The 144,179-nt window shown below is 38.5% G+C and overlaps 2 protein-coding genes across 13 annotated transcripts; one reads left to right on the top strand and one right to left on the bottom strand.

Moving 5' to 3' along the window:
* Positions 1 to 24,418: 24,418 nt before the first annotated feature.
* Positions 24,419 to 92,435, top strand: FN1 (fibronectin 1). 12 transcript variants are annotated; one of them, XM_076005919.1, is made up of 46 exons: positions 24,419 to 24,853; positions 25,833 to 25,961; positions 26,900 to 27,037; positions 28,720 to 28,851; positions 29,833 to 29,970; positions 32,181 to 32,339; positions 34,182 to 34,373; positions 35,156 to 35,335; positions 35,954 to 36,130; positions 37,287 to 37,439; positions 38,767 to 38,895; positions 39,990 to 40,133; positions 44,745 to 44,866; positions 48,313 to 48,493; positions 48,668 to 48,844; positions 49,691 to 49,819; positions 49,926 to 50,015; positions 50,813 to 51,007; positions 51,867 to 52,139; positions 53,004 to 53,270; positions 57,341 to 57,435; positions 58,869 to 59,037; positions 59,603 to 59,689; positions 62,168 to 62,359; positions 63,687 to 63,959; positions 65,087 to 65,269; positions 68,713 to 68,802; positions 70,109 to 70,378; positions 71,151 to 71,267; positions 71,944 to 72,108; positions 72,661 to 72,816; positions 73,490 to 73,603; positions 74,433 to 74,702; positions 75,862 to 76,049; positions 76,974 to 77,061; positions 77,817 to 77,993; positions 78,768 to 78,857; positions 79,082 to 79,261; positions 80,704 to 80,793; positions 82,098 to 82,204; positions 83,159 to 83,297; positions 85,557 to 85,721; positions 87,927 to 88,052; positions 88,566 to 88,672; positions 91,211 to 91,315; positions 91,670 to 92,435. In XM_076005919.1, the coding sequence occupies exons 1-46, from the start codon at positions 24,703 to 24,705 to the stop codon at positions 91,739 to 91,741; spliced, it is 7,071 nt and encodes a 2,356-aa protein (XP_075862034.1). In that variant the 5' UTR covers positions 24,419 to 24,702; the 3' UTR covers positions 91,742 to 92,435. The 12 variants fall into 12 exon arrangements, with proteins under 12 accessions (XP_075862034.1, XP_075862031.1, XP_020143803.2 ...); XM_076005916.1 differs by having other exon boundaries at positions 81,813 to 82,204; XM_020288214.2 differs by having other exon boundaries at positions 81,738 to 82,204.
* Positions 92,436 to 104,112: 11,677 nt separating this feature from the next.
* On the bottom strand, positions 104,113 to 134,719 carry ATIC (5-aminoimidazole-4-carboxamide ribonucleotide formyltransferase/IMP cyclohydrolase). The gene is made up of 16 exons (XM_012756777.3): positions 134,558 to 134,719; positions 134,134 to 134,260; positions 128,887 to 128,963; positions 126,896 to 126,962; positions 122,707 to 122,795; positions 122,295 to 122,446; positions 121,802 to 121,958; positions 117,686 to 117,811; positions 116,763 to 116,870; positions 115,767 to 115,852; positions 114,632 to 114,721; positions 111,826 to 111,954; positions 107,973 to 108,065; positions 105,817 to 105,999; positions 104,574 to 104,729; positions 104,113 to 104,338 (listed from the first exon to the last, which is right to left on the bottom strand). The coding sequence occupies exons 1-16, from the start codon at positions 134,574 to 134,576 to the stop codon at positions 104,219 to 104,221; spliced, it is 1,779 nt and encodes a 592-aa protein (XP_012612231.3). The 5' UTR covers positions 134,577 to 134,719; the 3' UTR covers positions 104,113 to 104,218.
* Positions 134,720 to 144,179: the final 9,460 nt, after the last annotated feature.

Genomic DNA, 144,179 nt, shown 5'->3' with positions numbered 1-144,179 from the left:
AATTTTGTCCCTGAGCATATCTTTTCTAAACTTGGTGTCTTGTTCAAGCTATTTTTCCTTTCTGGAATGTTCTTCTCTCTTAACTTCACTTGTTGGTCTCTACTTCTGAGCCTGAGTTTCTTCCCTATAACACGGTGGGTATGGACTAGATAATGCCCAAGGTCTCCTCCAGCCTGTACCTCCTGAGCCAGATTGGACCACTCGCTTCTAAAGACAAAGATCTACTTAGGAATAAAGTCTATGAAACAAAGGACTCAACTGGCTACAGTCTGAGTTAGGATCAATAGATACCTGCGATATCAAGTTGTTTGGGGAATTTCAGTAAAATTAGATACCCTTCTTTTATATATATACATATATTTCACTATACTTGACTTCTTGGAGATCTATCATCCCAAATGAAAGCTCACCTAAATAATCTGTAAGATTCACTTAGCAATACATTACTGTTTCCATGGAGTCAGACTGCCTTAGGTTGAGAGGTAGCTTGAGACTGAAACTAGATCACAGGGACTCATAGGCATTTGGCTAAAGAGCATGAGACTATGAAGCACGTATAGGAAGAATAACTAACTGGGTTTGGGCTCTCTGTGCACCGTCTGAGCACGCTTTCCTTTACTTCAATTGACTTAGAGCAAACATCTTTGTTGCTTGAATTTCCATCATTCAATGTTAATTAAAATTTTATTTGAGGAATTAAAGACCCTTGGCAGCCACCGAATCTAATAATAGAGCAAATTTTTAAAAATTATTTAAACTTCTTGAATTTACTTCAATTAATTAATTGTCAAAGTAAATAAATATTTTGGTTACAAACCAAAGGGGAAAAAATTAAAAATAAAAATAAATAAATATTTTTTTATTATCTGGTTATAAGTCACACACATTTTAACCACATGGCTTGTGGTATCTGTGTCCCTCTTTGGTGAGAATACCCCTCCTCTCTCATGCACTGAGCTAAGCCCAACAGCAGGCATGCTTGTGCTCTCGGAGCCTGTCTGAGGCGGAACACAGCTGATTGGAACAGGGGGTGGAGATGTTCTCTACTGGGGCTCTATAGCTGGGATTCAACTGGATGGCTAAAGTAGGGATGTTCAATCTGAGGCTCTGCAGACTGACTGTATTAGAACTTTTTTGATTGACGATGACAAAAATGCAAACTAGAAAGTGTCTAAGCAAAATAAAATAACGTATTTGCTCATTAACATAGAAGTCCAGAAAGATGGATGTGTACATCATGGCTGAATATAGGTGCTCAGATGACATCTCCAGGACCGAGTCTCTCCACCTCAAAGCTCATTTTACTTTGGAGTGTTTTCATTTTCAGGCAGGCTCTTCTCACAAGAGGCAAGTTACCCACCAGCAGCTCCATACCTATATTCTACCATTTTAGCAACTCCCAATGGAAGCACAATTATTAATTAATTCTAGAAGAATTCTCAGGAAAGGTCTCCATTGGTCTAGTTTGAATTGTGAGCCCATCCATAAACTAACAATAAAGACCAGGGCATTGCAGTGGTCTGATTACCCAGATCTGAGTTAAAATCCCATCCTGAGGTCTGCCGTGCCTAAAGCTCTTAGACTGAAAATGAAGAACAAATGGGGCTTCAGAGAAAAATCAGGGTGCTCGCTCTTATCACAGGGAGATATTAAAAAAGAGATGATGGTTAGTTGGCTAATTGACTCTTGGTTCACTGATCTGCTGATTGGTTATCTAGGGTCAGCCCGGGATCAGTTCATTCTTGGAGAAGAAATTTTTCAAACAGAGAGTTGCAAGCAGAATGGTCAGAGTGGCTGCAGACTCAGGTTTTTTATGATCTAAATGGCTGTGGTGCTTTTCCTATTGTCTGATTGAAGGTTGACCCTTAGTCATTGGTCATTGTCCATCTTAGCTTGGATTATGCTGGAAGAGAATGGCAAAGGCATTTGGGCCAATCCGAAGATGAAGAATAAGCATATTCAGGATTCCTCCCTGGTCTGCTGAATAGTCACACGTCTGTTTACCAAATTCCTGGGATTGGCCTCATGTATCAGGAATAAGCCTGCTTATCCAATACAGCATGGCAGCCTGTTGTGCCTTGTAGCTTGGTTTGCTTGTTTACTTATCTTTGAAGAAAAGGAAACTATACAGACCTGGTGTTTGCCCATAGGCAGCATGTGTGGATTGCCACTGGTCCCATTCTCTGTCCAAATAGGCAGATGTAATCAGTTTCTCATTTCTACAAAGGAAAAACCTTTTATTGGTACACTTTACATAATTTAGAATGAATTCATTGCCCCTCCTCACTGATTAGAAAAATTCAATTTAACTCAGTACAACTCAAGCCTTACCTCCTTTATACATCCTTCCTTGATCACTCTGCCTATATAAATTTCTTTCCACTTCCTTCTTCTCCCATCTTTTTTTCCACAATACTGAGAATGTGTTACTCATTGAGCAATTACTATGTGCCCGGCCCTGTGCTAAATGTTTTTTTATGGATTATTTCATTTAATCCACTCAACAAAATAGGTTATTAAAGATGACACCTGTTTTGCAGAAGCACAGAGAGGGTAAGAAACTCTGTCCAGCGTCATATAATCAGTGATGGAGCGTGGCTTTGAACCCAGACAGCCTGACTCTCCGGCGCAATTCCTTAGCCACTTTGCTACACAACCTCTCTCACGGCACTTTTGATTATGTTACAGTATGTGGCAAAAGGAATTCTGCAGATATAATTAAGGTTACTTACGAATTGCCTTGAGTGAATCAAAAGCAAATGATCTGCCGGGCGCGGTGGCTCACGCCTGTAATCCTAGCACTTTGGGAGGCCGAGGCGGGCGGATCGCTCAAGGTCAGGAGTTCGAAACCAGCCTGAGCGAGACCCCGTCTCTACCAAAAATAGAAAGAAATTAATTGACCAACTAAAAATATATATACAAAAAATTAGCCGGGCATGGTGGCGCATGCCTGTAGTCCCAGCTACTCGGGAGGCTGAGGCAGCAGGATCGCTTGAGCCCAGGAGTTTGAGGTTGCTGTGAGCTAGGCTGACGCCACGGCACTCACTCTAGCCTGGACAACAAAGTGAGACTCTGTCTCAAAAACAAAAAAAAAAAAAAAACAAAAAAAAAAAAAAGCAAATGATCTGGATGGACCCAATGTAATCATAGGAACCCTTTTAAAAGCAAAGAGCTTTCTCAGTCTGGTGACAGAGGAGAAGTCAGGGAGGTTCAAAGCACAAGAACTCACCAGGCCACGGCCACCGTGACAATGGAGGGGAACACAAACAAGGACCACAAAGCAGTTTTTGAGAACCACCTCTGGCAAAAACCACAAGGAACTGGAATTCTGCCAATAATCTGACTGAGGTTGGAGACAAACTCTTCTCTGGAGCCTCCAGATAAGAGCCCAGGGCCACCTTGATTTTGGCATTGCGAGACCCTGTCAGCAAACCCAGACAAGCCCATCAAGACTTCCGACCTACTGAACTGTGAAGATAGTGAATGTTGTTTTAAGCTGCTAAATCTGTGGTAATTTGTTATACAGAAGTAGAAAACTAACACAGATTGTTTTATTAGATTGAACCATATTAAATCGCCAATATTAACTGTTGTGACCTACAGAAATAATTACTTCATTTGGCTCTACTAATATTATTTGAGTATGTTCAATCTAATATGATTTCGTTGATGGGTTCATCAGATTTGGCATTTTAAAAGAAGCACAAAAAATATATGTTGGTAGACTTTGCTCACCCCATCCTTTACTCCCCAAAATGCACACACCAAAACACGTATATATTAATATGTTGACAATTTCATTGGTCCTATAGCAGAGAAAATGTACTGTACCCCACAACCTGTTGTTTCTAACTGCTGCTGTTACCAATTGTGAACATATTAGTTTGTGACTTTTCTCAAATGTGATCTTAAAGTGTTTGAAGTCAGAAACCATATCTTTGTTTCTAGTACCACGTTTTTTACATTAATACATAAACATTTAGGTTTATATAATATTGGCACTTTGAAATGCAAAGAGCTAACTAACGATTCAGTTATGCGAAGTAACATGGGAGATTTTATATCAGCATAACCACTAGAGAGAAAAGATATTTTTCAGTGTAGACCATAGATTGAGACATTAGAACTCTCTATCTTCAAACTGAAAAACGAGGTGAAGAGCATTGAAAGTTCCCATGCACAGAAACAGGACTCAGAGATGACAAGCGGGCTAAAAATTCAACAAGCCATCCTTTCAAAACAGCCCATGAAAGCATCTTGAAAACAAAGGACAAAGCAACCTTCATTGTCGTAAACTCTTAATTACCCAAGAATCCAGCAATTGTGTTTTTTCTACAGAACTCAAAAATACATATATTTTTCTTTACCATTTACATATGTGGGCCAAAAGAAGCAAAAGGTGAACTCAGTACAAGTTGGTGCAACGTTTGATCCCACAGAGGGTTCTGAGACAGAGTGGAGACCGAACAGCTTCCCCTAGTGGTCACTGAGGGCATGACGTTTATTGTCAAAGCAGGAAATTGTTGCTGGTGAAGTCTGTAACTCTAAAACGGAAGAAGGAAACTGAATCCTGACCATTTTTGCCTCAAGGTCTGTATGTCAACGTTGCCCCATTCATCCAGGTAATATTAAGCTGTTATTATTATAAATTAACTTATAAATTATGGCCAGTTCACTAGAACTCGTCCACTTAGCAAATCTTCAGGAATCATGCTTCCAAATTAATACTGTCCATTCTTTGGGCAACTTTTGTTCAGGTGTTTCCTTCTATGAATTTTAGAATCAGCCAAATAATTCGGCCCATAAGATTTTAATCATGTACACTGTTGTTTAAGGAGTAATACACAGAAGCTATTTTCAGAACTAACAAAGGAATACTAGCAGAATACTTGTGAGGGTCATTTTAAAAATCTGTTTAGAAGATAGATATGGTTCTCAACCCTTTAATCTGTAAAAAATTTATTTCAAGTGGTCTCCTTCTTCCCTAACCCATTTTAAATGTTCTTGGTTCTTTTCTAGTGTATTACAGTAAGCAGAGACATGCTGTATAGCTTTAGTATATTCTATTAACTGATGTTAAATAAAACAAATTTGAAAAGGTTTCTATCCTTACATAATTCAGTTGCTCTTATAGAACTGGGGTACCCAAGCCCCAGGCTGAGTTCTGATATGAGTCTGTGGACCTGTTAGGGACTGGACTGGGACACAGAGCTCTGCCGCCACCTCCTTCCCCATCCTCCCATCCATGGAAAAACTGTCTTCCATGAAACTAGTCCTTGGTGCCAAAAAGGCTGGGCCCCGCTGTGTAGAATACAGGTATTAGAATTGGAAAAGAGCTTGGAAGCCATCCAGTACAATACAAGCACGAGTGAGTCCCCTTCAAATACCATCACCAAGTGATTTTACAGTCTGTTTAACTATAGCAGCCCGTTTCAGTCTTGGATAGCTCTTACAGTTAGGAAGTTTGTCTTTATGTTGAAATAAAATCTACCTTCCTGTAATTTCTATCTACGGTCATGAAAGTCACACTGTACTTAAGATTGTAGCTATTTAGTTCTTATCTTGCTAGTTATACTTTAATTATTAGTCTTTATTTAGTCACTGTGAAAATTCTAACATTTCATGCTATCCAGCTGCATTCTACATTGTACATCAATTTGCATTTCCATAGAAGTAATTTTTATAAGTAGGATTTTAATTCCCAAATAGCACCATCTTAAATATTATTTCAGAAGAATTCAAAACCATTTCTGAAATGTCTTCTAAAACACTCACATGAACTCAGATTGTGAAAATGAGTTATAGCTCCTTTGTAGTCAAGTATTTTTTTTTAATTCCTCCAAATGTGAGTGTTAAAACTAAAATGTCAAAGTAAGCAATAGTAATATTAACACAGTTAATACTGACAGTAAATGTTAAACACATACATACATTGCTTTTCAAAGAGCATCTGCAAATTTAAAAATCCAAGTGGTTTCATTACAGACAAATCTACTTAAAAAGTTATATTAAATTGCTTTATATGACATATCTTAGCATTTTATATATTTGTTTTAATTTGCAAAAGTTTATTTCTAGAGAACATAGCTAGTGGTGATTATGATTCTGGGTTTAGAGGGAACACATTTTCCCTGTTGCTGGTGATTTTCCATAAGCACAGTCTTGGTACTCCTCTTGGCCAATTTTCTCATTTTTGTCTTTCCTTTGGAGAAGTCGAGTGACTTACTGGATTTGTGAATTTGGAAAGAATAACCAGACAAGAGTGCTCCACTCTGCCCTCCCTCTTCCCCCTGGGTAGGAAGTCTGTTCACTGGGATTTTCTTGCTTCTATGCTTATCCATGCAGTTGGCTTCGCTGGGAGATGAGACTCCCTAATGCGGAACACACTTCGCAGGCCTACCCCACTCTCTTCCCAAGCCACTCCCTATACGTTGTTCCCCATCGGTCCTCTATTTGGAACTCAGGCCGGAAGAGATGTGCTGTTTTAGGAGCTGTTACTCTCACCCCTAAATATATCCAAAGTGGGAAGCTGTCAAGTAGAGTAACAAAGATTTTTTTAATTACTTAAACAGAGGGGAGAAGCAAAGGTTTTATTCGTGCTAGAGGTAGAGTTTCAGCTCTTTGCCTTTTCTCTTAGAAACAAAGGCAAATTGAGGATATTAACCTATATGCCTCACTAAGATGTATGCTCCAATATTCTGGGCATATGCAAAATATGTGCATGAATGCTTAGCAAGTATAACTATATCATTATTATATATTTGGGCATTTAAAAAAATAAAGGTAAAAATTATAACCGATAAGAGTTTTTTTATAATTATGTAAATTTTGTGCCCAAGGAATAAGGAATAATCTAATTTAATGCACTTGTTTTATGAATAAGGAAACTGAGGCACAAAGAGATTAAAACATAATAAGTTCACACAGATACATACCAACAGAGCAGGGACCAGAGTACCAATTATATGTAAATGCTAGTTGATAAATGTCATCAAACCCAAAGCCATAAATACCATTCTCAAGACCACATTTTTTTTTTAAATAGGGCCTTGCTCTGTCACCCAGGCTAGAGTGCAGTGGCATCATCATAGCTCACTGCAACCTCATACTCCTGGGCTAAAGCAATCCTCCTGCCTCAGCCTACAGAGTAGCTGGGACTACATGTGTACACCACTATGCCCAGCTAATTTTTCTATTTTTTTGGTAGAGACGGCATCTCACTCTTGTTCAGGCTGTTCTCAACTCCTGGCCTCAAGCGATCCTCTTGCCTTGGCCTCCCAGAGTGCTGGGATTACAGGTATGATCTACCACACCTGGCCTTTGAAGACCACTCTAATGCATCTTTGCAATGTACTAATGACATGGGCAGAACAGATATAATTTTAACCAGCTTTTACAAAAGAGGGTGATTAAGTTATAAAAATAAGCACTTTTTCTGTGATCATAAGACAAATCAAGAATAAAATTAATAAATAGCTGAATTCCTATCAATGTTTCTTATGCAAAATTGCACACATTCACCATTTGACAATAATTATACATTGAGATGTCTTACCAAATGTTGGGTTAATTTTCAACCCCCAAATATTTTCCTCTTAGAAAAAACAAGGCATGGCCAGGCATAGTGGCTAAAACCTGTAATCCCAGCACTTTGTGGGGCCAAGTTGGGAGGATCATTTGAGGCCAGGAGTTTGAAACCAGCCTGGGCAATATAGCAAGACCCCATCTGTACAAAAAAATTAAAAAACAAAAAAGAAATAACACGGCAACTTAGACTAGACTGTGCTACTAAAGATTCTTTTTTTTTTTTTTTTTTTTTTTTTTTTTTTTTTTTTTTTTGAGACAGAGTCTCACTTTATTAGAGTGAGTGCCGTGGCGTCAGCCTAGCTCACAGCAACCTCAAACTCCTGGGCTTGAGTGATCCTTCTGCCTCAGCCTCCCGAGTAGCTGGGACTACAGGCATGCGCCACCATGCCCGGCTAATTTTTTATATATATATCAGTTGGCCAATTAATTTCTTTCTATTTATAGTAGAGACGGGGTCTCGCTCTTGCTCAGGCTGGTTTTGAACTCCTGACCTTGAGCAATCCGCCCGCCTCGGCCTCCCAAGAGCTAGGATTACAGGCGTGAGCCACAGCGCCCGGCCTTACTAAAGATTCTTGATGATACTCCTGGGTGGCTAAAAACTAAAATAATTAATTCAAGAACTATAAAATTATATGTAACAGTTGGCCGAAGACAGTTATTTTGTGTTGTCAGTATTAAAGACATCTTATAACTCAAGTTTCAGGCAGTCTGCAGCACACAATTCCATTTTACCAAAAACTGAGCAAGCTTTTCACAAGATCTTCATTTTTGTCTTGGACAATAAATAGTATTCCTCATTTTCCCTCACATTGTTTTATGCACTATGAGGTCATTTGAACCTTACGATCTTCTTTCACATCAGCAATTCCACAGGAGAGATTTCTTTGAATTTTGCTGCTTAGGCAGAAGTCCAATATTGAAGGAATAGATGAGAAAACATAAAAATGAATCATGAAAGCTGACATGTCATTTGGGAGAATGGCAAAGAAGAATACAGCACCACAAATCAAAACAGATTGAGCATCTAAAATCAGCAGTTGAGCAAACCCTTCTATGTGGCAGAGAGCTGACTTTCCTTAGGAATTGTCACCTCCGGCTTGTCGAAGCTTCATTATTGAGCGTTTGTCATGTGCCCAACTTGGTGCTCTAAGCTTGGAAGAAGGAAACAAAGGAAATCAAAAAATGATCCCTGGCCTTGGGGGATTTATTCTTTTGTTGTGGACAGAAAAGGAAATACTTGAAACCATCAGACTATAATGACGACGTATAATCTGTTAAGCAACTTTCACTGGATCCACTCACCACAGTGACCTGTGCTCTGTTTTCCCTCCATAAAACATATTGGTGATTCCCAAGGCAAGCTCAAAGCCTAGGCCAATGCTCTTTTGCTCCTATCAGTTGAATTATATGTTAACCAGGAGTCAGTTAGGGTACCAAACTGTTTATCACAGTTGTAATTGTTTTTTATACTCATGTAATTTAGTTAGATAGTTTTTGAACCTCTGAAATAAAAGTGTAAAAAGAGAGCATTTCCTTTAAAAACGAATTTGAATTACTTTGGAAAGACCCATTGAAGTCAAGGCATTTAAAATATTACTGTTAAGTGTGGGCAAGACAGCTATGAAAAATTGGGGAAAATATTATTAATATGAGAATCTGGAAGCAGATTTCACTCTGACAGCCAATACCAGGGGTCAGTGAACATTTTCCTAAATGGGCACATAGTAAATATTTTTGATTTTGTGGTCAACTACTGAACTGTGCCATCGTAACATAAAAGCAGCCACTGACAATATATTTTTTAAAAAGGGGTGTGGTTGTATTAACTTCATTTATGAACACTGACGTTTGAATTTTGTATAATATTTTCATGTCACAAAATATTATTCTTTCCAATTTTTTCAACTATTTACAGATCTAAAAAACACTCCCAGGTCACGGGCTGCACAAAAACAAAAAATAGTCTAGATCTGGCCTCTAGGTTTGCTGACCCCTAGGTTTGGTTAGGTATCTTAAGGAACAGACAAGGAAATTTAGAATTGGTTCATCGAAAAAGGCAAATGAATTTTTATTTTAGGATTCATCTAATTTTATTTAATGTAATATTACATTAGTCTCCTTAGGCTATCAAAACAGAAATACCACAGACTAGGGGTGCTTAAACAATGGAAATTTATTTTCTCATAGTTCTGGAGGCTGGCACTCCCAGATCAAGGTGTGGCAGGGTATGTTTCTGGTGAGGGCTCTCTTCCTGGCTTGTGGACGGCTGCCTTCTCCAGTGTCTTCACATGCCCTTTCCTCTGTGCTTGCCAGTGGGGTGTGGCGGGGCATCTCTGGTGTCTCTTCCTGTAAGGACAATAGTCCTATAGGATCAGGGCTCCACCTTTATGACCTCATTTAACCTCAGTTACTTTTGTAGAGTCCCCACTTCAAATACAGTCACATTGGGGTTAAGGATTCAGCATGTAAATTTTGAGGGAATACATTCAGTCTACAACATATATCTAAAGTATGTGTATTTTTAGTATTTTTAATCATTTTTAGTATTTTTAATAGATCTACATTAGAATATCAGCACATTCTGGAAATAATCATCAGTAGTCCCTTCTGATTTTTGACCTAGTGTCTGTAATCCCCTCATAGCTCAAGTGTTCACATGGTCAGAACACACCGGGATATCTGGGGTCTAGGAACAAGCCTTTTTCTTCCCTTCCCAAGGAGCTGAAATGATTCTTGTTTGCCAAGGACGGCTTGTGGGGTCTGGGTAGCAGGGTTCTCTCATTTGTCCTGGCTTCTCATTGTCCTTCCAACTTGAAAAGTTACTAAAATGGAGAAAACTACAAAATCCATCTCAGTAATAGAATAATTAAGAACATTCAGTTTAAATCAAGTGTCTTTAACAGTTCTTGCTTCTCATTATGTTCTGTTTTTATAATTTGATTTTATTCTTACCGAAAGACAAATAGTACTACAAGGTTTTTAACAAAAAACAGCTGTTCTTGCCTCATTCCTCCCTGTCTCTCCACCATCACCTTACTCACTCCCTATACACACTTCTTCTCTCATCTTTCTAATTCCATCATAAGTTTTAGTAAAGTCAATATTTGGAGTTTCTTTCTGCTATGTTATTTTTTAATATCTGAGAGTTATTTCTTGGCCCTCTGAATGCCTATACATATATAGGTCACTATTCTTGTTTCCTGCATGCAATATCTTCTCTCTATACAGTCACTGATTTTAATTTGTGTTTGTTCTTCATTTTCTTCTATTTCTCGCATTGTCTCTTATTCACATCTTTTGTCTTCTGTAAGTCCATTTTGATCTTTCTTTTGCGTTGGAGGCTTTCCTCACATTTGGTGACCTTTTGCTGTCCACTCATATTTAGAATCAAGGCACTAAACATCTGGTTGGAAACTCTGTGCATGGGGAAGGAGCTTAATGACTATTGGCAGTGCTGGAGGTGATTGGGTTGGGATCCAGCTATTTCATTGCAAAATATCAGTATCTATAGACCATTCTCTCCAAAGAGACTAAGTTCAGGGAGAAATTTTTCAGTCTACATGGAGAGTAAGCATGTAGATGTTCACTTAATCCTCCTGTTTTCAGCACTGTGCTCTACCTCTATCACCCTCCCTGCCACTGACTTTGAGATTTTTCTGGTTCAACCTATCCCTAGCCACATAGTAAAATTCCTGGATTTTACCTGGACAAGGTGAGGGAAGGGTGGGTCAGTGCTTGGCTGGATAGAATAGGAGAGGGATGAAAGAGGGTGTCTAGTTACTCCTTATTTAGAGACTTTCAAACACTTCTTTGTGTGTGTGTATATATCATTTTTTTAAATTTCAGCATATTACAGGGGTACAAATGTTTAGGTTACATATATTGCCTTTGCCCCACCCTAGTCAGACATTTCTCAGACTTAATTTTCCCAACCTTCAGGGGTACCTTGTGCCTCCGATTATTGAGGCTTTCAAGGTTTCTTGAATGTCAGTCAGCTTGCTTCTTATAAGTTTGCAAGCATTTATTCTGTGATCTCAGTGATCTCTGTGATCACTTCTCCATCTACTTTCCTTTTTCCAAATTTTGTTGATATCTCTTATCTTCTATCTCCTTTTTTATTTTCTTATTTTATTTTATTTCTTTAGAGACAGGGTCTCTATCTGTTACGCAGGCTGGGGTGCAGGGCATGATCATAGCTCACTATAGTCTCTAACTCCTGGACTCAAGTAATCTTCCTTCCTTAGCCTCCAAAGAAGGGGGACTACAGATGAACACCACCATGCCTGTCTAATTTTTCCTTATGTTTTGTAGAGATGGAGTCTCGCTATGTTGCCCAGGTTGGTCTCAAATTCCTGGTCTCAAGTGATCCTCCCACCTTAGCCTCCCAAAGTGCTGGGATTACAGGCATGAGCCTCCATGCCTGGACTTTTCTCTTTATTTTTACAGGTTTATATTGTTTTTAATCTCTGAACTATCATATTAGTGTGTTTTCAGGAGAGTATAAAAGAAATGCCTGTGTTCAATCTACCATGTTATAGGAATGTGCATTTTAAATATCACCAAAATTCCCTTTAAAAAGATTGCACCAATTTATGCTCCTAAAATCTGTGCACATGTATACCTTCTCCCACCTGACACATTTGCCAATAGCATGTAAAATCAAACTTTTCATTCCTGCCCATTTGCTACTAAATTTTACATTCCTTAAGAGTAGGGCCTGAATCATGCCTATCTTCATCCCCTACATACAATGATGACACAAAAACATCCGTAAGAAAAAAGCATGCACCAAAAAATCCAGGCATCCTAGCCCTTCAGCTAACTAGGATTTTGCCTGTGAGCATGCTACATCATCCTCCAGGGCTCTACCAACCTGAATTTATCGTTAACACTCTTCTGATCATTAATACTCTCGGTGCTTGGAGTAGTTTGGCAGGACTGTCACAACGAAGGACTACAGACTGGATGGCTTCTACAACAGAAATGTGTTGTCTTACAGTTCTGGAGGTTAGGAGTCCAAAATCAAGGTGCCAGCAGGGTAGATTCCTCATGAAGACTGTGAGAGAAAATCTATTCCATTGCTCCCTTCTAGCTTCTGGTGGTTTGCTGGAATTCTTTGGCATTCCTGGACATTCCTGATCTCTGCCTCCTTCTTTACATGGCGGTTTTCCTATGTGCACGTCTGTCTCCAAATTCTCCCTTTTATAAGGACAGCAGTCCTATTGGATTAAGGACCAGCCTATGGAACTTGTTTTAACATGATTACCCTGTGAAAAACTCTGTCTTCTAATGAGGTTACATTCTGTGGTACTGGAGGTGAGGATTCCATCGCATGCATTTGGGAGAGATACACTTCAAACCATGACAGTGCTCTTAGCAGGTGCTAAAAAATATTTAATGGATGATCTGAATGTATTATCTAGAAACGAATGGTAAAGTATCAGGGAAGGTTAGAATAGGGGCTAAAATTCTGCATGGAATTTATGGAAAGCCAGGAAAGGAGAGAAAACTCTGAAGCAGAGTTGCAAACATCAGGGCAAATCTAGTAGACAAAATGCATGCAGTCACCAGGCACAGGGCAGCTCAGTAACAGGGCATGTAAGGAAGGTAGTGGGAGGCCCAGTACGTCAGTTCCGGTGAAAGCTAGACCGCTGCAGCCAAGGTGCTTAGTGACACAGAGGCGTGAAGAATGAAGGGATGTGACTGTTTCTCATGCAACAGTCTCAAAGTGAATGATCCAGGTCAGTGGGCAAGTTCTGCTCTTCCTGGTAATTCAGGACCCAAGACCTTCTCATCATCTGCCTAGTTAAAAGCCAGGTGTCTTCTATGCCTCCATTTCAGCTGGTAGGAATGAACAAGGGAATCTGGAGGAAGCATGCTAATGACTTAAGTCCCAGACCCGGAGTTGGGACACATCACTTTGTCTCACCTTCCACTGATGAGAACCATTTCTATCCCCACAGCTAACCACAAGGGGGGCTGTACAATGTAGCCTAGTTATGCACAGTGGGACTAACTGTAGAAGAAGAGAATGGATCTGAGTGGACAACTAGCAGTCTCTACCACACTCCTTAAAGAAACTCAAATCATAAGGGGAAACAAAAAGCCTTTCTAAAAAAGAAATTAATTCAGTGCCTACCATCAAAGAGTTTATAGTGCTATTGGGGACAAAAAAGATTCAAAGTAAATTGTTTTAAAAGAGCTATAATAATATGCTAGTCTGTGTGGAAGAGTATAAGTATAATCAAAATGAGCAGAAGAAAAGTATCAGATTGGGTCATAATAATTAGGAATGACTATGATCATTATTACTGCCACTAATAATCATCTTTCTGTTGTTTTCTCACTTTCACACAGAGATAACAATCGCCATCAGTAACAACTTCACACAAAACATAATTTATATCACCTATTTACATATTAATTGTAGTGAATGATAATAGATCCCATAATTATCTGCCAATTAGCTTAATAACCTCTTAATTCAATACCTAAAGAAGCCATGGCTATAGCATTTATTTCCTATGGTGTCTTTTTCCCCATGGGTTTGAAATTAATTATTTCAGTCTTTGACATCATGCTCCAAAAGAAAAAAAATTTGTTTCCAAGGAGCACACAAAGATACAATAGTATATAAGCTAAAAGGAAATTTTAAAACAAAATTTTAGGTAATAAAAACTGTCAAAAGTAATACTTTTATCAGGCACTAAATAAAAGAGCCACAAGATAGACTTTTTAAAAATACATAATAAAACCTCAAATTATATTTGAAGTAAGGTGTCAAGAAAGGCTAATCTTTTAAAAAGTTATTAAGGCCGGACGCAGTGGCTCACACCTGTTATCCTAGCTCCCTCGGAGGCCGAGGCAGGCAGATTGCTTGAGGTCAGGAGTTCAAAACCAGCCTGAGCAAGAGCAAGACCTCGTCTCTACTATAAATAGAAAGAAATTAATTGGCCAACTAATATATAGAGAAAAAATGAGCCGGGCATGGTGGTACATGCCTGTAGTCCCAGCTACTCAGGAGGCTGAGGCAGGAGGATTGCTTGAGCCCACGAGACTGAGGTTGCTGTGAGCTAGGCTGACGCCATGGCACTCACTCTAGCCTGGGCAACAAAGTGAGACTCTGTCTCAAAAAAAAAAGAAAGTTATTGATTAGTATATTTAAAAATCTCTTAAAACTGGAAGGAGACTCTCATTGATAGCTGAGATGGAATAATAAGAAACAAATTTACCATCTCACACAAAACAATGAAAAGAAAGAGAGAGCCCCAAAAGTATATGGAACAATGGTTTTCAAGACTCTCAATATCAGGCAACAAGGGACAATGATCTTTGAGAAACATAAAACAAATGAGATAAGGAAAAAATGATACACTGTACTCAATCAAAATTGAAAATTTTGTATTTCAAAAGACACCATTGGAAAACAAGACAAGGTATAAATTAGATGAAAATATTTCAAAGTGTATACTTGATAAACAACTTGAATCCAAAATATTAAAAGAGTTCTCAAAATTTGACAAAAAAAAAAGAAATACCAGATTTGATAATAAGCAAAAGATTTGAACAGCTACTTCACAAAAAAAGATGTGCAAATGGCAAACAAACCCATAAAAAATGCTCATCACCACTAGTCATTATGGAAATGTAAATTAAAATCTCAATGAGAAGTTGTTATACACCTATTAGAATGGCTATAATTAAGAAGATTGAGCATATCAAGTGTCGACAAGAATGTGAAGGAACCAGAATTCTCACATGTTGCTGGTGGGAGTGTAAAATGATACAACAAAGTTTGAAAAACAGCTTGGCATTTTCTTAAAATGTTAAAAATATGCCTACCATATGATTTAGCCATTCCATTCCTAGATATTTGCTCAAGAGAATAAAATCTGTCCATAAAGAGTTGTATACAAATATTTATTGAAGTTTTGTTTCTAATTATCAAAAACTGGAAACTACTCAAAAGTCTATCAGCAGGTGAATTTGGATAAACATATTGTGGTATATCCATTCAATTGAATACTATTCAGTAATAACAAGAATAAAATATTTTTAACAGATAGTCTTTCCTTATTTGAACAAATTTGTAGGGTACATGTGAACTTTTTTTTTCATGTTTATATGTAGTGATCAAGTCAGGGTTTTTAGAGCACCCATTGCCCCATTGCAATACATTTTGTTAACTATAGTCACCCTACTCTGCTATCAAATGTTGACTTTATTCCTTCTATCTAACTGTATCATTGATTATACCCTTTACACAAGCAACAGCATAAATGAATCTCAAAATAATTATACTGAGTGAAACAGCCAAATACAAATGAATATATACTGTATGATTCCATTTACAAAACTCTAGAAACTGTAAACTAATCCATAGTGACAGAACACAGACTACTGGTTGCCTGAGGATAGGCAAGGCAAAAGGAAAGAATTTGAGGGATACAAGGAAATTTTGGGGGTTGATATATATGTTCAGTATCTTAATTGTGGTGATCAATTCTTGGATGCATGCATATGTCAACACTTATTAAATTATATACTTCAAGTATGTGGAGTTTATTATATGGCAATTATACCTCAATAAAGCTGTTTAAAAATATCTACAGGGAACATTTTAGAGAAAAACAATATGTCCACGTTTTTTAATTTTTAAATCTCTAACATGTTCTCTCTAAATTACCTATTATGATATGAGAACAACCAGAATCACAATTTGCTGAAATATTTGAGTTGGTTGCCTAAGTTGTAACTGTATCTAAGCAAGTTTAATTAATCCATAATGAAAACCCAAATTTGAAAAAGAGCAGACAATTAAAAGACAAAGGTTTTCATTAGCAAAGGAAAATACCTTCTAATTTAATATATTGTGTACCTAACTTGAGAAACTCAGTTCCCCAGAGGAGTTAAAAATTATCAGAGCAAACTTAGTGTTCTAATTATAATTCCATATTATATTTACTCCATATTGTTTTTCTAAACTAAAGCGGGTTTATAATTGGGTTCTATGATCATTTGTATTATTTTGCATCAAAACTTATCTGGACAAAGAAAATGGGAAGATTAACTTTTTTTTTTTTAAGACAGAGTCTCACTTTGTTGCCCAGGCTAGAGTGAGTGCCGTGGCGTCAGTCTAGCTCACAGCAACCTCAAACTCCTGGGCTCAAGCGATCCTGCTGCCTCAGCCTCCCAAGTAGCTGGGACTACAGGCATGTGCTACCATGCCCAGCTAATTTTTTCTGTATATATATATATTAGTTGGCCATTAATTTCTTTCTATTTATAGTAGAGATGGGGGGGGGTCTCACTCTTGCTCAGGCTGGTTTTGAACTCCTGACCTGGAGCAATCTGCCCACCTCGGCCTCCCAGAGTGGTAGGATTACAGGCGTGAGCCACCTCGCCCAGCCGGAAGATTAACTTAATGTGTAAATTAGTAAAGTATCAGGAATATTTCAAGTTTGTACCAACTGACAAAAATCACTTTGCTATAAAAAATAGAGGATAAATCTTAAATATCTTTAAAATAAACTGTAAAGAAATTACTACTCACACAAAACTAAAAAAGACATTATTATTATTTTCAAATTCCAACATAACCTAAAATAAATGGGTCCTCTAGCTTTCAAAAGATGAATAATATAAGTTGAAAAATCTACAGAACACTATGAGAAGTTTTATAGCATTTCAGAAACAGTTACATTCCTAAATATCATGTTGTATTCTAAGATTAGATTTTTGTTTGGTTTATAATGGAAAGTCTCTAAAATGCATAAATGATACTAGTCTACCAGCTCCTCCCAAGAAGTTTTTGTTTCTATGTAAGGAATTTGTCTACCCTAAATATTGGCAACACCTGGGAATTTACAGGATGCTGAACTACAGCAGATCGGAGTAAGGTTTCCTTGACTTTACAAGCTGTCAGCCAAATTATTTCAGTATCTAAAGTGAATTCAAAGGCAAAGCTTCCATTTTTATACATGTGAAAAATATGTAAAAATCTTTTAGCTTTTACATTCATGACTTTTGTAGGTTTATGAGCCGCTTTTAAAGATCAACTTCTGTTTCTGATGTGCTGCTAACCCCAACTTTTTTACATGAACCAAATTACTCGGCGGACAAATCAAACTATTTCCAAGGGAGTTAAGAAGATAAGAAAAATACCATAGACTTAAAAAAAAAATTCTGGGTTCTTTCCTCCATCATTTGATGATCCCTCGGTCGTTTGCCCCTATCATCTCAGCATTTTACTCTGGGAAAGATACTATGTTAGAAGGGCACACACTCAGCAGAGAGAAGAAATAAAAAATAGTCAAGACATGGGAAACCCAGGAGAAATCGCTGCATAATTTACATTAGTTGCTAAGTTTGGCAAGGAATTCGTGTGTCCTAAATCTATTCTGCTATGATTTAAGACTAAAGACCAAAGCTTGTATGAACTGTTCATGTCATGATTGGACATGAACTGGATCATCAGGGTTTCAGCAAGAGATAGAATTCAGATGATTTCCCACTGGAAGACATTGGTGAAATCCCAGGTGTGAGCATGACCAAGGGACATAGAAGGGATGGTGAGGCTCCCAGCGACTAGCAAGGTAGGAAGTTTGTCACTCTTAGGGCTGTCATCACAGGGCAGGAGTCAGAAAGAGCTGGCCACCTTAGAGGAGAGCAGCTTGGAGGGAACTATTGTTCCGTAGCCATGTTCCTCCCCTTTTCTTTTTATTTCTTAAACTCCACCCTACCCAATCCCCTGGGGGGAAAAAAATTAAATTTAACTTAAATTCTAACTAGTAAATTAATGACTAAAAGATAAGATATTTATCAGATAAGGTTGAAATTTTTAACCACTCTCCTTCCACCCCAAGAACCAATTTTCTTGCTCTTGGGGCTAGGTTACCTCCATTGGGAACACACGTTCTAGAAAAAGGCAGCTGCCACCAGAACTGTGGCACTGAAGCCAGAAGCGGGGAGGGAGTGGGGCAGAAGTACTTTGAGCTCTTGTCCTCCTGCTCTCTAGCAAGCAGAGGAGATAGTCATACCGTCCAAAAGGTCAGGCTCTAGGGCCAGAGAGCAAGGCACCAGGATCTGGAGAAAGATAAAAGGTAACCACTAGAGAATTTTTCCAAATTTCTTATAACTTATATAGGACAAAGTCTCTTTGGCAAAAGCCATGTATGTCTTGGTTAAGAACATGAATTTTGTGTCACGAAGACCTTGATTTAAATTCCAGCTCGGTCCCTCTGTCCCAGCATAACCTAAAGACCATCTTTAAGCCCTGAGCTTCAGAGAGTAAAATGGGACTATTCACATCTATTTCTGGCAGTTACTTTGAGGATAAAATAAAATAACATATGCAGAGCACACTCAGCACTGTGCCAGGCTGTATGGTCACTAAGTGTGAATTTAAGGGTATTTATCACCTGCCTTTGTTTCCTTTTATTCACTCATTTGACATTTGCCAAGCACTTACCCAAGGAGACATCGTGCCTAGTGCTAGGAATACAGAGGAAACAAGGCAGAGACTCTGCCCCCATCAAACTCGAAGTCTAGGCGGAGAGTCAGTGGTAACAGTCTTCCACATTTGATTCAAAATGCCAAAACATGGTCAGCCTGTTTGAGGGAAATTGGTTCACAAAAGAATGGCCCTGGATACAATAGGTAGAAATCACCAACCAATCAGTTATTAACAGAGTCCTGTGTGACATCTTTTGAATAACTTAGTCTTATGTTGAAGAAGTCATCCACAACATTCGTTAGCCAATCACTTTGCCCATATCTTCATTCCACTTGGAGATCCTCAGTTGTGATAGCACAATTTTGCAACTCTGGTGACTTAGAAAACTTCATTCTAGTTATTTTCCTAACCCTTACATTCTCATCTATAAGAATGACAAGTGATAGTACTCACCTTAACAGGTTATTCATGATTAAATGAAAAAAATGCATATGAAGCACTTAGTACTGGGTCTGGCTTACAGGAAGTGCTTAATAAAATCTAGCTATTTAATTATTTCTATTCAGGTACTGAAATCTTTATAGCTTTCTGACTGCTTAAATGTGCATGCATTTAAGAAATGCATTGGTTTTTCACATTTAAAATAGTAATGAACTTAAATGTCCATTCCATCTCAGTAAAATTTTTATAGCTAATGAAAGAATATATAAAATTTATCTAGAAAATGGTTCTGTATAAATTTAGGGATAATTATATTTATGCTTTCATTTGTATACTTCAGTTGATTATGTCCTTAATTTATTATAGCTAATAAATTAATTAATTAAATACAAAGCATGACTATTGACCACCTATATCACAGTTGCCTAGGATGGCATAAAAGTTTATTTAAGAGATAATATATACGGTTATTTTTAAGCATCTGGCTCAACCTTCATGATTAGCTGCATATGAGATGTTTAAAGTATGTGAGTATAAAATGGCTAGAGAATAATTTAAATACTGTAAACCATGTAATTTTTTTTTAAATTTCTACCTTTCAAAACAAACAAACAGAGAAAGCCTTCATTTCACGCAATCTTTTGAGGACACGTGAGAATGCATGCTGGAGACAACCTCTATAAATTTCAACAATGTGGGCAATTCTAAAACAAAAATAAAAACAAAAAAAACCAAAAACAAACAAACAAAAACTTCGGTGCTGCCAACATACAATAAAACAAAATTGGAAAAAGGAGCAACAACACACAAAAATAAAATTTTTCCAACTGCTACTTCTCTCGGACTTACAATGTTCTCTAATACAGTTTGTTTAAGTGCGCCAGCTACGCAGTAGTTAGTTCCATTTTACTGGATGAATTAAACTCCTTTGCAAAGCGTTTTGGGAGTTACATCACTCTAATGAGAAAAGAGTACTCCCGTTAAGAAGCAAAAGTCATAGATTCAGGTTATTAAAAGTGCTGATTAAAAAATAAAGTAACTTGAAATATAAACAAAATGCTTATTGGGTGAAAACTGGCTAACTTTTAAAGAATAATTTAAAGCCCTTATCAAGTATTTTCTCCCTGGTTGCAGGCACCCTGTCAATTCTAGACAAACTGCTCAGACTTTCCACCCATGAGGACTACCCACAGGGCAGTTTATTTTTCCTTCTCACACCTGTGCTTAATGAGTAGCATTTTTTGCACACTTGGCCATTTTCAAGGGAAGAAGGGAAGGATTTCATGCCAAAAAAAAAAAAAAGAAACTATCTTAATTTATCTTCATCCAACTTACCTATAGAAGACATAAAATTTATAAAGATACTATGAGTTTTCAAGGCTGAAAAAAAGTTCCAGACGTTACACAATCAATGGCCTCCCTTCTAGCAGGACTGAAACAGATTAAGAACAGTATAAAAACCAAAGCTTTTCGGGAAAAACAGCCCACCATCTAAACATAACGTCTAAATGTAACATTTAACATTAAAATGTAACCTTTAATGTAACTCTTAGGGTCATTAAGTTAGTTCTTATCAGGGATAAGATTTTTTTATCAATAGGCAAGGGATTTTGCTAGGAGTATAGTCTATAATGTGTTTATTAGTCTTAAAAGAAACCCATTTTTTACTTGGGAAAAAATGCCTTTTAAAACTTATCCCTTAAACGGTCGGTTTTAATTTCAATCCTTCTAAATGACTGTATCCAATAAATTATATTTGTGTTTAACCAAATGTCTCCATCTCTAATCTTCAACTTGAATGAAGTCAATTTAGTTCAAATTTCCATTAGCACTCATGCTCCTCATTAACCTTCTCCAAGAGTAAAACATCCAAATAACACCTGCCTACCCACACACAAATACATGTGCTTCTTTTTGTTACTGAAAATTTAAGTTATGTGAAGCTCTGGGAAAATCCTATCACCATGGTAATTCCAAAAAGAAACAAGGCACAATCTTACATAAAGATCTGTTCTGTCTCAACCTCATGCATGCCATCACACAAATACTAGGTTTCGTAAGTAGTGACTGGTGTAGAAAAAAGAATTCCCTACTGTATTTAAGGCAAAGTTCCTCTTAGAAAAATGAAGAAATGAGGCTGCCTTGTGTATGTTGCTGCCACTTTGGAGTGAGTCCTTAAAACAAAATCAGGAGACGGTAAGCATAAAAGTAACTAACTAACTAAATAAATGCTAATTTTTAAAATCAATTTTTTAATAAAAAAACTTTACTGAGGTACAACTGATGTACTGTAAAAAGTGTAACAATCCCTTGATTTTTAGAAACTTTTGCCAAATTGTGCAGTAACCACCATAATTTAGTTTTAGTACACTTATTTCCACCACCCTAGATAAGATTCCTTATGTCTATTTATAGGCAATTCCTGTTTTGAGCACCCATGAATCTACTTTCTGTCTCTATAGGTTTTCCTTTTTGTCACATTCCCCTTTCCAAATAGAGATTTTTTGAAAAAGGAATCCAAAGGTATTTCCTATAAATAGAAGGATATCGTTTACTGAGGAAGAAGTCACCCTGTCAAAATGGAATTCTTAAGGGAGTCCAAAGGAATCTCAGACACTAGACAAATCAGTTGAGTTAGACAGAGTCAGCGTGATCTTTAAGATTTAATTATCTCTCTAGTTAGAGATAATGGACTTACAAAGTTACCAGGGATTTTTGCTAATGAAAGAATACTGTAGCAAGCCCTGTTATCTTAACTAAGAAATTGTCTCTATCTCCAAAGTAAAAAAACAAAAAACCCAAACCAACTTTCAAGTAAAAGGGTAAACTGCCAAGCATTCCTATGAAATTCAATCAGATACTATTACATTTTTGCATGTGAGAAAGAAATATTTCCGTTCCTTAAACAAATTATATTTCTATGGTATTGGAATATCAAAGTTTCTTCTAAAATGTGAGGCGGGCCTTTCCCCCCCAAGCGCTCATATGTATATTATTCTAGTGTATTTTGAGTACAGTAAATATATCAAACTATCATGTTTTCAGTTGACAAAATACTTTCTAACCACTTATTTCCTTCCCCCAGAATCTATGTATTTTAAGAAAGCTTTAGTTTTGGGTTAATCTTGCTTACACCCGGATTTCCAGGTATCCTTCCCTCTGGAAGAAACACTCCAATTCCCAGAAATTTACTAAGCTTTTTACAATGGGCCCTTTTATATTTGAAAGAGAAAACTGTTTTGTCAAGTGATGATGAGAAATTCCAAAAAAACTCTCAGACAGGATTCTAAATTTGGGGAAACCCATGGCACTCTTTCAACCTGGAGTGTTGGTCACAAAGATTCCTCAAGAGGTTATTTTACACTCCTTGTAGGAAACTGACATTTGCTGTGGCTTTTTGTTTTTAATTCCTGGCATGAATAAAAACAAATGTTAGTTTTGTATCTTTAATGTGCTGGACATTTTATAGACCATAGAGTTCAAATTACCCCTGTGGCAGTTACTGAACGTGGAACTTTTGGGGGAAGCAAGTACCTTGCAGAAATAAACATTGTGCTAGTAGCTTGCGTATGTTCTGTGCAATCCCAACACCAGGAGAAGGCAAAACTTTCAGTTTGGGTCTCTCAGGAGCTACTGTGAAAGTTGTGGACGCCTCCTTTTGAAGATCTTTAAAAGCAAGTGCGCTTGTGTTTGGAAAAAAAAGAAGCAATGTGATGAGTTGCTAAACTGCTAGAGACGTCTCCGATTCCTTTTCCATTCTCTGAGTTTAGAGGGCAAGACAGGGGGGCCTTAAATAGGAACTTTCCACATTCTTGGAGTAAATAACAATTGAAATATTAAAAATCTGGCTGCGGGGGGCTGGATGGGGAGCAGATTCTGTGATGAAACTGATGATCGCAAAGAGAAAATGCCAAATAAAAGCAAGGTAGGATTAGGGTTCAGCTGTAGGAGGGCAAGACACTAATGCTTTTTATTTTTCTTCAGTTTTTAGTGATTCAAACAAAGTCTCTCCTTTTTGCGCATCTGGCACCGTGAACAGGGGCCAGGACACGAAGATCTTTCCCTCTCCACAGCGGGTCCAACCTTACAGTTTGCAGGTTGCCCACTTGTGATTTCCCTTCCCGTGGAAAAGGGCATCCCGGCCCCAGGAAAGGAAGATTTCCCCGAGTATTTTAAAAAAGCAAACTGCTGTTTCGTCCTTTAGAAAGAAACTTCGTTCTTTGCATTTCCCCCAGACCGGCAAAGCGCCCCGCAGAACCCCCGGTACTTGGTAGAAGCAGAGTTAAGGGATCGCTTTTCCCTCCACTCCCCCGTCCCCGGCCAGCCCTGTCTCAGAACCGGGCGGCTTCGGCGCTGGGACGGCGAGGTAAGAGTCCCAAGTCAGCGCACGTTAGCCCCAGAAAGGGAACGGGCCCGCCCCGCCCTGGGCCGCAAAGTCTGGATCCCTACAGCTGCAAGGTGGTGGCTACTTTATGGCTTTTCTTCTCCGCAAAATACACCCCAGTAAGCAGAGACTTCCCCCCCCCCAGAGGTGATGCAATGTCCTCAAACACCACCACCACCACCACCACCCTTAATAAAAAAGAAAAGGGAAGGTGGGGCGGGAAGCCTTGCAACACACACGTCCAGCCTCCCCCTCTCCTCCCCGTCTACCCCTTTACAGCCGCTTGCCATCCCTTCCCCCGCCCCCAAAAAGTTTGACGACCGCAAAGGAAACCGAAAAAAAGTTCTCCGGACCGGCGCTGGCGGGCGATCAGCATCTCTTTTGTTCGCGGCGAACCCACAGTCGCCCGTGACGTCACCCGGAGCTCGGGCCAATCGGCGCGCGGCGGCGGCGGCGGCGGGAGGGGCGGCGGGCGCGGGCGGGTCCCTCCTCCCCGGCGCCCGGGGCCTCGCGGGGGGCGGGAGGGGCCTGTCCCATATAAGCCCGGGCGCTCGGGGCCCGGCCGCCCGCGCCCGCTGAGCTGTGCTGGGGGAGGAGAGGGAGCCCCAGGCGCGAGCGGGGAGCCGGGACCTGCAGCCACAACTTCTGTCGTCTTCTCCATCCCCTCTGTCCCTCTGCCCGTCCCCTTCCCCACCCTCGGGCCCCCCGCCTTCTAGGAGGCGTCCAACCCCCGGGGAGGCTTCGGGAGGGACTTTTCCCCGCAGGTTGCGGAGGGAACCAAACTTGGTGGCAACTGGCCTCCTGGTGAGGGCGTCCCTCCCCCCTCCGTCTCAAGATGCTCAGGGGTCCGGGACCCGGGCTGCTGCTGCTGCTGGCCGTGCTGTGCCTGGGGACAGCGGTGCCCGCCGCTGGAGCCCCGAAGAGCAAGAGGCAGGCTCAGCAAATCGTGGAGCCCCAGGTCCCGGTGGCTGTCAGTCAAAACAAGCGTGAGTACCGCCCGCGGGCTGGAGCCGGCTGCTCCGGGATGCGACCGCACAGCCACCCTGAAGTTGCGGCTGAAGTTCTGCGCGCGTGTGCGCGCGTGTGTGCGCGCTCTGTTGAGAGAAGCCAGCTGTGGACACAAAAGGCTCTAGTTTTGAGCAGGCTGGTTCTGAGGGCGCAGGATGCGGTGATGCATTGAAGGACAGGGGCTCTGCGGTCTCCCCCAGGGCTCTAATGAGTTCCCCACGTTCAGACGCTCCTTCTCGGAAGTAATCAAACTGTGCCCTTAAACAGAAAAATGATGCGTGCCTATACATTTTCCATCTGGAATTAGTGCGGTCCTCAACTGCTCCTTGTTTTCTTTGTTACTAAATAGTTGGTTAAATATTTTCAAAGTGGGGGTGGGAAGAGGGTAGCTAGATAGCTATGTTGTTTCTAACTCGAAAGAGATGTAATTCGTTCAGATTGGTTTGGGGCCCCTCAGAAAACTTCACCAAGAACAGAGATCGGAATTCCTTTTCCAGTTTTGCAACGACACACCCTCCCTTTGCCTTGGCTAAAGGAAACTGCTTAAAGTTGTCCCTCTTGCCTATTACTCCAAAAGAGCCTTGAAGTTCCTTGCACGTTTTAAAATGCAGTTTCAATTGTCTGCCTTTCAAAATGTTTCCACTTTTTCAATGTAGACCCCTGGCCAGATGGAAATGACATCACTGTATAACTTTTAGCTAAGTTAAAAGAAAAAAATCGAAAAGAATGCCTAAATATCCATGTGTCTGAATTCTGGATAATTCTTTGGGTAGCTAGTTTCTATAGACACATTTTCATGGAATTTTGCTTTTAAGTCTCCTGGTGTTCTGATAATTAACTTATTCTTCTGTGTTTGATACTCAGGCTCATCAATTTAGTTGTGCAAGAAAATTCTGTAATTTGGAAAAAAGAAAGAGGGATAGAATTGTAATAACGTTTTCCTTCAATTATTTACAGCCGGTTGTTACGACAATGGGAAACACTATCAGATAAATCAACAATGGGAACGCACCTACCTAGGCAATGCCTTGGTTTGTACCTGTTACGGAGGGAGCCGAGGTTTTAACTGCGAGAGCAAACCTGAACGTAAGTCGTGGGGAGCCCTGAGGTCAGTGCCTTCTAATAGATGAAGGGTGCTTGTTAATTAAACTTTGCATTAGTAAGTACAAAATACATACACTATCTTTCAAATAGAATTACCTGTCATTTTTTTCTTTATAAACATTTAATAACTACTTATACTTGCTTTTCATATGCTTTTACCTTTAAAGCAAAGAAATAAATCTATTCCAAGCTGGTGCCTAGAATCTTCTTTTTCTTTTACTCTCCCAAAGTTTTTGATGAGAAAATGAAAGATTTTTGTGTGTCCTCCCTCAAAAAAAAACATTAAAACTTACACAGTTTTAATTTATTAGCAAGTAATCTCAAATCTTAAACTGTAAGATTATGGGCCAGAAAACACATTGGGTGCTGTATTGTAAAGTGATTTGTCAGCCACAGTTAACACAAAACCACTGGCCCTACCAAAGTTCTCATTCCTTTAGGACCATTGGTATGTTTCTTGTAAATTACAGCAACTTAATGAGAGAAGCCCAGATGAAGCTAAAATGGAAACAGCAGGATTATCTAGTGTCAATGCCTGGAGGGAGGTGGGGTTTTCAAATTGTTTGCTTTTTATCTGGACCTTGGTTTAACTTCCTGAGTCACAGATTGGAATCTGAACCTCTTCCTTCACAATCTAGCCCTGTCAGAAGTTAGTGCTTTATAATGGCTTTTTCCTAAGGGCTGGAGAATTCTTTACCATATGAGTTAATTTACAGAAAATTTGAGAACTTGTCAAAGGTCAAACACTGTGGCCTTATTAGGGCCTAGGGTAAAATCTGTACCTTTCATTTCAATTTAAACATTCAGTTGTACCATGCTACTTGTAGAACACAAAAGTGGGTTTTCCTTTGGATGAGATTAGTGGTCTAGAAAAACTTTTACCTAAAAGAGGCTCACATGGACTTTTCCTCTCCCCTCAGCTGAAGAGACTTGCTTTGACAAGTACACCGGAAACACTTACCGAGTGGGTGACACTTATGAGCGTCCTAAAGACTCCATGATCTGGGACTGTACCTGTATCGGGGCCGGGCGAGGGAGAATAAGCTGCACCATTGCAAGTAAGGAAGTCGTTCAGTAAAATGAGGCTAAGATATCATAAATTTGACTATATTACCATCACTGTCATTTTCTGTTATCTATGACTGGATAGTCCTATTTGGGGATTTACCCTGGTGACCAGGTACTTTTATGTGGTCACCCAACTGGTTCCTGTGCTTCTTAAAGATATGTATGAGCACGGATAAAATCAGTGTTTAATATGTGTGGATTTATGAGAGTGTGTGTGTGTGTGTGTATGTGTACATAGTGTAACCAAGTAGATCTCTTGGGTTCCATTTCAGTAAGACATGCTTAAAGGAGTTGTCCATTTTAAATTACCTGGGCAGGCCGGGCGCGGTGGCTCACACCTGTAATCCTAGCACTCCAGGAGGCTGAGGTGGGCGGATTGCTCGAGGTCAGGAGTTTGAAATCAGCCTGAGCAAGAGTGAGACCTCGTCTCTACTATAAATAGAAAGAAATTAATTGGCCAACTAATATATATAGAAAAAATTAGACAATGCCCAGCTACTTGGGAGGCTGAGGCAGCAGGATCGCTTGAGCCCTGGAGTCTGAGGTTGCTGTGAGCTAGGCTGATGCCATGGCACTCACTCTAGCCTGGGCAACAAAGCATGACTCTGTCTCAAAAAAAAAAAAAAATTACCTGGGCATTTTCTAGCCAGACTGATCACGTGATTTTCTGCAGTGCTTGGGAAGATATTCAGGAAGAGTGAATCAGCCATGTGTTTGTCTTCTCTTATTGTTTGCAATGCAGAGACCTCTTGCATCTCACAGAAACAGTTACTCTGTAACCAATAGGTCATACCCAGGAAGCACATCTTGCTATTCCCAAAACACATATAGAATGATTAGCCCAATAGTATTTTCTAAGGAACTTTAGGGACTGTGCTGACTCATCAACTCTAGTTTAGCTAGCGCAATCTTTCCAGTATGATTCACTGGGTTACCAATAGATTCTATTAACATAGCATCTAGTTTTTTCAATCCATCTTTTAATATAAATCATCTTAAAGGCTTCTGTCCAATAAAATAAGTCAATCCCTTGTGAATAGACCCAGTCTACTTTCCCTTACTTAATATTAGGCATGTTTATTGGCAAATCTCAAGAGTCAATGGCGCATAGTGTTTAGAATCTAGTGGACGGTTCAGCCTCTGAATATGCCTTTGGGCTTAATAGCCTAGAAAGTACCAGGATTTCCACACTTTATATGTATATACCTGGTTGCTTTCCACCCAAATGACATTTCTATGCTAGGGTAAAATACAAACTCTCCCTGCTCCCATACTCCCAAAAGCTGGGTTGTTACGCCAGCTGGGCTTTTTCACTGCATTAGTCTCAGGCTCAACCTGCTATGTATGAGTGAAGGCCATGCCTCCCAGGCTTTCTTTTCTGCTTTTAGGACCCAATTTCCTGTGATCTCTCTGGGGAACCAGAATTTATGACCTTTTCTTTGCCATTGAGAGTTCTCTGACGTTTTTTCCATTGTGCTTTGAGCAGCACATTTAATTGAATAGACCCCAAGTGACCAGACCTGTTAACTTTCCCCTGCCTCTAATGACAAAGCTGTTCTCCCTGTCTCCACTTTGGCCAACCTTAGTACCTATCCTGGGTGGAACATGAGACTTTTTTTTTTTTAGTTTTCTGTTCTACTCTCTCCTAACATTTGCTTTGTATCTTCAACAGACCGCTGCCATGAAGGGGGTCAGTCCTACAAGATCGGCGACACCTGGAGGAGACCCCATGAGACTGGTGGCTACATGTTAGAATGCGTGTGCCTTGGTAATGGGAAAGGAGAGTGGACCTGCAAGCCCATAGGTGCGTGACTCTTAGGAGCCAACAACAGTGGCTGGGAACCCTCATTTATAATGTCGAGTTGGACCAAAATCACATCTACATGGACAAAAGACCTGGATTCCAATTTAAAAAATAAAGAAATGGGAATTTTATTGGAAATAATGAAAGGTTATATAAGCCATAGGAAACAGATCAAAAAGTACTAACTATATATAGAAACCCTAACTTTTTTTCAAAAGCACAAGATCGAGTTGAAAGATTCAGGATGAAGTCATTTCTTTTGTCTAATATTTGATCTCAGTCTCTTTGGTCAAGATATAATTTATTTAAAAGAACAATGAGACTTTAGACACATTTCCTTATGAAACACGCTAGACTGAAATGCAAAATAGTGTGTGCTCAGCTTGCATGCTGGTCACTTCTTTGCAGATTAAAAATTGTTGAGCTTCTTTTGGCCTTGATCCTCAGTAGAACTGTATAGGTACAAATCCAAAAGTTTCTGGCCATGAATTTGACTCTGTTTACTTACTGTTCTCTAATTCGGAGGTTTTAATTTTGTTTTGTTTTGTCTTTGTTTCTATAGAAATCCAAAATTCTAAACGGCTTTCTTGTCATTTTATTGAGACCATTCAAAATTCACAATTGGGTCATTCATAATTAAGAGTGGAATTTTGCATGTGTGATCTCCCACAGACCAGATACACATATAGAGCCTTGTTACTCAAGGTTCTGGCGTGAAGTTTGAGACTAGCTGAAAATATGCAGTCCGTGGACTTATTAGGAGAACGGAATTTCTGCCTGCCAAGTCAGCCTGAGTTTTCTTTTGCTTTGGCTACTTACTCTGTGCTTAGATGCAGGGTGTGCCTTTCTTTCTGAACAGAGTGCCACTTATAAAAAAATGTGGCTGAATTTTTGCTTACACATACACTTTAAATTACAGGGAGGCTGCATAATTCAAAATAACCCTTTTTTTTTCTATTTTTCTTCCAAATTTCCCTACAGCTGAGAAGTGTTTTGATCATGCTGCTGGGACTTCCTACGTTGTTGGGGAAACCTGGGAAAAGCCTTATCAGGGCTGGATGATGGTGGATTGCACTTGCCTGGGAGAAGGCAGTGGACGTATCACTTGTACCTCTAGAAGTATGTTTTAGATTTTATGTTACAGCTTAAGCCAGATATTGTTTTCTGAATTCCTAGAGAGAATCATAATACTATGTCACTTAGAATACACCCAATACACCAATGTGCTTTGGTAACTTTTGGCTTTCAAGAAAAATATCATGACCAACTTATTCTATGTCTTCAGAAAAGACTAAATAAATAGAAAAAAAATCTTAGTTCAATAAGGTCTTAATAGGCTATAAGCTATTAAAAAAGAACTTTAGTATTTATACAAATGCCAAATGTATCAGGGACCTGAAGATTAGTGGCCGATGTTTAATCTAAATTATTACTGAGATATTTTTCAAGTGTTAAGAGCAAAGAAGTCGTTAAAATAACATGCAAACGCCTTCTTTGTCACTTCTATGCTATTGCTGTGGAATTGCACAAGACTCTAAAAGTTTAGGTTTCCTTCTATGTTTGAAATTTAAGCAAAACTGATGAAAATAAAAAGTGTTTATCTCGTAGGTGAAAATGATTTGTCTACTCTAAAGTTAAGGATAGTGTCTCTTACCTATCCTTTTTATAGGTAAAGAGCTTTTTATTAGTGCTGTAAAGAATCTGGCCTCAGGCACCTTTACTGCTGTCAGATTGTCTTGAGGTCTTAATTATTACCTTTGAGTTTTAAGGCTCCTTTTTTTGGAAATTCAAACTAATAACAACTTTAGAGTTTGTTGAAGCAAAACAGCCATTAACTTATTAGTGATATAAATAAATTTAAAATCAACACTAAATACTTTGAATCTATTTTGTTCATTCAGCTTAAAATATTTAACTATCTTAAAATAGCCATCATCCAAATTCAAATTCTTTGCTAACAAGAAATGAGCCTATTGTGGAAGGTGATTAACAATTCTAACCAAATCTTTCCGTAAGAAACTTGCTGATTCTGTCTTTTGCATCAAAAATGTTGTTGTGGTCCTCAGACTTCTAAGACCTTTGTGGCAATATTTTAGCTTAAGATAAATTAGATGTCTAAGTTAAACATTGATTTCTTTAAAACTCTTCTAATAGCAAATTGGGAAAAGTTTCTCAAAGAAAAGTCATTTATTCTAGAAAATTTTACTTTGTACAAGGTGTCATAGGGACACAGATATGAATGGGGCATTAAAACCCAGCCTTCAAAGAGCACTTAGTAGGTTAGGGTGATGAGAAGGTCTTGTACATGTTTGCCATCTACAAAACATAACATTAACGGTTTTAAGAGAATAGCGAAATAGTGTTGCGGAGGCTCAGGAGATGGTAGTACTTTTAGCCGGGGATTTGGAGAAAACCTCTAAACAGCAATTATACCTTCATTCAAACTTCCATTCTTATGGCAGGTCAATGTGGGTGTGTGTTTGTATGAACATACATCAACTGTGTGATTATCTTTTCTCTACCCAGTAGTTGCAGAAGTGTTTGATTCACAAATAAGATCCTCTATACTCATAATGTAGCATATGGGCAAAGGTGGATTGTAATCCAAACAATCTCTTTGCCAGATAAAGGGACATATAGACTGATGGTAATTTAGTTATGAATTATCATTATACATCAATAATCCTACATTTTATTGGAAGGCTAACACTGAAGAATTCAAGGGACTATTTTGCTAGTGATTTTTAAATGCTGCAGGTATTTGGGGGTAGGGGGCTAGAAAAGAACATTTTAGTCAAAGAAATCATTAGTTCTCTGAATGTTTTTACATAACAAATGGAGAAAAGGGATACTACTATCTTTTTATAGCTTCTTTGCAGCAATTGGTAGAGACCCTTGGAGACCTGCTAGCCTCCCTGTTGTTCCTCCCTATTGAAATGCAGGTCATCCACAGTAATTACTAAGAGAAAGCCTGAGAAGGAAAAAGATGGAATAATAGAATACCAGACAATGAATTTGGTCAGAGGAATGGTGTAAAAACTATAAAAGAGAGTAATGAAAGATAGTAATAAAGTTTTTTGGCAAACATAGTGGTGGAACTAAACTAAACCATGTAGCTCCCTTTCCACTGTAACAAATGGAATCTCATCTTTCAGGAGTTTCATGGACTGTTCTGGTTGCAGTACCAGAGCTGAATATGAACATATTACCAAAAATTGGTAATTACCAAGCATTAAACTACTATGCAGCATTTCTTTTTTTAGGTTTGAATTGACCACTTGCCACTCTTGACCTGATTTACATATTTAAATGCTTGCTTTGTGACACAGACAGATGCAACGATCAGGACACAAGGACATCCTATAGAATTGGAGATACCTGGAGCAAGAAGGACAACCGAGGAAACATGCTCCAGTGCATCTGCACAGGCAACGGCAGAGGGGAGTGGAAGTGTGAGAGGCACGCCTCCCTGCAGACCACAGCCACCGGTGAGGCATGGGATGGACGAACAGGGGCCGAAACGGGAAGCAGGGCAAAGCCACCTATCCCTTGGCAAGCCATTTGGGGATAATTTGCAATGCTCATAAGTTCAGCTCATTTACAGATTATTAGTTGTTACAACTCTTTTAAATGCCAAGTTTTAAATTTTGGAGAAAAATTAAAATATTTATCTTAGGAGGAGAAAAACTAGGTATAGCTCCAAGAGATAAAACTGAGATTTAAAAGAATGCTAATATAAAACAACATAACATAGATAAATACACACATACCTCTCTATATATGTATTTTGAATATCCAAAATTCCTTTAGAGGAAATGAGAATTCTGATTATGTGTGTGTCTACTTGGTTCTTTTGCTAGGAAAAAGGAGAAAAGTACATTTATTCTTTTAGAAAATGTAATATACTTCCTCGTCCTGACATTCAGTTCTTCTTATAGTGGAAACAATCTTTTAATGTGTGGCTCCATGCTTCAGCGAACTTGGTTGCATTCCATAAAATAAGGAAATCATTTTCTCCTTGTATTGGCATTCAAAATTTCAGAAATGCAGAGGGGACTGAGAGATAGAAATGAAAGATGCTGTATCTAAATATTCTTTTTTTAAAAAAAAGTTTTAATCATTTCTGATATCAGAAAAAGATTTTTGCATCATAAATGTGTTGCTAGAGTCTGAAGAAAGAAATATGGCAATCAAGGGTGTGCACTTCCTCTGTTATTTTTTTTAATATGTTTTGATTATATGGGTATAGTGGTATTCCAGCATTGCTGGTTAGCCCCTCAGAAATCAGGCATTTAGCTAAAAATATATTTGGATTTTTCTCTTTTCGATGAGCTTTTAATCTTGCTCTGAGCACTTGTGAAGGTGAGCAAGATTAGATTTGATAATATTTTTGAGTTGTTAGACTATTATCAATAAAATTGCTGCTGACCCAAAAATATATAAATAGTAATCTACCCAAAATAGATTAAAAGGGTAATGGGGAATTAAATGTGGGTAAACACTTAATAAAGTTTTGCTGTTTTTATTAATATTACTAATACTATACTGAAAAGTTTCCATTGTTCAAAAAAGTTTGAGAAATACTAGGTTAAAGATAATGGCACTTTCTTTAGAAGATCTGTATGTTCCTCTGCATTGTGACTGTCTGAGGTAGGGTGTATGGGGATAGGTGCCCTGTCTCCCCAGAATGTTTGACCTGGAGATCCTTGGTCTATGGAGTATCTCTGGGTTCCAGTGTCCAGCAGCACCTGGGGAGATGTTGGACTCAGTCTGCCTGTCATGCTAGCATCAGTCCTAACTCTGCTCTGCGGGTTTAAAAAAAAAGATCAACATATTCTGTTGTGTTGCTCTGAAAGGAAAGTTATCTTTAAACCGGTTGACTGGTTTTGGAAAAAACACAATAGAATCACACAAATAATCCTGAGCAGAAATGAAATGAAGAAGGAGGGGGCAAAGCTACCTGAGAATCCAGGCCAGCTGCCCAGGGCACCCTCCGGTGAGCTCAGAGTCACATGGATGGGTGAGAATTCATGGAAGGCGTCTGCGGTATCGACTGGCAGAATAACGTGTGTGATTTAGGAATAAAGTCCTGGGAGCTCTAGATGAGCTGGAGGATGGAGGCCAATGGGTAGACTCTTGTGGATTGTTTTCCAGGCTAAATGCAAAAGCCAGTGCAGAATGGAAGGGGCATTTCTTTCTTTCTAGTTCTGGGCTAGAAATGATATGGATTTCAGAGTAACCTCTATGAGAACCCAAAGATCCTGACTCTAGAAAGCAGCCAGTCATCTTCTCTCGTCTAATTTTGTGACCGTCATTTCCGATGCCCTTAGGACCTGGCTCCTTCACAGATGTTCGACCAGCCATTTACCAGCCCCAGCCTCACCCCCAGCCGGCCCCATATGGCCACTGTGTCACAGACAGCGGTGTGGTCTACTCTGTGGGGATGCAGTGGCTGAAGACACAAGGGAATAAGCAAATGCTTTGCACTTGCCTGGGCAATGGAGTCAGCTGCCAAGAGACAGGTATGCATTATCTTGCAAAGAATAGTACTGATGACTTCATTATTTAGTTTTTGGAAGATGATAGATTCATTTAATGTGAAACAATAAAACAAACAAGAAAAGCATGTAATCTTACCACCCTGTGATAACAATCAGGATTGGCATTTGATGTATTTTCTTCCAGTCTTTTCAGTCTGTGTAGTTTCTTTCCAGTCATGGGAATCCCACTGTATGTGTTATCTTTATTTGTCTAAAATGTTGTTACAAGATAATTGCTTTCTGAATAGCTAATCATCCATATTTTGTACTGTAAATCTCAAATTTCAGCAGCGTTGTGAAGTAAATGTCCTTCAATAACCTAACACATCTCTTCTGAGTGACAAATGTGACAGTAACTATAGCAATGAGAATTGGTACACTTGATTTTTTCCCTAGAATAACCTCATATATTAATTCTTAATGGCACAGATACTGGTATACATATCCCCTCCCTACTCTAGCACCCTTAAGCAGCATCTTTATACGTTTGTATAAATGTAGCTTTACAAATAGAGAAACTGAGGCAGGCAGCAGAAGTGTTAACAAAGGACATCTGCAAAAGAAGTCAGGTGTCATTCTATCCACATTAGACATGACTTCCTGAGTAATGCATTTTGACTGAAATGAACCAGATAATTATCTATACTCAGAACTTTTTCCTTTAAGGGAACAAAGTCTCTCATTTAAGCTATAAATTAGCAGCTGTTCGCTAGTGGGAGATAAGGTAGCCATATTTACTGAGACTGTTTTTGTTATGCCTCTAGCTGTAACCCAGACTTACGGTGGCAATTCAAATGGGGAGCCATGTGTCTTACCATTCACCTACAATGGCAGAACTTTCTACTCCTGCACCACAGAAGGGCGACAGGATGGGCATCTTTGGTGCAGCACAACTTCGAATTATGAGCAAGACCAGAAATATTCTTTCTGTACAGACCATACTGGTGAGTGTCCCAAGGGGAAACTGCAGCAGCGAGAAAAACTCATCTCTCATGCCCTACTTTTATTTGCCAGCAGTCTGGCCAGTAATTTTGAGGCTGCACACAGGAAGCATCACTTTTGCTCAGTTTGGACCCAAGAGATAAGGAGCTAACGTAGCAGCTGAGGATGCTTCCATGTACTATTGTGAAATGACACCAAGGCAAAGCCTTTCAGTTCATTCATTTTGACACATTGGGATTATGATGCAATTAAATATACTTGTATTTTGAAATCAGTATGTGATCCCACAAGGCTGAAAAATACACAGCCGTGGATGTTTGAGTGCCTTTGCTTATTTTCTGGTTAAAACTATGTTTTATTCAAAGATACCATTTGATCGGGTTTTTTTGGCTGAGAATATGAGAGTGAAAATGGGACTTTAATCTATTTTGAAGGTGAGGGCGAATACACTAAGAAGCTTAGAACTATATTATCAGACATCTTTCATTCTGAGATAGACTCTTTGTGAATTAACTGCAGAGACCTTGCTCTCCCAGAACTTTCCATAGTAATTTCCCTCTTGTACATGGGAAAATTCAGCTGTAATCTTTTTCTTCCTTTCTGTGTATTGTTCTGAGCAGTTTTGGTTCAGACGAGAGGTGGGAATTCCAATGGTGCCTTGTGCCACTTCCCCTTCCTGTACAACAACCACAATTATACTGATTGTACCTCTGAGGGCAGAAGAGACAACATGAAATGGTGTGGAACCACACAGAACTATGATGCTGACCAGAAGTTTGGATTCTGCCCCATGGCTGGTAAGAAGTCCTTGTGGGTTGCCTTTGTGGACAACCATTTAGGGAGTTGAGACGGAAGGCTGGTGTCCAGTTTGCTCTTATTTCACCCATTAAGACAATTTTAAGACTTCAGAAAACTTATGTGGTATATACATTGTTATATCATATACATAAAAATTGAAAAGAATACATAAGATAATTATTTGTATAATTTTTAAAGCCCATTGGCATGATTTAATGTCTAAAATATATAAATACTGTACAATAAAAATACTTATAGATCTGGAAATATAAATTTGCATATGTTTATCTTTGTAAAGAACACACAACTGAGTAACTTAAAACATTTATATATTATATATATACATACACATATATGTGTGTATTTATATACCTGAGTGCTGTAGTCACAGACCTACAATATTGACACATAATTATAGTTCAACTGGCACTTATCAATAAGTACCAAAGAGACAAAAACTCAATGTTTTGTGACAGGTAAGGAGTTTCTTTTTAAAAAAAAAGTTTCCAGTTTGTATAAATGGAGAAAGAGGAGCTAGTGCCCTTTATTTATTTTCAGATTTCAAAACCCCATAGATTACCTTTGATTTTCCAGTTGTAGAACCCAGAGCCTGTGCACTATGCATTGTCAAGTGTGAACATGAGGCAAAGAAACTACTTACACTTACCTTTATTTTTACTTACACTTACCTTTATTACCTAAACTACTTACACTTACCTTCATTTCAACAAAAGAAAATGTTGGGTTTAGAAGGAAACCCCACTTTTACTTGAAATTTTATAACCAAACACATAGTTTTTCCTTGAACCAGAATAAATTGGAACTAGGAAAAATTACAGACCAGTAACAAAATCCAGGCTTCTAGAACAGTGCCAATTCTTTGTACGAATGTGTAGGGATTATCTTAGTTTAACATTCCCTAACCCTTCCTGTAACTGTTTTCTGCAACATGTTTCACCTTTGGACCATGTTTTCTCCCTGCAAGCTTCAAAATTCTATGCCTCCATGTGGAGGCACTTAGATTTCTTTGAGCCACGTAAGCCTTCTTCCCAAGCAAGAGCTTAGAATGAGCAGGCGGGACTGTTACTATTGCACGCGTACCTGTTTAGACCTGTGATCGTTTATCAAGTGCACTTCTCTTCCATTTCCATGCAGCCCACGAAGAAATCTGTACAACCAACGAAGGGGTCATGTATCGCATTGGAGATCAGTGGGACAAACAGCATGACATGGGCCACATGATGAGGTGCACATGTGTTGGAAATGGCCGCGGGGAGTGGACGTGTGTTGCCTACTCCCAGCTCCGAGGTACGCTGGCTTATCAATGAAAACATTTGAGAGGGCAAAGTGTACAAGGAAGCAGTCTTTTCTGTGAAAACTCATACTTTGCCAAAAGCAGGGAAAGAAATATGCAATGCCACTCCATTCATTAGTCTACTGTGCTGGACAGGTTTTGCCTTTCAGACAGCCAGTTAAGAAAAACTGGCACAGTAATGCCAAGGTTCTGAAACATCCCCAGGATGTAAGTACTTACACTGAGCCAAAAAGATGACTTCAAAGGCGAGAACACAAGCATTTGATCCTTTTAGCTTTTGGTTATGCCACTGGCTTCATGTCTAGAAATGATCAAATAATTTCTGTACAGAAAAAAAGACTTTGCTATTCTAAAATCAGATCCTTACAGATCCAAATTTAAGGAGACAAATACATACAGGGACGAATTTTCTTTGTTCAGATTAGTTTTTCCCCTTTGGACCCAGTTATATGATAGGAGGAAGTTATTGACTTATTAAAACCATTTTAGTTCCATTTCTTTGATTTGAAAAGTAATATTTAGCTACAACTGTCAGCTAATAAATAGTCTATGTAGCTAGTGTGTGGCTTATTGGCCTGAATTTATCCTTTGTGGTGTCCATGCCAACATAATCCAGGAGTGATAATAATTACATTGAATGTTGCAGAGTTGAGTGGGACCTTAATAAGTTGTACAGACCAACTCCTCATTTTACTGGTGAAGAAGCTGAGACTCTAAGAGGGAAAATCACTTTCTCAGAATCCCTCAGAGAGTGAGGAACAGAGTTGGCCTATTTTTTTTTTAACTTTGTAAAAAACTTTGTAAAAAAAAATAGATGTCATCTTATTTCCCAAATCCAGATATCTCCTCCCCCCCACCCCATTCCAGAGACCAGATCAGACTATTACACCATGCTGAGTGCTGTATAGATATGCTTAATCTTTTTATTTATCATATACAAGCAGAGACATAAAGAAAATTATCAAATAAGCAAGTCAAATAAGCAAGAACTTATCAGAAAGTAAGATACATATTTGTTAAAAAATTGACTTTTCACAGGAAGGTGTATTCTACCCTGTTCTTCAATTGTGTATACTTTAACCTCCACACCATTTACAGGTTTATGAGAGAATTGTTTTTGGCGAAAAACAATTTGTTTTGTTTTAGACTACTGACTAAGCTTTGGAAAAAAGCTTATTCTATGCCAGGGGAAAAGTTATTTTAGTGGAAGGTGTTGGTAACTAACTGGAAGGAACTGTATGCTTTGGAAGCATAATTTCTTTTATTTCATCAGTGGAACTTAAAAAAAATTTCTCACCCATCCGACTGTTTCCTAAACAGATCAGTGCATTGTTGACGACATCACTTACAACGTGAACGACACGTTCCACAAGCGTCACGAAGAGGGACACATGCTGAACTGCACATGCTTCGGTCAGGGTCGGGGCAGATGGAAGTGCGATCCCGTTGGTAAGTAACCTCATCTCCCTAGACGATTTTGGACACACAGAGTGGTTAGCAAGTTTCAGATAAGAAAAGCTATTTGATGTTAACATGACTGAAGTTGGCTCTACACTTCAATCAGTTGCTTGCTGAGAGCTTGGCAAAGTCTTCTCTCTAATCATGAACCAATATATGAATATAATCTCGATATTGGTAGTCACCTGGTTTTTGTTGAATTTGGTGATGGATGCAGGTTTATTTTAATTAAATAGAATGTATTCTCGGGTTCTGAATCATAAAGATAGTCTGTGTTATGAAAAGAAATTTTCCTTTGCTGATGGTGCAAAAACAGAAGCAAAGGATTATGCCAGTAGATATCTCCCTCCAAAATACTCTTTTTTTTTTTTTTTTGGCTGCCCTTTATAATAGAACTGAGCAAACAGTGAAGGTTGAGAGCCTTAAAAGTTATATTACTTGCACTCCAAAGTTTAAGGTAATCCATTAATATTCTTTTACTGAAAGAGATAGGTTGCTCACTTAGAAAACACACCGATAACATCAATTTGTTTGATGTGAGATTGCCAAAGCTGAGAGAAGTCTGAGAGGTTTTCTTAGAAGCTGCTCAGAAAGTTACCATAGTTAAAATCTAGTTCATTCATTTAAAGGTAAAATTAGTTTCTCTGAATTTTGAAGAAGTAAACAAAATAAAATTATTGTAGATTTTTCCCTTGCTGTTTCAATTGGTAAGCCAGTTGCATTAATATGAATAAATTGTACTAATGTTTTTCTCAAATTAATATCAATATATACTGAAATCTGAATAAATTATACTAATTTTTTTCTCAAATTAATATCAATATATACTAAAATCTAAATCTTTATATTTTTATTTAGAAATATTACCCTTTTAGAAAACTAAATATCCCTCCAACTGGATACTTTCTTACTACTAATTGTCCTGTAAAGTAAAGGATGTGAACAAAATATTTCTTTTAACTGGATGGGCTACAGAAAGTTGCAAATTTCTATTCAAACTGAGAATGTATGCACTAGCACAATGAAGTTAAATTTGTAGCTATAAGTCTTCAAGGATATTTATCTTTTCCTTCCGTATATTTTAGACCAATGCCAGGATTCAGAGACCCGGACATTTTATCAAATTGGAGACTCGTGGGAGAAGTATGTGCATGGTGTCAGATACCAGTGCTACTGCTACGGCCGTGGCATTGGGGAGTGGCATTGCCAGCCTTTGCAGACCTATCCAGGTAAGTAGCTCTATTACTGCACATCGAGAACTGCCAATGGGTACAGCAACAGGGAAGTGCTTATTAATACTCTCACGCCTAAGGTGGGGTCTCCTCTTTTCCCACCCTTTTCTCTTATCACTAATAATCAATTGAATTTTTGAGTAAAATGATTTTCATTTCTCCCTCTATCAAGTAAAAGGTTGGGAAGAATTAGAAAATGTGCAGCATATAATTTTGTTTCTCAACGCTCTAGAACATTCCATTAGGTTAAAATACTCCGGCTAATTTCATCTCTCATCCATACATAGAAATAGAAATCATGAAGTAAATTATCTGGGAGTAAAGGATTGGGGTTTTGGTTCTTACAGAGAAGTTGCCTAGAGACATGGCATGAAATACCACATAGGATTTGTGTTCATTTAGCATGTCATCTAAGTCCTCTCTATGTCAAACTTTTCATTTGTTTAATCAATTGGAGTCTGGAACACATTATTCTGGGCCAGTAGTTGAGTAACTCAGTCAACTCTCTGCCCACACAGTTCAAAACACTTTCCGATGTTTATTGTTGGGGTTTTTCAGGTTACAAAGACATAATGCCTACCTGTGGGTGTTAATAATTCATTTTGGGGAAAAAATTGATTTAATACTCACTGAGTGATTATAATAAAACGTATTGCATTGTGAAAAGCTAATTATTAGGCTTCAGTTATTTGAGCAAGGACTGAGATCCAAAATCTCCATTAACTTTACACTTCAAACATGGCCTACATTCAGAAACAAAAATAATGATTTTCAGGGCATCAGAATCTGCATGTGACAGAAATTAAGATTAAATTAAGTCAGTCCCTCCATGATGTGCTAAGAGATTCACTGCCGTGGAGAACAAGCTATGGAGCAATTTGCCTAAAGACAGTGTTAGCCAAGCTTCACGCCTTATTTCCTCATCTGCAATATGGGGAGATTGCAGCTGATTACCTTTAAAGTTCCTTCGGGCAGTCATAATCCTAAATTCCCACTACACAGATGTACCCTTTCCAGGAACTTTGACAATTCTGTGCTTCTCAACCCTCACACACAGTCACAGCAAGGGACAGTGACTTTGATTCTGAAGGCTCAAAGGACAAATTGAACAACCTCTTAAATAGTATTTTTGGTGGATTTGGGTGTAGGAATCACTTAAAATTTTTTAACATTTAATATACATTTAAAGCTGATTGATTGTACAAGTACTGTAAGTTCAGAATGTATATAATTGAGTTTGTTTTTTTTTATTAAGTGATGCAACCAAATGGTAAAGAAATGCTCCCTAGTTTTCATGTTTATAATTGTTATTGGTGTGGTAATTTACTGAGAATTATTTCCTCCTGAATGATTTAGAGAAGTCTTTTTTTTTTCTCTCTCTCTCTCTCTCTCTCTCTTTTAAAATAAGTCTGCCCACATAGCTGCTTACTGGAAGCATTTAGATGGACATTTTAGTGATCAAATCTGGATGGGAAGTAGTCCTTCTGTGTTGGAGTTTTGCATGTTGACCTTATTCTACTCTCCAAAAAGAGTAATAGCAAGAGTCCACCAAGTGTAGAGGAGATTTAGGGGACTGGGGATTGGCATTTGACCTCAGATACCCTGTTTGGTGCTTATCTGTATGTCTGGTTTGCTCAATGGTTTGTGCCTGGCATGTGGGGCTTTTAAGCATGTGGTAAGAATAAAGGAATAACAGATTACCAACAGATTGTCTCTGAGCCTTGCCCTGTTTGTTCCTCCTACAGAGGACTTAGTGGAGTTGTTCAAACTAACAGAAGATAAGAGGCATTTGGTTTGTCAATAAGCAACTCGGAAGGCACAGATCTCAGCAAATTAAATAGAGAAAAAAAGGACTGAGTCAAAAAATGATGAATGTTTAACTTCCCCAGGGCCACTATGACTGGAAATTACTCGTTTTGACCTTATTTCAAACTAATTTTAAAAGTGTAGCCATTGTGTCATATCTTTAATTTACTATGTTATTATTAGTTTGATTATACTGAATAAGAGGGAGAGTACAGATTTTGCAGTGGTAATTGCTAGTATATGCCAGTTACATTAATTTGAAAAGTTATATCAACTAGCCAGTAGCAAAAGGATTATTGAAAATTTAAATCTAAATAATAGAAATGATGGCTGATTTTTAGCTTTCTGTCTTCAAATTATATGTAGTATAGGATAGAGTGTAGTGTTAATAGGTATTTAATTAGCCTAACAAACAACTGGTGCAGTCTCTATACTTCCTGCCAAAAATGTGTTAAATTCCTATTACTATTCAGTTCACTTACTTTTAAGGTGGGCTATGGCATAAGCCTACATGTTTAAACATAGAATTTCAGACCAGTGCTTGAAGTCTTGTGAAGGAAAAGAAACTTCTACAGTTTTGCTCCTCTTTGGCTGGGGTAAAACAATTGCAGTACCATTTTTCTCTTTCCCTTCCCTGTCCTCTGCCATCCTCTCTTTGTGTCCTTGTGTACATAGGAGAGAGATTAGGCTTAACTGTGGACAGTAAAAGTCATTTACATTGTCTTTTTAAAACTTAATAGACTTTTAACCATCATAAGTTTTTTCCTCTCAAAATCATGATTGACAGACAAAACAATGCACACCAGATGTATCTTTATTAAGAAAAATATAGTAGCCAATTATCATAAATAATTTAAGGACATAGTCCTATATTTACTGATTTACCTGGAATTACTTTCAATAGTCACATCTCTGAAATTGTCCTTAAATATTTATCTTTAAAATGTATTTACATTTGTGAGGCTCTTCATGAACAAAAGGGGAGATTCAAAGAAGGATGTGGAATTAACTTCTGCCAGTTGATTGAAACAAACATCCTGCAAGTTCTGGGAAATATATATGCCACTTTAGAATGGAAAATTGAGAATTTTGTACATGAATTTTGGTTTCCATGTGGCTTGGAAATATGTACATTAAATGAAATTAAGATTCAAAGAATATTTGTTAACCTTCAACCAACTTTTGAATTATTCCTAGTGTGGAAGTGAGTACTTTATTCTAGAATTTTTGAGTTGGCACAGATACCTAAGTTATATATTTTTTCTGCTGGAGAAAACTTTGTTTTTAAAGAGAATTTAACAGCTAAGAAATAAAGTTTGAAAATCAATATGTTTTTTCTTAGAAACTTTCAGAAAACATAAATCCATTAATAATCTAGTGAAGTGTTTTATTAAATGTGCACAATTTTGCTCTGTTTCACAGAGTATCAGTTAGAAATTCTTGGAAAGGTTATTACAAGGAATTTTATTTTTGTTTCTAGTTAAGTTGAACATCGACTGACATCATAAAGAAGATAGTGTTTTTAAAAAGGCAGTTTTCTGTTCTGCAAGCATAAATTTTCCAGCTATTTTATTATGATTCCAAATGGAGTTAACATTATTAAGAAATTGATTCTACTACTCTCATTTTCCTTTTTTTTAACAAAAGAACCAAAGCCATACTTTAAAGTTTTTTGGTAATAGTGATACACATCGAGATGTGGAAACATTGAATTTAGTGTCTACTTCATAGGATTGTTTTAGTTGACAACTACTTTTTTTTTTTTTTTTTTTTTTTTTTGAGACAGAGTCTCGCTTTCTTGCCTAGGCTAGAGTGAGTGCCGTGGCGTCAGCCTAGCTCACAGCAACCTCAAACTCCTGGGCTCAAGCAATCCTCCTGCCTCAGCCTCCCGAGTAGCTGGGACTACAGGCACGAGCCACCATGCCCGGCTGATTTTTTTTTATATTATATATATTAGTTGGCCAATTAATTTCTTTCTATTTTTATGGTAGAGACGGGGTCTCGCTCAGGCTGGTTTTGAACTCCTGACCTTGAGCAATCCGCCCGCCTCGGCCTCCCAGAGTGCTAGGATTACAGGCGTGAGCCACCGCGCCCGGCCTAGTTGACAACTACTTTTGGAAAAAATTAATTTAATTTCTTAATAATTTAACCAATCAATGGTGTGATTCAAGAGTATCCTTATTGAATAAAAATAAAACTAGAATTTTTTTCCAAACTGACAGGCTGCTCAGACTGATGAGAAATAAAGCTAGGTCTTTAATTATTACCTTTGCCTATTTGTCTAAGTTTCTACCCCATTTAGAAATGTGTTTGTTTTACATCATATCTTATGGCCTTTGGAATGTTGTTTCCTTCTTAGATAGTAGATTCATTCTTGATGAAAACCTCTAAAAATTAGAATTTGCCTCAAAGAGGCTTAATATAATAAGTAAATGAATTTGATATTCTATATTACATTATTTCTGTTTGGGTGTTTCACAGTATTCTCAGAATTTTTACTTTGGAAATAAAGAATATAAAAGCAAGCAAGAGGCATTTTGAAAAATTTTATTTTATTTGCTATAAACAAATTCTATTTGCATTTCTCATGTGAAGGACAATAATTATCAGCTAGAAACAGATTTGTTGCATTGATTTCCAATGTCAATATGTAAAAGGATGAATGAATTCCAGATAATTTTATTACAGTCACATGTACTGATAAGTAAAACTGTCTTTAATGATGGCTGTACGTGTACACGAAATTTGAAGTTGAAGTGAGTAAATACCCAAGATAACTAAATCCCACATTTTCATTTTCAGGTACAACTGGACCTGTCCAAGTAATTATCACTGAGACCCCCAGCCAGCCCAACTCTCACCCCATCCAGTGGAATGCACCGGAACCCTCTCACATTACCAAGTACATTCTACGGTGGAGACCTGTGAGTACCCCACTCAGAAACCTCGACACTGAGTCTCCTGAGCTTATCAAATTCTAGACCAACAGATCTGACTAACTATTTATGTAGAATTTGTGTTTGCGTAGGGCCCAAACAAAATGTGGTCAATCGAACTGACATACAGATTGAAGGGCTTGTTTTTTTGTTTTTGGAGGGAGGAGTTGTTTTTTTCTTTTTGGTATTTGGAAGAATTTAACTCTTTTATGTTACATAAATCTTCTTTGCAAGGTCTTAGAAATGATAATGCTTGATTGTTGTTTCCCAATATGGGAAGAAAATCTAAAGTTTTTGTATGTCTTATAACCCCACCAAAGGAAAAAAACTACTGGCATTATTTTCATAATTTGAAAAAACTAGCTAAATTAACATATTACTCTTTTGATTCACTTTTTAAGTGATCATTTTTAAAAAACCTTGTTTTTTGATCTACTGAATTTATTTAGATAGAAGGAAAAGAGATGATGAGAAGGAAGTATAGATAAAGGATGATAGTTGGTTTATTTAAAGAATGAGCCCTGTGATTCTCCAGTAATGTGTGTCTAGAAATTAAAGAAACCATATTAAGGCCAATATTGGTCTATTAAGCTTTTGTTTCTCTTAGTCTCTCAAACCTGCTCTGTTCTATCTCCAAAGTTCATGATTTATAATTTGAGAAACAGCATATTAAACATAGTAGAAAAATGTCCATTTTTAATTATAGCTATTGAATTCTAGCAATTAAAAAGCAAACAAAAAATTTGACAAACTTACGTAGTTGAATTTAAACTCTGCATGAAAAATTCAAGCTGTTAAAATCATTTTTTTTCTAAATTTCCAACACTGAAGGTCATTTTTTAGATGTAAAAGGGCTTCCTGAGTGCCCAGAACAATTAGTGAAAAGAGGCATGCCTAGACACATCTTTGATGTGTCAGAATACCAAAGATGAAAAGAAACTTCTAGTGGCTTCTGTACACAGCCAAACACGAATCGAGTGTGCAGAATAATGATATTTCCAGACACAAAGATCTCAGAAAGTTTATTTTCCATATTCTTTTTTTTATGGGTATTTGAAGTTATACTCCAGAAAAACAAGAGTAGCATAAGAAGGAAGTTGCAGGGTCCAGGAAATGGTGCTTCCAATCCAGACCCTGATAGCAGTGGGAAAAATTTGCAACATGACAATTGCATAACAGGCTTAGAGCACATCCAATACAGATGGAGCAGAAGGATGGGCATGAGGTTTGCGGGGGGCAGAAATTGAAGTCTCCAGGAAAAAAGGGGGACTTAATAGAAAAGACAGACTGGGGGAAAGTCAATTGCAAGGAGAAATAAGGCAAGAAAAACAACAACATTAGTTGGAAACTCCAAGAATCAGGTGGAGGAATGTATAATAAACCCAAATGTATAATAAAGTCATAATTAATATATGAAGCAAACTAAAATGTGGCAATACTAGGATGTGAAAACAAACAGAAATGCCATTGAACCTTGATTCTGGTAACCTTGATCCACTCAGCGGGTTTATGATGTTAGACTTATTAAAAAGAACATACTCCTAATTACATGGCATGATTAGTGTAGGGATGAATCATGGAGACTTGGATCCAACTTAAAGACAAAATAAAAAGTAAACATTTAACTGAAAAAATAGAACATGGAAGGTGAGGATAGAAGGTGGAGAAGAGAGAAGGAACACCAATAACTTTATCTTTTAAAGTGGGGAATCAAGAAAGATACCATCAAATGTTGATGAAGCGAGAAATGGAAATTTAGTATAATACTTTAAATTACAAATATAAACACAAGAACAACAAAGTTAACAATGCAAATGTCAGACACTGTGAATGTTCAAGATTCTGGGAGGAGGGGAGGTAGTATTATTGAGCTAAATCCTCAGCTGTCATATTGAAGAATCCTTAAAAATAATTTCTTGTTGAAAAATGGGGAAAAAATAGAGATATAAGCATGTTATCTATATGGAAGCAAGACCAGAAAAATGGAATATTGAAACAACCTCTCTTAGAGAGGGGACTGTGTTGTCTCATTTCCTCAATGCTGTCTCTCTAGAGCCTAGAATGGTTTAGTTCCTGTCATACTTATTTAACAAATGGTGAATGAAACAAAATTATTCTTTTTTTATTTTGTAATGTTCCTACAGTATATTGAGTGGCCTTTTGCAGAACTTGATATCTAGTGATATAAATCAATGGCGTTAATGCATATTCCCCTCCAACACTTTGTGTCTCGTCTTTTTATCTCATCACCAATTTTATTTACTTTAAACTTAACCCTGAAGTGTTTTGTGAGATCATTGCAATAGGGGACATTTACAAGTAGGTACAAAACATACATTGAATTGGAAAGTCTTCAAAGAGTGACAGTGAAGAATTTCTTTGAAATTTTCTAATAATTAAAAAAATACAGGTTTTTCCTTAATGTACAGCATCTGAGAGTTTATTTTCTGTTATTTTCTTCCGATAGCTAACCAAAAAAGCTCACATTGAATAAAAGGTTTATCATTAAATTTGAGGTAACTGTAATAACTAATTTTAAAGCTTTTTTCATAGTATATTTGAGTTAATATTTAAAGAGTACTAGGATCATTTTCACTTATTCCAAAAATATAAATGGACATTTGAGGATTTGAATTATAAAGGAATTGGTTGATTGGGTAATTAAAAAAAAATCACTGGGCATAAAAAACATATTTTGACTTATATTAGTTTCAAATATTTACACTTAAAAGGGTCTCATCTTGTCTGAAGTAAGGATGTTTCTTTCCCACAAATTTTATTGCACTGAGTTTTGTGATTCATGACATATTAATGAAGTTGAACAGGATGTGAAATGTAAACTGGAAGCAAAAGATTAAATAAACCGAAATTGCATTTTTCTACAGCCTTGTCCAAAGTTGGCTAACCACTTCTGATGGGGTAGTTCATATCCAAGAATAAATCGCAAAACCAGATGGGTTGTGCCTAGTATGTTAGGGTCCTAGGAACTGAGTCACAAAGCAAAATTATGCCTTTGAATGTTTCTGCAAGGCAAGAAACTTGAATTGTATCCCACCTAGTTAAAAGATAGAATATGCAGCATTTTCCCAGTTCAAAAAGGAATGTATCTCTGTTCATTGTAGAAATGAAAACACTGGGGAAGGCAAAGCTTATTTTCATTATATTGTGTTACTGGTATAAAATAGTTAACCTGGCAGAAGTGAAGGTTGCCCAGTGTCCACAACTATGTAACCTCAGGCATGTCACTTGACTCTGTTTCTCCATCTGTAAATTCGGAGCAATAAAACCATTACGATTCCAGTTTTCCATGATTTTCCTCCACAATGGAACTGCATAGGTCCCTCATTCTTCTTTGAAGATTGCTGAACATCATCTCTAAAAGGTTCAAGCTTGTAAACATTAATGTGATTTTTTTTTTTAATTCAAATTTTTAGAAAAATTCTGTAAGTAATTGGAAGGAAGCCACCATTCCGGGCCACTTAAACTCCTACACCATCAAAGGCCTGAAGCCAGGTATGATCTATGAGGGGCAGCTGATCAGCATCCAGCAGTACGGCCACAGAGAAGTGACCCGCTTCGACTTCACCACCACCAGCACGAGCACACCCGTGACCAGTATGTACCCAGACGTCCTCACGTCCACGCCCGGGTGTCTCAGAGTCGGGCGCTCCTCGGGGAGGGCTTTCCTTCCCAGTTCATGTTCTTCCGTGAATGGCACCAACGTTTAAAAGAAAAAAATGATGTTCACAGACGACGGTGGTAAGTTTTCTCCTTTCTGCGACTCTCTAGGCAACACCGTGACAGGAGAGACCACTCCCCTTTCTCCCGTTGTGGCCACTTCTGAATCTGTGACTGAAATCACAGCCAGCAGCTTCGTGGTCTCCTGGGTCTCAGCTTCCGACACCGTGTCAGGATTCCGGGTGGAGTACGAGCTGAGTGAGGAGGGAGACGAGCCACAGTACCTCGGTAAGCTAAATGCGTCACATGTTGCAGGTCCGGGGTGGCTTCTGGTCAACCCTCCTTGGAAGGGGGCCTCCGGAAACGTGGTCTCTGTGGTTTGGAACCAGTTGACAGCTCAGACTGAGCAAACCACCCTCTGGTATGAGGAAGGGAAGGGACTGACCCTTTCTAGAAACTGGCTGGGTTTTTCCTGAGCCTCCCTCACATGTTCCTGGTCTCTGATAGGAACTATATTATGCATTTGCCTGGGCATGGGTCCCTACGACAGAAGCTGTTTTCTCCATGGAACTATTAATAATTTCCAGGATGAGGACTGCAGCTGACAGTGTGATCACAGGCCCTCATTCAAGCCTTTCAAATTCTCGTGGCTGGGGGCCTTTAAAAAACTTTATTGTAGTATAACACACATACTGACATGTGCAGCAATCATAAGCACTGAGTTCAATGAATTTTGACAAAGTGAACACACAATGAGACCAGCTCCTAGATCAAGAAAAAGAGTATCCCACCCACCCCCACTTCACCATCTTCTCCATAACCACTACCCCTGACTTTTAACTATAGAGAGCTCTTTGTGGAAATTTTGGAGGTGTGGATTATAAAAATTATATATCTTCAGAGAAAAAAGGGAAAATGAAAAGAAAGGGGAGAGGGAGAAGGAAGAGGAGAAGAAGAATTATCCCCATGGAGCATTGATAATCGCTAATTATCTATTAGCACATTAGTACATTTCCTTCTAGTCTTTCTTTCCCCGTGAATATATAGTTCTTCAAATATCTTATTTGAAGATATCCTTATAAGCTGTGGAGTCTTTGGCGGGATTGGTTTAGTCCTTTTCTCTTTGTTTTAAAGATCTTCCAAGCACAGCCACTTCTGTGAACATCCCTGACCTGCTTCCTGGCCGGAAGTACATCGTAAACGTCTACCAGATATCCCAAGAAGGGGAGCAGAGTTTGATCCTGTCGACTTCCCAGACAACAGGTACACGTGTACTACATGGTGTCAAAAGAACCTTTTTCTGGCAAACACAGGCCTGTGGCAACATTTCCTGACCATCACCTCCCTTCTTCCCTTCTCTCTTTGTTAGCACCCGACGCTCCTCCTGACCCTACGGTGGACCAAGTTGATGACACCTCGATTGTCGTTCGCTGGAGCAAACCCCAGGCTCCCATCACAGGTCAGCTTAGCCTCCTTCTTCTTGGGCTGCTGTGTGACTCTTAATGTCACAGGTGGCGAGGGAGCGAATTCTGACTGTAGACCAGCATGCCACTTCAAATCTCCCTTAGAATTATCAGAGACGTGTATGTGTAGGTGATTGCTTTCAAGTCTTCCAGCCCCATTTCCTATGTATCATTTCCCCTCCAATCTGTGTTGCCAACTTCCTTACACACACACACACACACACACACACACACGCCACAACACATACACAACCTGTAAAATGCCGGCTCATTGGCACTTTAAAGCAAGCATTCTCAGGGTTGGAGAAGCGTGATTTTCCTGAAAACCTTGCTCTGAGATTTATTCTTAAAGAGGTAGCCGAATTGCTTTCTTAGGTGACTCAACTGCCTCATCATCGAAGTTGCTAAAAGACGACACCCACAGTGCTTGACAACTCTGTGCTCAGGCTGCTTCGTGAATTGCTTCCATCATCCAGAGCTCAAAGAGGAGAAATCAGTTTAAGATGAATATTTTCACCTAATGACTTCTCTAATTGACATTTATGAAGAATCTTGGGTCTTCAAGGATGATATTTATTACTAGAAAGCTTTGCACGAGTGTTCTTATTTTATCTTCGTGCTGAATAATCATTATTATAAGAAGTGGCAATATTAAAAGAGTCAAAACAAATCCCTAGCTCTTAGCTAATCAAGCAAGATGCTAAGAGCTATTAGAAAAGGGAGGATTTATGATTTTTTGTAAGCCTCTGTTTCCTAAAACCAGTATGTCTTGCTTTTTCTCGTGAATCTGCAGGATACAGAATCGTCTATTCACCTTCAGTAGAAGGCAGCAGCACAGAACTCAACCTTCCCGAGACCGCCAGCTCTGTCACCCTCAGCGACTTGCAGCCTGGCGTCCAGTACAACATCACCATCTATGCCGTGGAGGAAAATCAAGAAAGCACTCCGGTTTTCATCCAGCAGGAAACCACTGGTGTCCCCCGTGCAGGTAACTGTGAAAAAGACACTTTGCACAGAATCTTATCTCTTAGGGCTTGACCAGGTAACATCTTATCTCTGAGGGTTTGACCAGGTAATATCTTTAACCTGCCTTCTGTTGGAGAACAAAGCTGTTTTTGCATTGTATTCATTCTATTAGCCTCCTGCGAGGACTGGAAGCCTTGTCCCTCAGGGAGGACTGTGTGGTCTCTGTCAACAGCTCCTACGTTCAAGTAATCTTGAGTCTAATCAAGTATTAGTTTTCCCCTAAATTAAGGAAATGCAGCTGAAATGTCATAAGTAACTTATCAAAGCCTTTCTGATTAAGAACTGATACCATAAAGTTCCTTCATGGAACCATGAAAATATATGCAAAAGAGCATATTCTCTGGTTTAGAGACAAAACTTAGCATAGCTCTGGAATGAGAGGCTCTAGGAACTGCCTGAGCTGAGACGTCCGAGAAACTGGCTCTTTATAAAATAGTCTTCAGGTCGGGCCTGGTTGCTCACGCCTGTAAGGTAACTAGCACTCTGGGAGGCCGAGGTGGGTGGATCGCTCGAGGTCAGGAGTTCGAAACCAGCCTGAGTGAGACCCCATCTCTACTAAAAATAGAAAGAAATCAATTGGCCAACGAATATATATACACAAAAAATTAGCCGGGCATGGTGGCACATGCCTGTAGTCCCAGCTACTCGGGAGGCTGAGACAGTAGAATCACTTGAGCCTAGGAAATTGAGGTTGCTGTGAGCTAGGCTGACGCCACGGCACTCACTCTAGACTGGGCAACAAAGTGAGACTCTGTCTCAAAAAAAACCCAAAATAGTCTTCAGCAGGAATTGTGAATAACCAGTTGACTCTTGTCTGTTAGATAAAGTGCCTCCTCCCAAGGACCTGCAGTTTGTGGAAGTGACGGACGTGAAGGTCACCATCATGTGGACACCCCCAGACAGCGCCGTGACTGGCTATCGCGTGGATGTCATCCCCGTCAACCTGCCCGGGGAGCACGGGCAGAGGCTGCCCATCAGCAGGAACACCTTTGCGGAAGTCACCGGGCTGTCCCCCGGGGTCACCTATTACTTCAAAGTCTTTGCGGTGAACCACGGGAGGGAGAGCAAGCCTCTGACTGCAGAACAGACAACCAGTAGGTCCCGCTCGCGTCTTCGTGTCCCCACCCAATTCTCCACCCTCACTTCCAGCCTGGGCTGGAGGGCAGCGTGCCATTCACTCCCAGGTGGACAGCTTAGAAAGAGGAAAATGCCCGGCCAATAAGGGAACATAGAATGAACATCAAGTTCATTAAACTTGAAAATAAAACTCAGACAAGCTCTATAGATACTGAGTGATAACCCATTTCCAAAATATATGCACCAATGGAAGGGCACTAAAAGAGGAGAACTTAAGAGATTCTAAGAAGAAAACCCATAATTGATGTGATTCTTTCTGATAAACTCACCAGTGTCCTATCATGAATCTGAGATTCTATGTTATAGTTCTTGTAACTGTTGTCTAATCTGAACCATGTGAAAATAACTTTCATTTCTCCAGCAAAGGACTGTTTATTTAATAAGCGTATAGACTATTGCTTTTGATACATGTGGAGCTTCTTGCCCTCATTTTAGTAGGCTTAGCCCTCTTTCCTTAACCTGTTTGTCTCAGAGCACATTGTGGGGTTCGGAGGTATTTCTTTTGCCTTTTTTAAAAAAAATGCCATCACTATAAGGTAACTATAATTTCTGGGAGTGATAGGAGAGCCTTGCTAGAAAATTTGACTTTTCAAAGGAACATAGTCTAGCAAAAAGTTCTGCAATCTCTCATAACTGACAGAGTTTTGGCAAAGTTCTATGTAGCACTCAATCTCTTAACGGCCCAGTTTTTCCAGGGCTTTGACTTTTACTTAGTTTCAACCTTCAGGAGAGAAAATTCAGAATATTCAGTCAAGCTTTAGGATGTCAGTGTAATAATTATGACCTAAGTGTGTCTTGACGTGTTTCATTTTTTTCCCTAGAACTGGATGCTCCCAGTAACCTCCAGTTTATCAATGAAACGGACACTAGCGTCCTGGTCATATGGACTCCTCCTCGGGCCCGGATAGCAGGGTACCGGCTGACCGTGGGCCCTACCCGAGGAGGCCAGCCCAAGCAATACAACGTGGGACCCTCTGCTTCGAGGTACCCAGTGAGGAACCTGCAGCCCGCGTCTGAGTACACTGTGACCCTCGTCGCTGTGAAGGACAACCAACAGAGCCCCAAAGTCACTGGAGTCTTTACCACTCGTAAGTCAAAATTTAAATGCCTTTTCTTAGTGATAGATCCTTAACTATATTGACATTCTCCATTCTTCATTCATTTTTTTCAAAAAATTATATTTTAAAAGTTAGTACATAATTTAAAGCAGTAGTTCTAAAAGTGTGCTCCATGGACTGACTGGTTGCTCGTCCACGAATTGTTTTGCTACCTGGTCGGCCACAAGAGAAGGAGCTTGTGCCAGAATATAAATCAAAAAGCATACTGTTTAGTTCAGCTGATAATTTTTTTGAAGCCAGATTTTCTTGATGAAGGAAGCAGTGTATTCATTTTGCATACATTGCCAAGCTCCTTATTTCTTCCCGGGCCAGCCAGCACTTTGAGTAACGTGGGTTTAAAGCATTCTGTTGTTAGAAAAATTAAATTCTATTGTATTAAAGGAATTTACCAAATAGTAATTAAGGCAAGAAGAAATAAGCATGTTTGTCTACATCCTGGACTTCTGGCATTGAGTGGTTACCATATATACAGATTAGAAAACATCTGCAGATTGAATGGAAACCAACTGATAGAACAAGCCAAGGAAATGATTTCTTTATCATTGGTGGAGTGTTGGCCGCAGAAGATTAAAGTAATTCTGCACGACAGAATAGCTTTTTCTCTTAAATTACTCTTGAAATCCACAGAGGAGAAAAATACTAACAATAACTTTTGGTCATGTCTATCCTTTTGCTCAGCATTTTAAAGGAAGTGGTCTTAAATCTTCTACATATCTACATCACAATGAAGGCCTCTATTCACAAACCGATTACTATTAAGTACATTTCCATTTACATTACAAAGAATTATGAGACTCCTTATTTCCAGCTGAATATTATTTATTATTTTCAACTCGACATTTTGAATTATGAAAGCACCTAACATAAGCATGTTTTTCAGCATATATTGCAACCATGGACTAGTTTGCAATTTTCCAAGAGCTTTCAACAAATCTTACTCTTTGACTAATTTAGAAATATGGATTTTAAAAAGCATTCAAAAAGTCAATACAAATACAAGATTAGTTTGGAAATAACTATGAAATTTATTTCCCGATGAAAATTCTCTATAAACTTTCCCCATAAAAATTTATAATTTACCAAAAATTTATTTCCATTTAAATTTGCTGTATGAAGTTTGGCCCATGAAGGCTTTTTCCTAAGTGATTGTTAATAATAAGCAAATAATCTGCTTTTACTTTGCCAGTAAGTTTACCTTAATCATTTGCTATTTCATGTTGCATAATTATGAGATAATCTAAAATCTACTCTCATATAATTAATGTCTTTGTATTTTTTTGTAGGTATCCATTTCTTATAGCAGTCCTTCACTGAATTAGAATGGAGATTTCAGTGAATGTACCCTTTTAGTAGATGCCTTTTTACTGAAAATGTAGAATTACATAGTTGTCTTTTTCATTCCTTAATATAAAACGTATTTCATGTAGTTTCTTCTGTTGAATAGAGTGCTTATAAAAAGAAAAAAGCATTTTAAATGATGCTAACAATAATTAAGTGGAAGGTGGGGGTCAATATAAGATATTTCTAGTACTTTTGGAAACTGATAATATTGGATGCATTATTTTATGCTCTGCATAGTACATTTATATAAAATATAATTATATTTGAATCAGTACTTTAGTACTGAAAGTCAAGACTAATTTTATTAGATAAAGGTTAACATAGTGCCTGGCACATAGTGTACTTTCCAAAACTATTTGTTGAATAGATGGTTGATTGAGGAATGAATGATAACAAAAACAGCTCCACCAAGCTTAGCTTTAAATAAACCAATGTAAGCAGTTGGAGAGCCAATAAGTTCTCCAACTTCATTTGAACTTTAACTACTCCCTAAGGCTGTAAACATCAACAGGGCTCGCATGTTTTTGAAATTACTTTAAGTTTCTGTAGCTTTTTACTGTCTCACTAAAGCTGAATTCTGGGAATAACTTTTCTGAGTTTTATAACTTGTGCTAAATTCTTAAGCACAAATGTGAGAAAAGTAGGGGTGGGGGGAGAATGCTGTTTCTGAGGAAAATTCAACTTATTTCTGTATTGATCGGACTAATTTTGTTTAAAAGCCAGGCTGTTGTTCATTGACCTGCCATAGGTCACACAGTTGCGTCCTTATTTTGATATCAGTTTGTGTGTTTGTGGTTTGGTGATTTTCCCATAATGGCCTTCCCAGACAGAGAGCCTCATCTTAAACTTGGGAAGACTCTGGCTGGCTTGCTGAAGCAATAGAAAATACCTAACCTTAAGGACAGTTGAGGAGAATGTAATTTGTGAAAAAGTTGTGGTTTTTGCAGATATCCAGTGAAAGAAACTGACTGTTCTCTGAATTGCTTCTTGTGGGGACTTAAAAATGGTCACACAGGGCTGGCCATGGGATTTTGGCAAAGTCAGCAGCAGCCAAGTGGTATATGATTTCAAAGTCACTGAAAGGCACCAAAAGTTATCCAGTCTACTTCCCCCAACACGCCATCAAAATAATAACATGCTTGCAAAACAGCACACTAAACCGGTAGTTCTTCAATTCAGCCATTAGAGCAGTCATTATGAAGTGGCCCGTGCACAAATTTCACTTTTTCTCACACAGTAGTTTAAAAGGAAAAATAAAAATTAGGTGGGCACAGTGACTCATGCCTGTAATCTCAGCACTTTGGGAGGCCGAGGCAGGAGGATCTCTTGAGGCCAGGAATTTGAGACCAGCCTGGGCAACATAGCAAGATCCTATCTCTACAAAAAAATTAAAAGAAGAAACAATTACACATTAAAATCCAGACTGGGAAAAAAATGGAAGAATTGCAATGTTGAACCTAAACTCCCACATGACAAAGAAAAAAAACTGGAGCTGAGTAGAGACTGGAACCTGAAGACTTTTTAATCCCTGTTTGCATAACTCTGGAAACTAACTCTTCATCTCATCAGCCATTCATAATTTAATATGCATGTATTCAGTAGATTTTCCCAATGGGAACAGAACTTGGGTGGGATGTAAAAAGGAGGGAATTGTGATGGCATCCAACATGTAACCAAGGCTATTAACACACTTGAAATCCTTGAATTTACCTCGGTTCAAATATCTTGGTCTCTGAGACCTCCCTTTTCTAAATGTATAATAAGATTTGCAAGATTGTTGGGAATCTCTATTTTAACCTTGTAAAATATACATGCTCTTTTTTTCTTCCTTTTTCTCTCTTTCTTTCCCTTTCTTTCTTTCTTTCATTGTTTTCTTTTTCTGTGTCTTTTTCTTTTGGTGCTGAAACCTGGAAACAAATCTTTTCTTTTTAAAAGTAATAATCTCACTAAGAGAAAAACGGTGGTGTAAGAATCCTAAAAAATGCAAAATAGACTTTTGTTATAATTCCTGATTCTGGTGGTAAAACACTAAATCTTAGCAGTATGTACTATTATTAATGAATAACCACATATTTAAGGAATAAATCTCTAGAATTTAAAGTGCATCGTTGGTGGCAGATTTTGACTGACTTTTATATAGCATCTCTTACTGCAACCAAAAATAATTGGCCATCATTATGGACTAATTCAGCATACAGCTGTTTGTAGATCACCACCTATAATTTGATCATTCTTCTTAAATTAATGATTAAGAAACAAAATGGTAATCAGTTTGTGGTAACCACCTTTCCATTTCACAAGAGGATTTATATTGACAATATAGGAAAATTTATTGTCACCAAACTTAAGTCCCAATGATGATGGAAACACACAAAGTGAATTCTATAATTGCAATGAAAAGGACCTCTCCTTTGAGGTCATTAACTGTGAGATTGTGAGAAGTGCGAACTCCCTACCCCCATATTGGACATATAGAATCAGAACCTGCATTTTAGCCAGCTCCCAGATGGTTTGTGTGGCATTTTAAAGATTGAGAAGCCCTGATCTTCTCCAAATTCTCACCCAATGAAGGAATTTATGTGACATTTTCTATCCACTGGTTGGTTAAGTTGAGGTTCTCAGTAAAAATACTTGTCTGTATTCTATGGAATCGTCTGTGAGTCCAAGGTTTGAACACATGCCTTGATTCCATCTCACAGTGCAGCCTCAGAGCTCCATCCCTCCCTACAACACCGAGGTGACCGAGACAACCATTGTGATCACATGGACGCCTGCTCCAAGGATTGGTTTTAAGGTAAGTTGCAGATGTTCCTAACTCTTGGAATATGGCCCTGAGGTGCCCTCACCCTCATATTTCTTCTGGATACAGTAGAGACAGGAAGTTCAAAAGCTGGGGGCCTTGGATTCTGTTACCTGTTCTTCTTACCTCTTGGACACATTGCCAAGGCCTAACAATACTTCTGCCCTGGTGACCTCACCAAATTGCTGGAAGGATGGACGGACTGTGGAAGTGCTTTTCAAAGGATAAAACGTCAGCACAGAGCTGTTGGTGGTGTTTGCTATCTTAATTTCTCTATCCTTTCTCCTCGGTAACGACATTTAAAAAAATATAGGAAAACTCCATTTGATGTGTTGTTCTAAATGGGTGTGAACAAGTTCACAAAAGCCAATTTACGGAGACCAATTAAACACAGAGTCACTTAAAAATCACATTTTCATCCAATCAGTTTTATCTCCAACTGTTCAAAGGCCTGCGGCTGAATCTCTTAATAGAAGTTAAGATTAAGGTCTTCCCCGTGGATATCTGGATTCATGTTCTTTAAAGTAATGATATTAGAGAAGTGATGAATACAAATGAATATGTTTAAAAGAATTAATCTTTCATTGGCATTTAGAGTGTGGAGAAATATTATTTATTATGAATGAAAATCAAAACTAAATCCTCATGATTGTTTGAAAAATATATACCAAAGATCACTTCATTTTTGAGATATGCAAATGGCCATATTGATGATTATGCTACTTAAATATAGAGAAACCCTTTTGAAGATTGCCAGTATATCTTTTAAATTTCCCTTACTTCTGACTTTTAGAAGCCCTATAATGTATGAAGGATATGTCTGGAGTTGAACACTATTTGATGACACAGTGTTACCTAGGTTTTTGAAATAGAATCTTAAAAGGATTTTAAATTATGAGCACATTTGTTCTCATTCTTCTTATCCCCCTGCAGTTGAAGCTATGCACATATTTCTTCAAAAGGTGTATTTTTGCAATACAAAGCACTACAGGGGCTGGTACCTTTAAATGGAAACTAAAAGTGAATAACTCATTAAAGAGAGAGCTAGGAGATTCCTTCCAGCACAAAGAAATAGAAATAAACTACCATGTGGCCCAAAGCACGTGTGTACTTCTGGTTTGTTCCGGGGGATTCTTTATCAAACAAAACAGTATGTAATGACATTTCTCTGGAACCTTCTATGACAAGCCTCCTTAATGCAGTTTGGAAGATACCTTCCCCTACCCTCGCTCCCAGTAGAGGGAATTTCCAGCTAAAGTATATCATATAATAAAGTTAAAATAAGTCCCCAATGCAATTTCTAATAAAAGTACATTGTGCAGTTTCTAAGAAGGTCATATTATTTAAAGCATAACCATAGCCTCTTAGCAGTAATGCAACTCTGGAAATATTTGTCCTTCATGTTTATTTTGCTTTGCATTTTTTAGCTGGGAGTACGACCAAGCCAGGGAGGAGAAGCACCAAGAGAAGTGACTTCAGACTCGGGAAGCATCGTTGTGTCTGGCTTGACCCCAGGCGTGGAATATGTCTACACCATCCAAGTCCTGAGAGATGGGCAAGAAAGAGACCCGCCAATTGTAAACAGAGTGGTCACACGTAAGAAGAATTCTTTCGCCCTCTTCTTTTAGTTTTTTTAAAACTGTTCCGCTTTTTGAAAGAAGCTAATATCAATATCATTTTTTACTTACGAGAATGGCACAGGGGAAATATCTCACCTCCACTTCTATTGTGAGCATTTCTAACTTTGGTGTAGCAGGTGCAGCTCATGTCATATATTCCACTGTATCAGACATGTTCTTTCCATGTTGAGAAGATTGATGAATTGGCAAGACGGAAACAATTTTAACAGTATTGTAAAATCATTAATCATAAAAAATTCTGTGTCACAGAATGGCTATCCATCATGTTTTCATATATTTTTACTGAAAGAAAAGAAGGAAGGGAGGGAGGGAAGGACAGAGGGGAAGGAAGGAAGGAAGGAAGGAAGGAAGGAAGGGAGGGAGGGAGGGAGGAAGGAAGGAAGGAAGGAAGGAAGGAAGGAAGGAAGGAAGGAAGGAAGGAAGGAAGGAAGGAAGGAAGGAAGGAAGGATTTTATAGGCCAAGAGCTTTGTGTTAGTCTTAACTTCTAATTTAAGAATTTTTTTTTTTTTTTTTTGCATAGCATTGTCTCCACCAACAAGCTTGCACCTGGATGCAAACCCTGACACTGGAGTGCTTACTGTTTCCTGGGAGAGGAGCACCACCCCAGGTAAGCCTGCGATGTGTCAGAGGGAAAGTATGTGCAGTACCTTCCCAAGGCAAAGCTTTTAGAAACTGTGTTCTTTCAGAGAAAGAGTCTGAATTACAAGTACCCAACTCTCCATAAAAATACAGGAGTATATGATGTACCTTATATAGCAACATATGCAGGGTGTTTTAATGCACATTTACTTAAATCACAGGAAAGGGAACGATCAGGCACTAGTCTGTGGGGAAAAGGCAGACCCTGATGAGCCGTAGAGAAGAATGAGGACTGGGGAAAAGCATTTTGGAAGGTGCCTTTTGCTCAGTGCGTTAAAAATTGCCAAGCAAATGGCTGAAGTCATATTACATAATCTTGTAAATTTTTATAAATTGTTATAGATCCTAAGTTTATTATTTCCTGAAGTTTTAGGAACATTTTGTCATGAATTGTCCCACAAAAACCCAAGAGTATTAAAAAGCAGAAATACCTTCATTTTATAGACTGAGAAAACTGAGACTCAGGAAAAATTGACCTACCCATAGTCACATATTTTAAATATTACAAAAGTGGGATTATAAGCTTTTAGTCTCCTTCTCATATCCAGCATCATATGTTTGGGACTTAATTGTTTTTGTTTTGGGGGTTTTCTGGGTTTTTTTTTTCATTTATATTCTATATATACTGAGAAATTTGCTTAAGAGGTTCCATGACTATTTTTAAAGCTTTAAATGAAGCTTTTGTCTAAACTCATTGTTCATACATATAGAACATTATTTATAAAATGGTAAAATGTATAAAAGATAGCTGTAACAATATTCAAACAGCATGATGTACTATGGCAACAGGAAATTTTAGATCTTCATTACCTTTGCCAAACCACATGGAAAGTCTCTTTAGATGAGAAATATATACTAACTTGTAATTGTTTTGGGGAATCATTATTGAGATATAACAGTGCTTATTATTGAGAAAATTCTAAATTAAGCAAAATAGAAGTTTTAACTAATGTTGATTATATCCTTATCAACTATACTTCTTAATTTAAGAGATATATTTAGGTTATTTTACTGCTAACATAATTATAAATTTTGTGTAAAAAAATTTAATACACTTCTTATTTTTGCTTGGGCACACAGTTAAGGCTATTTTCACTAAATCTGATCAATGTCAGCAATCACACAGAATAAAACCATGAAGAGCTTAAAATATCCTTTTTAATCTCCCTCTGAAGTTGAATGATTTGGGTGAAGTTTTCGTTATCTGTGGAAACGGAGTTCAAGCCAAAGCTACCCTATTTCCAGTGGAGTTGCTCTGAATTTGAAACTTTATTTTTATTTTTTTTATTTTTGAGACAGGGTCTCACTTTGTTGCCCAGGCTAGGATGAGTGCCGTGGCATCAGCCTAGCTCACAGCAACCTCAATCTCCCTGGGCTCAAGCAATCCTACTGCTTCAGCCTCCCGAGTAGCTGGGACTACAGGCCTGCGCCACCATGCCCGGCTAATTTTTTCTATATATGTTAGTTGACCAATTAATTTCTTTCTATTTATAGTAGAGACAGGGTCTTGCTCTTGCTCAGGCTGGTTTTAAACTCCTGACCTCGAGCAATCCACCTGCCTCGGCTTCCCAAAGTGCTAGGATTACAGGCGTGAGCCACTGTGCCCAGCCTGAATTTGAAACTTTAAATAGACAAGTTTCACACTTGTTAGCAGCTGGGCCAATAATATCTGGTGTCCATGACCTACCCTGCCCATCGGATGGTTACTCACAAATGTAATGATCTAAATGTTTATTTCTCATCCAGTTGTATTTCCTCATTGATACCACTTTAGTGTTCCCCCTGTTCCTAATGACAAAACTTATATCATCATTTTCTTGCCCTTTAGAAAGTTTAATTTAGTTTCTCATCTTACTTTTATTCTGGCCCTGCAGATCTCTAGTCATCACTATTTTTATTTGAATGTCTCTCTCCTCCCCCTCAACTTGTTTACTGACCAATTTCTATGATTCCTGAAATCTTCAAGAATTAGTATTCTTTCGAGAATAAGTACCACCACTTTTATTTTTCACGTTTTCTTCTGTCTGGATTGTCTTCCTGTAAATCCCATAGGTTCTGCCCTTTTAAATTAGGAGAGCTCTCTTTGGGGAAATGTGCTTAAGGTTGAGAGTGAATCCATACTGGGCGGGTAGAATGGAATATTCCTTGGCTGTCTTGAGATGATCCATTAAGGAAAGGTGGGCTATAGTGGTAGAGGAAGCATGGGATTTGGAGACAGGAAAGCCTTTGGTAATCACTTCCCTATTCCAAGATATTTTTTTAAAATTGAGGTTCTTAGTACTACCTCCAAGGATTGTTGCAAGTGTTGAATGACAGTGAGTCCTCAATAAATACCAAGTCCTTTATCCATTCCCCTTTGTGGGCCCACCATTGGAGTCTAGTTAATAAACACATTCTGAGACACAAGTGCTCTGTGTAGTGACTCCTTCCTTTCTGTTTTCTCCAGACATCACTGGCTATAGAATTACCACCACCCCTACAAACGGCCAGCAGGGATATTCGCTGGAAGAAGTGGTCCACGCCGATCAGAATTCCTGCACTTTTGATAACCTGAGTCCTGGCCTGGAGTACAATGTCAGTGTTTACACTGTCAAAGATGACAAGGAAAGTGTCCCTATCTCTGATACCATCATCCCAGGTAATAGAAAAATAAGCTGTTATCCTCAGAGTGGCACTTTCAGTAAGAGTGGGGATTAGCTTCTTAATCCCCAGATGGTTGAGGGTGTCAGACATGTTTGGGATTTAATTCTGACTTCCCAACCGCACTCTCCAAAACCATGAAGTCAAAGCAACTGTTTGGACAAACGCTTGCTGTTAACACTGCTTCACTGTCTGCTTCACTGGGGTGCTGTTTGTTGCCACGGTATGTAATGGAGCGGCAGCCGCTGCTTTAACTCTGTACTGTCTGCTCACGTGGAAATATTACTAAAACACTGTCATGTGTCTGTACTCAGTATTGACAGGCTAAAAGTAATATGGTAAATGCAGCCCATTGGTACATTTGTGCCCGATTTTACAGTCCATATCGATTTTCAGTAGCTGTTCTGTAAAATAGTTTTGTCTCCGTATGTGAGCACTGAAATAGCATTTGGTTGATACGTCCAATTCTTCATCTTGCAGTTTCAAATCCTTTTTTTTTTTTAAATTGGAAAAAAATAAAAAGAAGTAAAGGCCACACCTTCAGGGTGTTCTATCTTGTGCCTTGAAAGACAACGCTACAAAGGCCGATCTAGGGATAGGTTTGTTGTTTGTCCAAAATTGGATTTTATTGGAACGAAAGCATTGGACAGATTGTATTTCCCTTTGCACTATTTGGCAGAATGCTTTTACTAATGCTAATCAAATAACTTTGATTATGAATCAAACAAAATATTGACAATAGCCTTGAACTCAGGCCTGTGTGTCTTCGGCCTGAATGTGCTTTTGGCACATTTCATACCATACGTTCATAATGCATTAACATTATGGCCATGATGTTATCATGAGTTTTGTATGGGAGAAAAAAAACAGTTCATCGGCCATTGATTTTTTTTTTTTTAACCTTCTTCATGCAAGCTTTTATTTTCCTACTAAAACAGTTTTGGATTTTTTAAAACATTGCTCATACTTACTGCAGATATTATATTTAGGTTCTAGGAATGGCTTTGACATCCTAAGTGGGCCTATGATTTTCAGAAACCTGAGAAGTTCAAACGGTGCTTTTTAGGGATATTTTCAAAATGCAAGAAAAAAATCCATGAAAGAATATTGTAACCTGTTTTGCTCTCCCGGGGAAGCAAACTATTCACGATGTTTAGGAAGTCTTTTCAGAGCATTTGAAACGGATCGCATATTACCATCATTGCTTTAACATTCCATCAAATTTACTACTGGTAACCTGATATACACTGCTTTATTTTTTCCTCTTTTTTTTCCCCCCGCTTCTATTTTTCTTTTGCCCCCCTCTTTGCTTTGTAACTCAATAGAGGTGCCCCAACTCACTGACCTAAGCTTTGTTGATATAACCGATTCAAGCATCGGCCTGAGGTGGACCCCGCTAAACTCTTCCACCATTATTGGGTACCGCATCACAGTAGTTGCGGCAGGAGAAGGTATCCCTATTTTTGAAGATTTTGTGGACTCCTCAGTAGGATACTACACAGTCACAGGGCTGGAGCCGGGCATTGACTATGATATCAGCGTTATCACTCTCATTAATGGCGGCGAGAGTGCCCCCACTACGCTGACACAGCAAACGGGTGAATTTTGAAAACTTCTGTGTTTGAGACATGGATGGTGTTGCATGCTGCCACCAGTTACTTTGGTTAAATACGGACGTTTCTAGGGAGGAGATAGCAATTGGCCGAAGATCAAGACAGGATGGATTGGGAGATGAGGAATCAAGTGCATACACTAAATGGACTGGATTAAAAGCACATGCAAGTAGTCTTAAGTGCACTTTCATTGAAACCACAAATATATGTAAAGCTAGATAAATACAGATATCTGGCTTATTAAATATAAAAGAGCTAAGATGAATTAAATTTGCAGACCTAGACATTTAAAAAAAAATCTGACATGAATGCCCAATTATATGATGAGCATCAGTTAATTATAAGAAACATACTTCCAAATGTACCATTATTCTCTTCCTTCAATCCTTTGATAGACTCTACCATGTTGCTTCTTTGTAGGCTGAGTAAAAACCCATCAAAATTTAGGGTAGAATGGATGGAGGTTGTTTTGAAGTAGGAGAAAAAATTTGGAACATTCTAGGTTTTGTTGCTCTCATGAGGAAAAGAAACACCTCTTTAACCACAGTCTGGGGACAAGCATGCAACATTTTAAAGGTTCTCTGCCCTGCATGGGAAGAAACACGCTGAGAACCAATTTGCATGAACTCTTTTCACTTGTAAGTAGAATTCACTGAATAGAATTGTAGGTATGCCAGTAGCTGTAGACATCTCCTCAGGGGGGGAATTTAGGACCCTCTTGTCTTTTTGTTGGTGTGCATGTGTTTCTTTGGAAAGTACTGCTATGTTTCTCTTTGCTGTGTGGCAACTTAAGCCTCTTCAGCCTGGGATAAAATAATCTTCTGTGGCATTCATAATGTATCTAAAATCAACGTATTTTATAGTAGATTAAAATTATTTTTTAAAACATATTGATGATGGCAGAAAGGTTAAAGGGGCCTAACAGTACTGTGTAGTGTTTCATTTTTAACAGTAGTACACTATGATTTAGATTAGATTTATATTAGACCGTTTTGCATGATTATGACTCTGTTTCCTTTATGCATGAAATATTCATTTTACCTTTCCAGCTGTTTTGTTAGCTTGAATTTTAAGATTACCTTAACTAAGTCTTCCTTCTTGTTTGAAACCAGCTGTCCCTCCTCCCACTGACCTGCGATTCACCAACATTGGTCCAGACACTATGCGGGTCACCTGGGCCCCACCCCCATCCATTGATTTGACCAACTTCCTGGTGCGCTACTCACCTGTGAAAAATGAGGAAGATGTCGCGGAGTTGTCAATTTCTCCTTCAGACAATGCAGTGGTCTTAACAAGTAAGCAGTCAAACATGTCTGTTCTATAAATACTAACCTAGAGCACAGCAAATGAATTCTGAGTTCTCAAGTAGGAGCAGCTAAGAACAAGAGAGCTGCAACAGAGCTACAAGCTAAACTCCAAATTTAAGTGCAGTTCCATGAATTTTGAAAAATGTAATGTTTGTTGCTATCCTGATATACTTTTGATATCTCCAACTTTTTAAAAATCAAAGTGGAAAAACACCAGCAGGGAAGTTACAAGACTTTGAGTAAATTCTGCTTCCAAATAGGCACATAAAAATAAGTATCAGGAGAAATTACATGACCAAATCTAAATCTTTTTAGAGAGAGGAAAACGTGAGGATTGAAAATAGTGTCGCCATATCTGCTTGATTCTCATTTTTTTAAAAAAGTGTCAGCAGGTGATCTATTTAGCATTTGAAAACTTAGAAACAGTGACTGGTTGCTTGGGATAGATCTTGTTTTGAAGAAAGGGTCAAAAGTTTAATTTGTACATCAAAAGAATCTGTTAGAAGGATTTCTCAGAAGGCTGAGGACTTAAGATGTATTCCAAGTGACATTAAATAAACAACAACAATTTATGGAAATTGTCTCTTTCTAGTTCCAACCATTTTGGAATAGACATCTTTTATTAAAGAAAATAAGAGTAAGCTACAACATGGTGCTCTATTTCACATAAACATTACTTCTTTACTATTTTCGTGGTACTATAATAAATATATTAGAACAGCACCAGATTCTATATAAGGGAAAAACTTGCTTACCTCTAAGTATATTACCAAATGATGATCTGAAAATATCCTCTACCTTTCGGTCATATTTTAGATAAAGAAACACAAAGAAAAGCAGCTCAGCATGACCATGATCTTGGTTTCTCATTTTGTGGCTGAGGGCAAGAATATCTTTACGTCTGCATATCCACATCCACGGGGCTGTTGCTTCTGTTCTGGAACATTCAGGAATCAATCATTACAGCTTCACCCAGTGTACAAGGCCCTGCGTCACAATGTCTGCTCCACCTGAGCCAGAGGCCTGTCACATATTAAGCATGTATTCTAAGACCTTATTATGATCCTAATGCTACAAATGACCTTAAGGTAGCCCTCTCCCCACTAGAGAAGTCATTATGGTCCTCTTTTAAAGATGAAGCAACTGAGGTCCCCGGTGGTTAAGTAAATTGCCCCTGGCTAAGAGAAAGAGGAAGAGGAGTCCACACATTCATATTCAGTCCCCTGTCTAGTGCTTTTCCAAACATTGCAGGAGCCCCTCAGAAAGGGTGAAGGGCAGATGGCGTGTTGAAGGGCAGGGGAATGAGGGTCTAGTGAGGGTCAAAGGTTAGAAACTTTACTCTCCACCATTTATGCTCTACATAATTGACGTTTCAGTCAACCATGGACCACATACAAGGCAGTGGTCCCATAAGATTATAATACTGAATTTTTACTGTACTTTTTCTATGCTTAGATATGTTTAGATACACACATACTTACCATTGTGATGCAGTTGCCTATAGCATTCAACACAGTAACATGCCATACAGGTTTGTAGCCTAGGAGCAATAGACTATACCATGCAGCCTAGGTATGCAGTAGGCCATACCATTTAGGTTTGTGTAAGTACACTCTAAGATGTTCACACAATAATAAAATTGCCTAACAGTGCATTTCTCAGAAAGTCTCCTCTTTGTTCAGCAACAAATGACTGTATATCAAAATGAGAGAAGAGGATACTCAGGGATATATATACACATGTATATATATTTGAATACTCTATTCTCACCTTAATATAGCAGAACTGATTGCTTTCCCTTTGGATAGTGGCTCCTTTCCAGTAAAGGTTACTTATTAAGACCACTGGTCCTGGCCTGGGTCCACCCCTGTAGAATCTTGGGGAAATAAAGAAGATAACTTTAAAGAAGATAACTTCTTGGCCCGGTGCTGTGGCTTAGGCCTGTAATCCTAGCACTCTGGGAGGCCGAGGCGGATTGCTGAAGGTCAGGAGTTAGAAACCAGCCTGAGCAAGAGCGAGACCCTGTCTCTACTAAAAATAGAAAGAAATTAATTGGCCAACTAATATATATAGAAAAAATGAGCCGGGCATGGTGGCGCATGCCTGTAGTCCCAGCTACTCGGGAGGCTGAGGCAGGAGGATTGCTTGAGCCCAGGAGTTTGAGGTTGCTGTGAGCTAGTCTGACGCCATGGCACTCACTCTAGCCTAGGCAACAAAGTGAGACTCTGTCTCAAAAAAAAAAAAAAAAAAAAAAAAAATTAGAAAGAAATTAATTGGCCTACTAAAAATATATAGAAAAAATTAGCCGGGCATGGTGGCGCATGCCTGTAGTCCCAGCTACTCGGGAAGCTGAGGTAAAAGGACTGCTTGAGTCCAAGAGATTGAGGTTGCTGTGAGCTAGGCTGATGCCACGGCATTCTAGCCCAGGCAACAGAGTGAGACTCTGTCTCAATAAAAAAGAAGAAGAAGAAGAAAACTTCTCTGTATTTCAGTTTTCTCATTTATAAAATGGAGATAATGAGGTAAATCAGACTTTTGGAAGTAATAGATATGTTCATTATCCTGAGTATGGTGATGGTTTCACAAGTTATGCAAGTGTCAAAACCTGTCCGACTATACACTTTAAATATATGCAGTATTTCGTATGGCAATAAAGCTGCTTTTAAAAGTAACAAACTGGCTGGGCGCGGTGGCTCATGCCTGTAATCCTAGCACTCTGGGAGGCCGAGGCAGGCGGATTGCTCGAGGTCAGGAGTTCGAAACCAGCCTGAGCAAGAGCGAGACCCCCGTCTCTACTATAAATAGAGAGAAATTAATTGGCCAACTAATATATATAGGAAAAAATTAGCCAGGCATGGTGGTGCATGCCTGTAGTCCCAGCTACTTGGGAGGCTGAGGCAGTAGGATTGGTTGAGCCCAGGAGTTTGAGGTTGCTGTGAGCTAGGCTGACCCCACGGCACTCACTCTAGCCTGGGCAACAAAGCGAGACTCTGTCTCAAAAAAAAATAAAAAAATAAAAAAAAAATAAAAGTAACAAACTGCCTTATAGAGTTCTTGTGAGGCATACATGATAATCCACAGCACCGCAGCAGTTATTACTGTGTGGCCTCAACAGACATACTGTCAAGTGGGTGAGAGAAATACTACTATGTAATGTGCAGCTCCATGGGACTCCAGGTCCAGCTGAGTCACACTCCCAGAGAGGAGTGAGGGCAGGGGCTTAGAGAGGCTACAGGGTGATATGGAATTAGGTGACCCTTCCATATCACCTAATTACAGACCATTTCCAGGTACTGGCATTCACTTAGGTGTAAGTAGGCTATAAGACTGGGTGCTTGGATATTTCATCAGTTGAAATAGTCCCAAGAGTGCTTTGTTTCTTCACCACCTGTCAAGCACAAGTTTAAAATAAGTCCCAATTGCCTCTTCAGATCTCCTGCCTGGTACAGAATATTTGGTCAGTGTCTCCAGTGTCTACGAACAACATGAGAGCATACCTCTTAGAGGAAGAGAGAAAACAGGTGAGTCGTGTTGGCAATATGTTTATCAAGTCACTTTCACCTGCCAGTTTTAAATAGCAAAATGAAATGCTACTTCTAAAAATATATCCCTGTTTTTGGTGGTGGTGGTGGTGTATATAGACTTGTCATTACAGGACTTTTTTTTTTTTTATCACTGGTCTTAAAATTAAAAGATGCCTTATTCAGTAATTACCTAGACTTTCAATTACTAAGAAATTTGTCCAGAAACTTTATTATCTATCCTTTTAAGTAAAAAATCTCCTAAGAAGGATGTCTCATACTCTGTTATTTAGAGTTGGTGGATTTCCTTTTCATTAAGCAGTGCTGTCTGATGGCTGACTTAACACTGTCATTGTCATCTCAGAAGTTTCCGTCTTTTACTAACCCAGGAAGTTTGGATTTTTTTTTCTACCTAATAAAATGTTCATTTACTAATAAAGAAGGAAGTTGAATTAATCCCGTAAATATTATATCCTTTTTTAAATGAGTGCTTCTTTTAGTTTTTTCTTTTAAAAAAGTTCAGTTTAATGTATTCATTAATTTACCTATAGTTCATTTGCCTCCAAAAAGGAGTTACAATATCTCAACTGTGTTTGAGTATATTATTGAATAGAATGAGTAAATGTTATATTATTGGAACAGAAATTTGCTAGAAGTCCCAGTGAGGCCAAGTGATTTGAATTTGAGATAAACTCTGAATTCTTATTAATTTTTAAACAATGCACTAACTTCTTAATTCATTAGGAATTACCTACATTGTAATTTGTCCAGGATAATGTCTTTAGTTTTAGAAAGTTTTATGCTTGGCATCATTACCACTCTGTTGACATATCAGTTCCCTCTTGAGCATAGAAAGCTTCTTTAAGAGCCAAAAACTTAATTTGATAATGGGCAGGTCTTGCCTTACTTTGAGAGGTACACTTACTTACAGGATAGGAACACAGAGTACTTGAACACTGAAGTATTTGAAAATATCACTTCCCAGAAGATCTCCAACACCTGTCTTAAAACATGATACAGAGACCTTACTGCAATAACACATAAAAATCACTTGGATTACTTAGCAAAAGAAAAAAATGAATGTTTGAGTTGGCTGTTTGGAACTGAGTCAGTTCATGATATTGAAATTCCTGTGTGGCTTAGAATTGGTATGTCATAATCTGAGGTTTATGGCAAATCATGGCATTGAGAAAGAACAGAAACACTGGACATATGTTACTTTCCCCTGTAGTCTTCGTCACTTCCTAATCTGGTGGTGTCTTTTCTTTTTTTTTTTACTTCTTCCTCCCCTGGGTGGGAAAAACAGGTCTTGATTCCCCAACTGGCATTGACTTTTCTGATATCACTCCCAACTCTTTCACTGTCCACTGGATGGCTCCTCGCACCCCCATCTCTGGCTACGAGATCCGCCATCATCCTGAGCACCATAGTGGAAGACCTCGAAAAGATCGAGTGCCCCCCTCCCGGAATTCCATCACCCTCACCAACCTCCTTCCGGGCACAGAGTATGTGGTCAGCATCATTGCTGTGAATGGCAGAGAGGAGAGTCCCCCCTTGGTTGGCCAACAGTCAACAGGTATCTTGTTTTCTCGTCTACAGGGAAACTCAGAGTACTTTCCTGCATAGTTGGTGTATTGTGTGAAAGAGCTTTCTGTTGTCTGTCATCATCTCTTAAAAAAAAGTTGATCATGGTTAGGAGACATGGAGAGGGAAGTGAGAGAATGTGGAGGAAAATCTCCCTCTTAAGAATATATTAAAGAAGATAATTTCTTTATCCCAAGAAATTTCTCACCTGATTGAGGTATTTTTGTATTTCTGATAAAGTTTTATTCATAATATAGAAAACTTTACGCTGTTTCAAAGTGTCCTTAAAATGTAATTTTAGTGTAAGAACATCATTGTTCCTAAAGAGACAGATGCTGAAGTACTTAAAGGAGCAGTGTGACATGGTATCTGTATCTTAGTCTCAAATGGTTAGGAGAGAGGGAGAGACAGAAACAAGCAAATGTGGCAAATTTGACTAGCTAGCAAATACCTGAAGAAAACATATATGAATGTTCATTGCATTATTTTTGTAACTTTTCTCTAGTTTTGAAATTTTTTTTTAAATAAAAATTTGAGGGAAATATTCCTATGATAAATTTGAAACAATCATTTTGTCACAATTGGATTGGGTTCCTTAACCTCTTACCTTGAATTATTCATAATTTTTCATTCTGCTCTTTTTGCCTAGTACTTACATTATTATTTGAAGGAATCAAAAGGAAAATTATCTGGAAAATGAACAGAGTAAATCTGGCTATTATTGGAAAATTATGGATGTGACATGTTCTCATGTCTTTTTCTAGTTTCTGATGTTCCAAGGGACCTGGAAGTGGTTGCCGCGACCCCCACCAGCCTACTAATCAGCTGGGATGCTCCTGCTGTCACCGTGAGATATTACAGGATCACCTATGGAGAAACAGGTGCAGTAGTAAAATCCCATTTCACACTCTTGAGATTCCATCGTGGATAACCTGAAAGCCCAAGGATGGACATGCAGTGAAACAAACTTTGGCAAGTCCATTCAATGGAGCCCTATCCTTCCCAAGAAAACATGGCAGATATGGGTGATATAAATGGTTGCCAAATCAAGAAGAAAGTTGTTTATATAATACAGCTAGAGAGGGAAACAATCAGAGCTGAGGGAAAAAAGGTTCGTAAATTCACAAATATATTATCAGTGGTGAGATAAGTGATTTTTATTTTTTCTTCTTTTTACTTTTGTGTATTTTCCAAATTTTATTCAACATGAGTATATTTCATTAGAATTTTTAAGAAGGACATGTTATATGCAATCCTGGGCTGAGGGTTTACCTTCTTCTCCTTTTTAATGTTAATCTACAACTCAGTGACATTTTAAAGCTGGAATGTTAAAAATAGCATTAACTGCAATTTTCTCCCAATTTTTATACACTTACCAAGGTTTACTACAGGCATAAATACACCTTTCTGTTCAGGCCCTATGAATAGGCCTCTTTAAAAGGGAATAAGCAGGAAGATATGATATATATGCTGCTTTCAATGTGTTAATTTAATTAATCAATAAGACCAAAGTAACTCCAAGCCCCTCACACTCTGAACTAACCCTTTATCATGCAGGAGGAAACAGCCCTGTCCAGGAGTTCACTGTGCCTGGGAGCAAGTCTACAGCTACCATCTCCGGCCTTAAACCTGGAGTAGATTATACCATCACTGTGTACGCTGTCACCGGCCGTGGGGACAGCCCAGCTAGCAGCAAGCCAATTTCCATTGATTACCGAACAGGTACAAACTCCTCCTCTGGGGTTACACAGGTTTATTTACTCAGATATAGGTTTTTAAATGTCCTCCCAAGGTATTTTCCTCATTGTAAAATTGATTTTCCTGTTTAATAAGACTACAACCTGCAGCTAATACCTGCAGCTAACAGAATTTTGAGCCAGATATACAAGGAAGCACCCCAAGGGCAGGAATTTCTGTCAGTGTTGTTAATTGATACATTCCACATGCCTGCGGTAGAGATAGGCGTAAAGAGAATTCAATAAATATTTGCTGAAAAATGAATGGATGAGTTGAAAAAGTAAGAAGACAGACACCTACTTGGAATGTAGCTTCTTTGTGAATGAAGCAGCTATCTTAAAAACAGACAATGGTATTCAGATGCATGCCCCATCCTCCCAAAAGCTCTCTCTGTATTCCTGCAAAAAGAAACATCTGAGAGAGATTAATAGTAGTAAGAGATCATTCAAATATGTACCAGACCTAGAGACAGGGACTTGCCCAGTCTTTTTCCCTAAAACTGGGACTTCACAGGTTTTTCCTTGCTTTTATTTGTAGAAATTGACAAACCATCCCAGATGCAAGTGACTGATGTTCAGGACAACAGCATTAGTGTCAGATGGCTGCCTTCAAGCTCCCCTGTTACTGGTTACAGAGTGACCACCACTCCCAAAAATGGCCACGGACCATCAAAAACTAAAACTGCAGGTCCAGGTAAGAAGAACTGGCATCTCACATACAACAGGATAAGTGTAATGGGACCACACAATATTCATACATGGCCACCTTGCTGTTAGTACTATGTATTTTGTGTCATATGCCATCGTTTTCTCCATTCACAAGTTCAGGGCTCAAGATTGTTACCAACTCACTTCACAGGAGAAGTTTTAGGATAAATATATTTCCATTTTTACATGCATAGTTCTGTTTAGTGATATAGACGTCTTAAATTATTAGATCTACCCTTCTTGTTTTATTTTTCATGTACACTAAGAAGACAGGAATGTACTGACTCTTCCAGGTCCTTCTAGCTCTGCTGCTTTTTGTTTCTATATAAAATACTTGGTGAGATTAGGATCTTAAGGCAATCTCTTAAAGTCAAGTTAATCTTTATATTTTTCAAGAGCAGTATCATTAATTGTTAGGGGCATATTAGGTTTTAGAGCATATTCTTGGGTGTGTCTTTATTCCAATATGGTTATTTGTATGAGCAATGAACAGGTTTGTCCAAGAGGAAAGCGATATCTGACTCCTCCGTATTTTCATGATCAATCTTCAAATGAAAATTCTAGGCCACCATGTGCTTGTTACCAAGCTCTGGAGGTCGCTCGGATGACTTTATAGTGGATGACGCAGATGCTGCATTTGCTTTTCACTCCCTTTGCAGATCAAACAGAAATGACCATCGAAGGCTTGCAGCCCACAGTGGAGTATGTGGTCAGTGTCTATGCTCAGAATCGCAACGGAGAGAGTCAGCCCCTGGTTCAGACTGCGGTAACCAGTACGTAACCACTCCTTGGTTTCCACTTTCAAAGTCAAATTTTATTCTTGGGTGTGTGAATGCCCTCTGCATGTCTTTTGCAATTATAAGTAGGGAAAGCCAACTTGTTGGTTAGTTTGTATCTTGAGCTGAGCCCTTTACAAACATTTTTTCCTTCTCAGTACCAAGCAATAAACTTACAGGGAAAGAAGTTGTGCAACTACCATAGTAGCTGTGCTTTGAATTTCTTTTGCTCAAATGGCCTCAGCAAAATCTTATTTGCCTATAGCAAATCTACAAAATATTTTGCTAGGACCGTCTTTTCTATGACTGGATGGTAATGTTGATTGAAATGTGCCTTGTATAGCTATTATGTTTGGAACATTTGGAGGACTGTGGCTGGACCAGTGTGTCAGATGAATACTTAATAGGGAGGGGAAAAGAAGAATTTAAGAACGATTATAACAATTTAAATCTAACATTGAAAATCAACTTTACCACTTCCAAGGTATAGAAAATCCAGGTCTATGAGACTAACATCACAATGCAAAAACAAATCCTGGTAGAATATCTTTAAATTAATATTAATGAATCCCTACTTGGGGGACATTTTTCAGAGTGTCTACTCAACTCCTGTACACTTATGTTTTAATAAGTGATGCATCATTAAATATTTTCTAAACCAAAAAAATGTAAGCAAATGTTAAGTAATTTTCTATTTCATAGTGGGTTAATTAGAATTTAATTCATCAAAGAAAATGGTATCTGCAAAACTGCTTTGCATGTAATAAAAATGCTTATTTCACAACTTGCTTTTCACATAACTTCTTACCATTAATTTGCCTAACAGACATTGATCGCCCTAAAGGACTGGCATTCACTGATGTGGATGTCGATTCCATCAAAATTGCTTGGGAAAGCCCACAGGGGCAAGTTTCCAGGTACAGGGTGACCTACTCAAGCCCTGAGGATGGAATCCATGAGCTATTCCCCGCACCTGATGGTGAAGAAGACACTGCAGAGCTGCAAGGCCTCAGGCCGGGTTCTGAGTACACAGTCAGTGTGGTTGCCTTGCACGATGATATGGAGAGCCAGCCCCTGATTGGAACCCAGTCCACAGGTATATCGTTCACTGCACCACCCAGGTGCTCATGGGAGCAGCGGCTTTATGCCCTGCTGGATGAATTCTTTATCGGGCTATTGATTCTTTTAGGAAAGATCCTCTTTAAAGAGGAATGGTAATAAGCAATAAAATGTAGGCAATATTTAGGTAAACACATCTGATAAAAAGAAATTTTGGAGTGGCTTGGCTTATAAACAAGGCCACAAAGCAAGACATTTGCAGGTGATTCTAAAATTGTGGATTATTTCCAAAGCTATGACTTCCTGTGGTTGCCCCCACTGTGTCCAAAAAGAAAGAAATTTGACATCATAGAGCTCCTCTAAAATAGGAACCCAAACTGGGGCATTTCATAGCAGCTTTATTCTGAGAACACATGGGTAAGACCTTTCTTCTCTGTTTAGGTATCATGTGCTGGTATATAATTTGCTTAAATGATTATGATTCAGACACATGGGGAACAATCAATAGGACAAATGCTTTCCACAGTACTTTATCCTCTTGTGCTTTGTTTCTGAAGCAGAGTAAAATGCTATCGATGTATGCTGGTGACAGCATAAACCCTAGAGGTGACAATCTATATTATTGCTTTTTGCTTCTCTTTTCCGCTTCTGTTGGGAGCCAATTTTCTTCTTATGCTGCACTACAGAGAATACTTCAAATTTAGCGGTGATATCTGCCCTAGGATCCAAATAAAGAGACAATAAAAACATAATTCTATCTGTTTTGGATGGAATACTCTGTGAAATGGTTTTCCATACAAAGATAATTTATATAGAAAAAGGGCTACTGCTCATCTTTCCATACAAATGGAAAATCAATCCTAATGGCCAGTAAGCCAATTCAACCTTTTTGTTTTTTAAGAGAAAACAACAACGACAACGAAAATCCTTCTAACACCTAAAGCCTGTTAAAGTTCGGGCATTTACCCAAGTGTTCCCAGTGATTTCTGAGAATTGGTGGATATAAAACATGTTTTTTAGCAAGCACTTTCTTCATTTTGCATCCTTTCTTGTACTTTGTTTTACTAAATCTTCGCTTGACCAGGGAACTCACCTAACCCTACCAGAACAATCCATTCCATTTCTTGGAATTCACATTATTTTCCCTTTTCCCAATTTCCTGTAAGATAACCTCTAACCAATGACCATCCCGACAGCCATTCCTGCACCAACCAACCTGAAGTTCATTCAGGTTACACCCACAAGCCTGAGCGCCCAGTGGACACCACCCAACGTTCAGCTCACTGGGTATCGAGTGCGGGTGACCCCCAAGGAGAAGACTGGACCAATGAAAGAAATCAACCTTGCTCCTGACAGCTCATCTGTGGTTGTATCAGGACTCATGGTAAGAAGTGGCCTTCTTTCACTAGAATAAAGAAGTAGGTCATCTCTTACATAGTTTATGAGGTGTTGGAAATATAATGTCGTAAAAGATCTTTTTAAAAAATCTTTTTCATAGGCACCTGTCCTGTGAGTTGTCATAATGAATCTAATTGTGTTCTCTTCCTCTGCCATCAAACACCCTTACTGTAATTTTATATCAGTTGGATTCCTTTATGTTGACCTAAGCTTTTCCAGATGACTACTCAGACAGAATTTTATAAATAGCTTTGGGTTTTGTGCAGCTTTTAGATGAATTCTGCTTATTTTAGAGGGCATGGGGGTGGGGCAAGTTATACATTGACAGGCTGAATGCATAAATCCACTTTAGTTATGCATTTTCTGAACCCCGATACCTTGGAAAGGAATATTTTCCAGTTTGTACCAACCCAACCTGGCCCTCCCCTCATTGAAAGATTTTCCTTATAGATGTGTGTGCAGAAAACTAGTGAGGAACCTAGGGGTTTGGTGTACATCTTAACAGGAGGCCAATTCCAGGGGAAACTAGAGAAAGAGGATTCAGAGACAGAATAGAACATTCCCTTTACCTGTGATCAGAAAAAAATTAATGATTTGCACCTGTCAGATCATAACAGAGAAAAACAGGCTAATACTAATTTTCCTTATTTTTTTTATCAGCTTAATTTAATATGTAAGCTGTAGCTTACTTAGGCTTAACTCCTAACAGCATTTGTAAATTCATTTAATTTAACTATGTGGTTGATCATCTGTTCTATAGAAATGAAATTAACCTAGAAATTTATAGTGTGATGCATTTTGCTATTTTATTTTTTCATTTATAACTGTCGCATTTACCTAATGCTGTAGCGAAAAATCCCAGAGTTTCAGATGGTGACACTATTAAAACTGACCGTGCCCTTACTTCTAGGTGGCCACCAAATATGAAGTGAGTGTCTATGCTCTTAAAGACACTTTGACAAGCAGACCAGCTCAGGGAGTTGTCACCACTCTGGAGAGTAAGTAATCAAACATTTTAGTATTGACAAGCCTTCTGTGTAAGCAAAAATTAAAAAAGGGTAAATAATGTTTTTTTCAGATCAGGAAGTTAAGAGTGGAATGATTCCCAATTTGGAAGTCGATCTGATAGCCTATCTGATTTTGACATACTATTGTCACCTTCTATGACTCTCCAGAAAGTGGTCTATTGACACATAAAATGGAACCACTTCATCTCTGTTATAATGTTGGTGTTATGGACTAGGACTAACATCTTGTTTATACTCTATTTGTTGTAATTTGTGTTCATGGAGCTTTGGAGAGGACACACTGGCTTCTGCTGTATCTTAACAGTGCAATAAGTATTAGACCAAATTGGGCGTAGATTCTAGTTTTTGGCTATATCAATAAAATTGCTTTCTGGCCATGTTATTATGACTCCTGGCACACATATTTTTACATTACAATAAGTTAATAATTTTAACACTTACTGAAGTATTTGTAGATACTATAAAGCCAGCCCTGGCAACCACTGGTAGTATCTCTAAAGCTTTTCATTCTTCAAAAGAAAAGGCGTGAGAGGTAAATATTCTCATATTTTCTAATTACTATTGACCTGTTTCTCTGAATGCCAGAAGAGATAATCTCCACATTAATAGTTATGTATTTTTTGAAATGGATGTATCTGATAGGTAATAAGGAAATATTTAAAAATGCCAAGACCTTACATGTGTGAGCCAAGTAGACAGTAATCTCTAGCTGTGATCCTGTGCAGATGTCAGCCCTCCAAGAAGGGCCCGTGTGACAGATGCTACTGAGACCACCATCACCATTAGCTGGCGAACCAAGACTGAGACGATCACTGGCTTCCAAGTTGATGCCGTCCCAGCCAATGGCCAGCCTCCCATCCAGAGAACCATCAAGCCAGATGTCAGAAGCTACACTATCACAGGTCAGGAACTCACGTCACTAACCACATTTGTCAACAGATATCCACCATGTACACTGACTTATTGTTCTATGACTTGCACTGATTAAATTTATTTTCAGTGTTTTATGATGACCCAGTTTTAGAAAGGTATTTTCATACCATGATGAGAAGTAGTTCTGTCCTGTGAATGCCTGATTTGTGTAAAGTTTGTCAGAGAACTGGCTTAAGTTGCATTCATCAAATTTGATCTTTCATCACTGTGCCCTTGTTTTAAAACAAGGTAACATAAGGCTTCAAACCAAAAGAAATAAGATCATAATGTATAGGTCTTAGCATTAACATAGATTAAAAAGCATAATTAATTTATACTACTCAGTAAAGGTCACGGTTGTAATCGAAAATGTTCAGTGTCTGGGTCGATTTAGGTCTTTTTGAGCTTTAAAATTCCAATTCCAGGTATCAACCAGTGGCAATCTGATTATTTAAAAAGAAAATCCTCTTGATAGGTGGTCACCCCTCATCCTCCAAGAGCGCCACTTTTAACATAGCATTTTTGCATTTCAAAATTTACTTTAGCCAGTGTCCTTGTCTGCATTAGTGATTTGCTTTGCAGACACGTTTCTCGTTAACAGTTAACATTCATACCATGCTCTACTTTACTGTTCAAATGTGGGCCACTTTTGTGGTGTACATGAATAAGGGATTGGTAGAGGAACCAAAAAAAATGGCAGGTAAACTTGAAAATTCTCCTAGCAAAGCAAGTAGCGGTAAAAATCATCTCTTCTCCAATACCAGGTTTGCAGCCAGGCACCGACTACAAGATCTACCTGTACACCCTGAATGACAATGCCCGGAGCTCCCCGGTGGTCATCGACGCCTCCACTGGTAACTATACTTTCTGCTGAGGAAATGCCACTGACTTACGTGTAATTAGTCACGTGAACTGAAGAAACAAATGTTGAGGCCAATTTCTGTATTATAGATCCCAGTGAATTCTGTCTACAGAATTCTCAGGTTCTCTCAAGTCTGCTTAGAAGGGCAGGAGGGGAAAATGTGGGAATTTTCTTGGTTGTTCATTTTTTGAGAGATTTAATTTTGTTTTCTTTTAGCCATTGATGCACCATCCAACCTGCGTTTCCTGGCCACCACACCCAACTCCTTGCTGGTATCATGGCAGCCACCCCGCGCCAAGATTACCGGCTACATCATCAAGTCTGAGAAACCTGGGTCCCCTCCCAGAGAAGTGGTCCCTCGGCCCCGCCCTGGTGTCACGGAGGCGACTATTACTGGTATTGCTATTTCCATGCCATGATTCCCCTCCATACTCCCTAGGACGCGTGACATCATTAGCAAACTCCAGCTGTGTCTTTGATGCTGTATCATGGAAACAAAAAATCCTGCTCCTGATAACTTCAAAAGGCATTCTCTGTGTAGGAGCTGTAGAGCTCAGTATCTCTCCAAAGGCATGGGTTCATGAAAATACAATTTCAGTACTAACCTAATGGTATCACTAGACATTTTTTTTTTTTTTTTTGCTGTGAATTTTCCAGATGTCTGTCAGTTCAGTCCTGGAAAAAGATGTTTTCGAAGCAAACTACCTAATTGTGATCCTGTCATGACACTCAGCTCGCTGTAGATCTGGTGATCTTTCAGGACTTGCCAGAGCAGCATCTGCCATTGCCCTGGGCGTCCAATCTCACAGAATAGGTCTTCAAGGCAAAGCTATCCCAACCGCCCACATCGGAGAGATTGCCTAGAATTGAAGAATAGTTTTCCACCTTAATGGGAAATATTATAAGCCTCTGGTATTATTTTTGTCCCCGAGATTAAATATCTAACACATTAACTGCCATGTGAGTTGTATTTAACTCAAGCTAGCTTTGAGCCCGGGGCCTTGTGAAGCATATGTAACTCACACGTCTCTTTACCTTTGAAATTATGAGAACTATTTTTGAAGCTGCATACAACTCACACACAGAAAACAATAAAAAATAACAAATTTTTCATTAAATTAGAAAGGATCATTTTGTTTTCAAAGTTTTTATTCTACTTTTGTAATAAAACACTATGATCCCAAGGAAAAACTTTTTTTTTCTAGTGTGGCTGTCAGGGTGTCGAAGTGTATATAGAGTATCATCTGGATTTAAAAATAATATAGACTATGCAGATATCAGAAAGAGATACTGCTTTTTATGGAATTCGGAGTGGGGGACAGGAAAATAGAATCAGATATGAGAGCAGTTGAACCGGATACTTCCTATAGAGACCACATAAAGATTGGTCATTCTGTCCTGCACAGTACTCACCTTTAGTTTCACTTTTCATTGGTCTGCCATTGAGGGCCACCTGGGTTATTAGGCCCAGGTGTATGATCTGCAATGATCTCTTCCAAATTTGTATTCCGCTGGTAGTATATGATGCCTATCGATTTTTCTTAAGTTTAAAAAGGCAGTAAGACCACATGTTAAAAGAATACCCTGGAAAAGTTAGCCTAACAGTGCTTATTTAAGGTGTGAGATTTGAAAGTAAAACAATTAACTTGCTACGTGGCCTTCACATGCAGAGTATTTGGGTGTTTATGGAATAAAAGTAAAGTGGATGTTACCTTTCAAGAGGCCCCCAGCCGGCTGGAGAGGAGATGCTTGCTCCCAGTAGCCTCTGCTAGGGAGGTGACTTCCACGTGGTCAGCTGAGCCCGCTGACATAATGTGATGGTTCTCGTCTTACATTAGGGCTGGAACCAGGAACCGAATACACAATCTACATCATTGCCCTGAAAAACAATCAGAAGAGTGAGCCTCTGATCGGGAGGAAAAAGACAGGTAAAAACACCTTTTGGGTAACAAAGAGAAAGTTAAGACAAGACTAATAACAATGATCAGTTTTGCAATATGAAAAGGTTCTTCATGTTTTGATGCATTTCTCATGGGTTTTTTTTTCTTTCAGCATAGCATATATATGTATTCTTTGGTAGCAGGAATAATCTAACATGCTCTGCAGAGTTTGGTTTTATTTTTGTCTTTACTACAGCAAGTCAATAAAAAGCCTTGTTATTCACCTTTAAAAATTCAAACCAGATTTTAAACTGTAAAACCAGGTTGCTATCATTGCTACTCTTCTATACCTTACGTTGAATTTTAAAATCTTTAAGAAAAAAAAGGAGGGAGAGAAACCCCTCCCATTTGTCTTTATTTGTTATTTGGTTTCTAAAACTTGGAACTAAATATTGTCTTACCTTTTCATCCACTTTCAGTTTAATATGAAAGAAATGCTGTATTCACAGGGATAGGAAAATTTTTAAAATGAATGTGTATGTTTTTATCTATTTTTACCACTTCAAACCATGAAAAACTGTTGAGCCAAACCTCTGTAATTCTCATACTTCAGACACTAATATGATTAGTTCAGATTCTTGTTCCTACAACTTGCTTCTCAAATTAAAAAAGAAAAAAGGCTGCACATTTTAGTTCCATTAGGCTTAATTTGGGCAGACGCAGCTTCTAGGGGCTTTGTGGTTCAAAGCTTTGTGCGTATGATAAATTTATACTAACACTTTTTTCTTTCGAAACCACAAAGAAACCTTTGAGAAATATCATAAAGATTTCTTTCTGGAAAAAGTGTTTTGTGATCTGATATGTGCTGGTTTTCTGGGGGCTTTGATCACATTGATGAATAGTCATTGTTGCCTGAATCGATAATGATCATTGCTGCTGCTTCTTGGAGCTTAATGCGCTTTGCTTTTTTGGCTCTAACCTCTTTTGGCTAGATGAGCTTCCCCAACTGGTAACCCTTCCACACCCCAATCTTCACGGACCAGAGATCTTGGATGTTCCTTCCACAGTTCAAAAGACCCCTTTCATCACCAACCCTGGGTATGACACTGGAAACGGTATTCAGCTTCCTGGCACTTCCGGTCAGCAACCCAGTGTTGGGCAACAAATGATCTTTGAGGAACATGGTTTTAGGCGGACCACACCACCCACAACGGCCACTCCCGTAAGGCATAGGCCAAGACCATACCCGCCGAATGTAGATGAGGAGATCCAAATTGGCCACGTCCCCAGGGGAGATTTAGACCATCACCTCTACCCTCACGTTCTGGGACTCAATCCAAATGCCTCTACAGGACAAGAAGCTCTCTCTCAGACAACCATCTCTTGGACCCCATTCCAAGAAACTTCTGAGTACGTCATTTCATGTCATCCTGTTGGCATTGATGAAGAACCCTTACAGGTAATTAATTCTTCTCTTCACTTCTCACAGAGCAGCCCAGAAAGGAGCAATGTAGCCAAAGTGACCGGCACTCTGATGTAAAGTAGCTACTCTTTTAGGACATCTGAGACAGAGTTTTTTCTTTTTAATCTCAATATAGCTCCACTTTGGAGGATATACCAGCGAGCACCATTAGCTTTTATTTAGTGGAGAGAATGAAATAATTTCTACTATTCTCACACATGTGAGGCTCCTTAATGAGACAGAGAGATGATTCTAGAAAAGAAAAAAAAAATGTTCTACCTGAATTCATATGTATGTGAAGAAGTCTGAAACACCATCATTATAGCTTGTCCTTGAAAAAGCCCATTATGGGCAATATGTCTAAATTAAAAGAACTTGGAGGAAGCTGTGCATCGTGGCTGTTATAAGTGATTGATTCTCTAACTCAAACTTCTGTTCTTTAATTTATTTTGCTGGTATCAATTTTTGTTGTGCTCTTGTTTTTAGAAAGTGGCAGAATTTTAAACACTGACTATACTGTGGGAAATGTAGGAGCTTAGAAACATGAGTTTGAGGATTTGCTGAAGTATTGATATTTTAAGGACTCCGTGTTGGGGTCAGACATCACCTTGCATAGCATCACAGCATGACTGTATCTCCCCAACAGTGCTGTGCCCATGCTTTATGTGAATGGAGACATGGCCAGGGTTTCCAAAGACCTGTACTGCAACAAGATAAAGTGGAGGCCATCTCCAGTACTCCTGAGGGCTCCTGGGAACTATGGAGCACATACGTAGATTTTGGGAGGACAATCTGGCAGAAATGATTGCCCCTCTCTTAGCTGGTTGGGACCCCTCCACCGTCCCTCTTCATTCGGCTCCTGTTGCTTTGTTTAAACACTGGGGTTACTGATCAGAGAATAGTCCTCAATATAATGCTTTCTCCTCTGCTTTGGATGTATCAAAATTGCAGTTCCGAGTTCCTGGAACTTCTACCAGTGCCACTCTGACAGGCCTTACCAGAGGGGCCACCTACAACATCATAGTGGAGGCGCTAAAAGACCAAAAGAGGCACAAGATTCGGGAGGAGGTTGTTACCGTGGGTAACTCTGGTATGTAAACACGTGTTGATGCAGGCACAAGCTCCCCACTGGACTGTGCCAGAGGTGGCTTTTTCTGTTGACTGTCCCTTTGTTGCTGTTGTCTTTTATCTTTGGGAAATAATGCTACTCATCAACATGAAAAAAACAAGCAACTTTGAATTACGACCCTCACCCTCCTGCTCTGCACAATCTATTAGTGTCTTTGCAAAATGCTCACGTCATTGACAGACTTTCAAATGGTGAGATGATGATAGACCAGCAAGGGACTTTAAATATTTAGTACAACACTCCAGAGTCCTTGCTGGTGAGTGTCTGAGTTGATCTAGGGAACAGATTTCCTCATGTCTTTTCCCAGACCCTCTCCATCTCGCCACGCTGCTGTCCTCTTGAGTGATTCTTAAGTTCCCAAACTGATTACCTGTAAAGGAAATTCCCCCTCTGCAGACATTAGGGACAGCTGGCACTTTTCTCCTGACTTAAAATGCTACCAACATGGCCCATTTCTATCCAAAGAGCTCCCTTGTTCCAATGTTATTTCAGTTTTTTTCTTTCTGATTATAGAGGTCCAAAGCCTCACTAGAGGTTAAAAGATCATTGACTCTTCTTTGTAGCACCTGGAAAGTTCTTTAAAACCAGTAATGTGCCACCTGGCTTTTCAGTTTGCAGCAGGTGAAGATTCACCAAAGCACCTGCGATGGGGAATAATTAAAACCATGAATCCTGAATCTTCCGACGGGAGGGTTCGCTACTCCTCATCAGCAAAGGGTGCTAAATTCTGTCTTTGCCAAGTGACAGATTTTATTCCTAGAGCCAGACACTTAATTTCAGCCTCCTTCCTCCTCTGATAGAAGACCGTGCTCTTTTACATGGATAAATTCCTGTGAATTAAGTAGTGGAGTATTTGGCCAGAGGGGGGTGAGGAGGAGATTATTTTGGGTTCACTGTATTGCATATCCACTGTCCTGTTTATCTTTTGCCCTTCTGGTTTTACTAGTACAATACCACGTGAATGGAATTTTCAAGAGCACAAAGGTCTTTGTGCTTTCCTACCTCATTTTTTAAAAAAAGATTCCATCTCTATAACTTTCATTAGGATGGAATCTTAACTCTTGGCCCTTTTTACAGTATTGAACCCCCTGGTAACAGTTTAAACTCCTTTCATTTTTCTTTGCAACTTCTTACTCCCAGTAGCAATATTCTGCATCCTAACCAGGTTCTCCTGGCTTTGAGACATTTCAGGCTTCTTAGTTCTCCAAAACTATTTTCTTCCAGAGTGATGCCTTTTAAAAATACTAGGCACTTTAAATGTCTATTGCTTTTGAGGTTTTGATTTTTGTACTGTAAAAAGAAATATACACAGTGGGATTTAAAGTCAGTTAGTTTATTTAATTTTTAGAGAATAATTTGAGGCATGCTTTGTTTGCATAGATTATTTTAAAATAAGCTTTTCCAAATTATAAAGAGACAAGATCTTAGGTAACATGAAGAGACTCTGTTACTTATTTCTAAATTACCTGTATCCCATTGCTTCCTCTTACTTAGAATAGTTGATTTTATTGATAAAGAAAAGCAATTTTGCCATTATAATAACAATGTGCAAATATCTGGGATTTCTGCACTGTTATGCAAAAAAAATGCAATAATAAAAGTGAAGATTGCATTATAATGGTATATTAAAGTGCTAACACTATTGCATTACGAGCAAAAGATAGCCTCTAATAATTATTCTTCATTTAATGAGCATGTTCTAAGTGTTGGCAAAGGACCAATATTTTGAATTCATGACCTCATGTAATCTTCATTAGATCCCTAGGAGGTAGAGATATTTTTATTATTATTCCTGTATTGCAGATGAGAGAAGGCCGAGAGATATTAAATAACTAGCCCAAGGTCACTCAGGTACCAATGGAAAGGCATTGCTAGTCTTTGTGTATCCCACTAAAGCTCTTAAATGGCTTAAATTGCCTCAAAATCTGTTCCAAGTTCTATAAAGTAGATTTATCAGAAATGATCATTTTTTACAACTGAAGGAATAAATGTAATATGGGCTCCTTTTAAGATGCCGGTGGTAGGTGTCCACTGGCTGCATCTAAGCATTGTTTGTTAGAGCAGCTGATGGCTTGATAGAACAGATGAAAGCCTCTTAGTGCTACGGGAATTTTTGTTTTAGATTAATTCATTGTATAAAATAATCAGTTTTCTTCTTATGGTCCCAAATCACCAATAAGATGTCTTTTTTTTTTTTCTTTTTCCTCCTTTTCTTCGTAGTCAACCAAGGCCTGAACCAACCTACGGATGACTCCTGCTTCGACCCCTACACTGTTTCCCACTATGCCATTGGAGAGGAGTGGGAGCGATTGTCTGAATCTGGCTTTAAACTCTCGTGCCAGTGCTTAGGCTTTGGAAGTGGTCATTTCAGATGTGATTCATCTAGTGAGTAGCTCGCTGTGTCCATCCACCTGTCTGTCCACCTCTTCCAGTTCCACACATTTGCACTAATGTGCCAAGGCAGCATGTTTGGCAGACACAGGCTCTTCCAAACATGAAGCAAACAAGGGGATATTGTTTGACTCAAAGTAACATTTTGCATCATAAAAAAATGATGGGAAATTTTACTTGTTGGATATTGCTTCATTTAAGGGTTGTATGCCAATACAACTATTACTTAAAAATAAGACTGTGTTGGTAATTCAGTCTTTGAAATTTTCTCTTAAAACTAATCAATAAAGTAAACCTCTTTGGAGTCAGGTCTAATTAAGAGTATCAGGTTGGGCATGGTGGCTCACTCCTGTAATCCCAGTGCTTTGGGAGGCTGAGGTGGGAGGATCACTTGAGGTCAGGAGTTCAAGACCAGCCTGGGCAACATAGTGAGCTCCTATCTCTACAAAGAAATTAAAAAATTAGCTGGGTGTGATTATACAAACCTGTAGTCCCAGATACTCTGAAGGCTGAGGTTAGGAGGATTGCTTGAGCTCAGGAGTTTGAGGCTGTAGTAAGCTACGATTATGCCACTGCACTCCAGCCTGGGCAACAGAGCAAGACCCCATCTCAAAGAAAAAGAAAGTAAAAGGTATCAGAGACACAGAGAAACTTCAAATCTCTTTTAATCTTTGGTGTTGAGTGGGGTTGGAGGGGAACATTTATACTCATAGTCTCTTTCAACACAAACTTCATGTCATATTACATATACCGTCTCACATCACACACACAAACATAACCCAAGTAGCTTGAACATTGCTAGAAATATAAAGGGAAAATTACAGATAATCCACTTGTAGATAATTCAGAATCAACTTTAGTTGAAAAATATTTGGTTTTCAAATTATAAAGAGGTTTTAATTTTCTAATTCATTTTTTTAGTTAAAGTGATCCTAGGAATTATCTATTATGCCTTCAGAGTTAGTATTAGAATTTATAAACCTTCCATTTATTCTTTGTTTTAAGGAGATGTGATTATTATGGACAATTGATTCATTTTTATATGTGTTAACCATCATGCCATATAAACATGCCTCCTATAGACATAAAGAAATCATATTCTATGGAAATAAAATATAACAGACTTTTTTTAAAAAAAGAATTTCAAAGTATATAACTTATAGACATGAAATGGTTTAATCCAGACTGAAATTAAAAAGCCAGTTTTTTCAGTGTAGACTTCTGTCCTTGACCACCTGAAAATGAAAAAGCAGAATAGTAGAAGTGTCACATACTGTTTAGGCATTGGAAATTTTAACATTTGACATCAGCTGGGTGTTTTTTAACTTGTGAAACGGAACTACTTTTAAGTTTGCGTATTTATCACCTGTGTGAGTACTTGGTGCAATTTTGGGAGCAGAGCTCTGAGTCCATTTATGTGATTCTTTGGCCCCATTTACATAATCTCTGCTTAGATGTCACAGCTGTCTGCTTTCTTTATAGTATAAGGAAGGCTGAATTGTTGATAGAATGAAAGTTGTGTGTTGTAATATAAACTTCTGAAGTGTTTTGTCTTAGTATAAACCTTGGAGATTAAAAAGTCATCCTTTATGTATAGTAGTTAAAGATCTATAACTTGTAACTTTTTGAAGATTCGTCAAAAACCAGTCTTTTATTTGTAGGCATAATAACCATTGATTGATCATTATGTTTGTTTTTGTTTTGTTTTGTTACGCAGGCATATTTTTTACTCTTCCATTTACATGAAATGGGTGCTGGCATGTAGAAATCAGCTGATCTTTGTTTTATGGTTAATTGAACTATTTTGTATCTAGGGTCTCTGCAAATCCAAAAGTGATTTTTTTTGTCTATGATCATTTCCTAAAAGACTACTGCAATTCTACTTCAGTTTTCCACAGATTTATATCTTAATAGTGAGCATGCAAGTGGAAGTCATAGACTATTCTTATGACATGAGTGTGGCGGAATAAACTGGATCTTAAAATGTCCTAGAAAATGTTAAATGGCAAAAATTAGTATTTTTAAAATCCAACCAAGGAAATGGTTCATCACAAGAATTATGATCTTTAACTTTCTTTGCCACTCCTTCCAGATACGTCGTGGCTTTTAAAATCCTGTGGCAGGTGCCAGCTCACTCAGTGTCTTGTGGGTCAGAACATACCAATAACGTTTTGCTCCCACCCCTCCCCACCCTTGCAGAATGGTGCCATGACAATGGTGTGAACTACAAGATTGGAGAGAAGTGGGATCGGCAGGGAGAAAATGGCCAGATGATGAGCTGCACGTGTCTTGGGAACGGAAAAGGAGAATTCAAGTGTGATCCTCGTATGTCATCACAGATCATTTTTAGTGTCTTGTTAAGCACTCCCACTTTCATTACCAGGCCGTAACTCTCATTCGCAGAAGTGATTGGAGACTTTAGGTCTCCTTGAGGAGTGAACAGCGGGTTTGTTAATCTTTTGATTTGGGAAAGCGGAGACAAGCTTCAAAAACGAGTCATGATTTAATGTTATTACAGGGCACTTTAGCACTTTTCCAACCTGAGTATTTTGACCATTATCTGCAGTGAAATGTTACAAGGAAGCTTTATTGGTCTGTAGATTCAGCCTTTAAAATATGATTTCCGTCTTCCCGTTGGACCCTTTCCAGTTTATTAGATCTGGTTTTTGGAAAAGGTGCCCTAAGCTCCGTAGAGCAGTGCCTCTCTTACGGACGAGTCGCATAAATATATGGGATTTGGGTTATGATGGTCCAAATTTAGGACAGAAATAGAACCACCCCTCTGTCAAGTCTGCGTGATTGTTCTCGGTCTTACACGTGCTTCTGACTTGCGCCTAGATGAGGCAACCTGTTACGATGATGGGAAGACATACCATGTAGGAGAACAGTGGCAGAAGGAGTATCTTGGTGCTATTTGCTCCTGCACGTGCTTCGGAGGCCAGCGGGTAAGACCAGATGTGCCAGGCTCCTTGCAGTTTAGCAAAGATAAGGGCGAGGCCCCTGCATGGATGTGCTGTCCACTCAGGTGTGGCAGAGCCCCTTACGAAATGTTGAAATACCACATTTTCTGTTGGCACACAGCTTCCGACAGAAGGCTCTGGAGTGCCCCTCCTCTCTTCTCCCCTCCCTGGCAGCCTCGGCCGCTCCCTGTGCCTGCTATTCTCAGGCTGTCTCTGTTCTCCAGCAACTGAAGTATCAAATGCTGTGTAGTGCTGGGCCTCCAGCTCCATTCTGCTGGACAGGTGTCCTTGTGGCATCGTTGCTAAATGTTTTGAATAATACCTCAGGATGTAAGAAAGTGCGTCTTCTTTGTACCCTCTGTCAGTTTCAAAATAGGTCCTTTTTATAGGTCTAGCACTGTGCTAAGTAATATGGGACAAACAGAATGAGCAGTGGTCCTGACACTTAATGGTATCATTGAAAACATTAAATTGGTGTACATTGCAAAGTCAAGCTAATTAAATAAGTTTCTGAGTGAGTCTGACAAATACAGCTCTAGGTAGGCCTGCTGGCATTACCAAGAAAAAGAAGCATGACCTGGCTGGGGCTTAGGATGGCAAAGATTTGGTTGAGAGGGGAAGGAGCAGAGAGACAGAGAACACACCCCCTGGGCTAGGAAGGTGCTGGTCCAGATGGGCTCCAGTGGGCCAACCCCCTGCCTGGTGTCTTGTGGTAAGAAACCAGATGGGAAGAAGAAGTGGATTATGGAGGACCTCAGAAATCCATTATTTTAGTCTGTACTTCTCAACCATTTCTGACACGTACTCTGCTTCAATTTGGTATAACGAAAAATGCTATGCATTCTTCTAATATTTGAAATTTCAAAATGAAATGACTCTTGTAACTCAAAAGCTATAGGACAGTCCTTTGTCTTCAATGAAGACAACAATAGCTCCCCAAGTTCTGATACATGAGGAGCTTGCTCCCCACCCAAGGGTGAGATTCATGGGTTGATGCATTTGGCATTACCCACTTACCAATTAACCAAGATGTAAAGGAGCATGATGGAAAATAGTCTTTAGGAAAATTAATCCGGCAGCAGGGAAGGGTCTTCAGGGGGCTGTCTCTGCCTCACTTGGGGCAACCCATGGAAACTGCTCTGATGTTCTTCTACCCCTTGAGGTTAGGTGGGCAGGGATGTGCTCCCAATTCTGATGGGAGAGAAACTGTGGAATCATTCTCAATCTCTCTCTCTCTTTCCCTCTCTCTCTCATTAACACTTACAAAGACCATGATCATAGAACTCAGTCATCCTAGTATAAAAATGTGTGATAGAGAGTGAATTTTGGGAGAAGTAGATTTTGATCTCATTTCAGCATCTTGTCCATAATTATGTCCATTAATTATGCACATATGAAACCTTTCATGTGTGACACCTATTATATTCTCAAGAAAGGTACTAAATGAAACTCTTAAGACAGTGGGAACTGTCACATTCTTATATGAAAGCATGATTCATCGATTCTGTAAATAGGCATTACCCATATTGCATTAGGTATTATGGGGTATATGCTCTTAAATGGAGAAATATGTCTAAAATATTTAAATTATAAGAAAGAAAATGATATATATTATTTAGGGTTCTTTTAGTTGTACAAGTCAACTCAAGTTAGACAAAAATGGCTCACATAACAAAGTCCCAGAATCTACCAGCTTCAGGGCTGCTCAGCAGTGGCATTTGGAGTCTCTCCCTCTGCATGTATCTTCTCTTGCACTGGTTTCACTTTCCAGTGGACCCCTGCTCATGTGTTCTCCATGAGCTCCAGTTTTACCTCCTTCCAGCTTAGGAAAAACAGTGAAAGAACGCGTGTGCTTTCTCTCATTCCCAGCAAAAATCTCAGGGACGAGTCTCACTGGCCTCATCATGGGAGGGAACAGCTTGGTCCTGTTCCTAGCTTCCATCCCGTCTCTGCCCAGGCGAAAGGCTACCATGTCACTGGCTAGGGGAGTTTAGGAAGGGAGTGGCAATGTGCTGCATTACAAAGAACATGGCCAGGAGTCACCCCAGCTCCTCAGCAGCTGCCCAGACTCCACTATGTGACTTCCCTGCTCCCTCTGAGCAAGTCACTCTTCTCTTCTGAGTCTCCTTTTCCTTCCCTGGCAAGTGAGGGTGAGTCCGTTTCAAAATCTGTAGGATCCTATGAAAACCTCTTCTGTCATCTAGTGTAGAAAGCTTGTTGAGGAAGTAGGGATTGGAATGAGCCTTAGCAGATGGGTGGGTTTTGTATAGGAAGAAAAGAAAGGACATTTCAGAAGAAAGGAAAAGCATAGATAGACAGAGGTAGGTATAAGATACGGTAATGAGCCAAAATGAATTCTAAGAGCTATAAATTCATGAAATCATTATCAAAGCTTCCTTAGAGATTAGCTGCTTATATTTTGCCGGTGCATAGGAGCTGAAAGTTTTCTTTAATTTAAGCACTAAATTATAATGTCCTCTGGTTGTCCTAAACCCCATTGACTTCATGCCTCTACTCTCTCAGGGCTGGCGCTGTGACAACTGCCGCAGACCTGGGGCCGAACCCGAAGGTTCCACTGGCCACTCCTACAACCAGTATTCTCAGAGATACCATCAGAGAACAAACACTGTAAGTGCATTTGCCCCCAAAGTCTCTCTCCCCTAAATACAATTAGATCCATACTAGAGTCTCTCTTTCTGTGGGTATCTTTCTTCCAAATGAACCAAATTTTCTTTCTTTCTTTATTTTTTTAAATCTCAACTGACAAACGGAATACTGTATTCTATAACATAACTTAAGTTACAAGTAATTAAACTCTTGAACATCTCTTATGGACCAGTATATTGCTAAGTTCTTGAAACTAGGAAGAAATATTCTCCTATCTTGAAGCAGTTGTCATAGAAGTCCCCACCTCCCCATATTTTATTTTCTGTAGGCTTTACAGTATTTACCACTAATTTTTCTTTTCTTCCATTTTAACAGAATGTTAATTGCCCAATCGAGTGCTTCATGCCTTTAGATGTACAGGCTGACAGAGACGATTCCAGAGAGTAAATATTTCCAACCCAGAGGAGCAAGCATGTCTCTCTGCCAAAGTCCATCCAGACTGGAGTGATGTTAGCAGACCCATCTTGGAGTGCTTGTTTCTTTCTTAAGCCCTTTGCTCTGGAGTAAGTTCTCCAGCTTCAGCGCAACTCACAGCTTCTCAAGCATCACCCTGGGAGTGTTCTGAGACTCTTCTCATAAATGAAGGCAGTATGTTGCCTGTTCTGCTTCAAAGTAGTCAATACCGCTCAGTATTTTAAATGAAATGATTCTAACTTGTGATTTGGTTTGGGATCAATAAGGAAGCATACATAGCCAACCAGGATGCAAAATGTATTGAAATGACATGACCAAAATTTTAAGTAGGAAAGTTACCCAAACACTTCTGCTTTCACTTAACCGCCTGGTCCACAGTACCGTAGGAATGGCATGTCCTTGTTACTGTGATATTTAAAATATCTACAGTACTCACGTTTTCCCAATGATTCCAGTAATTGCCTAGAGATATCTTTCTCTTACCTGTTATTTATCAATTTTTCCCAGTATTTTTATATGGAAAAAATTGTATTGAAGACACTTAGTATGCAGTTGATAAGAGGAATTTGGTATAATTATGGTTGGTGATTATTTTTTATACTGTACGTGCCAAAGCTTTACTACTGTGGAAAGACAACTGTTTTAATAAAAGATTTACATTCCACAACTTGAAGGTGACTCTATTTTATATAAGACACTTTGGGGGGAAATAATAATTCTCACGTATGTTCTTTTTCTTTTCAATTTAGCAAACATTTGAAAATCTGTGATGTACAAGGCTCTAATTCTTGTTGATTTCAGTACAAGATTTTTGAAGTCTGTTGCTCCAAAACACAGATTCATTGTTATCAATTCATCTCTTCAGTAGTGGAGATAGCTTTAATATTTTCTGCTTTAATCCATTTAAGTATACTCAATTATTTTTTAAAATTGCTAGCTCATCCTTCAGAAACAATCTTTAGTTCTTTTCTAACCATTATAATTCTTTCCCTCCCTCCTCTTTTCCTTCCTTCTTCAAATGAGCATTGATTCAAAGAGATTTCATACAAGGAAAATAAAAAAGATGACTAAGATGTTAAAAGCATTTGACTAGTATAGTGTAGAGGAGTTTTGTCTTGGGGAAACCCATGGTATAATAACCCCAATCCAATTTGTCTTAATTTGTGTTAGCTGATATTTGTAGAATGACTTGATAAACTCCTAGCCGAACAAAGTTTGCTCACTGCTGGTCTGCAAAGGTCATTTCCTTTTCAATTTAACATTGGGCAAACGACAAAACTTTGGGATTAAATCTGACATTCAGAATAGTAAATACTAGCACTGGAAATAGTTGACTATTAGCAAAATAAAAATTGTAGTTCATGATACACAAAACATGGAAAGCACTTTTTTATATACTATTGCACAATGAAAGAAAGTATTTCAACAAATACCTAGAAAAGAATAGCAAGACTAAATACAGAAAGAGATTTCCTCATAGTTCACTTTTGTTTTTAAAAAAATACGTTTAAATTGATTTATAGTTTATAAATGCTTTGACATTTAGAATCTCATTTGGGGGTGGTTTATAGCTTAATTTTACAGAGAATACATCAGATGAGTTTTCCTTAGCAAAATACACTCCCAGACTCTGGACTTCTAAACATTATTAATCTTTCAGCTTTATCAGGCCAATAGTTTCCAAAATAACTATATATGTTTTTTTTAAATCACAGAAAGTAGAGATCGAGGTGGTATAAATGACAGTCTTACATATGGGTCATTGCTCACTGGAGAGGGAATAGACTCAATACCAATCTACACTATGTACCCTAGAACAACCCAATGAAGACATGCCCGAAGGAAAGCAAGTTAGTGCCTCCAGGTCCATAGGCAAGGTGGTAAGGTAGGCACCTCAGTTAGCTCTTGTTTAAAGGTCTATTTAAAAACATAAAGAAAGAGCAGTTTGGGGTTGAGAGTGATCATGCTTCAAACCACTTTCCGAACTACAAACCTAAAAAGATTTTCTCTAAAATGCGCTTTAAGTAAATCCAGCTGGACTGTTCTAATTAAATGGAAAGCAAGCCCTTTTGACTACTTTTATGTTGAAATGTGAAAATCACAATTAAAAAATTTTTTTAAAAACCTACTTTTCCAGAATGTCTGATGACTTCTCAAAAGTAATACATTAAACTTACAAATTAAGCTCAGGACAAATTAAACAAATTTAAATGGCCTTTCTGTTTTAGCATCACAATGTAAGAATAGTGAAACTTCCTTTTTTACTGACCGTTTCTCTGCAAAATCATTCAAGCATGAGAGCCCAGTGTTGCCAAAAATCTTTTATAGTTTCTACTGACTCATGTTATTGCTTCCCCTGAGAATTGTTTTCAGTAGACCCAATTAAAAAGGCATAATTAAAAGACAAATCTGGATTTAGGCAAGAAATTGAGAATTCAAGAGAAATCAGGTGTACCTAGTAAATATTGTAGGACTTTAAAAAAGAAAAAAATCATAGTTTTAAAGATTCACTTTGCTTTGCTGTACTTGATTTGTAATGAAATTTATTGTTAGGGTATTTATATTGTTTTCAGCTCTAATGACCTAAGTGAATTATGCAAATTGGTCTTTATGATAATATCACTATAAGCTTGCAAGGCACACTTTCTATGGAGGTGAATAAAGAAATGATCAGGTGGAAATTACAAGTATAGGAAATGACTTTTCTATTTAATTATATTTCCATTGAAAATTCTATTCCATTTCTAGTGGTATGAAACTCATTAAAGTGATTAAGAAACATCACATCAGCAAATTTAAGTGCTGAAATTGCTTCCTATTTAGTAATTTCCCATTACTGTGGTGGGGAACGTGGCAGACTACAATTAAAAAATCCCATTTTCAGGGGATACAATTCAACTATTAAAAAAAAACGCACCACTGTTGGGACTTCTCATGTTTGGAAACATTTAAAGATTACCATTAAGGCTGATAAAGCAAAAGAAACACAAAGATGACCTTGTGCAAACGGAGAAAAGTTCTTTTTCAAGAGTGTATGGCACTTACACTTGCTACGTGAGTTTGTCTCACTCCATATCCTCATTAAAATAAAAGATTCAATTTGAATTGCAAACAAAAATCTATATAAATTACAAATGAAGAGAAGAAAAAACTGAAATACTGTAAGTAATGAAAGAGCAAGGGAAATGGGGTTTTGTATGAAAGCCCCAAACGAGAAGTTCCTTTTTAAACATTCCTCGGTGGAGTCAGGTATGAGGTATTAAAGCATGTTTTACATTTCCTTGAATTCCTTTTTACTTACTCTTTAGAGACATAAAGGTTTTAACAACCTTAGGAGCCAAATTTATCTTTAAAATAGCTCTCGTGTGGAGCCCCCAAAGGCTTGAAATTAGCATTGGTTGAGGCTATCCAAGGCAGCTGGCTAGGGGTGAAGGTCGGCACCCTGGGGTGAAGGTCAGGATCCCTATTGCCTGGGCTGAATGCCCTGTCCTGCAGGCTGCCTGCCACCCTGCTCCCTTAGGCAAAATACCTCGAGGGCCATGGGTTCTCCCACTGAGCTGTTTGCAAAAACTGTCATTTCATTTCAGAAGGAAGCACTGCCTTGGCCAGGACACCTCTGGGCAGGACCTTACAAGGAAACCGGCCCATCTCTGTAATTCAGCTTTAGTCTTAGGTACTGAGCCAAGTGCTGAAATGCTATCTTTGGGCTCAAAAACACTCCACTTTGGTGGAGGAATTGGAATCTTCGTACATCCCTGGTGGAAATGTAAAATGGGGCAGCTGCTATGGAAAACAGTCTGGTGGCTCCTGGGAAAGTTAGAACATAGAGTTACCATATGACTTTGCAATTCCATTCCTAGATATATACTCGAGAGAACTGAAAACATATGTTCACATAAAAAAACTTGTACACAAACGCTCATAGCAGCAGTATTCATAATAGCCAAAAGGTGAAAAACAACCCATGTCTATCAACGGATCAATGGAGAAACAAAATATGGTATGTCCATATAATGAAATAATATATAAGCATAAAAGGAATGTACATGCTGGAACATAAACCTTCAAAACATTAGGCTAAGTTGAAGCCAGACAAAAAAGGCCACATGTTGGGTTATCCCATTTATGTGAAATGTCCTGAAGAGGCAAATGCATAAAGACAGGAGGTGGATTTGCGTTTGCCAGGGGCTGGGGAAGGGGCAATGGGCAAAGTTGGCTCACAGAGGCAGGGTTTCTTTTTGGCGTGGCAAAGACATTATGGGACTAGATAGCGGAGATGGCTGCACAGTTTGTGACTATGCTTAAAATCACTGAAGAGTGTACTTTAAATAAAACAGTCAAATGGTGAATTTTATGTTGTGTGAATTTTGCCTCAATAGAAAAGAAAAAAATGCCAGCTTAATTACAGAAAATCTCCTTAATATTCTTTTGCTTACTGGTAAGAAGTGAGGTATGGGGAAAGAGAGTAGATGACAGTTGAAGGAGGTCAGAAACTTTTTGGCTACCAATTTGGTAACAATAAAATCATCCATAAATACACATTTGGTAGTTTTCATAGTAATGGCCATACATTAATGCATCTTCCACCACTTTCCATGCTTCCGTATACACAAAAGCTTTATGAAAATAATAACTAGCACTTTTTCTAGACAGTATTTATCATGTCCCAGGTGGTGTTCTAAGTGCCCTTAATATTTTGTCTCATTTCCTCTTCAGAGCAAACCTAAGAGATGAGCATTGTCATCACCATCATTGCCTAATGTCACATGGCTTGTCAGTAGCAGAGCTGGGACTTGAACCTGAAAAGTTAGGGCCAGGACATGGCAAACTATCTGGCCTCTTAAGGAGAGAATCCATCCTCATTTTAACAGAAGAAACAAACTCCAAGAAGTTAAGGCATGTGCCCAAGATCACCCAGCTGCTGAGTGGCAAAACTAGAGGGTGATTATCTTAAAAGGCACAAAGATGGGGGGGAAAGATAGGGCCGTAATCAAGGACAGACAGGAATGTGAGGGGTTCTGGCAATATTCCATTTCTTGACCTGGTTGGCAGTGACACAGGTGTTTGTTTAAAAACTCTTTAAATGGTGGATGGTGACTGGGGGTGGTGGCTCATGCCTATAATCCTAGCACTCCGGGAGGCCAGGGTGGGAGGATTGCTTGAGGTTAGGAGTTTGAGACCAAGTTTGAGCAAGAGCGAGACCCCGTCTCTACTAAAAAATAGAAAGAAAGTAGCTGAACAACTAAAAATATATAGAAAAAATTAGCCGGGCATGGTGGCGCATGCCTATAGTCCCAACTATTAGGGAGGCTGAAGCAGTAGGATCATTTGAGCCCAGGAGTTTGAGGTTGCTGTGAGCTAAGCTGATGCCATGACACTCTAGCCCGGGCAACAGTGAGACTCTGTCTCCCAATAAATAAATAAATAAATGGCAGATGTTTCATGCACTTTTCTCTATATATGATTTATCATTTTTTTAAAGATAAACTTGTGCCTAGCACAGTGTTTAGCAAAAAGAAGTTTTAAGAGTGTCTGAGAATAAAAGGCACTGGGAGCTTAAAGCCCTATAGGTTTTTGTGCTCTGAGGAAGGGACATGGACTGCAATTTAGAAAGAGGTACGCTGGAGAGAAAGGAATGTCAAAGGACACCTCCCAGGGGCTGTGTTTGAGAATGACTAAGTCTTCTCTCCCTGTGCTCCCGGGGGCTCCTCCAATTTAAATACATTCTATATTGGTCCAGGCGTTTTATGGGTCTTCTGCCTGTCTGTATCATGGAAATAATAGACTTAAGATCATTATCCATTTTACTTAAACACCAGTGAAACTCCAGTCTTGAAGTTTTGATGTTTTAATTGCATGATCACAGAAAAGACTGTGTTAATGAGGTTCCAGTTCCAGACCCTTCCAAAGTGCCTAACTTCCTTGGCTATTATCCACACCCACCAAGATTAACTTGAGTACATGGAAAGGAAAACAGTAAATTACAGCAAATTACAGAACAAAATATGAATAAGCCAGGGAATGAATTCGTGTCCAAGGGATGGTGGCTTTGCTGGCTTAAGATAGGGTACTGCTTTTTTTTCAGCGTAAGGCAGGACAGTGGGATGGTAAAATGAAGGAGGAAGTGCTGGAAGCCCTAAACTGAGTTGTTTGGTGGAGTGAAGAATAGCTGACGGTTTCTGCTGCTTGGATGTTCCTCATCAGGGTTCATTCAAACCTTCCCTTCCTGAATTCCTTGGGGCTGCCAAGGACCATCAACTGGCTGCCAGTGGAGTGGCCAGTCCTGGTGGGGAAAAGGAGCTCACCAAACAGTACACCAATGTTATATAGCCGAGATTCACAGGGCCACGGGACAGAGAGACAGAGTCACCAAGGCTGTAATTATCAAAAGTTTTATTGTCTAGCTCGAGCTAGGGTCCGAGCCCCCAGAGTGCCAGCGCAGTGGCCTCTTCTTCAGGCAGGGACCCCCCTTTATGTGCTAGTGAACCTTTTATACCTAAGCTGTTTACATGCTGATCATGCATCCACCCCCACAGTGATTCGTACTTCATCCTGCCCCTGATAGGCTCTAACCTGTTCCGGGTCCTAGCTGAGAGACTCCGGTTTCCGCATTCTTTGTCTTTCTCCTCTGCATCCCATAATGTACTCATAATGCCTTGCAGTTAGCAAGCAAGCAGTAAACAGAAGCTGGAAGGTGTCCATTGTCCTTATAGCCCAGTATCTTACACCAAAATATTTGAGAACAAATATTTTAAAAGAGAAATAATGCACTAGATTATATATTCTGACAGAGGTAGAAATCAGAAAACAGAGCTAGAAAGAAGGTATCAACAATATAAAAAACCCAGAAATATTAGATGTGAAAAAACTGTAACTCTGAAATAAAGAGCTCAATAGATGGGACAAAGCAAATGGATACAACATAGGAATGAATTAGTACAATGGAAGACCAGACTAAAGACAGGTCCTAGAGGGATAAAGCAAGAAAAAAGAAACAGAAGAAAAGCTAAGAGATATAGAAATTGTATTAGAAATGCCAACATTTGGATAAAAGAAATCCCACAAAGAGAAATAAAAATGGAAGAGAGGAAATACTAGCAGAAAACGCAAGCGTAAATTTCTTAGAATAAAAGGGGGAATAAAAAAGACCTATTGAAAATGTCCAGAGTGCAAAAAGGAGAAAGGAGAAATAAGGAAAAAACCCACGCCCACACACATTGTAGAGCAGCTTGAAAATATCAAGGAGAAAATTAGACAAAAGTTTCCTGCCAAGGAACAAGAATCAGATTGATGTCAGATTTTGAATACAACAATGGATACAAAAATAAAATGGGGTAGTGTTTTCAACGTATCGAAGAACTTGGAACCCAGAATTGTAAGTGTAGTCAAAGCGAATTCAAATGTACAAGCATGATACAAATATTCTTAGACGTGTAAAGTCTGAGGCTTTGCCACACGGACGCTGCATAGTTTATATGAGAGGAGAAACTCGGGAGATACTGCCAGAGATATGTGTAGTATAAGTAAAAAGAAAGCTTGGAAAGTTTGGTATTTAGGGGGAAAAAAAGCTAAGAGAAATTCTATCTCCAAGTCTAGGAATCAACATGTTGGGCATTTGTGGGGGTGGTTTTTGAGGGAGTGTGAAAGTCGGCAGAAATGGTTATCTTATCTTATTGGAGGAAATACAGCTACCAGTTCAAAACAGGAAGGAAGGAGTAAAAAGTGGATCAAATTTTATAGATGGTAGAAATAGGATCCAAAAATTTCAATAATTTAAATAAATATAGACAGGCTGAATGCAAAGACAAAAGGTTTACAAAGGGCATTTTAAAAAATAAAACCCAAGTCAACAGTAACTTTAAACATGTGTGCACTTTTTTAGCCTCAAATATATATGAAGCAAACATTTATAAACCTGCAGGAAGAAACTGGAAAACTCATCCTCACAGAGAATGGTTTCAATAACTTTTTTCTAAATTATTGATTAATCAAACTAAAAAAAACTCCCATCGAACTACAGCTATCAATCTATAAGCAGAGGCACAAATAAATTGCATCACAGGAATGCAGTAGCAAAACACAGAATGTGGGAAAACTCCATGGGACCAAAATTCTAATATCTTCAATAAATCAACTGCAAGAAAAAAATGTAAAGAGAAACCAATTAAGAAACTTGAGACATACTAATCAAATATAATGTGCTGTAACAGCCTTGGATCTTATAATCAACAAACTGGGGGAAAAAAATGAGCTAATGTGTGACATCTGAATGGTGACAGGATGTTTGACATTAAAAATGACTGTTAAGCTTTTTAGTGTGATGCTAGAATTGTGGCTATATAGCTTTTAAAATAGACTTATTTTTCTAATAGTTTTAGGTTTGCAGAAAGAATTGTGAGGCTCATAGAGTTCCCGTATATCTCATACCTAGATTCCTTTTTTTTTTTTTTTTGAGACAGAGTCTTGCTTTGTTGCCTAGGCTAGAGTGAGTGCCATGGCGTCAGCTTAGCTCACAGCAACCTCAAACTCCTGGGCTCAAGCGATCCTTCTGTCTCAGCCTCCCAAGTAGCTGGGACTACAGGCATGTGCCACCATGCCTGGCTAATTTTTTTCTATATGTATTAGTTGGCCAATTAGTTTCTTTCTATTTATAGTAGAGACAGGGTCTCGCTCTTGCTCAGGCTGGTTTCGAACTCCCGACCTCGAGCAATCCGCCCGCCTCGGCCTCCCAGAGAGCTAGGATTACAGGCGTGAGCCACCGCGCCGGGCCTAGATTCCTCTTTTATTAATATCTTACATTAATATGGTTCATTTATGGTTACAATTAGTGAATCAATATTGATGCATACTAGTTTAACTAAACTACATGTTTTATTCAGGTTTTCTCGGTTTTTACTTTATGTCCTTTTTCTGTTGCAGGATGCCCTCCAGGATACCACACATTTAGTCATCATGATTCATTAGTTTCTCACACTTCTTTGCTTGATGACCTTGACAGTAGTTAGATTATTCTGTAGAAGGTCCTTCAGGTAGGATTTGGTGATGTTTTTCTCATGATTATAGGTTTTTGGAAAGAAGACCAAAGAGGGAAAGTGCCATTTGCATTCTGATGTACGTACTATCAACATGACATCGATGTTGACCCTGATCACCTGGCTGAGACAGTGTTTGTCAGGATTGCACACAAATATATTTCCCTTTCCATACTATACTCCTCTTTGAAAGGAAGTCACTCAGCATAGCTCACACTTAAGGGGTAGGGAGTTATGCCCAAGTTAAAGGTGGAGTATTTGTGAAAGTTACTTAGAATCTTTCTGCATGGGATATTTGTATACTTCACATTTATTTATTCATAACATTTATATCAGCATGAACTCAAGATATTTTATAACTTGGGTTATAATCCAACACTTTATTTTGTTGCTCAAATTGTCCTGGGTTTGGCCATTGGGAGCTATTAGTTGGCTCTTATATCCTTTGACATATCCCTATCATGTAAATTGTTTTTTTGTTTTGTTTTGAGCACTTTCTTACTTTCTAGCACTTTAAGATTCTTCCAGGCATCTTATTTCCTGCCCCAGTCCTGGAGTCAGATATTTCTCCAAAGATGCCTAAATCCTTTTATTGGGGAATTCAAAAGCAAGATCTTGAACTAAGTGTACTCATTTTTAAGGGTATCATTGCTTCTAGGCCCTCTCAGCTAATAGATGTGGTTATATATTATATTTCAAGGATAAGATCAGACAAGATCAACCCCTCAAAGGGGAAGGAAAGGACATGTCAATTCTCCACAAGTTAATGTAATTCCAACCAAAATTTCAATTAGTCCTTTTAGTAGAAATGGACTAGTTCATTCTAAAATATATAAGGAAATGTCAAGGACCTGGAACAGCAAGAACAATCTTTAAAAAACGAAGTTGAAGAACTCACACTATTCCACTATAGAATTCACTATAAAGCTAAAGTAATCAGGATGGTGTGGTATTGCCATGAGGACAAACATTCGGAATGGAACAGAAGAGTCCAGAAATAGACCCACACACATATCATATGGTCAACTGAGGAAATAAGGCAATGCAATGGAGAAGTTTTTTCAACAAATGATGCTGGAACAACTGAAAAAATATTATGAAAAAAAAAAAGGAAAACTTGACCTATACATCACAGTAAAATTGAAAGAGAATATACCTAACTGTAAAAGTGAAAACTACAAAATGTCTAAGAAAACATAAGAAAAAATCTTCATAACTTTTGGGTAGATAGGCAAAAATTTTTAATTTTTAGGAATACATAGAGATGTAAAGACACCAGCCGGGAGTGGTGGCTCATGCTTGTAATCCTAGCACTTCTGGAGGCTGAGGAGGGAGGATTGCCTGAGGCCAAGAGTTCGAAACCAGCCTGAGCAAGAGTGAGACACCATCTTTACATAATAGAAAAATTGGCTAGGTATGGTGGCGTGCACCTGTAGTCCTAGCTACTTGGGAGACTGAGGCAAGAGGATTGCTTGAGCCCAGGAGTTTGAGGTTACAATGAGCTATAATGACGCCACTGTACTCTAGCCCATGCAACAGAGCATGACTTGTCTCAAAAAAACAAAACAAAAACATGCATAGACCAGTCTGTCACAAACTAAAGGAGTGCAGTGGTGCATGATCATAGCTCACTGCAACCTCTTATTTGTAGAGACAAAGTCTCCCTATGTTGCCCAGGCTAGTCTTGAACTCCTAGGCTCAAGTGATCCTCCTGCCTCAGCCTCCCGAGTCACCAGAATTACAGACATGAGCCACCACACCTGGGTTTGAATATTTTTTTCATTGCCTAACCATGGTTACACAAATACTCTTAAGAACGGTACTACTATAAAACATCTCAATTAGGTAAATTTTTGTCTAAATTCAAACTAATCCATTCTCTAATCATAATTTGACATTTGCAGAAAGGATGACTGTGTGAGCAGAAATCCTACCATTACCTCTCAAATGTGAAGGCACAATATATATAACTTTTAAAAACTCAAAATGGTAATGGTTGGTGGAATTTAAAATGTAACCATGATCAGACAAGACAGTGTTAAACAGAACAAACTGTTCCAATCATACCCTTAATGCTAACCTTTGGTCAAGCTAAAGAACCATTAGTAACTGGGAGGAGACAAAATGTACACTAAATTTATAGGCCAAAACCTTATTAACTGTTTACAGCTATATAACAAATTACCCCAAAACTTTGTGGCTCGTAATATGTATCTCTCTGTGTCTATGGTTCAGGAACTCGTGAGAAGCACTTTGGGGCAATTCTTGCTCAGGTCTCAAAACAGGTTGAAGACAGGGATCACCTGAGAGTGGAGCTGGGGGCTCCCCCTCCAAGATGGCTCACTCAGCTGGCTGGCAGCTAGCAAGAGCAAGATGGCTTCTCTCCTTGGGGAGAGCCACTTAAACCTCCTTACAACATGGCCTTGGCTTACCTAAGGCAAGCAAGCTGAAGTTACACTCTTAGGACCTAACCTCAGAAGTCATGCATTTTTTCTGCAGTATTTTACTGCTCACACAAATTACACTTGTTTCAATGTGGGAGGGTTCTTTACAAGGGTTGGAAGATCAGCCAATATAGAATGACGACTTAGAATGTTGACTTCAAAAACAAAAAAAAAATTCAGGAACTTCTACTTTGCAAAAGTAAAGACTTCAGAACAGGGTAAGACATCTATTGAGGTGGACCATGCCTAGCGGTTTAGCTGAGCACAGGTGTAGCCTGTGTAAACAGTCAGGACCACACAAGCAGGACCCAGAGATGCACACTCTGTCCTGCCTGACATGAGCAGGCACTGCCCTAAGCCCATAGTTGGAATCATGTGGTCCATTTCTGGGCCATTGAAAAAAATAGAATCAAACCTTGATTCTATTCTTTTAGTAGCTCTAGAGGGCAGATCTAGGGCTGCTGAAATTATGGGACACATTTCACTTAACACAGAGGAAAAGTAAGCACTAACATTGTCGACAGATGAGGTCAACAAGACACAGTAACCCCTCTCTAAGGTTCCAGCTCACAGGTGACAGACAACCAGCTCACAGTGATAAACAACTACACTTTTTAAAGTGTGATTAAAAGAAACAACATGATAAGAGTCCCCATATGAGGAAACTTGAGCTGTAAGATACTTGTGTCATCTGCTCTGGCCACTCGGTTTCTGGGGTTACTTGCAGATTCCTATTTCCCACAGGCAGTGCTGTGGGGTGAGCTGGGCTCCGGGAGGTGGGGGTGCTGGGGCAGTCCTCACACACCAACACTGATGTGTGTGTTGTGTCGGTCTAAAGAGCCTGTATCTTTATGACAAAACACAACGACCAATTATTAAGATTTAATATTTTATTTTTAAAAACAAGTTATTTTCAAAATCCCACACATGAATCACCTGCACATACGCAAACCATAAAATAATGTGCGATGAGATCAGTGGTGGAAGAGCCGGAGGTTGGTGTGAGCGAGGATTATTCCCAGTTCATCGCAAGCCTCGATGACGACTTTGTCAGCAGCAGAGCCGGAGGGGGCAGCAATGTACGCCACACCACTCTGAGGGACAGACAGACATTGATTTTCAAAACACAACTGTATGTAAAAACCTGCAAAAATTAAAAGCTCCCTCTAAGAAACCTAAACTAACAATAATGCACTCAGTCAAAAAGGCAAAGTAGGATCTGTGTCATCCGTACATGCAACGGAGAAGTCAAATAATTTTCCAGGGTTTCTGAAATAGTTTCTACATAATGCTCAATTCTATACAAATGCACACCAATTCCATACTTACCCTTTTAGCTCTGTCCACATTATCCCTAAAAGGAAAGAAGGCATCAGAGCTGACACAAACTTCACTTAGTTTGTCAACCCATTCCTTCTTCTCTGCCTCAGTTAATAACTCAGGGACCTCCTCAAACAGTGCCTTCCACTTTATCAAATCTTCATCCTACGGGAGGGAGGAGGGGAGGGGAGAAGTCAGTCTGACATCATTTTATTTCTATCTGATGTGATCCACCAAGCCAGAAAGCACTTGGGCATTTTTCCTAGGACTTAATTTTAAATAATGACTCTTATTTACAAGCAAGTTCATATTTCTAGATTCTCCTTGATGCCTTTAAAAACATTTTCATTAGGAAACAAAAGTGATGCTAAGTTTATCATATTTATAGAAGTGTTTATCACTTTACTTTCTAAATTGTTTTATTTCAAATGTATTTTGTTCTTAAATCTAATTTAAATCTATTACTTTATAACCCTATATCAAAGGACACAAATAGAAAAGTCACCTTCCAAGGTTTTTCAAAAGAATCCTCCATATCCAATCAAGGAAACGCATAATGAATATTCTAGAACTACATTTATACAACACTTAGTCTCAAATATAAGAGATGCAGACAAATCAAACATGATTAATTATATTTGCTATCATTTGAATATTTGTGTCCACTCCAAAATTCATGTTGAAATTTAATATTCAATGCAAAAGTATTAGGGGGTGGGGCCTTTAGGAGGTTATTAGGTTCATGAGGGTAGGGCACTCATGAGTGGATTAGTGTCTTATAAAAGGGCTTGTGTGGGTGAGTTAGTCCTCATCTTGTGGAAGCAATTTTAATGCTCCCACACACCCCTTCAAATACAAGACATCAAAGAACATGAAATATAACAAAAGTATATCAGATTGCTAGTGGCACTTGTAAAAAATGTGGTGGGGGAAGATAGACACCAGTCACCTGCAAGCATCATGCTCCACATTATTATAGACACCTCAAGACAGGGGAAAGGCAGTACCTGTCATTAACTTAAAAAGACAGAAGCTTTGTGCTTTCAGAAAGGGATAAAAAACAATGAAGTTAAATGAGACAGAAGAAAACATATAAGAAGCTTCAATTAAATTAATGATTTTTAGACAATATAAAATTTCAAGAAAAATACCTTTTCACTCTATAGTGATGAAATGAAAAGTCTGTTACTCATAAAAGAGTGAACAAATATTTACACAGCACATCCATATAACCCAAGGACAAGCCTTTTACCTCGCCGATGGTTCCAGTCACATACTGGTCGATGGCATTGGAGATTTCTGCTCTCTTCACTCCTGTTTTAAACTTCATTGAAAGCACTTGTGGATGGTGTCTAAGCCACCAATAGTTGGCCTTATCCCCCGCAAGGCGTGTGCAGTGTATCCGAGACTGCTGTCCTGCTCCAATGCCAATAACCTGAGGAACACAAACATTAAGATGAGTACCTCTTCGAATGTATTCTTATCAAACCATCTTACGTGCATATTCCTCAAAACCTATCTATTAATTTTATAGAAGAAAACATCAGGTCAAAATAAGAGAAACATAATTTAAGTCACTAAAAAAAGAGGGTAAGAGATTTATAACTACCATTTATGCTTTTTTACCTCTTCAATGATATTTGACATATGACTACTAATACTAATATTCTGGAAGTTTCTAGAACAATCAAATTATATTATTGACGGTTTGAAGGGGAAAAAATTAAAAATAAAATACCACTAAAATATCTATGGCTATTTGAAAGTCTTTTTTTTTGCCCCAGTTTATAACCTACAGTTTAAACACTAAGTCACAGAAATTGATATAATAAGGATCTGACCAAGGGTATCCTAAGAAATAAAAATAATTCCATTAACACAAAAATTCTCCTTCCTTCCTCTGTTTCTATGGGTTGAATTCTAAGCACCAATGACTTTAATGCAGAGGTGTGTTTTACGGCTTCAGTTTCCGTACTGAACATCTCTTCAGCTGTCTGCCCCATTGGCCACCCCTTTCCAAACCTGCAACTGGCAAATCTGCTCATAGATGCAAAGAATAAACGAGACCACAGACACCTGTGCAAGGTGCTCCTTCTGGATTTCAAGAGCAAAGCATTCATTCTACAAGAACTTACTGGAACTTATTAGAACGTGAGCCCAAGGACACCAGTATCCACAATCTCCCAAGATTTTGTTACTACAGGTATTGGCAATCCTGAGTCTTTTAGGTCACATGATCATTAATACCCACCTGCTCCCAATTGCCCCCACTTGTGGGCCAAACTTAACAAATGTCAAGAGACAAGCTCAAGACACTGAGAAGAAAGGCCTCCCAATGCTGCTGAAGCCACAATAAAACCAAGTTCACCCTAGGGTTAAAAGAGACCTTTTAATGAACTAGCTCAGTCTCATAATCCATGGCTCAGTACACTAGGAAATAAGTTCAGTATCTTGCATAACATCACATAGTGAGAAATGTTCAGTACCTAATCACACTGTATAATTTGTGAAATTACAGTGTGGATTATACACACTGTATAATTTGTGAAAACTAGTCAAACTGTACACTTTAAAAAGGTCTTTTAAATTTTACTGTATACAATTTATGCCTCAATAAACCTGATTTTAAAAGATCAGTTTAACTCCCAGTCTAGCAGTCTTTCTACTCAATGAAATCTTAATATAATATAGAATATATGTGAAAATACCCTGCAAGCTGCAAAAATACAGGCTGGTAGATAGCAGTATCATTCCTTGTTTCCTCTTTACTGGAAATAATACCAATGCGAGGAGGGGGGAGAGTGAATAAACCAGTTTTGTAGCAGCTATCAGAGTCCAACTAATCCAAATTGTGCCAACTCACTCTAGGCAAGAAACAAACAACATGACTAGTTTTAGTCCTTGGTTCCAAAGATACTGTGTGACTATCATTAGCTTTTTTTTTTTTGAGACAAAGTCTCACTTTGTTGCTCAGGCTAGAGTGAGTGCCGTGGCGCCAGCCTAGCTCACAGCAACCTCAAACTCCTAGGGTCAAGCAATCCTCCCGCCTCAGCCTCCCGAGTAGCTGGGACTATAGGCATGTGCCACCATGTCCGGCTAATTTTTTCTATATATATATTAGTTGGCCAATTCTTTTCTTTCTATTTATAGTAGAGACGGGGTCTCGCTCTTGCTCAGCCTGGTTTCGAACTCCTGACAGGAGTGAGCCACGACGCCTAGCCTATCATTAGCTTTTAATGGTCCACCAAGAGGCTGAGGAAACACAAAGCCAGAAGAGAAAACACAAAGCCAGAAGAGAAGAGCTTGGCAAATTTTCCTTTTCAAGCTGCTCAACACCTGAGGCAGATGGATTTCTGAATATCATTTTGCAAAACAGTCCCCCCCGAGGTGAGGTGACAGCCCGCTTACCTGCCCGTTCTTGGCATAGCACACGGAGTTCGACTGAGTGTACTTGACAGCAATGGTGGCCACGATGAGGTCCCTGAGGGCAGACTCCGGCAACTGCAACAGACATGGGGGAATCACACTGGGCCTTCTAAACTTTGTGACCCCAAGCTTCTTAGTGCCACTTAATGTAACAGACTTAATGTAGTCATAGCTCTCAAATGAACGAAGAAAAATTATCTCTTCATGTTACATACTACTGTTGTTTATTAAAAGATCAAATATTTAATAATAAAATCAAATTAAAATAAATCAAATAAAAAATAAATCAAATATTTATTTATTTAAGCGGTGGAATTTAGCATAACGTGTCACAGACTCAAACTAAGGCCATTTTACAGCAGTTTGGGATTAAGCCTGTGGATGTTACACAAGATATAATACCATACCCATTCTAAAACTGACAAAAAAATATTTTCAACTAGAGTCCTTTATCTGGAGACATGATAAAATTCATGTTCAGAACTGATGCTGACAATAATTTTCATAAACACTACAAATCATTGTGACACGCACACATAGCCAATACTGTTCACAGAAAAACCAAATTAGGATCATTTTTTACTTTGTTTACAATATTCTAAGTAGAAAGTATTCAAAAAGGCATTGTTCAAATAGAACAACAAATATAATAGCCAAAAATGTCACTATCTTTAATATAAAGAGTGAATACAAATTGAAAAGGACAAAGATCCATGTCGGTATACTAAATGGACAGAGGATATTAGCTCTAGCTAGCTAACTGATAAATTAACTGAAAAATTGATAAATTGGACTTCATCAAAATTAAAATCTCTACAAAAGAAAAACCCCTTGTTAAGAAGATGAAAAGATTAGCTAGGAAATGGGAAATATTGATAAGCCACATATCCAACAAAGAACTAGTACCTAAAATGTAAATAACTCAAAATTCAGTAACAAAAAAATCAATTTAATTAGAAAATGGGCAAAAGACATGAAGAGACATTTCACACAAAAGGATATATGGATAGCAGATAAGCACAAGAAAAATGTTCAACATCAAGAGCCGTTAGGAAAACACAAATTAAATGAAAATCAGTGAGCTATTGCTACACACCTATCAGAATGTCTTAGAATACAGAAAAACTGGATCACTCCTCCATTGCTGGTGGGAATGTAAAATGGTACAAGCTACTTGGGAAAAGTTTGGCCATTTTTTAAAAAACTAAACATGCAACCACCGTACCACCAAGCAATTAATACTCCCACGTATTCACTACAGAGAGAGGAAAACTTATGTTCACACAAAAACTGTAAATGAACGTACAATGAATGAAAATTATAGAAAGGGAAAACATCAATGGTTGCTCAAGGTTATGGAAGGGAGGGGGCAGCAGGAAGTGAGCCTGGCGACAGGAAAGCAACACAAAGGACCACTGTGGTGATGGAAATGCTCTGTACCTTGCGACTGTTAGACTGTTATCAATGTCAACGTCCCAAGGGGGGCACTGTACTATAGCTTTGCAAAATGCTACCATTAGGGGAAACCAGGTAAAGGGAACATTTACCACTGGATGTGAATCTACAATTTTTATTTGTCTCAAAACTAAAAAACACCATTAGGATTTCTAAAGAATTATTTTAAGGTGTTATTAATGTAATATATCCTTTCTTATCTCTGTTGCTTGAGTCACTAACTATATATAAAGATTCCTTTGGTTCCGAGAAAGGTGAATAACAAACGCCAGCCTCCCATGTCTAGACTTTTAAAGATAACCTTTAAAGGTATTTTAAAAGAGGAAGTAATATGGAAATTGTCACTGAAGTGGGAGTGAGGGAATCTAGTCTTAGAAACATGTTACACTGAAAAAAAATTAAAGCACTATTCAAGAAATAATTCAAATATGCCCGGTATTAATACACACTCCTTCTACCTGTCCGGGTCTCTCAGGACTGAAACAGTTCCAGCCCTAATAGTACAATTTAATATTTTGAGGGTGGAATGTTAACAAAAATCTGTTTTAAAAGGCTGGGAGTGGAATATAAAGGAGAATACAGCTATCATTCTCATCCTTAAGCTTCTGAATTTCTACTAGGAGTGCAGATGAAACAAGGAAAGAAAAATTTAGACAAAAGATTAAAATCATATCCACCCACTACTCTTGTAAAAAATATTCAGGGGCATGAAACCTATCAGAGATCACTAAATTAGTAATCAATCCAATATCCATGGAACTTTAAGAAAAAAGTAAGATTCTCAATAGTCAGGAACAACTGTCAACATGGGTACCACGAAAACTAGGTCAATACCCATTCAGTTATTTTCTAAATACATTAATCAACCAGAGTGGATTCCAAAGGGCTGAAAGTATTTCTACTTATAATGCCTACATGTTTCTTTATTTTAGTGCACCATGAATTTTCAAAGATAATAATGAAAAAATATCCATTAAATCAACAAAGATGTGTTGCTCACCATATGCTTATTAACATATATTAACTATCCAGATAAAGATTTGAAAGCTTATTTCCAGCAATGCCACTTAAAACCTCAGGAGTCAGACCTGGGAACAAGCTGCAGCTCCTCTTCTTCTCCTTGTTACAATGAATAGCCAATCCTTTTCCCTGAACTAACAGTAAAGCTAGACACAGAGCTGATACGGACAGCAAGCACTGACAGGCAAAGAACCCAGAGATAAAGGAGGCAGAAGGAAATGGGCCTGACAATCTATGTTTTTCCCCTCAAGGCATTTTCTAAATGGCATGCAATAAACTAAGAGGTAAATAAGCCAAGCACAGCTTTTGGCAGTCTTGCTGGACTAGGGGACAAATCCGGAGTTCAGAATACAGGAAGAAAAAAGAGAGACACTAGCAGATATCCAGGACTTCAGCAGAGTAGGCATGAAACATAAACAGACCAGTCCTCACAGACTGAAGCCCAAATTCAGAACAACTCAAAGCAACTCAATTTTTGACAGGATAAAGCTGTCCATCAGAAGTATAAGTCAACTATACGGACAAAAAACAACATCCAGACCCTCAAAATATCTCTATAGTTTTTTCATACCCAATGCCCAGCAATCAAAAATTCCAGGCACATCCACAGAACAGACCAGAAAACAATGGAGTGACACTTCCAAGGTACTGAAAAACAAGTACAGCCAACTTTAAACAGAGCAAAAGCCTCCTTCAAAATGAGGCCTAATTAAGATAATTTCAGAAAACAAACACCAGCTCATCTATTTCTTTATTGTGTAACTCTGGGCAAATTTCTTAACTGTCATCTATGTCACAATTTTGTGATCTTTACAGTAAAAATGATGACAGTCACCCCATAGTGTGCCTTGAGTATTAAATAAGATAATATATGAAAATACAAAAGTCACCATTACTATCCTTAGGAGTATGTCTCTAAGATGACAAAGAGCACAAGTGCAAAAACTTGTCTACACAAATACATTGACCATAGCACTGAAAACAGAAACCTCAATACCCATCATTGTATATCTACATGTGGATTATCACATGGCCTCTCAGACAAAAATATGGATCTATGTTATTGATACAGAAGCATGTCTGTAGCCTAGTACATGGAAAAAAGGCAAATTATAGAACAGAATTATAGAAGACAATCCCATTTATGTATAACTGGAGACACATATATCTGTGTGCAGAGACTTCTAATATGGCATTTATTCATTTTTTAAGCTCTCAGGCTTACTTGCCAACTCAAAGATGCACTAGCTGTGTGTGTATCAACCAGTTAATATGGGCCCTTAATAAATATAAAACTTATAAATATTGAAAACAACCTACTGAAGTCACAAGCAGTCAGTTCAGACACTTTCAAACTTACATCTTTGTTCTTGGTAACGACATTGCTAAATAATGACTTATTGATGACACCATTGTTTCTCTTCTGGCTTAAACGGAGACCAAAGAGTGTTCGAACTTCATCTTCATCTGGTTTATAAGACTGGTCCATCTAAGATACAAATTTTAGAAGTTAATATATTCACATCCCTCATATTTTTCATTTATTTGCAAAAAATTTCATTATATTATATGTATTTTTCTAATTTAAACATGTGTAAGATCACCTTAGTATGGGTATAATACAATACCCAGCTACCAGTAATTTGCTCTGAAGTTGTTTTTTTTTTAAAATAGGTTTTACTACCTTATAGCATTTCATAGATTTAAAAACTTACATGCAACATGTTAAAACCAATGATTCCACTAAGTGTAGTTCTGGTTAAGTTACTATCTGTACAGTCCTTTTAGAAGGCCAGTAGATAAAAAAATTTGCTAATAAACAAGCTGTGGCACAATAATTAAATTCTAATTTTCCTTTCTTTCTAAAAATTTATTACAAAATGCCTAGCTAACATTTGAATTATAAGTTAAAAGGGAGAAAACAGGATTGGTAGTCTATGTCTTAGCTATTTGGAAGGGAATTTATATCATTTACTGCTATCTTCCTCTCCTAAATTTTAAACTGAGAAGATATTAAGATATGGGGAATAATATGCCTCAGACCACTTTAACTGAGCCCATCCTTCTGCAGAATTTTTTTTATGCTTGTTTCTGTTTTTAGAGATAGCATCTTGCTGTGTTACCCAGGCTGGACTTCAACTCATGGACTCACATGACCCTCTACTGCCTCAGCCTCCTGAGTAGCTAAGATTACAGGCGAGCACCACTGCAACCACTAGGCATTACAAAATTTCTAAAATCGATATGCTAGCCTATTAACTGATGTCAAACGAAACTTGTTTTATGCTAGGTAGAGGAATAAGTTGTTTCGTGGTTGTAATTATGTATACAATGTACAAACTAACCCAAATTTTGAAATAAAAATACTAATGAAGCCCTGGTATTCCTCTGATACCTTTCAACACGGTATTGTCAGGTATTGAAGAGGTCATGACAACAAGCTCAGGTTTTGGAAAATATTTTCCATAATGCTATTAATATATAAAACTGATAATGGTCATTTCATTAGTTTCATTATGGTTTTAAGAGTACATAACAACTGGTTGGGCTCATGCCAGTAATCCCAGCACTTTGGGAGGCTAAAGCAGGAGGACTGCTTGATGCCAGAAGTTTGAGACCGGTCTGGGAAAAATGGAGAGACCCCATCTTTACAAAAAATTAAAAAAAAGAACAGACAACTAAAAACACAAGAAACTGAAGAATGTAGTAGCAGCTGTAACTATATAGTTCAACTTGCTGTCAAATGGCTTTTTAAAAAAGAAAGTATGTACATTTAATGTGGGATTTTCTTCTTTCCTTGAAAGGCTGACATGGAATCCATGGTGAACTATAGAATTACTGGTATCTTACAATCAAGGAAATTCACTTAACTTCCATTATATGTAGTTGAAATTTCACAAGTTTTCTGACATCAATACCTCATGAAAAACAGCATTATGAACTTTTAAATTTAAATAACTCTTTGCTTTAACAATGCATAATTTTAGACTATGGGCTAACTTATTTAATATAGAAGAGCTCATAAAAAAATAGTAAGAAAAATCTCAACAACCTAGTAGAAAAATCAAAGAATATAGACAGTTCATAAAATGGAATAAAAATGCCCTTAAATGTAAAAAAGATGTTCACCTCACACCTAATGAGATAGATGAAAAAATGTAAGAAGACAATGCTGGCATACGTGTTGGGAAACAGGCACCTCTATACATTCCTATTAGGACATTAAATCTGTCGTAGGACCTGAGAGGGGCAGTATCCACCAAGATTACTGATACACACAGCCTGTGATCCAGGCCTAATTTCACTCCTAGGACTTTTCTAGGTTATTCACTGCAGGGCTGCGTGAAGTAGCTATAGCCTGGTGATTGGCTACGTAATCTAAGATACACAGATAAGGAACAAATTTCCAAGACGGTGAAGCAGGACACATTTTGTAGAGAAACAGAAACAGAAACAGAAATGCAAATGCAAATTTATTTGATGAGTATAAACTTTAAAGAGAACACTTCAGGAAAGCAAGAAATGTAAAATGTTAGTTATTTCTAAGAAAGGTAGCAGTGGCCAAAGAAGATGATAGGGGGACAGTACATTAAATAACATTTAATAGTTTTTGAATAGGCAACTATGTAAATATATTTATTATTTTGTTAAAAAAAATTACAAAAAATTAAAATAAAGAATAAGGAAGCTATTCTCATCTTAAAACCAAAATTAAAAGTATTTTTATGGGAGGCCGAGGCGGGCCGATTGCTCAAGGTCAGGAGTTTAAAACCAGCCTGAGCAAGAGCGAGACCCCGTCTCTACTAAAAATAGAAAGAAATTAATTGGCCAACTAACATATATATAGAAAAAATTAGCCGGGCATGGTGGCTCATGCCTGTAGTACCAGCTACTTGGGAGGCTGAGGTAGGAGGATTGCTTGAGCCCAGAAGTTTGAGGTTGCTGTGAGCTAGGCTGATACCACGGCACTCACTCCGGCCTGGGCAACAAAGAGAGACTCTGTCTCAAAAAAAAAAGTATTTTTAAAAATGCAAGATTAAGGATAAAGAAACTGCAGTAAGGAGGGATAAATTAGAAGTGTGTCAACATATAGGCAACATTAAATGTGGGGGAAAAGACACCAAATAAGAGATCAAATTACTGTTTTAATCATGAATTACACTAACCTGAAGAACACAGTAGTTCCCATTTTTCTTTTTAGAAAGTATTTTCAAAGCTTCTTCTTCATATCCTGGGGCAATAATACCATCAGATACCTGTAAATACATTAAACGTTAATTTCTATTTTAAAAAATCAGAGACCACCTATGAAAAATCTAATAGGAACTATCTGCCTTAAATAATGTAGCAGCATTGTCTGGTTTCTATCTCCAACAGATAATGTTTTTACTATGTTGGAATACAGCTTTCTAAAGCTGAACCTATCTCACTTGCTGTCCTTTCAAACTTTGTCAGTTTTAACTAAGAATATATGAATGACATGCTGTAAAATAAGCACCTCAGGAAGAAATATTACTTAGTACGTATTCTCTTCAGGATATGGTGTTTTACACTAGAAAGAGCAAATTCTAGTTCTAGCTCTGCCAGTACATGGCTAAATGTCCTTTGGCAAGGCACATTCCTCAACAGCAAGACAAGACTGGAGTAATCAAAGATTTAACACAACTAAAGATACAAATGTCATACATAGTCTTGCTATAACCTATGACATAAGGACGGTAGTGCTCATGGATATAATCCCCAAGGTAACTAAATATTGTCAAGCCATGTGGCCCCTTCATCTCTATCTACTTTTCTTTGCCCTCCAAGCTATTTAAGCTACTTTTTTTTTTCTTTCTGTATTCCCACTTCCAATAATACCTCCACCTTTCTGGAATGCTTATTTTGTTTATCAATGTAGTTTATATTTTTCCCATTATATGGTCTCTTTCATTACAGACCTACAAAGGTTTATAGTAAGATTCATTATCCTATCACCATCTAAGATGGCAACCTCTGTTGTTTGGGAAAGACAACATTGGCATTAATTTAACTACTAGAGAATTTAAAAGAATTAATTATACAAATAAAAACTTTGTTAAAACAGCCAACTATCCACTTGAAATCCCATCAACTCAATAAATCCCAAAATTAATTCAATGATCCATGCTCTACATAAAACACAAACATTAAATGATAAACTTAACTAATTTACAGGTATTGTAAATATAAATATTATAGGTTATGGTTTCAAAGAACATCATGAACAATTAAAGTTTTACTCAGTTACACATGGATCAAGATACATGAATGTCCACTGACTTCTCTGGATATGATTTTTGCAGTTGGTACATCACAAACATCAGATAATGCAACAAAATCACCAAATGAAGACATCCTATCAGCTCCTGTGAACAAAAATTAAAATGAGGTATTTATCACAAAGTATTCTTGTATACAAAAAGACTGTCTTAAAAATTCCCATGAGATAATATAAAATCCATTTCTCTAAAGCTAACCTTACTGTTTATACAAGATTTAAATAATAGATCAATAAGTCATTGAACTGAAATAATCAGTAAGAAGGTATTCTTTAATTTTACCTCCTAGAGTTTAGCAAACTTTTTCTATGAAGGGCCACAGAGCAAATATTTTTTTAAAGCTTTGTTACCACATGGTCTTTACTATAACTACTCAATGCTGCAGAGGTGCAGTTCAAAAATCAGCCATTGACAATGCAGACACTGTATTTTTCAAAAATAGGTGGCAGGTTGGATTCAGCCCAAGGGCCCTGGTTTGCTGACCCCTGTGTAGGTGGTATATACTATAACATGAGGTTTCTCAATAATTTTCCATAAATATTACAACAATATTCATAGGTAATTAAATTCAAAAACTAAATGTTTCTGAAATATGTAAAATATTACTCTAACCAAATTTAGTATAGGTAGATAAGACTAAAATTGTATGGCTCGTCTACCCATACAATTTTAGTCATATATTAAAAAATACAAATACAGTCAATAGCCTAATCTGAAATTACATTCCTCAAATTCCAATGAGTTTCCATTTGTTACATTAAAATACTAATATATACTTTTATAAACTAATTTATTCTCGGGCACTCATATAATCATTCTCAAATACTAATAAAAACAAATTTAAAATAATTTGAAATCTTATAATGAAACAAAGGATTTTTATTTTATTCAGTAAACTATATATCATATAGAATATGTATGTATTCATTCTATTCTATGCAGGATAAAATATTGCTTTTTCACCCCCTGAAAAAATAAAACACCCTCTTAATCTGACCTCTTGCTCTTGCATATGCAGTTGATATGGGAGTAAGGGATTTATAGAGATCATAGACCATGCAGACTTTGGCCTCATCTTCACTGAGTGGAATTCCAACAGCAGCACCTGGTACAGAAAACAATAATTAATAGAACAAAAAAATCTCAAGTTACCACTTGTCAATCCTTAAATCAAGACATTTTTCTTAACATCTAGTCTACGCAGCATATTTTCTAGCACCTTTGCTAAATTAAACAGAAATCTATTTAGCCAGATAATGAAACACCAAAAATATAGTTGTGAAGTAGTGGGGGAAACATCTCTCCAGCCTCCGAAAACAGAGCCACCAAAGCCTGACAGCCCCTGGCATGCGAATGGAGCTGGTTCACTTTACAGACTAGCTCTCTGCATCCTGCCTGACGTCACAGTTTATTTCTTCCCCACTCACATTGCTTCAACATCCAATTAACATCTGAGAACTAATTATGTGTTGGATTGTCAGCAGATCTGGTGAAAAGACGACTAAGCTGTGGAATTAGGGACTTAAACATAGAAGCAATAGATATCTCATACAGTGGCTATAAAAGGCTACACATAAAGTATCACAAGAACATTTTTATGTCTACTCAGTTACATTTTCAAACCTAAAAAAGTATTTAGTCTATAGCACTAAGCCATTTCACTTTTATGTTCTAAACCTTTATGTGTCCACCATAAAAAACTACTGCCTAGTATTCCTATCCCATAATGATGTTATGTAATTATATGTATGTGTCACATTGTCAGGTTTTATACTTTATATTGATACTGTTATCAATAGACTTGAACTTTAGACTTCATAGAATGTCTATATTCATATTAGGATCTGTTAAATATTTTTAAAAAAATTAAAAAGAAATGCATTTCCAACAGTTCCAGGGCATTTCAGAGCAAAGCTTTACCTGCTGGGCTGACATGTTTGAAAGAGGCAGCAGCTGGAATGCCTAATGCCTCTTTGAGTTCCTTCACCAGCTGCCAGGCATTCAAAGCATCACACAAGTTTATAAATCCAGGGGCTCCATTTAGAACTATAATATAAAAAAATATACACACGCATGACTAAGCAAGATCAATAAGGTCATACGTACATTTCTTAAGAAGTAGCATATCCAAGACTACACTAATGTTTTAAGCAGAAGTATAATTAAGAAGCAAATAGACATAAACATATAAGAACTTGATGATGAAGGAGAACAAAGCAGCTGAGCGTGAGCCCATATTTTTAAAAATGCATATCCACATGAATACACATGCACACACACATTAACAGTGGACGATCAAATCCAGCCAGCTAGAAAGAAATTCATATTAGAGATTCAGGAATGGGAAACTATGACAAGACTACTGACCAGTAAGAGATCAACATACAGAGCTAAGGTTAAACAATTGTGGCAATTATAGAGACAGTATAAAATTGAAGTTATAAACCTTATCAATTTAAAAAATATTACTACCTAAAGCAAGATCTGTGGGTGGGAGGTAAGGAGAGGAAAAAATATGTGCTGGTTTTTTCTTCTTCTATAGCAGACTCAGCAGACTCTGACTAAAGGGGAATTACAGTTTAAAGAAGAACATAATTTCAGAGTCTTCCATTACCTATTCTCTTAACATTGGCAGGATTTTTTAAGGAGCTAATATCTCCTGTGAATAAACATAAGAAGTTCAGCACACACAAAGAAATAGTGGGCCACCACTAATTATAAGCAAAAACACATAATTTCATTTCCTTCATATGTTATCTTGGTTAGAGGATATTTTTATAAGACCTTGCAAAAAAAAGACACCTGCACTAGAATGTTTATCACAGAACACTTCACATTTGCAAAGATGTAGAATCAACCTAAGTGCCCATCAATTCACAAGTGGATTAAAAAAATGTGGTGTATATATATCATGGAGTACTACTCAGCCATAAAAAGGAATGAAATAATGTCTTTTACAGCAACCTAGATGGAACCGGAGACCATTATCCTAAGTGAAGTTTCTCAGGAATGGAAAACCAATCACATGTTCTCATTAATATGCGGGAGCTAAACAATGGGTATACATGGGCACAAAGAGATATAAAGGACATTAGAAACCTAGAAAGGGAGAGGGTGGTGTGAGTAAGGGATAATAACTTACATATTTGGTACAATGAACACTATTCTGGTGACAGTACATCAAAATTTCTTAGTTAAGCATTATACAAAGTATCCATGTAACAAAAACATCTAAACTCCCTTAATATTTTGAAATTAAAAAAAAGTAAATTATTTTATTTGTAGATGGTATGATCTTACACACAGAAAATCCTAAGGAAGCCACTAAAAAAATTGAGATTAGAATAAGCAAGTTTAGCAGGGTGGGAGGGTACAAGATCAATATTCAAAAATCAAATCTATTTTATATACTAGCAATGAACAATCCAAAAAATAAAACTAAGCTAACAATTCAATTTACAACAGCATCAAAGAGAATAAAATATTGTGGGGGAAATTAAAGAAGTGCAAAACTTATATTCTAAAAATTACAACATTATTAGCCACTGGGGGAAATGCAATACTACCTCATACCCCCATATGGTCTATAAGAAAAGACATAGTAAGCATTGGTGAAGATGTGCAGAAATTAGAATTCTCATACACTGCTGGTATAAAATGGTGCTTCCACTTTGGAAAACAGTGGACAGTGGAACAGTGTGGCAGCTCTTCAAAGAGTCAAACATAGAGTATCCATATGACCCAGTGATTCCACTCCTAGATATATACTCAAGACAAATGAAAACAAGTCCACACAAAAATCTGTACCTGAATGCTCAAAGCAGGATTATTCGTAAGAGCCAAAAAATGTAAACAACCTAAATGTCTATTAACTGATGAATGGATAAATATAATGCGGTACAGCCATACAATGAATATTGTTCAGCAATAAAATGGAATGAAGTACTGTTATTTCATGGATACAACAAACGTTGAAAATATCTGAAATAAAAGGAGCCAGTCAGTCACAAAAGACCACATACTATATGATCCCATTTACACAAAATGTCTAGAATAGGCAAGTCCATAGACACAGAAAGCAGATCAGTGATTGCCCAGGGCACAGGGGATTGGAGTAAATGGGGTGTGACTACTGGTGGGTAGGCTTCTTTTGGGGTTGATAAAGATGTTCTAAAATTGATTGTGGTTGCACAACTCTTTGAATATGCTAAAACCCATTAATTTGTACATTTTAAATAGGTAGATTGTACAGTATGTGAATTATATCTCAATAAAGCTGTTATATAAAAAAATAAAAAATAAAAGTAATACCTTGCCAAACATTAACTGAGTGCCTACTACAATAGTAGGCACTCTTCTAGGTACTTGGAACATATCAGTGAATAAAATAGTCCCTCTCAACCCCAAAATAATCACCATCCTCCTCCAGGAGCTTATGGGAGAGGCAAATATGAAAACAAAATAGGTGATACAGTCAACCATGAAAGAAAATGTTAGATATTTATCCAAATGAGTTGAAAACTTATATCCACACAAAAGCTTGTACACCAAAGATTACAGCAGTTTTATTCTTAATTGCCAAAAATTATCCTTCTAGTTTTGATGTTTTCAACAGGTTAAATGGATAAACCAACTGTGATATACCCATACACAGTGAAATCTTAGTTAGTGGTAAGAAAGTCATGAAAAGACATGGAGGAATCTTGATGCATGTTGCTAAGTCAAAGTGTCTGAAAAGGCTCCATATTGTATGATTCCAACAATCTGACATTCTGAAAACAACAAAAATATAGTCACTAAAAAGCTCAGTGACTGCAGGTGGTTGGGGAGAGGGCAAAGGAGGGATGAGGTGGAGCACAGGTAATTTTAGGGTAGCAAAAGTCCTCTGCATGATACTGTGCTGTGGACAATGAACCTCAAATTGTTCTAAAAAAATAAAGATTTTTTTAAAAAGTACTTAAAAAAATAGTTCCCTCAACCAAAAACAAAACTGAAACACTGTCCTCATGGAACTTATGGGGGAGGCATAGAAGAAACTAGGCAATAAATAGTACACAATAAAAGTAAAATATACCCTAAGGCATATAAAACACAAGATGAAACAAGACACCATTTGTACAACTCCGCCATCTCCCTCCCCTCACAGATAGCTTGGGCTAACTGTGGTAAGTAGAAGAATATTTCAAGCTGTCCCTCAACCTCCCACCCTGCTCGCCTCTCTATCTCTCCTTTAGCTGGTGACAGGGAAAAAGGACACTGCAGGACACTGCATCTATCCACCACCAAATGCACTGACCAGCATGTTCCCAGCTTGCCTTCTCCCTAGGGGAAGGAGGCTGCCCTGGCCCTCCCCAACAGCCAGCCCTCCCTGCCGTGCTTGGGCCTTCAAGGCCTTCACGCCTGTGACTCTGCCTCAGTCCCTACCCCCACTCTGCCTTCTACCGGAGTAGAACATGCTCTCATAGCATACCTTAAGAACAAACTGGAACAAAAAACTTAAAAAGCCTCTTATCTCTATAAACCCATGATCTTTATCATTATTATTTCCTAACTTCATACTTCTACTTCAGCCCACGTCAACTTCTAGACCCATAATTCCAAGGAAACTGCTTCTTTCTTGTAACACAGCCAAAGCAAATAGTCCCTTTTCGGTTCTCAACATCATAGCAACTGGTTAAAATTCTCCAAGTTCTCCTCTTCTGGCTCTTCCACTGTCTACCTCGAGCTGGAAAGTACCCAAAGCTTAGTTCTGCCCCTCTTCCATGAAATCCAGGTCATCCCATCCTGTCCCATGTCTTCAAAAACACCTATATGCCAAAGACATTCCAATCTCTACCTCCAACTTGACCACCCTCCAGTACCCCAGAGCACCTTCACGTTCATGCTCACAAGTCCAACGGGCATCTTAAACTTCAGGTGGTTGTAAGAGGTATTACAGAATTTACTTTATCTTCTACACATGAACCACATCAGATATAAAGAAAGACACACATGTATCCAGACATGACAAACTACCACATGACACCTGGGCTTTACCTGTGATGGGAAGCTTGGGCTTCATGGTGTATAGCTGGGCAGGAGTTTGATGAGGGTTCATTCCATACCTCAAGGGCATCTGCGATATCCCTTTACTGTACTGTTTCCTGAAGTAATCTGAGATTGCTTCATCATACTGTGCCGTATGAGAGAATGCCTACAAGAAGTGTAAGTTTCGTGAGATACCAGCAGCACTTCCCAAATAGGGACAAGATGTTTTAGGTACACAGCAAATAACATGCCTTCACCCTGTGCACACGTGCACATACAAAGACACCAAATAACACTGAACAGCACAAGTTATCCCTTTCCAATTCTTTTCCAATCTTTTTGACACCATCTCTATAATATTTAGTTCCTCTACTTTTAACAAAACAATAGGAGCTCCAAGCAGAGCCACGGTAGGTGATAGAACTAGCCAGACCGTTTGGTCTGGCAAACTCCTGCACTAGATGGATGTTATTTTTACAATATTTTGAAAGTATGTCCACACCTTCAAGGCTAACTGGCGTCTGGTCTCCAAGGAGGTATCTTTACTCTCAGAGCTCTGCATCTCTGTGGACACCGCTGCGTAGTCCTCCGGTTCACATACCACTGTCACTCGGGCGTGGTTTTTGGCTGCGGCTCTCAATAAGGTCACTCCACCTTTCAAGAACGAAAGACGTTTTTGTATTTCAATATCAGTTTCTGAACTTGTTTTCAGTAAAATCATTGTGCACATACTTCCACTTTAATTATTGACTTAAAAAAATAAGGAAAAATAATCCAGATGAATTTCTACACATATACACACATACAGAAAAACCTCTTAGAAAAGACATATGAGTTATACTCATCCTAGAATAAAAAATTAAAATTAAATAATCCTCCCCCTATCAGACCTCTAGATGGTTTTTCTAACTTACCAATATCAATTTGCTCAACAGCCTCCTCAACAGTCACCTCTGGAGAAGCCACTGTCTTCACGAAGGGATAGAGATTACAAGCAACAACTCTAAGACAAAGAGGAATATAGCTGTCATTAAAAACTCAACTTACATGGTTTATTGCTATCCAGGAAAAGAATAACTTAGTACTATTAACATGACCAAAAACCATACAGATGTAAAATATAAACTATGAGTCTAACATTTTAGAATTCTACAAAGGTGTTACACAAGTGAAGATGGGCCAGGTGCCTGGCTCATGCCCATAATCCCAGCACTTTGGGAGACCAAGGTGGGAGGATTGCTTGAGGACAGGAGTTCAAGACCAGCCTAGGCAACATAGTGAGACCCTGTCTCTACAAAAAATAAAAAAAATTAGCCAGGCTTGGTGGTGTGCACCTATAGACTTAGCTATTGGGGAGGTTAAGGCAGGAGGATTGCTTAAGCCTACGAGTTAGAGCAGGGGTCCTCAAACTTTTTAAATAGGGGGCCAGTTCACTGTCCCTCAGACAGTTGGAAGGCCGGGCTATAGTTTTAAAACAACTATGAACAAATTCCTTTGCACACTGCACATATCTTATTTTGAAGTAAAAAAACAAACGGGTAAAAACACCCACATGTGGCCCTCGGGTCGTAGTTTGAGGATGCCATAGAGCATATAGTAGGCTATGATCACATGATCATATTACTGCACACCAGCCTGGGGGACAGAATGAAATCTCATTTCTTTAAAAACAAACAAACAAATACAAAAACAACACAAAAAACCCAAAACAGGACATCCTATTGCTACAGAAGGTAATTTAATCAGCAGTGCTCTGAATCTGGGTACACATTATTCCCTCCAAAACACATTGCAATGTTGCTGCTTGGGTAACCTTAGCTACCCAATACTATTGAGCCATAAAAAGTTTTTAAAAATTCTAATAGAAATACAGGATTACAGGTAACATTCTCATTTTGGAATGTGATCACTATTACCTAGGACATTCAAATTTAGATTCTTTTCCCAAAAAAATAACAGATTGGAAACAATGACAAAAAACACTGGAGCATTCTGAGGGTGCAACATTTGTTTTGCTTTTATAGAAGTCACAGAAATAATGGTAATAGGAAGCCCAAAAGAATAATTTTAAAACATAGAACTAATCTAAAATTAACAACCAGTGAAGGGGAGTTCCACTTCCAGGACTGCAATGGGGGACGATTTGTAGGCAGGCTCCCCAGCAAAAAATAAGCCTAACTGGTGAAAATTAATAAACAAAAACAGAGGAAGGGAAACACTTGCAGCTCGTTCTCTCAGTCCTATTACCTCCATACCAAAACCAGACAAATATGTCACAAGAAAACTACAAACCAGTATCTCTTATGTAAATTGGCACAAAGATCCTCAACAAAATACTAGCAAACCAAATCTAGAAGAATATAAAAATACACACCATTGTTAAGTAGTATTTATCCTAGGAATTTAAGGTTGGTTTAATGTCTAAAAATCAGTGTAACTAATGTTAATAAAGGACAAAAACCACTTGATCATTTCAACAGATGCACAAAAAAGCATCTGATAACATTCAACACTAATGATAAAAACACTCAACAAATTAAGAACAGAAGGGAACTTACTCAAAATGACAAAGTGAGAGCAAAACTCACAGCTAACATCATACTTAATGGTAAAAGACTTTCCTCCTAAGATCAGAAACAAGACAAGGATGTCCACTCTCACCACTTCTATTCAAGATTGTACTGGAAGTTTTAGTCAGGTCAATTAACAAAGAAAATGAAATAAAAGGCATTTGGATTGGAAAGAAAGAAGTATAGTTACCTCTATCTGCAGGAGACATGATCTTAAATTGTATAGAAAATCCTACAGAACTGACAAAAGTAATCTATTAGCACTAAGAAATGAGGTCAGCAAGGTTGTAGGATATATAATCAATCTATAAAAATCAATTGTACTAATATTAGTAAGGAACAATAAAAAAAATTTAAGAAAACAATTCCGCTTATAGAAGCATAAAAAAAAAGAAAATATTTAAAATTTAATAAAAGTACAAGACATTATTGAAAGAAATTAAAGAAACTCTAAATCATCCATGTCATGCACTGGATGATTTAATGTTGTTAAGATGGCAATATTTCCCAAATTGATCTACAGATTCATTACACTCTAAAAAAATTACAATTGCTTTTTTTTTTCCAGAAATGGGCAAGCTGATTCTAAAAATTATGTGGAAATACAAGAAACTCTAAATAGTCAAAACAACCTGAATAAGAACAACAATGTTGTCCCATAATACTCTAAAAAAAATAAGAAAAAAAGAAAAATAAAGTTGGAAGACTCACACTTTGTGATTTCAAAATTTACTGTAAAGCCACAGTAATGGTCTGGTACTGACATAACAGACACATAGATCAAAGGTACCAAGACCATTCAATTAGGGAAAGAATGATCTTTTTAACAAATGAAGCTAGGACAACAGGACAGCCACATACATACAAAAGAACAAAGTTGGATTTCTATCTCACACCTGTATATAAAAATTAACTTAAAATAAATCAAAGACCTAAGTAAAGAACTAAAGCTAAGAAAACTCTTAAAAGAAAACATACACAAAATCTTCATCACCCAGGATCAGGCATTGGTTTCTTACATATGACACCATAAGCACAAGCAATAAAAGAAAAAATAGATAAATTCCACATCATCAAAATTGAAAACATTTGTGATGGTCAAAGGACACCATTAAGAAAGGAACACAGTCTACAGAACGGGAGAAAAAAAACCTTACAATTCAATAATAAAAAGGTGAATAACTCAGCTAACAAATGGGCAAAGTATCTGAATAGACATTTCTTCAAAGAAGGTATACAACTGGTTAATAAGCATATGAAAAGATTGCTCAGCATCATTAGGAAATACAAATCATAATCACAGTGAGATTCCACTTCTCAACCACTAGAAGGGCTAGAATCAAAATAACAAATGGTGAGAATGTGGAGAAACTGCAATCCCAGTACACTGCTGCTGTTAATGTAAAATGGTGCAGCACTCTGGAAAACAGTCTGGCAGTTCCTCAAAAGGTTAAACATAGTGACCACATGACCACGGAATTCCAGTCATAGGCTTGTACCCAAAGAAATGAAAACACATATTCACAGAAAAACTTGCATACAAATATTCACAGCTGCATTATTCATAATATCCAAAAAGTAGAAACAACCCAAATGTCCATCAACTGATGAACTGATAAAGAAAATGGTGTATATGTTCACACAATGAATTATTTTTCAGCAATAAAATGAAACAAAGTACTGAGATACTATGCTATAACATGGACACACCTTGAAAACATGCTAAGTGAAAGAAGCTAGTCACAAAAAACATTGTGCGCCATGTTGGATTCCATTCATATGAAATGCACAAAACAGCAAAATCCAGAGACAGAATGTAGGCTGGTGGTTGCCAAGGCTTTAAAGTATTGGGGGAAGTGCAGAATAAATGCTAATGGTATAGGTTTTTTGTTTTTTTGTGTGTAGGGGAGGGTGATGAATATGTTTAATATTGAATGCAATAATAGTTGCGCAACTTCTGTGAAAATACTAAAACCTACTGAATTGCATATTTTAAATGGGTGCACTGTATGGAGTATGAATTATATCTCAATAAAGTTGTTACATATATCTGAAAGAAATGTTCTATATCTTTATACAAATAACTAAATTAGCTATACAGGTTGAATAACCCTAATCTGAAAATCCAAAACTTTTGGAGTGCCAACATGACATTCAAAGTAAATGCTCATTAGAGCATTTTCGATTTCAGATTTTCAAATAAGGGATGCTCAATTGGTATATTATCTGCAAACATTCCAAAATCTGAAATCTGAAACACTTTTGGTTCCAAGTATTTCAGATAAGGGATATTTAACCTGTATATACTAAAAGTTAGATCATAACTTCCTGAAAACACAAAAATAGTTTTCAGTTTAACTATGTATTTTGGTAATGTAAATTTGGCCTAACCAAAATGCTTACATACATACCATGTCACATAGAAGGTATTCAGTAAAGGTTTACAGTGAGTGAGAGAAAAAGAGAGGGATACCAGGTGTGGCATATTGTTTTTTGTCCCCAATGTGTTAAAAGTTCAACTTCAAATTTTTACCTGATAAGATTGAAATCAAGTCTGGCCATGTCAGCATTATCTTCTGGGATATTACGAGCCAGGATACCTAATTTAACAAAGTGAAACAAAGTATTAATTCAAAAAACCAAGTAAGAATAAGGTACTTCTTTCAACATAGTATTATATCATCAATCAAGTTAAATCCTCTAATATTCTTTTATTCTGGTTTTTTTTTTGTCTTTGAGACAGGGTCTTGCTCTGTTGCCCTGGTATGAGAGCAGTGGTGTCACCATAGCTCACTGCAACCTCAAACTCCTGAGGTTCAAGTGATCCTCCCACCTGAGCTTCCTGGAACTATAGGTGTACACTTTACACTATTCAAAGCATCTTCCATCCTTAAGTCTACTGTTCTTTTTTTTTTTTTGAGACAGAGTCTCACTTTGTTGCCCAGGCTAGAGTGAGTGCCGTGGTGTCAGCCTAGCTCACAGCAACCTCAAACTCCTGGCTCAAGCAATCCTCCTGCCTCAGCCTCCCGAGTAGCTGGGACTACAGGCATGCGCCACCATGCCCGGCTAATTTTTTGTATATATATTTTTAGTTGGTCAATTAATTTATTTCTATTTTTAGTAGAGACGGGGTCTCGCTCAGGCTGGTTTCGAACTCCTGACCTTGAGCAATCCGCCCGCCTCGGCCTCCCAAAGTGCTAGGATTACAGGCGTGAGCCACCACGCCCGGCCAAGTCTACTGTTCTTAAGTCTACTTGTTCTCGGGCTCTCTACTGAGCCCGAGTTGAATAAAAAAGTTATATTCTGGTTTCTTAAATCTTTCACTATACTTGATTTCTTAAGTAAAATTCTAGTTTCTTTTCAAATGGTGCCCACCACACCTGGCTAATTTTTTCTAGTTTTCCTAGAGACTGGGTCTCACTATGTTGCTTAGGCTAGTCTCGAACTCCTGACCTCAAACTATCCTCCGGCCTCAGCTTCACAAAGTGCAAGGATTATAGCAGTGAGCCACCACACCTGGCCTAATATTCTCAATTAAAAAAATACCAAACACATAGTAGAGGAGTTATCAAGAAAAAAGATTAGGTTATTTAAGTCTTTTTTATCTTTTTTCTTGAGTAACAAAATATAAAAAAGGTAAAGTAGATTTGTATAAAACTGTTGCTAGAGGCCGGGCGCGGTGGCTCACGCCTGTAATCCTAGCACTCTGGGAGGCCGAGGCGGGCGGATTGCTCAAGCTCAGGAGTTCGAAACCAGCCTGAGCAAGAGCAAGACCTCGTCTCTACTATAAATAAAAAAGAAATTAATTGGCCAACTAATATACATAGAAAAAAATTAGCCCGGCATGGTGGCGCATGCCTGTAGTCCCAGCTACTAGGGAGGCTGAGGCAGGAGGATCACTTGAGCCCAGGAGTTTGAGGTTGCTGTGAGCTACGCTGATGCCACGGCACTCACTCTAGCCTGGGCAACAAAGTGAGACTCTGTCTCAAAAAAAAAAAAAAAAAAAAAAAAAAAAAAAAAAAAAAAAAAAAAAAAAAAAAAAAAAAACTGTTGCTAGTTCCATTATAGGCTATGTGTTCCCATAATTCAGTGGTTTGACTGAAGCTCCTTAGCTGTCTTAGATAAATGAATAAATGTAAAGCACTTTGGAAAAAAATTCTTTTGAAAGTCATTTACACTATAATGTTTTATTCTAAGTTTGAATTGTTTTAAGATCTTTTCATACTACAAAATCTAAATGTTTTCAGTAACTCTATCGGGAAATACCGCCCTATAAATTAGTTATCAGATCAAGACTAAATAACAAGCAGAGGAAAATAACTTGAATTCATCAAGTAGTAATGCAAGTCAGATTTTAAGCAGGTTCTTATGCCTTATGAAATTTGTCAGCAAACATGACAAAAACAATATAATTTTACAGGTAAATTATTTTGAGCCTTTTCCCTCCTTTATTCTATGAAGTTATTGACTCAAATATTCTCAAAAACCACTGATTGTTTTACACCGACAGTGCCAATCACTTACCAGCATGGACTGCAGGATGCAAGGTTTTCACACGTCCCCCCAACATTTCAGGAAATCCCGTCAGCTCAGAGACATCTCTGAAAATAGATAAACAGAGCATTACTACTGTTTCAGCTAAAGTGTCATTATATACTATTCAAAGTATCTTCTATCCCTATGTCTACTGTTCTCATTTAAAGAGATTTTTGAGCCTGAGTTGAACAAAAAAATTATTCTAGTTTCTTAAGTCTTCCACTATATTTGATTTCTTAAGTAAAATTCTATTTACCTTTCAAAATGATGCTAACATATTTTCTACTGATCTGTGTTCAGGAAGAATCACTGAGTATTAAAGCACTAGTTCTACAATTTTCAGAGAATTCTGACATTGAATCACAAGCCATACTAATTAAATAGAAAGCCACTTGTCAGTGTAACAAAAAGCATGAAGAATATCTTTACCTCAAAAACAGAATAAAGTAGAAATAAGAATTAAGTTTTATGATAAAAAAGCATAAAGATGGCATATCAAATGAGTGGGGAAATAAAAGACTGTTTAGTAAAGTGGTGTTGGTATTAGCATAACTGGCTAACGTCACACAAAAAGACTAGAAGCTCTGATTACATAAATGTTAAATAAAAACTTTTGCAGGGGCTCAGCACAGTGGCTAACACTTGTAGTCCCAAGTACTCAGGAGGCTGAGGTGGAGGATCTCTTGAGCCCAGAAGTTTGAGACCAGCCTGGGCAACACAGCAAGAACGTGTTTCCAATAAATTAGGAGGAAAAAAAACTAACTTTTACATTTAAAAAAAAAAAAGCAAACTGGACCCAGGCAGAGAGCAGTCCCTCAGTAGGGGAGAGACCATCCTCTGTCTTCTAGGCTTGTAGTTCTAACTCTTCTGGAATGTCACTCTCCTCCCTACCTCTACAAGAAGAAAATATGCCCCTGTATTCCTTCAAAAAACAAAAAATAAACTAGAAAAAATAATCACAAAATATGACAAAGGGTCAAATGAAGTAAACATCTAAATAATATTAATCTGTATCACCAAGCTGACCTCCAGAAAGTTGAACCCATGTATACCCTCTCCAGCAGAATTTACAAATTTTAATGATGTGGAAAAATGCACATGATATATAAACAAAAAAGCAAGAAGCAAAACTGTATGACTATGAAATAAAATGTATGCTTATAAAAATGCTGGAAGAAAAAAACACATTAACATGTTAAGAACTATAAGCCATTTTTACTACCTTTATAGTTTTCCACATTTTTCAAATTTTTCATTAATATAATCAACATATACAGCCTTCCCAATGTTGCCCAGACTGGAGTGCAACGGCTAGTCACAGGCCCAATCTTAGTGTCCCGAACTCCTGGGCTCAAGTGATCCTCCAGTCTCAGTCTCCTGAGTAGCTGGGGACTACAATAAACTTTTGTTTTTTGAGTCAGAGTCATGCTCTGTTGCCCGGGTTAGAGCTCACAGCAACCTCAAACTCCTGGGCTCAAGTGATCCTACTACCTCAGCCTCGAAAGTAGCTGGGACTACAGGCATGTGCCACCATGCCCAGCTAATTTTTTCTATATATCTTTAGTTGGCCAATTAATTTCTTTCTATTTTTAGTAGAGACGGGGTCTCACTCTTGCTTCTGGCTGGTTTCTAACTCTTGACCTCGAGCAATCCGCCCACCTCAGCCTCCCAGAGTGCTAGGATTACAGGCGTGAGCTACCTCGCCCAGCCCTACAATAAACATTTTAAAGCAGCAAATTTCACCATTAAGATACAGAATCTCCTGGGTAGATTCTCCAATTAAGGAGGGTCATTTGCAAATGACTGGTGTGTCAATGAACAAACTGGTGACATTGTGGTTTCAAATTCAAAATTCACTTTCTTGGAGTTCAGGAAATAAAATCCAGTTTCTCCAGCTGAAAAGAATCCCTTAAAACGTAGAGAAGGCATTGCATTCCTAATCATGTAAATTTTAAAAAAAAAGAAACTTAAAGAAGGCAAATTTATTCATAGAATTAAACATTTAGGGTTATTAAAAAGAATGCTACTCCTTCATACTTAAGAATTTGCATGTTAAAGTTGCAGACTTCAGATATAATTCTCTGTATGCTCACTGCTATATATGCAATGACTAAAATCTCAGTTGACCTCATGATAAGGCAATGGTTTATTTCCTGGGATTAAATTGTTGGGGCTCAGAAAAATGATACCCCAAAGTACAGTGCTATGCCATACTGAATACTTTGAACTAAAGGACAGTGGAAGGCCTCAGAACCAAGGTCTCTTCAACCTCCTGCCTCTTACCCCTCATTCTCCCCCATACTAATGGAAACCAGAATTCCTCTTCCCCAAGGCAGGCCATTGAAACTAGAGCCCCCTTTCCCCAAAGCCAGCCATAAAAACTAGGAATTATTATTCTAACCTTCCCACCTTTCCATCTAGGAGCTGGCCATAAAGAAATTCTCTGACCTACCTTGCCTGATAATAGGTCATAAGACCCTCAGGAGGAAAGAATGCCACAGAGAGGCAAGAAACTGGACAGGCCTTTCAGGCTCTCCCCTCCTCAGTCTACTAACATCAGATCATTTCTTTTTTGTCCAATCACATCCTACACTGCTGTCCAGTCCTCAGTGAACCTAAGCATAAAAATGGGCACTTTTCTGTGCATCTTTATGTCTTCATTCTGAAGGCTCTAACATCACATGAAACTTAGACTCAATAAACTTTTTATACTTTTGTCTTGTTGACATGTCTTTTGTTACAGAAGTATCAGCCTACAAAATCTTGGTGTCTTAAAAGGGTAAGATCTTGGGCAAGTTACTTAACTTCTGTGTGCCTCAGTTTCCCAACCCATCAAATAGGGTCAACACTACCTACTCCAAAAAGGTGTGAGGGCTATATGAATTAATATATGTAAAACACCCCTCCAAGTTGTTTATACTTCATTCAACTAACCTTATTGTGTTGGGCTCTAAAATAAACCACTTAGGTTGAACCAGGTTGAACCCTCTCACACTTTAATAGGAGAAAAACACATTTACACTTCCAATTTTTAAAAAATGACATCATCATAATGGAGGTAAACAGAATGGGTAGAGGTACACAAACAAGACTAACCAGCTGATAAGCACATAAACTAGGTGACAGATACAGGATGTGAGGGATTATACTATTTGGTGTTTTTTGAGACAGAGTCTCACTGAGTTGCCCAGGCTAGATAGAGTGCCATGTCGTCAGTCTAGCTCACAGCAACCTCAACTCCTGGGCTCAAGCAATCCTTCTGCCTCAGCCTACCGAGTAGCTGAGACTACAGGCATGTGCCATATCTGGCTAATTTTTTCTATATATTTTTAGTTGGCCAATTAATTTCTATTTTTAGTAGGGACAGGGGTCTCGCTCTGGCTGCTTTTGAACTCCTGACCTTGAGTGATCCTCCCGCCTCAGCCTCCCAGATTATAGGATTACAGGCGTGAGCCACTGCACCTGGCCTATCATACTATTTTTGATTATGTAAAAATGTATTATGTACTATGTTTCCGCAATAAAAAAGAGGCTACAGGCCGGGCGAGGTGGCTCACGCCTGTAATCCTAGCTCTTTGGGAGGCCGAGGCGGGCGGATTGCTCGAGGTCAGGAGTTCGAAACTAGCCTGAGCAAGAGTGAGACCCCGTCTCTACTATAAATGGAAAGAAATTAATTGGCCAACTAATATATATAGAAAAAATTAGCCGGGCATGGTGGCGCATGCCTGTAGTCCCAGCTACTTGGGAGGCTGAGGCAGAAGGATGGCTTGAGCCCAGGAGTTTGAGGTTGCTGTGAGCTAGGCTGACACCACGGCACTCACACTAGCCTGGGCAACAAAGCAAGACTCTGTCTCAAAAAAAAAAAAAAAAAAAAAAAAAAAAGAGGCTACAGATGAGAATTTCGCTCAATTTAAAGAAGGTCCTGGCCGGGCGCGGTGGCTCACGCCTGTAATCCTAGCTCTTGGGAGGCCGAGGCGGGCGGATTGCTCAAGGTCAGGAGTTCAAAACCAGCCTGAGCAAGAGTGAGACCCCGTCTCTACTATAAATAGAAAGAAATTAATTGGCCAACTGATATATATATAAAAAAAATTAGCCGGGCATGGTGGCGCATGCCTGTAGTCCCAGCTACTCAGGAGGCTGAGGCAGAAGGATCGCTCGAGCCCAGGAGTTTGAGGTTGCTGTGAGCTAGGCTGACGCCACCGCACTCACTCTAGCCTGGACAACAAAGCGAGAATCTGTCTCAAAAAAAAAAATAAATAAATAAAGAAGGTCCTAACTACACTAGGAGTCCTCAACTTGGCCAAACACAGGTTTGGACTTTGGATTCTCATCCTGCTGATCATAAGAGAGCCAGCTGGCCTGCCTTCCATGAGAACCACATCAGAGATGACATGCAAAAGGACTTTGGAAAATATAAAGCACACATTTAATAAATACAGTAAGGCATCCTTGTCATCTCAACTTGTCAAATTTAGGGAAGCTATGTGCTGCTCACATAGCGCACAATTATAAGAAAAGCCAACAATCTACTTTTACATGGATCTAGAGGCCAAGAAACAAATTTTCAACCCTTTTCTAAAACATATTTCAGGGGTAGGTATGTTCTTCATTTAAACTGTCATTACAGTTTATGAAGTAGCTGTCTGCTGTGGCCTTTTCCTTTTCTACCTTTTAGTTGAGTTACTCCTTCTCCTGCCAGAATGCCAGTCCTTGAAGTCAGGAATAGCATCCCGATTAATCTTTCGTACATCCCTTGTTTCCATTTCCTAGACAGGTAACAAAAGCTTGGGAATGAGCAAATGAATGACCGGTACCTCCATGTGGTTACCAGAGATTCTAAGAGAAGAAAGGTAGCTCTGAATCTTCCTCATGTCAACAGTTGTACTAAATAGCCAGTCAAAGCAGATCGTGTGAATTATAACTGGAGTTTTTCTTGCAAAACAAACGGCCCACCTGAGTTAATGTGTTAAAGGAAGTGGCTAAGAACCAGAGTTCAAAAACCAGGACAACCAGGTTCCAATCTTGGCTCTGTAAACTTGTGCAGAAGTCAGGAAATTCCCTGAGCCCCGCTTCCCTGTTCCATACGGTGGGGAAGCAGCGTGCCAACCTCGCAGCGTGACGGGGAGGAGTGAAGGAGAAATTTTACTCACAGTGCCTGGAGCACAGTACTTCCTGGTTAACGTGATCACACCCCCTTTCCGACGGACGCGACTTAAAAACTAAGTCGTGCCTTACCTGACGGCTAGCCCGGCATCCCTGAGAGCTTTCGCAGTGCCTCCGGAAGCGACAAGATTCAAACCAAGAGAAGTTAGGTTTCTCGCAAATTCCACAAGGCCGGTTTTGTCAGACACGCTAAACAGGGCTGCAAGAGAAGACATTTTCTCTCATTACTCGTGGCGTGCTACACTGTGTTCCCCAAGGCCCAGGCGGGGAAGCCGGGGGAGGAGACTCGGGAACCGCAAGGCCTGCCGCCCTGGAGCCCAGCGATCACAGGCCTCAGCCCCGGGCCTGCCCCGGCCGGACGGCGCGGGCCGCACACGCGAGCCCCCCGGGGAGCTGGGACAGGCCCGGGCGCGGGCTCGCGGTGTCGCCGGCCGCCGCCATCGCCGGGCGCGGGGCTCGGGGGGGCCACAGGGACAGGACGCAGACGGCGCCTCACCGAGCTGGCCGGGAGCCATGGCTGCAGGAGCGGGGTCTGGGGACAAGAGGCTGGAGGAGGAGGAGGCAGCGGCGACGCCACGTGCGGAGTGAGGCGGCGCGGCCCGGACAGAGGCACTCCAGATACAAGCGGGCCGGGGCGGGCACCTGGCCCGTCATGTGACCGCGGCCACACCCCTGCGCCCCGCCCTGCGTCGGGCTCCGCGCGAAGTTGGCGCCTGGGGCTGTGGCGCACGGCGGGTGCACCTCCAACCCGGCCGAGTTTAAACTTGAAGGGATTCTGTCTGCGACGCCCTAATCCGTGCCTGGGAGCCAGTGATCTGGCCCTGCCCCGCAGAGAGGGTCCACCTTCTCGCCTCCGGAGCAAACTTACCTGTTGCCTGGGGCAGTCTGTCCCCAGAGGCTGGAATGTCCTTAAAAGTGCCCCAAATACCACTACTGAAAACAAAACAAACAGGAGGAGTAGTTAGTAGGCAAAACTAGAAAGGATCTAGGCAATCTCCTGCCATCCTCCCGTTTTACTAGGTTTAGAAAGTAAAACCAAGGCCTAAAGGTTTAAGTGAGGGACTCCATCGTACACAGATTAGAGGCAAAACTAAATGAAATTGACATTCATTTTATTTTTGATGCCACGTTAGAAAACTGCCTAAAATCAGCTTCAGGAAAGTGTCTTCTAGCAGATCCGTACACATTATTTTGCCTCAGGCCTGGAAGGAGGAGTGCTAACGGTTAAAGGGTGGGAAAAGACCACCTTTCCTTCATTGAAAACAGAGAAAGAAGAATCGAATACATTTGTTTGTTTTTGAAAACGACACCTTTGCTACAACATAAATATATATTGCTGTCTACACAAGTCTTTTTAAATTTTTCTTATTAGAATTATATTACAAAATAATAGCATTGCGTATCTTTTAGTCTGGGGTTCACAGCTGTGAAAGGAAGTCTATTTTCTTATTATCCACATGCCATTTATTTCTGTTTTGCCTCTTCTCCAATTCTTCCCGTATCTTCTTTACTCACCCAAATAAATACCTATTGGCTAGAATCAAGGGTTCTATTTTTTGACCTCTAAACATGATAACTCCTTGTTCTGAATATTTCTGATTTCTAAAAGAAATAAATTAAGATTATCACAGTGTCTTCAATGTGTTTGCTAGCTTTGCATTTAAAAAGACAAGGTTCATAGCCAGCAATAAAGGAGATTTCCTTGGCCAGTCACCATTAGGTTTTTATAGTAAATAGAAAACAGAGAAAGGAGAAAACAATGCTGATATTTATTGATAAGAGGGAATAAACAGTGGTTAGGCAGCGGAACATGTTTCCTTCCTGTGACTTAAGAATATTTATTCAATTCAATAAATTTCTATTGAGACTTTTCTGCCTGAATGGCAGAAACACAATGTTGGAAGGCAGAGATAAATATTACCTAAGCACTATCTTCAAGGAGCTCATAATGGAATGGAAATGTAGAATCATGGTTAGGTTCGACTAGAAAATACTAATAAAGGAAATAGGGTGTTAAACTGATTTTGTAGATGCCTTTTAGTTATAAACCAAGACACAACTTTCATTTAAAGGATGTCAGATGTTTCCTCTGATTAATTTGACTAATTATCTCATAGGTTTAGAGTCTAGACTTGTTAAGTACTCCATATGTTAACAGCAAGAAGAGTAAATGAGTTTGTTTTTTTTTTTACCAACTTTGTGATCCTGGCCAACTCATTCCATCTTTGGGGACCTTAGCTGTAATATAGACATAATATTTGTTCTGTAGTCCTCATCATATTTTAAGAAGCAAATTAAGTACAGGTAAATGAAAGTACAAACTGTAAAGTGACTAATGAGGATAATATAGAAGTGTAATCTCCTTCTTGGCTCATTCTCTTGATGTAGTTGGCTACTCAGGTATCTTTCTGAGCATCAGAGTATGTCCTTAAAGCTCCTAGTCATGAGCAAGCTAGTGTCTTAGAAATTGAAGAGGCTCCCACAAAGACATGTACTCATCTTCCACCCAGGGTTTATTGTTTCAGACACCCAGAAAAGAACATGCATGCGCTATAATGATTATGTAACATTTTCATTTCTTCTCCACTTACTTCACACCCCTCCCAAATGAAGCTTAAAGACCCTCAGATCATATCATATCATACATTAAATATTATATATATAAATGGTCTCAGTTCCTTGAATATGCTAGAATCTGTTTTTGCCTCTGTGTCATTTGTTTCTGTATAAACTGATCACTTTCTCCAAAAAGCCTCCATCCCACTTCCAAATCTGGGATCCCCTATTGGACTTTAAGGATTAACAAAGTAACCCCATCTTGGGTTCATTGCTCCAAGGTTTTGTCTACTCAAGTGAGTATAGTCTGTCAAATAAAGTGATTACTGGGAGCTCTTGCATTATTGGATTTATACATTAAGTCTTCTCTACAAAACTCCTATCTTCCCTTATCCAGAAGATTAAGCCATTTTATGACCTATTAAGAAATCTGAACCTGGAGCTATTTGGAATTACAAAGTTGGAAATAATACAAAGAAGGAATTAGAATAGCTGGAGGCAGAGAAACCACTTAGGAAGGTTTTGCTTTCACCCACATACTCCTAACCAAAGATCTGAGAACACAGAAAAGAAGGGATCTACGTGAGACAACATCAGAGGTTGAAATCAGTAGGATGTTGGGGATCAATTAGATAAAGAAAATATTAGACAGAAAAAATAAGGATGATTCCACATTTCTAGTTTGATCATATGAGTAGCTACTGAGGCAAATAACCAAAATAAAAATATATCTATAAGAGAAAGAACAGGCCAGGCATAGTGGCTCATGCCTGTAATGCTAGCACTCTGGGAGGCCAAGGCAGGAGGAGGATTGCTTGAGCTCAGGAGTTTGTGATCAGCCTGAGCAAGAGTGAGACCCTGAGCAAGAGCAAGAGCCTGAGCAAGAGCAAGTAATTTTTCTCTACTAAAAAATTAGAAAGAAATTAGCCAAACAACTAAAAATAGAAAAAATTAGCTGGGCATGGTGGCACATGCCTATAGTCCCAGCTACTTGGGAGGCTGAGGCAGCAGGATCGCTTGAGCCCAGGAGTTTGAGGTTGCTGTGAGCTAGGCTGACGCCACGGCACTCTAGCCTGGTCAATAGACTGAAACTCTGTCTCAAAAAATAAAAATAAAAAAAGAGACAGAAAGAACAGTTCAATGTGTGTCTACTTTTGTGTAAAGTCAGGGTGAAGGGTTGAATAAATAGCTTTGAGTTTCTAAATGTTGATTTTAAAGTATAGGTAACTGAGGAACACAGTTAAAATTATTCAGTAAGTTGTCGGAAATACAAATGCAGATCAGGATTGGAAGTGAGGTCAAAGATAAATAAATTTGGAAAGTTAATGACACTGAAGTAGTAGTTGAAGCCTGGAAGAAGATAAGCTTGCTTAATTAGGTCTAGCAAATAGCCTGAGCAAGAAAGAAGGCCAAAGAAAGGAAATTCATTCAAGCAAGCATTTAATGTTCTAAATGTGCGTGTGGATTTTAACCACTTAGACTCCATATAATTAGTCCAGTGGTTGATAGAGTAATAAAAATGATATTAAGGCAAGTGTTTCTTTGGTGAGTATTTATTGAAGATGCAGTTCATTCATTCCTTCATTAATTCATTCAAAAATTATCTATTGAGGGCTTACTATACAGCAGGGGCTGAAGGCAATGAGGATGCAACCATGGATCAAACAGGCAAAAAAAAAAAAACCCTGCCTTCATGGAGTTTACATTGTCAGAGGAGGAGATGGTCAATAAAAAAGAAATGCTTAAAATCTACAAAGTATTAGATGAGGAGATACTTAATCCTTTTGGAAAAAGTAAAGCAGAGAAGAGGGGCAGGGCAGAACGGAACTGCAGTTCTATGTAGACTTGCCAGAGGATTCCTTAGTGACAAGGTACATTTGAGTGAAGAGCTGAGTGTTGGGTGGTGGCTAGCAAGCCATAAGGGTATTTGGAGCAGAATGTTCCAAGGAAAAAGAACAGCAAATGCAAAGGCCCTGCGTAGGGAGTGTGCCTGTAGTGCGTAAGGGATGCCATGTCAGGAAAGGGCTGCAACAGAGGAAGCAAGACTGAGAGCAGGAGGACGCCATGTCAGCAGTCACATTGGATAAGGCTTCACCGGCCATCATGAAGACTTTGGTTTTTATCATTGTTTATCTCCTGATGCTGGGAAAAAAGAATTTAATCATGAAAAAGAAAAAAGAAATAAAAAAGAAACCCCAAAATAAAGACAAAAAGACTTTGGCTTTCACTGTGAATGAGAAGGGAAGCCCTTGGAGAGTTTGGGTCAGGAGCAACATCTCACCTTCCTACATGCTCCCTGAAGTTGTATGAGAGCAAAGGTGGAGGCACGGAGATCCTTCCAGAGGCTGTTGCAATAATCTAGGACCTTGACCCTAGGTGAAAAATGAGGGTGGCATGAGCCAGGTGGCAGCAGTGGAAGTTGGGGGAAGTAATAAAATTCCAGATACATTTTGAAGGAAGAGCCGATAAGATTTGATGACAAATCAGATGCAAAGTGTGAGAGGAAGAGAAAAAGCAAGAATGACTGCTTGGACAGTGGAAAGAAGGAAGTTGACATCAGCTAAAATTGGGAAGGATACAAACATAGTAGCCCTGGGAGGAGGAACAGAAGTTCAGGACATTAGATGCCTGTTATATTATGTGTCAAATGTTGCCAATAGGTTGAGGTGATGGGGACTGAGGGGGACCTTTAGATCTTGGATTACCCTGATACGGTCATATTTGGGGAAGTGGTAGGAACAAGAGCCTGGCTGGAGTAGGTTCAAGAGAAAATGACAGAAGGAATTAGAGATGTAGAATAGAGATAAAATAATGGGTTTTGCTCTAAAAGAGGGTTCATCAACCTCAGCGCTGTTGACATTTTGGAATGGATAATTCTTTGTTGCGAGGGGTTGTTCCGTGCGTTCTAGGATATTTAGCAGCATCTAGGGCTTCTACCTACTAGATGCCAGTAGCACCTCCCCTCCAGCTGTGACAACCAGAAATGTCTCCAGATATTGCTAAATGTCCTCGGGTGGGGGGGCAAAATTGTCCCCAGATGAGAACCACTACTCTAAAAGGAACATAGAGGAATTGGGTGGTAGCTGGTGGTAGATGTCAGTACAGAGAGGTTATTGATGTCTTGTTTTGTTTTAATCTGATACAATAAAAAGCCACATTTCTATGTCCATGAGATCAATCTAGTAGAGCAGAGGGAACACTGACAGTGCAGGAGAGAATAAAGTTTTATAATAAAGGGTTCTACCTAGGAGGTGTGGGTGGGATGGGAAAAGCATCTTGAAGGAAATAATTTTTGAAATGATACCTTTCAAAAAAGTTAAGCATTTATTAAAGCAGGAGATAGCAGAGGAGAACCTCTTTCAGGAAGAGAAACCAATATGTGCAAAGGCCAAAAGGGAGGAAAGATTACGGTCTCTGGAAGAGCTAGAAGAAGCCTTGTATATCTCAAATGCAGAAAGTGAAGGGAAGTGGTACAGCTAGGGTATTGGAATGAATCTATTCAAATCTGTGGATTTTAGGCTTATGAAGCATAAGAAGACCAAAGAGTAACCATTATAGCTAGCAATGTTGTCACTATCAAGGTCAGCAGAGACATTTGGTAAAATCGGCTTCAATGTAGCAGTGGTAGCAGAAACCAGGTTAGAGGAAGATTGCCAGGAAGTGTCGAGAATTTCAAGTTAATGGAGGTGAATTTATAGCAACTGTTGAGGGGTGGGATTTTCCTCCAGCAGCTCAGTAGTCCTCATACAGACACCACGAAGGCAGATGGCTCTATTCATTCAGGATTAGGGTTTTGTCAGGAGGCTGAGAAACAAATACCGTGTTTCCCTGAAAATAAGACAGGGTCTTGTATTTCTCTTTCCTCAAGAAGACACTCTAGGGCTTATTTTCAGGGGATGTGTTATTTTTTTTTAAGTATGGTACAACAATCTACATTTATTCAAATATAGTTAAGTCGTCTTCTTCTGGAACATCATCATAACTCTCCAAACCCCAAATTCCATCCTGAATTTCTTGCTACTCTATTTCCTTTAGAACCATTGGCCCCAATCTCTCATGTTGAGCAATAGAGCTCTCATGGGGCAGATGAGAAGGGCTGTTCATCTTCTTTACCGCTCTGCAACAAAATGCATGTGTTGTGCAGATGTGCTGCATAGCCATGCCCATCACTAGGTCCTATTTTCGGGGTGGGGCTTACATTGCGCAAATGCTTAGAAATCCTGCTAGGGCTTATTTTATGGGTAAGTCTTATTTTCGGGGAAACACGGTAAGAGTCAAAAGACTTTGAGATTTTGGCAAGTGTGATTGACTTGATGGGCCGGGAAAGTTAAGCGGGATAGGGAGGAAATAAGGGCAACAGGGAGGCTGTGAACCACCAAGATGAACAGTTATGGGTTATGGAAACTGGGAGGATAGGAGCCCAGCTTTAGACCTGGGTTTTTAGGGATAGAGTAGTTTGGGGAGTATGACCATAGGAGTGGGAAGTTGAGGTGGAGTGTACAGAAGGTTGTTGGTGCGCCTGGAACACTGTCATTTACAGTTCTTGTCCTGGGGTACTTGCTAATAGAACCAACTTTTACTTTCTTTTCTTTTTTCTTTTTTGTTTATTTATTTATTTTTTTTATTTTAGTGTATTATGGGGGTACAAGTGTTAAGGTTACATTTATTGCCCATGCCCCCCTCCCCCCTCGAGTAAGAGCTTCAAGCTTGTCCATCCCCCAAACGTTGCACATCTTACTCATTGTGGTTGTATATACCCATCCCCTCCTCCCCCCTCCCACCCTCCAGACACCTGATAAATGTTACTCCTGTATGTCCACTGAGGTGTTTATCCGTTAATACCAATTTGCTGGTGAGTACATGTGGTGTTTGTTTTTCCATTCTTGAGATACTTCACTTAGTAGAATGGGTTCCAGCTCTATCCAGGAATATACAAGATGTGCTATATCACCAGTGTTTCTTAAAGCTGAATAGTACTCCATGGTATACATATACCACATTTTATTAATCCACTCCTGTATTGATGGGCACTTGGATTGTTCCCACAGCTTTGCAATTGTGAATTGTGCTGCTATAAACATTTGAATGCAGGTGTCTTTTTCATAAAGTGACTTTTGATCTTTTGGGTAGATGCCCAGTAGTGGAATTGCTGGATCATATGGTAGATCTACTTGTATCGCTTTGAGGCATCTCCATATTGCTTTCCACAGAGCTGGACTACTTTGCAATCCCACCAGCAGTGTAGGAGTGTTCCTCTCTCTCCGCATCCACACCAGCATTTATTGTTTGGGTACTTTTTGATAAAGGCCATTCTCACTGGAGTTAAGTGATATCTCATTGTGGTTTTGATTTGCATTTCCCTGATGATTAGAGATGTTGAGCATTTTTTTCATATGTTTGTTGGCCTTTATTCTGTCTTCTTTTGAGAAGTTAGATTTAGGGGATACAAGTTGTGTTTTGTTACATGGATAAATTGTATAATGCTGAAGTCAGGGCTTTTAGCGTACCCATCGCCCAAATAGTGTACATTGTATCCGGTGGTTTTTGGTGGTGGTTTTTGATCCCTCAACCCCCATTTCCCCCTCCTCCCATCTGAGTCTCTAAAGTTCATAATACCACTCTGTATGATCATGGATACCCACTGTTCAGCTCCCACTTATAAGTGAGTACATGTGGTATTTGTTTTTCCAACTCTTACTTTCAAATGTGTCCCTATTTGGACAATAAAGTATATAGTTCAAATGGAGTTTTTATTAGTAATAATTTCATGACTAATAAACAACTCAGCATGAAATACCAATTCCAATAATAGGTAGAAATTTTTCAAAGGCAATTCTAATGTATTGTGTCCAGGTATTGGTATCACATTTAAGATTTTTGTATATCTTTTTCATTTTGGTAGTCACTTTAGCTCTGCTAGGTATTCAAGGCACTTAAAGCCAAATTATCACTATTGTACAACCTTTATGATGATAACTGATGACTGATTGTGGGGCTTTAGCTGTTGCGTAGTGCCTGTTTGGATAAAGGGCATTCTGGGCAAGGATTTACCAAAAATTCTTTAGTTTTAGTTTCTTGTCTGAAATTCCTTTTTCAATCATCCACAGAGTTTACCCATTCTCAGCTGGGATTGGCGTCCTGCCCTTTCCTCATCAGTCTCCCTGTTCTACTCTTCTCAGACATAATTGCCTGAATTTTTCAAGTATTGCTAATACCTGGGTCTTTCTGGCTGGCCCTGCCTAGCTGTTAGGATCCTCTGCCACTTATCTTTGATCAGTTGGGTCAACCATTTGTCATAGCTGGTGTTAGAAAGTACTCTTTAATCCAGGCCTCTATCATGTTTCTCACTGCTGAGTAGCCACCATCAGCATTGGTAGTTGGTATTGCTTTCTCAGCACCTGGACTCGTATTATTTATGTTTCTACAAATACAGCATCATAATGAATTAATCCCAAGTAAGAACAAATTGCTCTTATGTTATCTTTCTCTCTAAAGGCTTTCTTGATTGCCCATTTTCCACATGGTAGATTGATTTTTTCCTTCTTTGGGTGCTGGAGCTTACTTTAATTCTAACACCTGTACCATCGTATTGCACTCATTTCTTTATAAAGCTGTGTATCCCATTACACTGAATCCCCTTTTATGGAAGGGATTACATTTTATTTCTGTGTTTACCCAAGTGCCTAATGCAATAACTAGTAGATAACAGACAATAACTATAGAGGCTTAAAAAGTTTGTCTCTGGTACTCTCTCTGCTAGTCTCTGTCACCTCAGATTCATGGACACTGTCACTGATTCACAGAGATTTTAGCACCTGGCTCACAGTCATTTTTTTCACTTCAACTTTTATAATTATCTTGGCAAAATCAATAGCCACATCAATGACTCATTAAATACCCTGGCTTTTCATTTCTTTGACTCCCATAATGTAAAAGATACCTCAAAAACTTTAAATTCATACCAATTTCTGGGCATAATTCCTTAAAATTGTCCTTAAGAAATTCCTACTAATAAATTATTAGAATTGGAATTTCAATATGAGTTTTTACCTATTAATGGCATTAAAACCAAGTAAAACTATATTATATATATATATATATTGTTCATACCAGGACAACTCTGGCAATCTCTGTCTCTTAATTGCATTGTTTAGTCCACTCACATTTAATGTTATTATTGATATATTTAAATTTATGTAAGCCATTTGCTATTAGTTTTCTATATGTCCCATGTCTCTTTTTTGTTATTGTTCCTTTTTTCTTTCTTTTTCTTTTTTTTTCCATGCATACTCAAGTCCCATCTTTTTTCTTTCTTTACTGTCTTCTTTTGTATTAAGAGGATTTTGGGGGAGGAAGCTTTTTCTACCTCTTAGAGAGAGGCTTAAGGAAAAAACAACCATTTTCTTCTGTTGGATATAATTCTAGGAACTGTGACAGCTTTCCTGTAATTATAAGAACAACTACCCTGAAGATAAAAAAAAAATGAGAGGACTCTAAGTTTTTTATGCCACTATGAATCGTCTGAATTAATCAAATCTTGAGCCACTCTACTTTTAAACTTA

The sequence above is a fragment of the Microcebus murinus genome, chromosome 8, assembly GCF_040939455.1.
Source record: "Microcebus murinus isolate Inina chromosome 8, M.murinus_Inina_mat1.0, whole genome shotgun sequence".
Lineage (NCBI taxonomy): Eukaryota > Metazoa > Chordata > Mammalia > Primates > Cheirogaleidae > Microcebus > Microcebus murinus.
The sequence above is the reverse complement of the archived record's forward strand: the minus strand, read 5'-3'. Positions and strand labels throughout refer to the sequence as shown.

Bases quoted from the DNA above. Each gene is read 5' to 3' on its own strand.
- FN1 (XM_020288214.2), top strand. From the start codon at position 24,703: ATGCTCAGGGGTCCGGGACCCGGGCTGCTGCTGCTGCTGGCCGTGCTG. The intron at 37,440-38,766 runs GTACGCTGGCTT...TTTCCTAAACAG, and splicing joins TGCCTACTCCCAGCTCCGAG to ATCAGTGCATTGTTGACGAC. The intron at 49,820-49,925 runs GTACACGTGTAC...TCTCTTTGTTAG, and splicing joins GTCGACTTCCCAGACAACAG to CACCCGACGCTCCTCCTGAC.
- ATIC (XM_012756777.3), bottom strand. The intron at 121,959-122,294 runs GTGTGGACATAC...CACTTCTTGTAG, and splicing joins GACGCCAGTTAGCCTTGAAG to GCATTCTCTCATACGGCACA. The intron at 108,066-111,825 runs GTAAGTTTGAAA...TGTCTGTTGCAG, and splicing joins TCGTTACCAAGAACAAAGAT to TTGCCGGAGTCTGCCCTCAG.